This window comes from Cygnus atratus, chromosome 1 (genome assembly GCF_013377495.2).
Source record: "Cygnus atratus isolate AKBS03 ecotype Queensland, Australia chromosome 1, CAtr_DNAZoo_HiC_assembly, whole genome shotgun sequence".
Taxonomy (NCBI): domain Eukaryota; kingdom Metazoa; phylum Chordata; class Aves; order Anseriformes; family Anatidae; genus Cygnus; species Cygnus atratus.
Window position 1 is genome coordinate 50,063,653 of NC_066362.1, and position 144,179 is coordinate 50,207,831.

Sequence of the window (144,179 nt, forward strand, 5' to 3'; positions counted from 1 at the left end):
GTCTCATCAAAATCAAAATGAGCCACCTATTAAAGATTCATGTCTGATTCATTTTCTGAGCCCATTCTAATAGACTAATGTTCATTATTTGAAAAATTCTATATTTTAAAAATACTTAGATAATGTAATACTAAAGTGAAGTTATTAAAATTAATTTTAAAGTTAGCATAATTACTCAGGTTACCTTCAGGTTACTTTCATCGGTCACATACAACAATCTACTTTCCTAAATCCCTTAATCTGAGACGGGAAAATCCAGTTTTCCCAATTCTGTTCTTAACAAAACTACTGTGGGCCAATTTTTTATTATAGACAGTTGAACGCCATTGTTCACCATTGTACTTGGTCTTCTCCTCCAATAGCCAAACCCACTAACAGAGAGAAGTGATAAAGCTGTTAAGTTATGTGGTAAAACACTGTTCTCCATGCACACCAAGAAGTGCAGAGGAACAATGGCGGGTGGGGGAAAACAAATCATAGCTACTTCCAGGCCCATCAGAGGTGGGCTCAGCTCCTCAAAGGTCCATGTATAGAAGCACAGTGGAGCACACAGGTATGGTGGCAGGAAAGGGAACCCAAATTATGAATGCAGATGAATAGACACCCTGTCTGGACCCCTCCCAACCTTGTCCCAGGAGAGCCTCAGTCCCCACATGGAGGTGTGAAACCCATCAAGATGAGTGAACAGAAGCAACTCTCTGGAGCATCTTTCAGTAGGGTTACTGTCTAGCAGTATGGGGCACATTATCAGATGCAGGGAAGAGCATCTAGGGATTGCACAAGACAAACGATGAGATCTTTAGGTGAGGGACCAAATGCGGTAAAAGGGAGGGATCAAGACAGTTTGGGAAAAATCATACATGGGAAAATGAAGGGATAAAGTGGACTGGCAAAGCATAAACAGTGGGTCTGTCAGTGGACTTGTCTGGCCATGCACTACACGGAGACCCTGTGTGCCTTCCTGACAGCAGCTGGAGTAGCATCATGGTGCAGTGCCTGAAGCAAGTGTGGGTGTGCAAGCAGGTCTGTGGCATTACCAAAGATCAAGCCAGATTAGCCTGCAAGTAGATGAAGTAGCCTGGGAGCAAGGGAGTGTGTGTCTCCAAGGGTGAGACCACAGGAGAACCTGGCTATAGGGGAGTCCAGGTAGCTGTCAGAGGGAACATAGAGCCTGGGACCAAGATCAATTGGTGCCCATGTGTGATTCTGTGTGTTTACATGTGTGGATCTTTACCAGCAACTGGAGTTGGGCTGCAGACTCTTTGCACTAGCAGACCTCCATCATGCTCAGAGAGGGAAGCTGGACAAGGCCATTGGTGCTGTTTGTGTTTGCATGAGTATTGAGAGTGTCCATCTGTGTGTGACTGGCTGTGTGTACATATGTATTTGTGGTGTTGTATATGTGTGTTTTCATGTATGCTTACTGCAAATACATGCTGTTCTGGTTTTGGCTAGGATAGAGTTAATTTTCTTCCTAGTATCTGGTATGGTTCTGTGTTTTGGATTTAGGATGAAAATAATGTTGATAACACACCAGTATTTTAGTTTTATTAGAACAGTGCATACACAGAGACAAGGACTTCTCAGCTTCTTGCGCTGACCTGCCAGCGAGGAGGCTTGGGGGTGCACCAGGATCTGTGAAGGGACACAGCCAGGACAGCTGGCCCAAACTGGCCAAAGGGGTGTCCCATGCCATGTGGGGTCATGCTCAGCAATAAAACTAGGGGAGTTAGTCAGGATGGGCTTAGGGGGAACTGCTACTGATTGGGGACTGGCTGGGCATCAGACAGCTACTGGTGAGCAATTGCACTCTGCATCACTTTCTCTGTATATTCTTTATCATTATCATTTATTATTATTATTTTTGTTGTTATTGTTATTGTTATTATTATTATTTACATTTCATTTTCTGTCTTGTTAAACTGTCTTTATCTCCACACGCAAGTTTTACCTTTTTTATGTTTCTCTTCCCCCTCCCACTGGGGTAGGGGGAGTGAGCAAGCGGCTGCATGGTGCTGAGCTGCCTGTCTGTTCAAATGACAACATGTACTCAGGCTCCCTAAGTGGGGGGACCTGGGGTCGTGGAGCTGTGCAGCCTTGCCTCCATTGGGCTACTGGATTCAGCAACTCCCTAACAATATCTACTGTTTTTGCAGTAATGCCTGCTTAGTGCACTATAAGCCGCATTTATAGATGAATTTATTTGTCACATGTATACATTATTACCCAATTGATTACAACGAGTATTATGGAATAAATAAAAATAATAACAGGTACAAGATTTAAACTAACATTTTCCTAACTCTTTAATAATTTTTCTGTTTCAGCCTTTCTGCCCTTACTTGCTATAAAAAAAAATATATGATTATTTCATTTACTAAAGATTCTTACTATTACTTAACCAACACCAGAAGGACTCTGCTCGCTTGGCTTTGGTGAAGTATGCCAAAGGTTAAAAGAAACAGAACTATACTAAAAGTGAATGTATTTTTATTTATTTTTTTTTATTTTTTTATTTCTCAGTGGAGGCTGGTAAGATGTGGATATTCTCTAAACTTTTACTTGTCAGTTGTGATGGGAATAGAATAGCTAAACAGCTAACTTTAAGACATTGGTATTATCTAAATCTGCGTCAAGCATTGATGTACAGCAGCAGATATCACAAACTGTAGAAAAATCTATTAGAATGATGTCAGGTTTTTTTTTTTTTTTAATAACCCCCCTAAAAAGATCAGAATAGCAGTGCTGACACAGTCATTTACCATGCCTTTAGAAAGTGGTAGTAGGAATCCTGTAATTGTGAAAGCTTTCTAGATAAAAAAAAAAAAAAAATTAACATATTCTCTCTCTTTCTTTTCCTTTTCTTCTCCCACAGTCCCAGAGCCAACTTATAGTGGTTTAATGTGGATTATAGAAAGTGTTCTATGAGTGTGATACAAATAGAGGTGTGATAAATTTATTTTTTTCTATTTACAAAAAAAAAAAATCTCTTTTTCTCTACATGTTGTCTTTTCACAAGTAAAGTGAAGGTACTATGGATTTGGGAACATTCAGTAGATGAACAGGTGGTTTTGTTTAAAAATTAGAATATTTATTGACTGAAATTTGGTTAGCAGAAAGGGGAAGAGATCTTTATTCAGTTCAGTGAAATCATTTGATTCAGAAAATCAGTTGTTCTGAGTTTGCCCTCAGTGTAGTTGTGAAAATGCAGAGAAAGGTTGGTTATCAAGACACATTTCTCTTCTACGGAATCACTGCTGCCCAAACGTGTAACAGCTCAGTGCCTACAGTAAAGCAGCCTAGAAGTTATATTTAATTGCACTGACTAGTGCTATCTGCATTGCTTCGACTATTGCAGACAGTTGATGTAGCCAAAGTTCCAAGATTTTAATATTATCTTTTACACAGCTCTTCACAAATGGAAGTGGTTTCTTCATCTTTTGACATGATTCTAATCAAACTAATCTCTCCCTTTTTGGCTTTTTTCTATCTGTTTTGTGAAGCTTCAGCTGTTCAAAGCAAACAGAGATGAGTTTATAAAACCAACCCTTTCATTTTTGTTTTGGTTACAGTCTATTTAAACAAAAGTCTCAGAAACAAATGTGTCTGTGTAAAAGTTTTCTGCACTTTTTCTCCTTTAGTTAAGACTTGCAAAACTCCCACTTACTTTCTTTGTGACAGACAAATATCTAATAAAAAACAAGGGATTTGACTTGAAAATAGATGTAAAGGACCAAAAAGAAGGACTTTTTTTTTCTCAAATAGAATCTCTGAGACCTCTCTATATGACTAATTAAAAAAATAACAGGTAAAAAAAAAAATAAATCCCCTTAATTAAGACATAATAAAGACCGCAGAAGCATTATACATCAAATCAATAATTGTTTACATGGTATTTCTTGGTTATGAAGTTGGCTTGATACATCATTACCTCACTTCTTAAATAACCCTTCCTTTTAATTTCACCCCTCCACCCCCCCTTTTTTTTTTAAAAAAAAATCTGGAACCATATCATAATAACAAGATTAGATACCTACCTGTCTGTGAAATTTACAGTAAGAATAGAAAGGGCTCCTGAGAGGCCAAAACCCATTTTCTGTCATAACTGATCTTTGCCTAACTTCTTCTCACACAGTTTTGAGAATGCTTATTTTATGCTCCCCCAAAATTTCACTATCCTTCGTGATAGATTTTTTTCCCTAAACTCTAACCAGATGTTTTGCTGCTGCCTTAGCTCAACATTTGTAATTCTGTCCACCTTGAATACAGAGAACAGATGGTGCTCTCTTTTCTGCAATACCACTCTATTGCTATTGCGCTCACTGTTGACAGTGTGAAGACACAAACAGCAAATTTTGTTTGGACAATATGTAAACAGCAAATAGCAAAATGAAGAGAGCTCTTGATTTTAATTCATTTTTTTTCCAACCCTTTGGAACTGTAGAAAATTTACCCACAGTGAAAATTTCAAGACTATGTGACAGATCTAGAAGTGCCAGGTCCTGATTTTTACTGTCACTTTGCATTTCAGTGAAACTCAACAACTTATGAAAACCCCACTCTTGGCAAAACTGCACATTGCACATTAGTTACTAAACACTTCCTTGAGCACAAAGGTTCAAGTTATTACTGCTATACTACACTTATAATATGATAATTTTTTGGATCTATGGTGACTCAGGAATGCATGTTCACTAGGCACTTCACAAATGGCCAAAAAATGGACTTTCTCAAGGCACATTATTGTATAAATGTGAGATACAACAAATGGATAAAACAGTATAAGGTCATATGATATTAGCAAGTATAATAGTGCTTCCACTACTGCCAAATTTTGAAGCGATCATGGCAAATGAGTATTTTAATGAAAAAATGTAAAAGAGTAATTAAATTACTTGGGGGATTTTTTGGGGAACTACACATGGGAGGAATCATGAGCATTCTTGTGTAAAACCTAGTAAATGGGAGAAAAATATGCAGTACTGGCTGACTGGAAGTGTCATCTGACTTTTTGCTATGAATGAAATCTGAAGAATAGGATAACATTGACTATAGTTTTGAAAGTAAAAAGTAACTTCTTAAGTAGAGAAGAGTGGGTGTCAGGCTACAAAGCAATGTGTTACATGGGCAGGAGTATAATCTTTGTAGCAGCACTCAACAGAAGCAAGCATTATGCAAACCTATAGATTTGTTTTGTCAATGTAAGAAAAAAAAAGCTGTTGTAATAAATCAAATGTGAAATTATACAATTTTTTAAGTGTGGCTAAGTAGGAAAAGTCTTACATGAAAAAAAATCAACCTTTCATTAGTATCAGAAAATGAAATGATCCTTTCCTCAGTCACAGACTTGGCAATAAAAAATAAAAACACAGTGAAAATCTGAAAATAGTATAGGACTCATCTTCCAGCCTCTTACAGCGGAATTCCTAAAGACCAGCTGCAAAATTCCGTCCACATTTTTTGATTTGGCAGAATAATTCAATTTCCTTCAAGTCACTACCAAACATACCTAACAAAAGCAGCTTTTTTCTTTTTGTTTCTTTGCTACAGATCCAACACTTCAGAAAAAGGTATTTGTAGACAAATATGTGGAAAAAGAAGATGAAAAGTTAAAAGGTCATTCTGCCTCATCCATTTATTCTCCACTTATTTGTGACTCAAACATGACTAATAACTTTTGCTAAACAGAAGAATGAGTGGTGATTTTCCCATGTAGCAGTTACCTGAGCATTAGCAGAATCCCTTCCTAAACCCACCAGATGCATATCTCCCAAGCTGGAAGGATATGCTTGTCCGGCTCTTTGATTCAAAGTAATTAGCACCAGACTTCCTGAATGAGAACATGTCCTGTGGAAACAGAGGGTGTGTCCATAGCATTATTTTAGTTGTTTGACCTTTTTAAGTTCTAAAAGTTCATCTTGCAGAAAGTTTCTGAGAGGGTTGCTGTGTTTTATCTTCTAAAATTGTTTAAAATACACCTTTAGAGTGTCTATTGAAATTAGAATCCAGTGTTCTCCAGCAGTAAGTGAGCATAACATGTTCCAGTATAACAACAGTATCTTATTTGAATCACTAAAAAGATTTTTTTCTTTAGGCACCATTTTAGAATTTGGATTTCATAAAGTATACAACTAGTGCTTTTCCTAGTTAATAAACAAACATATTATGAAGGCGTGGTGGACTCAAATATTTGCATTAATTAACGGTGTAAAACATTCTAGGCCTACTTTCACTGAAAATTGTGGGTTTCTTCTGGTGGGTCACAAATTATTTAAATGAAATGATAATTTTATTTCTTCTACAGTACCTAGATCAAGTTAAAAATGTTACTGGATAAAAATATGAGAAAAATCTGCATGCTCTAGGAAGTAACTGGACAGTCCAAGCAGCATAGTTTGGTTGTGAATCAGAGTTTTAGGAGGATACACATCTGTCTATAAATTTCAACGTCGTATGTGTGACACTTTACTTGCAGTGCGGATATCTTCTGTGATGCAAGTCAATTTGTGTTTAGTGTCTCCAGTCAATGCACGGAGAAGATTAATCTTTCCAGACTGGCATCTGTAAAAACAGTACACTCAACGAGGAGAGGCTTTCAGAAAACCTGAAACTAAGGGATGTACTCCATATCTTTCCTCTTCTCCAGGTTTAGAACTACTAGGAGGCAATAGATCATAGGATAATTCATGCCTGAAAGGATCACATCTGCCTCTCCAATCAGAGCAGGAGAAAAATAATTAAATTTTCAAATCAGAAGGAAATGCACCCTTGGACACTGAACCAGGCTGGTTTGAATTGCCAGATCCCTGCGGCAGAGCAGGCTCTCAAGGTTTGTACTTGCATGATATAATGCAGGCATTCAAAAGCTATTTTGTTACTCAGCAAATACAAACACAACTCGAATTGTTTGGAGTGATCTAGGGCCCATGTGACCATGTGAAAAAGGCAGTGAGCTTGGGTAAGAAACAACCTTGCAGTAGGGCTGATCAGGTTTGGCGCTACAGTTAGTTACAAAGACTCTTGGCTTGTTTGCATTGGAACAGGAGCAAGGTGAGCTTGTGTCACTTGAAGCAGATGTAACAAATATGCCCTACAGAAAAAAAAGCAAAAGATTAGTTCCTTCAGGAAGCCTGGAAACCAACATACCCAGTAGAGAGTTCCCTGAGGTAGGTTTTTGGTGTTCCAGGATTTTTTATCTCCCAAGGGAAATTTCCTCAATGTCAGGCTTTGGCACCTACGTAAATCAAGTTTCAGAATCGTAAGTTTTTTTCTAGAAGTGAGTATAGAAGTAGCCCATTCCAATTACTGCAATGAAGCACATACAGGATAAAATACTGGGTGGCCACTTTTAAAGAAATCAGCCTTCCTACAGACTGAATGAGGCAAAAAAATATGGAGAGAAAAAAAAAAAAAAAAAAAAAAAAAACACAAACTATTTAAACTTGTAATTAAAGACTATACCATGTGATTCATATTCATAGGCTAGGAAGGGAAGATAAATTAAGTTTGGACTAGCTATCTTGATCTGGTGTTCCTTAATTTCTCAGTATAATAAGAAGTGGGATTTTAGAAGAAATTGTATGAATAGGAAGAGAACTTGTAGTTGAGAAGCTGCTCTGTGCAAGGGAACTCTTGAATAAAATACAAAAAAAAAAAAAAGTAAAAAAAGTAAAAACCAGAAGGAACAAGCAACAGGCAAGTTTGACTAAAACGCAAAATGTTAAAAGAGAGGAGAGTAACAAAAGTTGATTAAAGAGGAAAAGTATATCTGCTTACTATTGTCCATTTCAGTTGATAGGTAATTAACTGAAACCAAATTATATACTTAAATTTACACCATATTTCAGCCTTACATGTTTTATTATTTCAATAGCCATAAGAAATTAATAATGATAACATCACTCTATGAGAAATGTTTTCACAGACAGAGAAACATTACAATACTAAAAGGTAAGTCTATTGTTGTGAACACAGGCATATAATACAAATCACACATTGTAATCTAAATAATAATAATAATAATAAAAATGAACATAAAGAGATTTTAACTCTACATGTAATTTCTCAGCAATTTTTTGCTGACTCAAATTTAGATGTCCAAACAATCATGCAGGTTCCTTCTACTAACACAGGAGAAAGAAAAGCATCCTAACTCATGGGACATACTTCCACAAATATAAAACTGAAAACTCAGTAATCAGCAGTGTCCCTCAGAATACTTTGTGCTATCTATAACAGGAAATTATAGATTAGCTCACTAACAATGTTTTGTAAAACATTAACGCCATCTCATTCTGAATATCCAGCCATTTACACACAAAAAATATTTTGCAACAACAGCCTTTCAAATCAGGTAAAGGATTTAAAGATTTGATTTCTACTGCTCTTTGTTGTTGTTGCTGTTGTTGATTTTTGTTTTTGTAGAATGGGGTATAGGTATTTAAGGAAGACCAAAATCCACAAGGTACTTCTGTACTTCTCCTACTCTCTACAAGGAGAGATAGTAATGGTTAAACTTTTTTGTAATTTAGACAAGCAATAGTTCAGATATCTTTTTATGTTCAGCACCAATATCACTTGCCTGCAGTACATAAGAATGTCAAATTCATGTATAAGTGCATTCAGTGATACTAAATACGAGTGATATATTTGAAGTCTTTATAAAAAACACCATGAATGATCTGAATCTGTTGCTAGAAGATAAATATCTGGACACAATTAAACTATGGAAACCTTTGATCTTCTTTATTTAATTTCTGATCTTAGTCCAGAACCTTATTCTAAAGGTGTGAAGCAGTTAATTTCTCATGGAATATCTTTTAAACATCATGCTATCATCTATTCAATGTAAAAAGTGATTTACTCAAAGCACTTAATATATTTAATGATGAGAATTAAATAATTCAAAAATGATAACAAACTCTTTCATATATGCTTCCAAATGATTTTGCATTCTTTCAGACATGTACCCGTAATTTTACGATACTGGGTACATTTCTAACTGTAGTTAAATAACTATTTCGGAAACAGTTTGGGTTTATTTAGTGTTGATAATATAAACTTTAATATTAAGAGTATACATTTCTGTTGCTTTGGAATTTCCAATAAACAACTGTGTTCCACACATTTGCAATACACATGGGATATAAAGAAACAGAAAAGAATTACAGAGTCTGTGAAAATAGTGTTAATTCCTATTATATGTTTTTATACTATTATGAACTCATAAATGAAACAAAAAAGAAGAGAAAACTTTTATAAAAATGTGCAAAGCTTATTTGCATTTTGGAAACTTAGTCTTTAACAAAACATTTTCCAATCTTCATGATGTGGCCTTCTTAAATATTTGGAGATTTTCTAGCCGTTCCTAGGACTTTGCTAAAAAAAGTTCTCTTAAAAATACAATGCAATAATTCTGTTGTGAAATGAAATACCATGGAGTGCTAGTGATGGCAAATGCAATTTTAAATTAACATGCAAGGTTATTTATACTGTTGGACTGATATAAGTTCATTACTAGATGTATGATTTTTTTCTATTCAAATAAATACTTCTCCATAAAATCACTTACAAAAGGCTATTTTAATTATTAGTAGACAGAAGACAGCATAATGCTGTTGTTTTCAGATAGTTTTCCAAGGGAGCTATGCCTTGAAAAATTCCAAGGCAGCAATTAGATCAGTACTGAAGAAAATTAATGTCTTTTCCAGAAATTCATGCTGATATTTCAATGAAAAAAAAAAAAAAGAAAGAAAACAAACAAAAAAGTATCTTATTCTTTTCTAATTGTGTGTTCCAAAGCTTTCAAAATACTTGTGAAACTTTTATTTAAACTTGCAGTTCTAACAGGCTTGTACCATAAAGCACAGAGAATGTATAAATGCCCATCTGCAGTTTCAGGATGGTTTGCAAATGCAAACTGTGCATTTGCTATGTGTGTCTCATAATATTCCAGTGATATAGGTCTTTATAAGGGGAAATATACACAGAAATGGTTTAAATAGGAAAACTCAGTCCTGGGTAAAACTCAGGAAATAATGGCTGCTGGATAAAGGCTCAAATTGTTACAGACTATAAACTGGCTAAATCATAAAGAAAGCTCTATCAAGCAAAAGATGAACCCAAAGGTTAAAACAGTTTTAGAGAATTTCAACCTCATGTCACCAGTTCTGACAAGTTTCTTACTCTTTCATACCTACCAGAAGGAATGAATAGAAAGAATGGTTACATGCTATATCTGCTTGTCTGTGTGTGTGTGTGATAAACAATCTCATTCAATTCACTTTGAAAATAGGAGATTAAGGCATCTCATTGCATCATTCCTGGGGATTTCTGGGATATTGCTTCAGAAATGTGTCAGAAAAATTTAAGTTGCCCAGGTTTCGGATTTTTTCAGAAAAAAATATAGCAATAACACTTAGGGTAGCAGCCACCTAGATCAGAACCTGTGTATAAAGCAATACCACAAATACAGAGAGACAAATGAGCTTTGAGCTGCTCTCTCAAAACAATTACTCTGTTTTGGTCCTGCCACAATGAAGTTTAAAGTTCCTTCCACAGTATTAGATCTGAGGACTCCTTGTTTCCATTGCCACCATAGGCTGTTTTGAAAAGCATTCTTCATCATTACTCTTCACAGAAGAAAGAATATGCAATCTCGCAGCACTGCAATCACCAGATTAGGATTGACTGCCCATAAAAAAAGAAAAAAAGAAAAAAAAAAAAGGGCAAACGATAGCTACAGCAACCAACCATATAGATCCTACAAGGATACCAAATCTCCACACCTTCTATATTAGGATAAGTATACAAATCTAGATAAAACACCTACATGCTTTCCCTTGTCTCAGTTTCCTCAGCAGTTTGAAACACTTTGATCTCAGATTAGAGTCCCTTAGGGTGTTTTTGATCTCTGCCCCTGTAGCTCATGATTTCTGATCTGATCCTGTTTCACCTGTGTATCCAGTTTTCTGCTTCTGGTGTTTTCCTCTTCTTTCTCTTAAACTTACTGTGGTCAGTGACAGATTACTTCACACTACCTTAATGAACTTCCAGAACAAGATGCTATGTTTCTTACCTATCTTCTTCTTAGTTTAGTCTTAAAAACTGGCAACCATCTCCAAAAGTGAAGATGCTTATGAAGGCAAGGGCCTTCTTCTGAAGGCAGAGAGAAGTGAAAAAAACACGATGAGGAAAAGAGAACATAAATAGACACCAGCCAAAACATAAACATCTTGTGTTCTACTTGGGAGACTACTGTACCTTATGCAATGTTTAGAGTGATTACTTAGACAAGGGAAAATATCTGAATTCTAAAATGCTTATCTTAAATGTGAGTTATTTGGTGGAATTCAGTTTCTTGATGAAAAGTTGCACTTTTTAAGGAAAAGCAAAATGTATTTTATGCTTTTTTATTTTTTCAAAAGTAGATTTCTACTAAAACTCACTTTCAATAAGATGCCCTAATTATATTAGTGGCCATTTTATATATGCTTTTTTGACAGAGTTGTAATCATTTTTTTTTTTTTTTTTAAGATACAAGCAAGCATATAACATTAATAAAGAGGATACTCTTCGGTGTGAGGAAGGGCAACATTATAACTTCATGAGAAAACTTGTGGAGGTATTTGATTATAGGGAGCATTAAAGAAAATATAGGGAATCTGGAAAAAATGAGTAATGAAAAGTCAAAGTAATACCACTTGCAGAGTCATGGGTCTAGGAAACCTGACAAGATGTTAGATTTATTATTTTATAACTAGGATTGACATTTTGGAGAATGTTCAGAATAATAATGGTAAGCTTATTCTTGATACTGTAATAATGGAGAGTTGATAATGTCAACTCACCATAGAATTTAAAAGGTAAAAACAGCAGGTTTTGAAAATAACATGTATGGTACTTTTGGATGGATTTATATAAGGTCAACTGCAGTGATGACAACAGTGCATAAGGATCAAAATAAGTCAAGCAGTCAGTAAGACTGGTAAATTTAGATACTGAAAATAAATTATTGACAAAAAATTGTAACATTTCTCTACAGTCTGTATCCCTACTACAGTAAAGACAAAAACAGTACCTTAACAAAGGTTATTTGTGAATCCAGGAACAGTAATATTGCCAACTGCAAAATAAATGCAAAAAGGCTTAGAAAGAAACATAAACATCTAGTTTTGACTATCTTAGTCTTAAATTGAGCATGCAAACTTTAAATAAGAGGAGAAATCAACATTAATGTTGATATAATGGAGATCACAGAATAACAGAGTAATTCAAGGGTGTGTTTAGATTGCACTAGGAGGGAAAAGTGTGGAGAGGAGGTTTGGCAAATTTAAATACTGAAACTTTTCATTTCTGATTGATAATGATCTTTTTTTATTGGTTTAATCCAGGATACAGTGATTAACTTTTAAAACATTTTTCCCCCAGATCCTTATAACAATTTAGTGATTCTTTTAGTGATGCTGTCTTACAGGAAGTCAATTTGGAAATGAGAAATACCATTTAGCACAGATATATAAGTTTTCTGCCTGTAAATTTCCTTTTCTGTTTTTTACTTGCTACACATTAGAATTAGATGACACCCCATTTTCCTTACAAGGTAAAAATGGACACAATAAATCCTTTCTTTGGTAAGCTAGAACCAGTTAACATATAAACTGATATCAGTGCCACAACAATCAAGAAAACATTTGATGAAGTTCTTCATACTGAAGTAGAGAGGATTTCCTTCCAAGATACTTCTGGCATGTCACACTGTACTTATATATATATATATAGGATTATTTTTATCATTATTATTAGGTTCTGGAAGTAATTCTGATAAATTTATCTACATAAACAATTCAAAAAGACAAAGATATTGCCTAGGTAGGTACAATACCTTCTTTACTAAGTTTTCAAAAGGTATTCAATACATCAAAAACTTATGTTTTTGATTGTATTAATTTCACAGATGTGTAAACTCACATTTGTACCAGCTGATGGCTGCAGTTGTTAGCAGCAGGTGCTTCCAGTAGGGTTGAGGATGGGATACCTATTGGAGTAGATGGGATAAGAATTATTACTGGCACAACTGAAAACAATTTAGAGACAGAAGTGCGAAAAATGTTTTTTAAAGCAGTTTGTGAAATGCATTGCAAGACATGGAGTCCGAGGTAAATGAGAACACAAAAAGAGGCATTCCTAGGTGGGAATGTAAAGACTGTGCTTCTAGTATGCGTGGGAATGCAGACACAGGGCTATTGGCTAAGAGAAATATTTTAATCCCCTTTGATCAAAATGAAAAATATAAACAGTTAAATAAATTTTGAATTTAAAATACTACTAAAGCTAAAGTGTAATGAAGATGTGGGATGAGAATTCCCTGTGCTACAAAATGGATTATCTTGCTATCCATAATCATAGGCAACTGTTCATTACTTTGCCAGTCTGCACTCTTAATTTGGTTGAAACAGTCTGAGATTTTGCATGTTTACCCTGGAGAGCTAATTTTCTCTCCAGGATTCTCCAAAAGTTTTGGCAGTTGCTAGTGCTTTTCCTGTCCCTCCGGGAAATGAATGAGTTGATGAGGTCTGATAAGAGAATCTATCTGATGTTCCCTTGAAGACTGGGCTGAAAACTAGTTGTTTTCCTGTATGGGATGGGAAGTTGAACCATCCCGCGGCACCAGTGCCTTTCCCACAGCTATCTCATTAGACCTAAGCAGCTCAGTCTTTTTGGAAAAGCTTTCAACTGCCTTTGTGATTTAACATCCAAGCCAGAACTAGCACACCTCCTTTAAATTAACAAACTGTCCCCAAATGCAACAGTCATTTTTCTTCAATTCTTTCCTAAATTTTCTCCAATCCAGCCATTTACTGACAAGAAGAAACAGATTTTATGGAAGTAGCTTTAGCTACTCATCTTAATCATGGGAGACAGATTTGGCAATTGAGATTCACATGTAGGGCTCTAAACACCTTATCTGTTCAGACATTATACTCCCTTGCATAGTTATCTAAAGATCAGTTGACTTCCAGTTGCTGTACTAGAAAAAATACCGCTTACACAGCAGTGTCAATAGTAGATATTGAACTATTTGCATTTAGATATGGACCACTTGCATACTGACATCACAAAAGAAGTTTATATCCTTTTAGATATTTAAACAATTAAAAGTCTTACATTTGAAAATAGAATTGCTAACTAAACACCAAAAAGTAAAGTTAAAAAATAAGTAAAATTAAAGAGAATCTGCCTTGGAAAGGAAGATTTCAGACTACATTACTACAAATCATTTTCAACAATAATATTTCAAAAATACTCCAGAAGAGTTTAACAAAGGTTTTTTTCCTTCTTAACAAGGGAAGCTAGGCTCAATGTCCTTGACTAATTGGGTATTCCCTTCTAGATCACATAAAAATATTTTCAGTGGCTTTTAATGTGCCTTCCTGCTGATTTGAAACAATATCACACTTTACCTTCATTCCCTATAAATAGCTATTCAAACTAAAAAATAAATAAAATAAAATAAAATAAAATAAAATAAAATAAATGTTTTATCAAACACTGAAGTGTTAAAAAAGCAACAGGTAGATATTTCTTATACAATATATAGTTACACCAATTACTAAAGCAAAACGAGTAGAAAGGAAGACCCAGGGAACTAAAAACCGGTGAGCCTCACCTCTGTGCCTGGCAAGATCATGGAACAAATCCTCCTGGAGGCAATGTTAAGGCACATGCAGGAAAAGGAGGTGATCTGGGACAACCAGCATAGCTTCACCGAGGGTAAATCATGCCTGACCAATCTGGTGGCCTTCTATATTGGAGTAACTGCATTTGTTGACAAGGGAAGACCGACTGATGTCAGCTGCTTGGACTTCTGTAAGGCCTTTGACAACAATATCACAATCTCTAAAATGGAATGATATGGATTTGAAGGGTGGACCATCTAGTGGATAAGGAATTGTCTCAGTGGCTGCACCCAGATTGTAGTGGTCAATGGCTCTATGTCCAGGTGGAGACCGGTGACAAGCAGTGCCCCTCAGGGGATCTGTCTCGGGGCCGGTGCTTTTCAATATCTTCATCAATGACACAGATGATAGGACTGAGTGCACCCTCAGCAAGTCTGCAGATGACACCAAGCTGAGTGGTGTGGTTGATATCAAAGAAGGAAAAGATGCCATTCAAAGGGACCTGGACAGGCTGGAGAAGTGGGCCCATGTGAACTGCATGAGGTTCAACAAATCCAACTGCAAGGTGCTGCACCTGGGTCAGGGCAACCCCAGACAGAAGAACAGAGAACTCATTGAGAGCAGCCCTCATTGGGAGAACTCATTGTGAGCAGCCCTGCAGAGAAGGACTTGGGGGTTCTGGTGGACAAAAACCTCAGCATGAGCCAACAGTATGCACTTGCAGCCCAGAAAGCCAAGTGCATCCTGGGCTGCATCAAAAGAGGAGTGGAGCAGGTCAAGGGAGGTGATTGTCCCCCTCTGCTCTGCTATCGTGAGGACCCACTTGGGGTGCTGTGTCCAGGTTTGGGTCCCCTAGCACGCAAACGATGTGGACCTGTTCAAGAGAGTCCAGAGGAGGGCTACAAAGATGTTTAGAGGGCTGGAGCACCTCTCCTATGAAGAAAGGCTGAGAGAGCTGGGGATATTCATCCTGGAGAAGAGAAGGCTCTGGGGAGACCTCAGTGTGGCCTTTTGATACTTAAAGTGGTCGTATAAAAAAAGATGGAGAAGGATTCCTTACTCGGTAGATAATGGTAGGACAATGGGGAATGGTCTTAAACTAAAAGAGGATAGATTTAGATTAGACATCAGGAGGAAATTCTTCACTGTAAGGGTGGTGAGGCACTGGCACAGGTTGCCCAGAGAAGCTGTGGATGCCCCATCCCTGGAGGCGTTCAGAGCCAGGCTGGATGGGGCCTTGGCCAACCTGATCTACTGGGTGGCATCCTTGCCTATGGCAGGGGGTTGGAGTTAGATGATCTTTAAGGTCCCTTCCAACCTGAGCCATTATATGATTCTATGACTTTATGAAAACATCATTATAAAACTTATCTCTAAATCTGTTCAGTGGAACCTTGACAGGACCTGTGGTCTAAGAGATGTATTCCTTATATTACTGTCTCACTTGGACCATCAAACTAGTAAAATTCTTCCCCTTATCTCTTTACTAGATCTATAAATCCAAATAAACCCATTAACTCTCAACTCTCACCACACTTGTAGAATTTCCTTGGTAACTTTTTTTTTTTTTTTAGGTTTGAAAGGGAATTATTATACCAAAAAATCAAAATCAAACAAATAAAAACAACAAACAACAACAACAACAACAAATGAAGTAAGGACAGAGAAAGATGCTGTTCCAACTTAGACCTTTGATGTACTTCCTTTTAATACCATTGAAGTTCCAATGGCATTAGGAATAACAACAGTATCATTCTATTGTGCTGAAAACTTTGCAGTGTGGTATTTTAAAATCACTTTTAGAAAATTATGTTTTCTAAATTATGTTATCTACTTAAGTGCGTAAAACCCCTAAGCTATTAGTCTTCTGTGACAGTGAAGCTACCTTAGGGTTCATAATTTTATAGATAAAAATTCTACAGCAGACAAGACTGGAAAGAATATCTCCTGGACAGAAAACATTGAATTGAATGATATAAACAACTTCACTGAAGATCTTAATGCTACCTAAAAGCACAATTGTGAAAAAATACCAACCACCCTTTTAAAATAAAGATTCTCTTAACATCCTGAATCTGCAGTATGTAAGTTTGTTAAAAGGGAAAAAAGCCTGAAGGAAATTGCTTAGCACTAACAGAAGGATCTAAGACATTCCAGCTTGAAAAACTTGGGAGATGAGTGGTTAGAAAGCTGCCTGGCAGAGAAGGACCTGGGAGTATTGGTTGATAGTTGGCTGAATATGAGCCAGCAGTGTGCTCAGGTGGCCAAGAAGGCCAACAGCATCCTGGCTTGCATAAGAAACAGTGTGGCTAGCAGGGCTAGGGAAGTGATTGTCCCCATGTATTCGGCTCTGGTAAGGCCGCACCTCGAGTACTGTGTTCAGTTTTGGGCCCCTCACTACAATAAGGACATCGAGCTGCTCGAGCGAATCCAGAGAAGGGCAACAAGGCTGGTGAGGGGTCTGAAGAACAAGTCTTACGAGGAGCAGCTGAGGGAGCTGGGATTGTTCAGTCTGGAAAAGAGGAGGCTCAGGGGTGACCTTATCGCACTCTATAGGTACCTTAAAAGAGGCTGTAGCGAGGTGGGGGTTGGTCTGTTCTCCCACGTGCCTGGTGACAGGGCGAGGGGGCTAAAGTTGCGCCAGGGGAGGTTTAGGTTGGATATTAGGAAGAACTTCTTTACTGAAAGGGTTGTTAGGCATTGGAATGGGCTGCCCAGGGAGGTGGTTGAGTCACCATCCCTGGAGGTCTTTAAAAGACGTTTAGATGTAGAGCTTAGTGATATAGTTTAGTGGAGGACTTGGTAGTGTTGGGTCAGAGGCTGGACTAGGTGATCTTGAAGGTCTCTTCCAACCTAGATGATTCTGTCATTCTGTAATTCTGTGATATATAGAAGAGAGCAGTGCAGGTGCCCACACAGGAGGCATTTTTAAAATAATAGTAAAAATAAACTCAAGAAAATTTATATGATTTGATTCCAAGATGAATAGCTGATTATTAGTTTCACAGCAATGAAACTGCAAAATAATAATGGAAATTTCAAATTCATAAATAGAAATGAAGATGTTTTCTAGAAACACTGTAGGAGGAACTTTAGTGGAGGACTTGTCAGTATTAGGTAAGAGGTTGAACTGGGTGATCTTGGAGGTCTCTTCCAACCTAGACGATTCTGTGATTCTGTGATTCTGTGATCCTGTGAGGAACAGTGTAAAAACAAATCTTGCTCTCACAGCTACTTTTGCATTGATTTTATGAGGTTTCCCTGGGAATAAGAAGCAACATGCCTTCTTTTTCTTTTTGTTTTACAAAATAGCTGTGGTCTGAGGTTGGTAGGGACAGACTTATGAAAATGTATTAACTGTTTTTGCATTTTATAAAAAATATTTTTCATGCTATATATCCTCTTCAAATTCATCTAAATGTAGTAGCCATCATACCGCTTGTGAACAAATGCATTAGAGAACACTCCTGAAATTAGGAAATTAAAAATATGAGCAGAAAAACAAGTTATTCCAAGGTACACCAATGTCTGAGTTGTTGCCACATCAGTTTCTTTTCAGGAACTACCCATATGCAATGTTTTTACCTTGAGGCACATACTGGTAAATGTTAGGCAGGTTATGCCTTTCTGAAGAACATACTGTCTCATGTTTCCACAGATTGAGAATATGCAGTTTCTGTGGAAAAGCCCTGCTGTAAATTAGCTTAACTTGTAAAAATAAATAAATAAATAAATAAATAAATAAACACACACCCGTATTCCTAGAATTTAAGAATCAAAGACACTTTTCACAGCAGAGAAGGGAGATAATGAAGAAAAACACAGCCGTGGTGGATGAATTCACGTCTATCTTCTAAGAGAACGATAGCTTGACCATTGTGTCATATGGAACACAAAGAAAACTGTGGTGATTAGCTTTAAATACCTGATATCATTATACATTTGTTTCAGAAATATTTAGTTACAAAAATTAACTACAGTCTAATTAAATCAATGAATCCTACCTCCTGTATAATACAGACTGCAGAACAATATCTAGTCACTCCATTGCACATCATGGCTTGTATTTATCCTGTTTATAATCAACATTCAGTTTTGGTAATAAAAAATCTTTAAGAGATGGAATGATTTTTAACAGTTCATTACAGTACCATTTAAAAATATGAGCTGTATTCTTACTTAGAAAATATACAACTTCAACTTTCTGAACTTCTGAAACTTGAAGTAAAAGCACTTCAAGTTTTCAGACTGAGCTTCTCAGTTTAGGGCACATTTCTGATATTAGAATATATGTATATATATTGCTGCTATACTTTCTGTAATTTTTATAGTGTTGTAAAATTATGTTTTATAAATGTATAACAAGATTGAATATGGTATTCCATTATGAGGCACAACTATGCTGTAAATGTAATTTCTTCTTCAGCTCATTACTGCTTTATTTAAATGGACTCTAGACCTAGATACGGATTTTTTTTTTTTCCAAAAAAAATCATGCTGGGAGAATTTGGAGGTCTGAGAAGAGAAAGAATTAGTTGGATATTCAGAAATTTAGGAGAGGCAATATGTGTGTGTGAAACGCTGGCTGACAAAAATAAAACTACTTGAAAAATTGAGCAACTGTGCAATGGAGGCTGGCAGCGCTAACTGATCATAGTGAAGAACCTGCTTTTCAGGACTAAATGAGACATGACTGACAAAATGAAAGTAGCCCATGCAGAGCTTTGGGCCTTCTCCTACATCATATTGATAACTATCTACTATCTACTACATGTAGATGACTATCAATATGATGTAGCTACAAAACATATAGAGAGGAAATATAAATATGGTCAAAGTGGCTACAAAAATATTATTTAGATGTGCTTACAGCAAGAAAAGGGTTCTGCTAAAACTAAGCTGGGAGATGATGAGAGGACAGAAATACATTTGGGGGCATTTGTCCAGTTTCCAATTTTACGTATGAAAAATATCAGAACTTCAACCTTCTCCAACCAACACATTCATGGTTTCAAAGGAAAAGGTCAGCTGAATAAATGTGGAGCAGGCACTATGGTAAGGATGAAGGTTTATATAAAGTTGTGGGACAGAAATATTACGTCTAAACTACTTGTATAACATACATGTCATCTTATCTCCAAAATTATTAAAGCTTTCATCCAGACAAAGGTGGAAAAGGTTTCTATCCTGCAAAACAACCAATTACCACCCATTTAGCCTTCCACCTCACAGAGAGCATGTTATAATTGCCAAGAAGGTGGATTCATGTCTTTTACTTGTTATTTTTACAAGGAAGATTGATTGCAGACCATTTGTTGCTTAGGTTGGTATGTTCTCAAAGATTTATGTTTCTGATTATGTTGAAATATGTAAGACAACTATGAAAATTATACTTTTCAAATATCGAAAATATTTGCACTTTATTTTTCTGTAAAAATACTTTTGATCTGATGCATTAAAATCACACCAAACACAGAAAGTTGAGACACACTGTAGACTTTATATATCCAATGCTACAGTGAAGTCTTTAGGTTTAATTTAAAATATTTCTGCCATAGCTGGGTTTTTAGTATTATACTTCATTGTTATAAAACAAATTAACTATTTTGTTATAACTTATCAGTTATTGGCACTGGTAGATTTTTTAAAAGGTCACTGTTGTGGTTTAATCCAGCAGAGAGCTAAGCACCACACAACCATTCACTCATCACCACCACTATCACAGTCAGACAGGGGAGAGAATTGGGAAAAAAAAAAAAAAAACAACTCATAGGATGAGATAAAGACAGTTTAATTGGACATAAAAGAATGGATAATAATAATAATAATATGTATACAAAATAAGTGATGCACAATGCAATTGCTTACCACCTACCAACAGATGTCCAGCCAGTCCCTGAGCAGTGCCCCCCCTCCAGTCCCCCCAACCCCAGAGCCAACCCTCCCAGTTTTATTGTTCAGCATGACATCACATGGTATGGGATGTTCCTTCGGCCAGTTTGGGCCAGCTGTCCTGGTTCTGTCCCTTCCCAGCTTCTTGTGCACCCCCAGCCTCCTCACTGGCAGGACAGCAGAAGCTGAGAAGTCCTTGATTCTGTGTAAGCACTGTTCTGCAACAACTAAAACATTGGTGTGTTATCAGCATTATTTTTCTCCTAAACCCAAAACATGACACATACCAGACCCAAGAAGAAAATTAACTCTATCCCAGCCAAAACCAGGACTATCATGATTACAAGCTTTTAAAACTCATTGCCTAATAATGTTTTACATTTACTTGTGTAGTAATTTCTGTAACCTCTTTACATTTTAAGTCTATATTTAATTAAGATCCCTTCATGAATCCAGACCAGTCTAGAGCCATTGCAGGTAAGAGATGATCTCAGATATAATTGCTAGTGTACTTAAATTTCCATTGAAACTAGGCAGAAACATCATTTTCTATAGGGATGAGAGTCTGGCAGTCACTAATGTATTTCAAAATTGACTAGATCTTTTATTCTCTCCGTCTAAAAGAACTGGAATACAGGGATAAGCATTTAGTGAGAGGAAACCATTAAAATGAATGGGAAATCTTATTTTATAAAAACAATACAGTGATGCTTTCCAGATTCCTACTGCAATTCCTTTCATTTCATTGAAAGGCAAAAGCTTTAATAAATTATTCAAATATTAATCTTAGTATTTTCTTTTCTGGGCGTTTTTTAGCTTTTTAGGTTTAAATTCATAGCATGCAACTGTCCAAGTATAAAAGGAGAGAAAAAAAATCAATGAAAACATGGAATAGATTTTTTTTTTTTCCTGTGGTGGAGAAGTTCTAATATGTGGCATTTGAATTCAAAGATGGGGAGGGGGATGAACCAGTGTTTTCCTCTAAACAAGAGAATATAGTTCCTGTTTCCTTTTTAAAATCAAATTATCGATAGACAGAAAATGTAATTCACTGAACATCTGCTGTTCTTCTCTTAGATCAAATCATTTAAAATTAAGAAAGTGATTCTGTATGAGAAAAGACAGGGAGAAGGTGCTGATCAGCTTAAATGCCTTCTCAGGAAAAATATATTTCAAGATAGGCAACCCTTCTTGCCTTCTCCTTCTCTATACCTCCTTACTGGTTTTATTTAACATCTTCGTTAGTGACACAGACAGTGGGATTGAATGCAGTCCTCAGAAAGTTTGCAGACATCACCAACTGTGTGGTGCAGTTGACATGCTGGAAAGAAGGGATGTTGTCCAGAAGGACTTGGACAGGCTTCAGAGGTGGGCCTGTGAACTCATGAAGTTCAACAAGGCCAAGTGCAAGGTCCTGCATCTAGGCCAGGGCAATCCTGAGCGAAAATACAGGCTGGGCTATGGGCAGGTTGCAAGTAGCCCTACGAAGAGCTTGGGGGTGTTTGTTGATGAAAACTCAACATGAGCCTGCAATGTGTGCTTGCAAAGAAGCGTGGCTAGCAGATGAAGAGTTGTGGTTTTCCCTCTCTACTCCGCTCTTGTGCAGTACCTGGAGTACTGCATCCAGTTCTGCATTCAGGACCTGCTAGAGTGAGTCCAGAGGAGGGCCACAGAAATGATCAGAGAGTTGGAGCACCTCTCCAGTGTAGAAAGGCTAAGAGATCTGCGGATGTTCAGTTTGGAGAAGTGAAGGCTCTGGGAAGACCTTACAGTGGCCTTCCATTACTTAAATGGGGCTACAAGAAACATAGACTCTTTATCATGGATTGCCCCATCCCTGGAAGTGTCCAAGGCCAGGGTGGATGGGGCTTTGGGCAACCTGATCTAGTGGAAGGTGTCCCTGCCCATAACAAGGGGGTTGTAACTCAATGATCTGTATGGTCCCTTCTGACTCAAATCAGTCTATGATTCCATGATTCTGTTTGTCACCTCTGGTGGCAGAGCAGATTATTTGCTGGCTTCAACAGTGTACCAAATTTAGGTTGTATTCACCTTTGAAGCATAGGCTAGGACTTGTTATTTCAGAAATTCCTTGTTTCAGAAAAACTTCTGTTTTACAAGGTACTAATTTTAACTAGAAACTCTTTCAAGACATTTTGAACCAAATATACAGGAATTATGATTTATGTATACTTATCCCCAATGTGAAAAAAATAATACCATAGGCACATTTGTTCTTTGTAAAGCAGCTTACAATGGAGATTGCTATCCTTTGAATACCTAATTCTAATGCCCAAATTCAGTGGCTAAATCACTGGGTGGTCTGTCAAGCAAACAAGAAGAATTCATGTGGAAGCCTTATTTTAAAGATCCCTGATGAACTTAAAATGTTTGGTCATGAAGGGGCCAGGAATTGCAGACCCTGCTCTGGGGAGATTACTGCAATCTAGATGCCCCATGGAAGACAAACTGAATCTCACTCCACTTCATTGCTCTGCATTGCTGAGTGTAACATGAGAAAGCATCAGCATGTATACAGATTTCAAGGTCTTTCTGTGTCAGTGTCTCTCTTAGTGATCATATTTGGAGTGTTCTGATTTTGTCTGTTCCTAGCAGACGGAGAACCATCTACTTTCCATCGTTCGTTGGCAGAGTAGTAGACAACACATTCATTTAGTACATTAATATTTATATTTGAGGGTCTTATTTATAGTACATCTTTGTGAATCCTGTTCAGACTTACATCCACAAAATATTTTTAATTTAAATCCAGTTCCTTCTTAAAATATAAACACTTCTATTTCTACAATGTTCAAAAACCTGCATGTATTTACAAGACCTTTTTCACCTCTGACATTTCTTGTTTCAATAAATTTCTCATCATTATGAAGAAAATTAAATATGGCGTACCATATGTTAGCTGCTCGCTATAGGCTGACAAATACTCTCATGTCCCACACAACCATGTTTTTAAAAATCAGTGTAAGGGAGAACCTTACAGGCTATAGACCTGAGGCCTAGAATGTCCATGGCTGAACTTCCAAACTGAAACCTAGCTCTGTCTTTACTCAAAACCAGGAATGAGGCCTCAGTTCACAAGACTATACTCCTGATTTTAATGATGGGCTTTTTTCTCATCAAGTAAGCAAGAATTAAAAATGAAAGTAGCATTGCTGCAGGTCAGAATAGAGTCTGTGCTATATTAAATGAGTTGGATGAAGCTGTCATATCATATTTCCATGAAGCTTATGTTACAAGTCTTCTACATTTTCAGTTATTAAAGCCAAACAAGTTGAAAAAAATATATTTTCAAATAAAAATGTATTTTAGTTTATGTGCTCCTTGCACCAGAACCTATTACAGAGGCTAATACATGCTGTTGTGTTTTACTATTTTCTTCTTGGGTAAGTGTTAGATATATGATAACAGTAATAATCTAGCATCAAAAGTATATGCTAAGTAAACACTGAGTTCATTTTCAAACACATAAAAATACTTGCAATGTTTTGTCCCTCATTAGCTATTTCATCTTCTTTGGTTCAGCTAATTGTAGATGTCCAGAGGCTTATACAGGCTTATTGACTTCTTTATCAAAGGTTCTGCAAGAACATGTTTAAAAAGGGTGTTGATATTATATACTTTAAATCTTTTGCTTATTTAGTAATCCTGAACATTAGCATTGCTTATGCCAACAGAACTCAGAGCTTTGTTTCATATTTTCCTCTAGGTTGTTATTGATGGCAAATAGTAACTGCTTCTCAAATTACTTTTCTGCCCTTTGTTTTGCTCTGTGATTTGCTCTGAAATGACTCTGTTACCTTTTGCTTCATTTATGTTGCTGTCACTCAAGGATATGGTCTTTCTGGAAGGAATCAGTGTTCTCAGCTGCTCCCTGCTAGTACTTTTGGGTGCCATGTAATAAAATAATGCTAAAAGAAAGAGTACACGTATTTTTTTTTCTTGCATACTTCATGTTTGTATCCAGAATATAAAAGACATCAAAAAAAAAACCAACAACAAACAACAAAGACAACAAAAAAAACAAGGTATCCTTAAGTATTATCTTTTACATTGCACCAACCCAAGGCTGAACCAACCATCCTTAAAACCTTTTGGCATATCTTCTAACCTGTTTTGGGGAACTGTCAATGACAGAAATTCTACCTTTGCTAGAAAATTATCCTTTTTTTTTTTTTTTCTCTAACATTTAATACATTTTCCTGCTTCCTGACTAGCTGCTCTTTAATCCTCGTTCACTACCAGCTGGATGCTGAAATAGAGAAATAGAGTAAGGATTGTGATCTGTTTGTAGTGGAAGCACTGAGAAAGTAGGGAACATCACTACTCTTTTTTAAAAATAAAGACCTAAACCCTAGATAGCAACCCAACACATCTCCTTCTTTTACTAAGAACCTGCTAAAATCTGACCTCTCCCAATCCGCTCTGCACTAAGACCAGTGGACGTCACGAGAAATGGCTGAGGACAGTAGGAATGGGCCTTCCTCACCATCTGTAGCTCGGGATGAGCACAGGCCCTTCCCTTACCCTTTTCTCCACAAGAATGAGTTTGGGTTAAGTAGGACAGTGCATATATATGTGTCTCTTGTGAAAAAATGCCGTTGGGTGTATTGAAGTAAGTGCTCTTGTACTGGGGCAAAAAGATATTAGGGGATGAAAAAGCAGATGGCACATAAGCTTTGCTTTAGGGACACCCACTAATGAAGCATTAAACAGGTCTACAAGCTAGGAGATGAAAAGCAACAGCATCCTGACAGAGGGAGAAAGCTCCATGTGCACTCCCCTCCACTTCTCTCTACCACTCCTTTTCCCTACCAGCACCAAAAGGGAAATCCCATCCTGGCCCAATAGGGCATGTGGGAACCACCTAGCTCTTCCTCTACGTGTGCCACATCCCCAGCTACTTCTGGTCCGTCCACACAAGGGATGCTGTCAGAGCATTCTGACCTTGGGAAGCTGTTGAGGATTCATCCTGTAAATGGCCATATGCCTCCATTGGTGATTTTAGATGTCACTGGATGTAAATGTTTTGGAGTGCATTCTCCAAAACAGCAGTATTGACAGAATTGCTGTTTATTATGATTATGCTACACCCAGGTGAATGTAACCCCAGTTCTTCCCCAGCATGCTCCTCATATGTGTATGTCCCTCTTTTCTTACAAAAGCAAGTTGTTGCTTGAGCAGTGAGACAACCTCCCTCCTCTTATCAGGAAATGTTTACCCCTAGTCTTGGCCATGCTCCAGGGGTTTTCCCATGCCACAGCAGTCTGTTACAGGTTTTAAGATGGGGTGGTCTCTGTCACCAAATGGCTACCACTCCAATGGATATCAAGAGGACTTCCAGACATGCTCTGGATCAAAACCATGACAAGAACACTTCTAACAGTGTCATAGTGGAGGTGACATTCAGAACACTCCCAGGATTGTTTAGTTTACCAATAGGACTCAGCATAGGCTGAGTTTTCAGAAAGTACCCCTTTCATAGCAAATTTCTTCAAGTTTTACATTAACAACAAATCTTACATTTGCTACATAAAGCCACACAACTAAAGACGTTCGTGACTTAGAGATTCGCAGAAAGAATTCTGAGCATGACTGTTCTCATTTTTTCTCTCCACTGATCAATATCCAGAGACTTTCAATGATCTAGTTCTTAGTACACAGAATCATAGAAGCATAAAATCATTAATAGAATATCATAGAATATCCTGAGTTGGAAGGGGCCCACAAGGAACATCAAGTTCAACTCATGGCTCCACTCAGAACCACCCAAAAATGAAACCATATGTCTGAGAACATTGTCCAAATGCTTCTTGAAATCCAGCAGGCTTGGTACCATCACTGCTTCCTTGGGGAACCTGTTCTAGTGCCCAGCACCCTCTCAGTGAAGAATCTTTTCCCAATATCCAATCTGAACCTTCAATGATGCAGCTTCATGCTGTTCCCTCAGGTCCTACCACTGGACCCCAGAGAGCAGAGATCAGCACCTGCCCCTCTGCTCACCTCTTGAGGAAGCTGTAGACCATGACGAGGGCACCCCTCAACACCCCTCAACCTCCTCTTCTCCAGACTGAACAAGCCAAGTGACCTCAGCTGCTTCTCATACATCCTCCTCTCTAGACCTTCCAAGATCTTTGTTGCCCTCCTTTAGACACTCTAATAGTTTTATGTCCTTCTTACATTGCATTGCCCAAAACTACACACAGCACTCAAGGTAAAGCTGCACCACCACAGAGCAGAGCAGGACAATCACTCCCCTCAACTGGACAGCAATGTCTTGCTTGATGTACCCCAGGATTTGGTTGGCCATTTTGGCTGCCAGGGCACACTGTTGACTCATATTTAAATTGCCATCGACCAGAACTGCCACGTCCCTTTCCATGAGTCTACTCTTCGGACAAAATTGTTTACCATTTAAATATCTCCCTTCTGTTTCCTTGTAAAGAGTCCTTAAACAAGCTGTACTCATGATTTATTTTATGATAGCCATATGAATCATCTCAAGTGTTTTTTTTTTTCTTTTTTTGTCAATTAAATAATAAAAGAGAAATGTATGATAATCTCCAAATCCTCTTGTTTACTGTTTCTGTTGCTTGAACACTGGGAAGATTCACATAACGTTTTCCTATTTTTGTCTCCTATGACCTAATTATGATTATTCACAGCTCCCCTACTTCTTAGTCCTGTTTCCACATTTTTCTACATAACATTCACTGATTCAGTGTTATTGGAAACTAATAATTTTAGTTTAAAGCCTTCCTTACACCATTAGCCTATCTGTGTTCAAAGGCATTTTTTCTCCTCATGACATGACCTCTGTTTCTGCTCCTTTACTCAGCATTTCACTCCTGACAGACAAAGCCAAAATTTTTTCCAGTTCCATCATCTAAGAAGTCATAGATTCAATCTCTAGGTTGTGTCTGTCTGCTCCTGTGCCTTCATCTGTCACCAGTGATGGTGACTAGTTCATCTGGTTCCAACCACCCAGCCATGGGCAGCGGCACCTAACACTAGATCATGTTGCCCAAAGCCCCATCCAACTTGGTCTTGAACACATCCAGGTGTCCACATCTTCTGGGGGCAGACAGTTCCAGTGCCTCGCCAACCAAAGAATGTACTCCTTATATCTAATCTAAAATCTTATTTTAGTTTAAATCCATTACCCTTTCTCCTATCACTATAGTTCCTATTAAGGAGTCCCTCCCCAGCTTTCCTGTATGCCTCCTTTAGGTACTGGAAGGCTGCTGCAAGGTCTCCCCAGAGCCTTCTCTTCTCCAGGCTGAACATCCCTAACTCCCAGCTTCTCTTCTTTGGAGAGGTGATCCAGCCCCTTGATCATCCTTGTGGCCCTCCTTTGGACTTGCTCCATCACGTCCATGTCCTTCTTGTGCTGGGGACCCCAGAGATGAACACAGCACTCCAAGTGGGGTCTCACAATAGTTGAGTAGAGGGGGAGAATCACCTCCCTTGATGTGTCTGCTCTCTACAGTTCCACTTTAAAAAATTGATTTCTTTTAAAATTAATTGAACTCTTTAGAAGAGACAAATATTCTTGAAAGAATTCTTTAATGTTTTTCTTAAGATTTCTCATGATATCTTTAACAAAGTGGATAACTCAGAAGTGGTTAAAGAGCAGTCATATCATTATTTTGTCATGTACACATTAAGACAACATTAAAAATATATAATCACACATGCATTAATTTATCTGTATTCTCTAGCTTTTGCTTATTACTTCCTTCTTAGTCCTTTGAGCTGTCTGCAAATACCACTTACCATCTACTGGAATATCAGCAACATGTAAAAGCTAAAACGCAAAACTCACAGGTAGTACTCACTTAGGACCTCCAACATATTTGAGAATAATAGATTACTATAAGGAGCAGAATAGAGTGGAAACACGGACAGAGTACAACAAAAAACAGACTGTTAGACTTACATTGAATATCACCTTGTATTAATATTAGTCTTGACAAAGTAAGATGGCAATTGTTATAGCTTTATCATGATTATCAGAATCTGATCCAAATGAAAGTAACTACAATAAATTTTGGAGAAGGAAATCCAGAGACAAGATACTTGTTGAGAGGTGCTGTATCTCTTAAAGACACCTTGTTCAACAAATTAAATGTGAAAGATTTGGCAGCAAAAATGCTAGAATAAATTAGGTTTCACACAGAGAGGAATCAGTTCAGGGGTTCTGGTGGACAAAAAGCTCCACATGACCAGCAGCAGTGAGCACTTGCAGCCCAGAAGGCCAGCTGCATTTTGGGCTGCATCAACAGAGGAGTGGTCACCAAGCTGAGGGAGGTGATTGTGTCCTTCTACTCTGCCCTTGTGAGGACTCACTTGGAGTACTGCATCCAGGTCTGGAGCCCCCAGCACAAAAAGGATGTGGATCTGTTAGAGCAGGTCCAGAGGAGGGCCACAAAGTTGATCAGAGGGCTGGAGCACCTCTCCTATGACAAAACATAGGAGCACTTCTCCTATGAAGCTGGGGATCTTCTTCCTGAAGAAGACAAGGCTTCGGAGAGACCTCGTGGCAGCTTTTCAGTACTTAAAGGAGGCTTATAAAAAAGACGGAGAGTGACTTTTTACACAAGCATATAGTGATAGGACAAGGGGGAATGACTTTAAATTAAAAGAGGGGAGATTTAGACTAGATTTTAGAAAGAAATTCTTTACTCACAGGGTGGTAAGGCACTGGAACAGTTTTCCCAGAGAGATTGTGGATGCCCCATCCCTGGACATGTTCAAGGCCAGGTTGGACGAGGCCCTGGGCAACCTGATCTAGTGGATGGCATCCCTGCCCATGGCAGGGGGGTTGGAACCACATGATCTTTAAGGTTCCTTCCAACCCGAGCCATTCTGTGATTCTAAGTCACACTGCGGGGAAGTAAAAGTTTCTTTTTCCATTACTGTCTAATAGAATGTCAGAAAAATAAAAATATAGACAAACTGGAAATTGTTCAAGAACCACAACATTTTAAAATGCTTGAAGGAGGAAGACATCCAAGATTTTTTATTTTTTATTTTTTAATTAAGATATGGTTAGAGAAAATGACTGTTATTCACAGGTATTATTTATGTGCAAATGCTAGGAAACAAAAACTCAGCTGGTATAATCTGTGCAGTTTAACTGAGAACAGAGTATGGCAGTTTATATTAGTGGATTATAGGGCTCTAAGAACAGAGACAAAATTTAAGTTGATGTGAGGAAGTAGTAAGAGAATTTAAGTAGACTGTAAAAGAATGTAAAGAACCATTTTAGATCTAACTCCCAAAAGAAATGGAGTAATGGGGGCCACTATGATTTAGAAAGTAAAAAGCGTAAAAAATTGGAATTAGTAATGACAAAAAAGTAAGATTATGATCAATGTGACTGTGGCTTTTTTTTTTTCCTTTTAAATTTATTTGATCAAGGGAGAAGATGGAAGATTTTTAGGATGTGATGTATTTTTTTTTGCATAAGATTTTCTTAATTTTATACACATATTTAGATTGCAGTAAACACCAAGTACTATTGGTCTCTGGAATTATTATTCTGACATTTATACAAAAAATAACAGAGGATAATGCTTTCCAAAAACAAAAAAAAAAAACAAAAACAAAAAAAAAACTGAAAATATTTTAAACAGTGTTGTCTGATATCTGTAAGAAGTGTTCTGCAGCAACACTGCCACTTGCAGCAATATGAATTCCTACATGTACTAATAGGAGGGCACTCTCCCCTTGTATCAGTCATGTCATTCAGTCATTTATTGTGCTGTATATATATTATGTTCTTTTTTTATGCAGCCATTCCAGATGGTAGACTCACAAGTTTTGAACACATTCTTGTCTTTCACTCACTCACCTTCTTCTCTCTCCACCCATGTAATATGCAATTATTCCATATAAAAAGAAACAGATGCAACAGGAGAGACTGAATGGGTATGTCTTTGCTGTTAACATAGCTCACTTAGAGCCTGAGTTCTCCCATTGTGCACACTGTTCATGCATTGAAGCAAACTATGGGCTCAAGACCAGTGTTAGTCAACTGCCTCAGTAGTATAAAGCACTTTACTGCAGACTGCTCTGCAGAAACTGGACCATGGGAAGATATAGGAATCATATCCAGGTGTCCCATATCCTGGAACAGAATTTGGACTACCCCACTCTTGAATATGAAGATGGGGAGGTGCTGTTGTGTGCAGGGCTAACTTCAAGAAGTGCAGCCTGGGAATGCACAATGAGCTGGACTCTGCTTGGGAAGAAGCACAGAGGAACATTTTGACAGTTGATCTCAGCTGAGCAGAGGGACTCAGTCCTGCCAAAACTGTGGCAGTTCTAAAGGACTGGTGCCAAGAAACTCATTCAGGGGACTGGAAGTATGCAAGGAGAAATGTAAGCACACACAGTGCTGAAGTATTCAAATTTTTAACCAACAGGTGATGCTGGTTATAGTGCCTACTGGAATGAGATGGGAAGATTTGAGAGCCTGGAAAGAGAAAGCAAACAACTCTTTCAAAGGAGTGGAGACAAGGCAAGATGTGATGGTGACTAGGTGAGGAAAGTCATCTGTGGAGGTGAAGAAGGGCTGGTGAGAAGTACTGTGGAGTCAAGAGAGAAAAAAGTATGAGTGGAAGACAATTGTAAGGAGATGTAGATGAGAAGGAAGATGAGGGAAAAAAAGGAAAAAAAAAAAAAAGGAAATAGAAGTGCCTGAAGTGCCTGTGCCAGAGAAAAGGGACTGGGAAGAGAAATCAGGGATGGGAAAGAGATAGGAATGGTCCTGACATCAGGTTAGAGAACAAAAAATGAGACCATACTTTGAACGAATGTGCAGAAAGATATGATTTCACCAAGGCCTATCTGTTCTGAAAGCCTGGAGTGGAATTGGCAGGGCCTGAGTCTCACTAAGCACTAGTAATGTAGCAATGTTTAGAACTAGAATGTTTGGAGTTAATCTTGCAAGTTTGTCATAATCAGAATTTCTGAAAGTCACTAACAAAACAGATGTATAAATTCTCTTTTTGTTATTAATAAATGACTGTATCATTAAGAAAAATTCTATTTAATATGTTTATACAGAAACCATAAAAACAGAATGTTGCACAATCTGCTTCGTTATACTCTTGGCCAGAGTTTAAAAAAAACATGTAACGAAGTGGTTAAGTTCTAGCAGCACAGCTCTGGTGACTATACCATAGAATGTGTTTTAAAGGTTCTCTTTAATTTTGCTACAAAATGTATGGCTCTATATGAGCAGCAAGGTAACAGAGGTATAACCATTCCCTGTTTTAATCTCTTAGATGGCCAAAGGAGAGACATAGAGTCACATGTGCTTTAACAGTTTTCTATCCCTGAAGTCATTTCCAGGGAGGAAAAGCCAAGGATGACTATATTATTCTTCACACTACTAATAGGTGTAACTTCCTCCTCCTCTGGTATCTGCAGATTACCTATACTATTTTTGTCATTCCTCTCGCAGGAGGAAGGAACTGAAGTAATTCCCTACACTGACAACATCAGGAATCTTGGTCTATCTTCCCCCAAAGGAAAGTTAAGGACATAAACTGTTAAGATTCAACTTAGATATCTACATATATCTGAAAAGAAAGACTTATTTACCTACCTTGTCCTTAACTAAATCTATTTGTAAAGGTGAATGTTTGGTTGTGAAAGTAAGATTCTGACCTTAAAATATAATATTTTATATTATTTTTTTATTTTTTATTTATTAATATTTTATTATTATTTTTATAATATAATTCCACAATATAATTGTGGAACAGGTATTATGTTTCTATTTTTTTTTTGTGTGTGAGTGTGTTGTATCTGTTCAGTTTACAGATAATAAATGTTCTCATATTTGTGCTAGCCTTGCTTATTCACGTGTTTTCTCACATATATGTCTAAGAATTGCCACAAGCACCTTTTCAAGTTTGTGGAAATATATCCACTAAAATATATCCAACAGGCTTAAGACTAGACCTAAAGATTCCAATGATAAAATTTACAACCAAATCCTGTTGTTTTGAGTGGGGTGTACAGGTTTAAATGACACCAGAATTTCACAGTTGAACAGGAATTATTATTATTTGTCATGATGCACAAGACCTATATTGAATGTGTGTGTGTGTCCCCTTAGGATCCAGTTAGATCTCCACAAGCTCTCCAAGTATCCAGAATAAACACAAAAAAAAATGCAGATGGCAGTGTATTGAGGTGGTACAAGATCTAGCCATAAACAAGAATCAGAACATAGCTAACCACAGTCACAAGGCCTAGTGCAAACCGCTGTAATTTGTATGTCAGAGAGTTAACTGTCCTGAGTACCATGCCAAGATTGTTGCTGGTTTTCTTTAGAGCTGTCTTGGTTGTCTTCACATAGCACTTCAGCCCAGGGTGTAATGCAATCTGTAGCTCCTGTGCAAAAGTGCCTATAATCATAGGAAAAGTACACGCGAAGGGCAGAGGAAACAAAAAAATATATTAATACATTAGATTTTATCCTCAAATTTCCATCACTGAATTTACTATCTGGATGCTTCTTTTGCACAGCAAATGTTATAGAACATGTAAAAAAAAAAAGTGCTTCTTAGTAAAATAACCATATTCCCAATATACAGAGATCTGATGCATGGAGCAAGTGTGCCATTTTTACAGACAAATTTTAATTGTAAATCACTCCAACAACACGCTCCAGGCCTCTATATTTCCCTAAGTTACACAAAACAATAATATGAATGATTACCAATATTTTAAACATGAGTATGTAAATGAACCTAGCTAATGTCAGTGTAATTCTACCATAATATTAGGAAATCCAGAACTGAAATTTAAAGGATAAGATTTTTAGCTTAATGAGAAAAAAAAATCCACAAGAATCAATTTTTAATCATTAATTATGTTCACAGAACAATTCCTTATTAATTAAATTCTCAGTGCTGTCTATCTGTGCTATGATGTCACATCATCAATGGTAGAGAGGGGTCTCTATCTATGACATCATCAAATTAAAACCCAACTGCAGCTCACTAGCCAGATTGGTCCCACAATTAGCTGGCTGCAAAAATGTTTCTCACAAGAACTACATTCTCTGTTTCACACCCTTTTCACTCCCCACAATGTTAGGAGTCACCCCTCTAATACACGAGGTTCTTATCTCCCACATCTGCCCCAAGCCATTAGCACTGCAGCTCCCTTCCTTTCATGCCGTTTCCTCAAAATGGCCATGCTGCCTCCCAGATTCCTCCTGCTTTGCCACATATATCCCACTCACCCTGCCTAGGAAGGTCTTCACTTGTCCTCACCTCCAGCAAAGTTACCCAATTAAAGCTCTGAAACCACTCGTAAACTTCACTGTGGCAGAAGACAAGGACTTCTTAAGTCACTGAGGAGAACAGCCCCACATCTACCACCTGCTGGCAAGTGGGGTTGCTGAGGGACAGGCCAGGGAAGGGCAGCACACCAAACCATTTCTTTCTTGTCCAAGCAGTGAGAAGAAGAAATTCCTTGTGATGTTACATGCTCTGCAGGTCATTATTAACTCAAGAACATATGAGAAAAGTGACCACTACTGAGTACATGACAAAAAAAAAAAAAAAAAAGATAGATTAGTCCTCTTGTAATTGATTGATATTTAAGAAAACTTAGTGGCCGTGAGAATTCAGAAATCCTTTGTGTATTTTGAAAAGCTTTTAAATGCATGTTCCCATCAGCTTCCTTCATTTAACACCTCCGTACTCCTTGCACTGCAGTCATTACAGAAATACCAGAAAAGAACTGCTAGCTGAAGGCTAAAAACCTTTCATTTCTGGCACCACACTGTAAACTAAAGTTGTAGAACATTACAGTTTATCTGGGGAAAGCAATCAAGATAATCAAATTAAAATGCTTTAAATGTTTCTCATAGATTTGTCAACAAACTGGTCTCTTGTGTGAATTTATCTTAAAGCAAGAGGCTAAAGCAAGCTGTTTTATTACTGTGGTGGTTTTACCCTGCTGGGCAACTGAACTTAACCATAACCGCTCTCTCACTCCCACTCCTCAAAGTAAAAGGAGGAAAGGAGGAGAAAATACAATGGAAAAGGCTCAAGGGTTGAGGTAAGGACAGGGAGATCTCTCAACAATTATCGTCTCCAGCAAAGCAGATTCAGCATAGGGAGATTAATGTAATGTATTGCCTATCACTAGCAGACTAGCACAGTGAGAAACTAAAAGCAAACTAAAAACATCTTTCCCCCCCATCTACCCTCTTCTACCTCCTCCCCCAGAGCAGCGCAGGGGAACAGGGAATGGGGGTTGCAGTCAGTCCCTAACACTTCATCTCTGCTGCTCCTTCATGGTCACTCTCTGCCCCTGCTCCCCGTGGGGTCCCTCCGACAGGATACCATCCTTCCTGAACTGATCCTGCGGGGGCTTCCCACAGGCAGCAGATCTTCAAGAACTGCTCCAACATGGCTCTGTACCACGGGGTCCATCCGTCAGGAGCAAACTGATCCAACACTGGTCCCCCACAGGCGGCAGCTCCCCCCAGGCCCCCTGCTCCTGCGCACGCTCCTCTCCAAAGGCTGCAGCTCTGGCCCGGGGCCTGCTCCTGCAGGGGCTCTCCATGGGCCGCAGCTTCCTCCAGGCCACATCCACCTGCTCCACCGGGGGCTCCTCCACGGGCTGCAGCGTGGAGATCTGCTCCATGTGGGACCCATGGGCTGCAGGGCTGCATGGGCTGCTCCACCAGGGGCCTCTCCACAGGCCGCAGGGGAGCTGCTGCTGCGTGCCTGGAGCACCTCCTGCCCTCCTTCTGCACTGACCTTGGGGTCTGCAGGGCTGCTTCTCACTCATCTCTCCCAGCTGCTGTCACAGCACAGTTTTTTCCCTTTCTTAAATCTTTTCTCACAGAGACTCAACTAATGTTGCTCACTGGCTTGGCTCTGGCCAGCAGCGGGTCCCTTTTGGAGCTGGCTGGATCTGGCTCAGATCTGACATGGGGCAGCTGCTGGGCTCTGCTCACAGATGCCAGCTCTGCAGCCCCCCTGCTACCAAACCCTTGCCATGTAAGCCCAATACAGAAAGAAGAGAGGGAAGGGTGACACTAGTGGAGCCAGAGATCTGTCCATAATGTTTGGGCGTGAGAGCAGCCAAACTCAAACAGCAGTCATTCACATGCACACTCCACAAAACAGCGGCTTGATGAACTTGTACATAGGCTTATTATGTAATGGCACCATTCTTTAGCTATGGACACCGAACAGCCAATTTTGAGTGTAATCAGCTTATGTTCTTTTCTGCAGTCACTTGAGTGCTCTTCTCCTGAAGTCCCATTCATCAAGAAAGAAAACTCCACTAAGATCAGGGGAAACATGCACAATTACTGCTTAAGTGCTGACCCTCGTGAGGGAATAGTGGGAAAAAGGAAGTTTTGGTAAACTTTTCCCTCAAACACCACTCTGTTGTAAGTAGTTGCAGCTGCAGTAGGCTCTGATCCAGTGCGGTCCAGACATTAAAATTGGGAACATAAAAAAAATAACTTTTTTTTTTTTCTAAAAAGAGAAGGAACAGATTCGATAGGCAGTGAGTTGAAGCAAAACTCAAAAAAAAAAAAAAAAAGAATTGTTTTACGCAATTACGAAGATCATATATAAAGGGAAATAGCAGAGATTTGGTATTTACTAGATTAATATCTTAGCTAACAGTCTTTGTAGACCATACAATGTTGTTTTGGCTCCATTTTCTGTAGTAAGTTGTGGGATAATGTCTGTGGTAAGTAGGGAGTTAGCCTACTGTGATACAAAAAGACATGGATTTCAGACTTGGCAGCTAGATACTTCAAATCCTAGGCAAAAAAAAATATGAAGATTTCATAATCATCAGAATTGCACAACTTCTTGTGGTTTTCTCATAGCTTGCCATTTCATTGAAAGAAAATGTTTTTATTTTTTCTTTCCTAAAAATATAATAATACAGTGTAAACCATTGTAGTGCCAATCCCTTCACCCAGATTCATGCAAAAATGTCTTCTGCCAACTGCAGTTACAGGGAAAATAACTGTCGAGTCTCAGTAATCTAATCAGTTCTAGCGAGGCTGTGTGAGAATGTAGAAATTGGGAAAATTTCTGATTTTATTATGCAGGTACAATAGTTGAAACCATAACTGAAGGCAAGGTACTTTTGGAAAATCTTGCTTATTCCTCTCCCCTTTTTGCAAGGAAAGCCTGCTTTTTATACATCCTTCAGAAAACAATTTACTACTGCAGTCACTGGAGCAAATATTTTTCCTATTTATCCCAACTACTTTTTGTTGTTTCAAGATCTCTTCCTTTGTAGCGACTGCCATTAAAGATGGCAGCTTTAAAGTGGCAGTAAGCAATCTCAAAGGTATTACTAATGTCCATTCTTACAAAGATCTAGCTGATGGTGAAGACAGAGTCTACATGTCTGATACAGCTACAGAAACTTCTGCTTTTGGTGTTTCCTCCTCTGCCCTTACCACCAGTTCCTATTCTTTTCTAGCCACATAGTGATCTCAGAGCCAGTTCAGCAGAAAATTAATTCCTTTTTCTTCTTTTTTTTTTTTTTAAGTGAAATGTTATTTTTTCAGTGTAGATATTTGAGCATTTGAACTGACTCTTTTTTCAGATTCAGATCACTTCAAGTGCTGACATGAGAGGTGTGGCATATGGAGCTGGAGTGGACAAATGGTAGTATTCTGGCAATGCCAGTACAGATTAGCTTAAAAGTGATGTTGCAGCTTTATACTCCTTCTTGAAGTAGTCTGTATGAAATGTCTAAAACAGCTTAAGTTAGACTAAACATTCTATTCCTGTCCCTTTCTGAGGCTATATATTGCTATCTAAGTAAGTGCTCCAGCTGGGCTGAAGACGATATGTTAAAAATGTGCAGTCGTCTTATGATTAGCTGGAGATGAAACTTTTTAGAGCAATAGTGCTAGGAGAGTATTGACTTACCTAAGTGGAATTATTTTTTTCTGTGTTATGCATTTGGAACATATTTGTGAAACAGATTACTAATTCTGTAAGAAACATCAAGTGAAACAAGCTGATGTACTCTGTACCCTAAATTCAGTCACCAGTAAATCATATCCCATGTTAATAAAAATAGTCAGATATGGCCAACACAACTATTCCCTGGTTAATTAGAGACAATGGTAAAAATTGCTGTTTTGGTGGATATTACAGTCTTCCTAGAGTAAATTCAGCAGGTTATATCACCAAGTCGATTATGGGATAAAGAGAACAATTATAAAGAGAGAGTAGAGGTAGAAGCAATGCATTTGAAAATGTATACTCTATTTTATGTATTTTGCTAAAAAATCATTAGTCAGATTGAATGCAATGAGACAAAAGAGATATAATTGTATTTTAAAGCGTCATATGAAGATTTCTTTGGGTTAGGTGAATCCCTAGGGTCCAAGCAGACTGTTTTATTCTGCTCTTCTGACATTTATTAGCATATGACTGTGCCAAGACATAGGCAGGATGCTTCTGTAACAGAGTCTAACCAGATATACTAAAGCATTTTTGAAATAATTGCCCGTATGCTTCACTCACACTCTTAAACAGATAGACACTGTGATGCAGAAGATTTCCCTACATAGCATCATTTAACCTCTCTCCAGTCTGGAGTTTGGAGGGAAGCTGGCTTCCAAAATGAAGAATTCTAGGAAAGCTTTTAGGGTAAATAATAGTGCTTTAGAAACTGGACAGAAATGTTGTGTTTTTACTCTCTGGAGATATGTTCTACTTTAATTCAATTCAGCTGTCCTCATGATTTACTGAGAAAGAACAATGCTGTAAAAGTGACCACAATACGCTTGAAAAAATTGGCAGCGGCAACAGAAAAAAAAAAAAAATGTGCTCAATCCCCAAAAGAATGATTAGCTAGGAATAATGAAGCCTGTTAAAATATACTATGAGAGGTAGCTAAAAGACCATAAAAAGGTGAAAAAAAGGAGTTAAATCTGCCAGCAGCAAAAGTACAATTTAGAGACTATACTGAAGGTACAAAGGATATGCATACTTCCTGTCATGAAAGATTTGAGAAAAGCAAAAGGAAGCCAGCATGGCTAAACAACAGTGCTAAGAAAGATTATTAAAGGCAAGAAGGCATGTTTGAAAATGTTGAAGTGGTATCCAAGTATGGAAACTAGAGAGGATGAAACTTTGGCAGGTTAAACATGAACATGCAGTAAGGCAAACCAGAAGACCACTTGAGGAAAGTTTGCAAAAAACAACAATAAATATTTTTTTTAAATATATCAGGCACAGGAAGTCTGTCAGGGAGTCCAAAGAGCCAGGAGATATTCAGAGGATAAAAGGAGCACTCAGGGAAGATAGGGCCATTAAAAACAAAACCAAAAACCAGGTTTACAGGTACTAATACTGGGACTATGTCATTCAAAATTTTATAAAATAGTGAGTTTCCTGTAACTATTGCATTTGTTAAGGATAGAAAAGTTTAGCATCAGCATAGAAGCATAGACAGAAAGCATGAGATATCATGACTGGATGTTAAAATGATAGATAAGTTTCAGTGAAGATTAATGTAAATGCTGCACAAAAGAAGACAAAAGTGCTAATGGACTCTGACCAGTACCCCAGAGGAAAGAGATCAAGGACACCTCGAGTACTGTGTTCAGTTGTGGGCCCCTCACTACAATAAGGACATCGAGCTGCTCGAGCGAATCCAGAGAAGGGCAATGAAGCTGGTGGAGGGTCTGGAGAACAAATCTTATGAGGAGCGGCTGAGGGAGCTGGGATTGTTCAGTCTGGAAAAGAGGAGGCTCAGGGGCGACCTTATTGCTCTCTATAGGTACCTTAAAAGAGGCTGTAGCAAGGTGCGGATTGGTCTATTCTTCCACATGCCCGGTGATAGGATGAGGGGGAATGGGCTAAAGTTGCGCCAGGGGAGGTTTAGGTTGGGTATTAGGAAGAACTTCTTTACCGAAAGGGTTGTTAGGCATTGGAATGGGTTGCCCAGGGAAGTGGTTGAGTCACCATCCCTGGAGGTCTTTAAAAGACGTTTAGATGTAGAGCTTAGTGATATAGTTTAGTGGAGGACTTGGTAGTGGTAGGTCAGAGGTTGGACTAGGTGATCTTGGAGGTCTCTTCCAACCTAGATGATTCTGTGATTCTGTGATTATAATAGATGTTTCTATGCTCAGCACTCAGTTACTATAGAAAAGCAAACACGCTGTTGAAAAGTAGCAAAAAAGGAATACAGAACTAGAGAGTATCATTAGGCCACTGAATAAACTCTACACACTTTCTTCCAGTAGAAATAAGAGTCATCAAACAAAACTAGTGATTGGTTGGGTCAAAACAACCCAAATGTAACGTAGCTGAGCTATAAGACTTCTTGCCACAAAATTCTTAAAGAGTTAATGAAAGACAAAGTGATTAAGGGCTATTAAAAAAAAAATCATCATCACTGACACAAATATTTAGTCACTGAGCCAAAAATTGATGGAAGCCAGGAGGGTATTCTGGGGAAGTGATACTGTAGTCTCTTTCTGTGTTTGTTAGACTGGAGAAAAGAAGGGGGGACCTAATAGCAGTCTTCCAATATCTGTGAAGAGGCTACTGAGAAGATAGAGGGTGGACTAGAGATCTCCTGAGGTCCCTTCCAAAGTGAATTATTGTGATTCACTAAGCTTTGGCACTGTTGGAGACAGGCTACTAAGCTAGCTGTGCTTTTGTCTGATCCAGTACACCAAATCTCATCTTATATACATGTTGACATTAGAACACACAGTTAGAAATTCAAGCTCAAACTCAAGGTCATGTAAAAACTCACTATCATTGCAAGGCGAATTAAGGAGAGAGTCACTTATATGTGAAGATTCAAGAAATAAAATTGACTTTCTGAGATCTACCTTCATGCTTTCAAAATAAAAAAAAATTGAAGTCCTCGCAAATCATATAATTTATTGTGTCTGAAGATTTTATGAGAAACTTAATATCAAAAATAAATTAATTTATAAACTCAATATATATCATTTTTGTAAACAATGAAGGCTGCAGTTTAATTGGCAATTTAGAAGTCACAGGACTGACATATTGCTAACAAAAATGTGACATGTTCAGGAAGAACAAGCAAGGAAAAATGGGACAAGACATTCTACTCTAAATTATGACTGCTATATGATGTAAAGATGTACAAAATGTTATATGTATCAAATATATTATCTGATATACAGGAATAACCAAGAAGCCAAATGGAAGAATGTCCAGAAATGAAAGTAAAGTAGAAAAAAGAATAGGTACATTGTCTATTGTAGTATTGTTACTTTAATTTGAAAGAAAGTTTTTATTCTGAGTGAGATATTGCAGTACACTAAGGCCAACATTTTAATATTAGAGTTAGAGGAAATTATAAGGGGACTGTTGCTTTAGAGGAGACTAACAGATAGAGGAAGTGTCTGAGGATATGCAAATGGACAATTATTTATATGAACTGATCGGAAAATGATGGAGTACAAATCTGAAAAGAGCAAAAAAGGGGAGGAGTGAAAGCAACCAAATAATAACAATAAAACATATTATAAAATTTATCTCAGGAGCATGTGGCTTTGATCTCTTGGGAAGGTGTAATAAGGAGAAAAGTAAAGTAGCAATGTAAGTACTTACTGAAATAAACCTTATCGAACACACAATTAGTCTGAGACACAAAAAAAAAAAAAAGAGAGAGAGAAGGAATGGATTTTGCTTCATTAAGTGCAACTGAAGAAAAAAAAAGAATCGTACAAATAAAAAACATAACACGGCAAAAGACATCAAAAGACTTAATATAAAGGAACAGCAGAAGTACATGGAGTAAATCAAAAGCTACTGTTAAGACATTAAGAAGTTGCAGGTGAGGAGAGTTGGATGAGAACAGAAATGAGTTAGCAGGAGCGCTGAAAGACAAAGCAGCAAGAAATTAAAGGAATGCTAATTTTGGTTTTGGGACCTTTCCTAATTGAAGGCCAGAACCATCAGGAGATGGTCACACTGCGTTCATACCACTCTCAGGAGTAACAACAGCATATTTTAGGTGGTAAGGGCCTGAGGTAAGGGCCATGGTGGTAAGGGCTATGATGTGCTTTTCAATGGAGTTGTGAAAAACATATGGTAACATATGCCACATCACAACTGAAAGCAGACATTTCTGGACACTTGTATGGCTTCTACTGGAATGCCACACAACAGAGTTGCAAATGCAGTATTGCATCCAGAGTTATTTCAGCCCAGTGTTGGATTGAGGAGGCAGGCCTGATACAGTGACTCAATTAAAATACAATGGTGTTTATTTTGTTTGTACCTTTAGTACTATTAATTATTGGACTTTTTTTTTTATGTATATATATTCATATGCATGAATATGATTCAGTGATACATAACTTACTTCCCAGGCACACAGAAGTCTTTTTTTTTTTTTTTTTTTTTAAGATTTGTTTTATTTAAGTTTAAGTTTAGTGTATGCTGAAATCTTAACTACCTTCATAATACATACAAAGCTAGCTGTTAAAATGTTTCAAACTGCAGAATATTAACATATTCTGTAAAGTCATTATTCTTCCTTCCAGGTCTCACATAAATGTAAAACATATAGTACTGTAAACAACTGTGATACACTTGTTTAGGAAGAGAAGAGGTTTCTGGTCTTGTCAGCATCAGGCAGACACAACACTCTTATTCCTTGCCCTTTCTAAGCTCTTTAATGACATTTAAAAATGCAGGAATCAGCACCTTGTCGGAAACATTGGCCAACATTTATATCCCAAATTTATAGTCACTTCCCCGTTTTCTTGGTGCTAATTAGGAGTAATTATCTTGCTTAAATGCTCTTTTAAAAACAAGAACCTTTTACAAAGTCTATCATCTGAGTTCCTATGAAATGCAATTCTATTTAAAAGAAAAATAAAGTATTAAGATATTCTAACTAGAATTTAGAAGCTATATAGTACTTTCTATAATTCTTCTATTGTAGTTCTATAATGCAATTTCTCTTCAGTCTTTCTATTAGTCAAGTGATGATTTAAGAATTAGAAAAGACTTGTCTTAGCTCTCAGCTAGAACTTTATCGAGATTGAAAGTGTGTAACATGTAGTACTCCAGCAGTTTCACCTGCATGGTTAACGTGACTATAATGACTGCTTATCTTGCTCTGGGAGATACCAAATTCACTTTTTCAAATATATGCACATCGGCAGCATCTGTGGAACAAAAAACAAAAGGAAAACATTCACTGTGACCTAAAATGAAGACTTATCGGTAAGAAATTTGTACGTGAGTTTTACTCTTGCAGTGACTAGTCAAGTGATGGAGAACATTAGCAGTAAATTCATCAGCTTCTTCATAAATTGAAGAATTATATTGCTTTGGATAAATCAGCCCCACTAATGTTCAAAACACAAAGCAATAATCCACTGAAACACAGATTGCTTGCTTTCAGTGAGTTAAGTGTTAATAGATAGCGTTCATATTCTCATATTCATTTTACAAAAAAACACAAGCTGCTAAACCAAACACTATGAAGCATACACAAATACAGAATCTTTTCACCCAAATGACTGACTGTTCTAGGAACATGGTGAAATTTTTTCATTGAAATAGATGATTCTCTGATTTTCAATTATCCACATAGTTGTTATGCAAAAGATCCATTTAAAGGAAACACAGTTTGCTGGGCTATAATCATGTCACATGTTGAAATTTTATGCCATTTGTGATACACAATGCTATGCTGTTCTCTTCTCACTATGTGTAGACTGTAATAATTAAAATTATAAAAATATATATAAAATACATATAACAATCTATAAGATATGACATAAAACAACATAAAATATGTAATATTTAATATGTAACATGATATATTTAATCATAAGAATTATATAAAACAGATCCACATGGAGAAAAACTGTTAAATACAGCAAACGTTTCCTAATTAAATACGTAGCATAGCATGAGAAGTAAGTGGGAAGACTGAAAACATCTGGAATTCATTCACTGGATACAACAGAAAATCAAAACAGATAAGAAGAAAAACAAGAAATGAAAGTTAAAAAGTTAAAAGTTTCTCAAATATATTCTTAAATATACTCTAAATATAATTGCTTTCTATATAAAGACAGAAATAATTATTCTTATAACTACTCAGGAGAGAATCACCAGAACTGTTCAGGAAACAAGCAGCAGAGACTAATTATCCAGTCAATAAAAATATTGTCTTAGGACTTCTTGTCTTCTATATTCTGTGACATCTTGTTTTCTATATTCTGTGACATGGATTTCTTCACTTTCATCACTGTGAGCTGAACCAATAAACAAGATTAAAAAGGTACATGGTGCCTCTGCCTCTGAGCTTTTATGACCACTGGCGAGTTCAAGAACTGATCAAAGTTAGAGCTCCAATCGTGCAGTGAAGGAAGAGTATCTAAAAATGCATGTTTTGTGGAGTGCTTTATGCTTCCCAGGAAATGATGGCATGAAGAATGCATTCCCAGCAAGCAACTGTATAAAATATAAGCCTCTAGGTGTTCCCATAGACATTATCTACCACAGACCATTCAGCCTTTCCAACTTCTAGCTCTGGGGTAGTTCCATGGAAAGTCTTAACAGCCTATAAATGTCTCTTCAGGCAGGTAAGGCTACATCTACATTAACAAATAACTCAGCAAATAGAAGCAGATTGGAAGACTAAAGCTGCTGCTGCCCCTACATCTGCATTATTTATGTCTCAGGGGTCTTCTCTCAGACTAGATCTGGTCTGATGCCTTGAACTGGACATTCCCATCATGAACAAGACTCAGCTACTCAAAGGAGTGGTCAATGGTTTGGAACCCCCCACTAAGGGTTGTGTACATCTGTACATTCCTGGAGAAAAGCTTCTGGTTTAGTTTCAACCAGATGGAAACTAATACACATGCACAAAACCTGCTCTATAAACCAAGGCAATGTGCCTTCAGTGGCAATGACTGAGTGCAGTTTGAAAACTGCACTACTGCACTGCATCAACACACTCATGCACACGTGTCCTACATCCAATACAGCAGTGGCAGTGGTCTTTTCAGCTGTCTAGGCACAATGTAAAATTTCTGTTGGTAAAATCCTAGCTCAGAACCTCAGTTGTGCAAGCAAAATTGAATTCCACCTTCATCTTCACAGAAGTAAAATTTGCCTTCACAGAGCAATGGGCATATTCCATACACACTGCACTTCTGGAGGGTGGAGGCAAAGCCCTGCTGAAAATCCTGATGTGCTTGCAATGCAACCATCTGCAGGAGAGACAAGGGGAGAGGGTTTATGGCCAGGAGCCACCTAGCTTTCTGTGCTCTTTGTTCCTCCTTCCACTGCTGGAGCTACCCACTGTTTGTCTGGCCTCCCCTCCAGCAAGAGCGGATAGAGTAGAAGTGAGTAATCAGACAAGTGCAGGATCATCCCTTCAAGCAGCAGGGCTATGCCTGCTTGTTAATGGAACAAGAAAAGTCACTCAGTCCTGTTTAAGGAGGACAATGTCTGGAGAATTACTCAGCTGTAGCAAGACGTTATTTTGCTCCTATTAACTCTAGGCATCTATGGCTAAAACAACTGGAAGGGCGTTTCCTGTTCTCCTTAGCCTACTGTGAAAAATAATTGTGTGCTTCTTGGACTGCAGAAGTCAACTTGCAGAGAGTTGCCTCTGCCGTGGAAACAAAGCACAGGAAGAATTAATGTGGGGCACAACTGCTCCTCTGCAACCAGGGTTGACTTGGAAACTGGCAGAACAATTGAAATAATGTACAAGGTAAAAAGGCGAAAGCCCCACATCTCCAAGTCATGAAACTCAATTTGTGTTAATGGACAATAAAAATTATCGGACATGTATCACTGCCATTGTCAAGAAAGACAGGTGGGTGCTAAAATCAAGCTGTGTGAAAAAATGATTGTAACTTGATGGAAGGAAAATGAGGGAAAGGAAAGCCAGCATGGTGGTGGAGCAGTTGTGTTTCTCAGGTTGCATAAAATGATTAGATAAACTTACAACTTATCTGTGCATCTTTTTGCAGGTCAGCTGTTCTAGTGTTTTTCATTCACAGCCTTATTTAGCCAGTACTAAGACAAACACTGATATTTCTTACTCAGTATTTGACTTCCTCTATTTCCCAGTGCAAAGTTAGCTTAGCACTTACAGGTCTAACCTTGGCTAAAATGAAATTGGAGAAGGTCTCAGAAAAAAAAAAAAGAGAGAGAGAGAAAGAGAATGCTATTAATCCTGTCAAAGTGCTTAACATTGGTCTAAACTATTTTTAAAGCACTTGTTTAAATTTTAAAGCAGTAAGAGATCAAGAACAAACACACACATTTCTTGTCTCCCTTGTGTGTAAGTAATTTTAAAGGTCAAGCACAGCTTTTTCGGTTCTTGAAACAGCCCTTTGCATTTTTTGAAAGTTAAAAAACATAGGCCAGATAATCAGCTAATGTAAATTAGCAGAGCTCTATCATAGTCAATACAGCAGGCAAATTTACACTGGATGAGGTTCTTGCTGCTGTTTTGTAAAATTCCAAGGAAAAGATTACAGTGTTTTTAAAGAAATATATCCTGAAAGAAAGATGCAGATTTCCCTATCCGAGTCTGCCAGAGGGAATGAACTCATAAGTACCATAAATCAAGACAATGAAAACAGGCAGTTAAAGTCCAGTTCTTGTGATGGCAAAGTATGCTGTTTCTTTAGTTTTGCAATAGAAAGTGAGGCTGTGTGTGCATCTGGCTGGGGGTTCTCTAGAGAAACAAAAAGAGCACCATAGGTTCAGGATGTTATTCCATTAATTCAAAGAAGCGACATAACAATCATTAGAAAAAAAAATCATTCATGCCCCTCACATGATAGTTCTCTCAAAAGATTTTTAGAAGTCTCATTGGTGTCCCTTGGACAGAAGTCAGGCAGCAGCTTGGAGCTCTTGAGAACTAAATCAGGAGTTTCCAAAGGCTAACTTTAGAACATGACAGTAATTACTTTAATTGAAGTGTACAGAGTGTTTCTTCTGAGATATCAGAGAAGAGGTTTGTGAATTTTTAAAAGAAGTTATAACTCACCTCTGAATTTTTTATTTTTTATTTTATTTTATTTATTTATTTATTTTTGGTGCTGTTTCTTGCCATGGTGATGAAAAAGAACAGAGTGGTATTGCAGAGCTCCCTTCCAGAGCTGCAGCTAGTGCAGATCTGAAAGCTGATTAAAACCTGATCCAAAGGACTGTCAAAACAATGATATACATATCACAGAATCACAGAATCACAGAATCGTCTAGGTTGGAAGAGACCTCCAAGATCACCTAGTCCAACCTCTGACCTAACACTAACAAGTCCTCCACTAAACTATATCACTAAGCTCAACATCTAAATGTCTCTTAAAGACCTCCAGGGATGGTGACTCAACCACTTCCCTGGGCAGCCCATTCCAATGCCTAACAACCCTTTCAGTAAAGAAGTTCTTCCTAATATCCAACCTAAACCTCCCCTGGCGCAACTTTAGCCCATTCCCCATCGTCCTGTCACCAGGCACGTGGGAGACATGACCACTTGAGGAAACAAAATCAGTATTATCAACCTCATCCTACTTCCATAGAAGTCAAGGAAGTAAATTTTCAGTGGGAACAGCATCAAACACTTAGGTTTCTTGTTACTCCTTAACTGAATAGCTTTTTAGTGATTTCAGTAGTTGCTTTTTAATTTAAAATTCCTCATAAGTAAAGCACCTTGAAAGGCCTGATATGAACAATATGAGTAGCTCCTTATTATAAAATTTTGTTATTAAAATCAGGCTCAATCATTTTCCCAGTGTTTCACAAAAACATATTTGCAGATCCAGGAGGATTTCTGAATCCGTCTTTTCTTCTCCACTCCTGTTCTGTAATCACTGCAGAGTTTAAAGAGCATATTCATGTGAGAACACTTTATTTTCTAAATATGCACAACTGGTGTGTTTGGATGGTTATTTTTCAGAGTGAAATTCTGAAAAGACACGATCCTTCTCAGCAGGTCAGGTATTACAGGCTTAAGTCACAAGTAACGTTTTCCTTCACCTTTACTTTTCCATTTCAGTGCACGCAAATAACAGCTAGGTCATAAAAAGCTTCTATAAACTTCTATAGCAGAACTGTATTGTAAACATAATTCAAGGATTCAACAAAATACACACTTATGTGAGTACTCTTAACTGAGTTATAGTTACATAAGGATTACTCCTAATGAATTAAAGTTGCAAAATATAGGGATGAATACCCATGCTGGAAATCTGGTTGCCTAAGAGGATGCTAATTCCACATTTAACATCAAGAAGGGCCCCAAACTAAGATGGTCTATACCCCACATATAACTAGTCTTTCCTAGTGGATAAGGACTCTGAAGCATGAGTCACAAGGGGTGGGTACTGGGATTTAGGCCACCTAAATATAAGCTTACAATAGAATTCTTAAATATGGAAGTTTTTATTATGCTGCTTTTTAAAATTATTATTTTTTATTTAATTCAAGTAGTTTCTACACAAGGAGCAAAATATGGTGTTCAAAAACAAATACAAAAATATCAACACACAGTCAAGATTTAAAATGCATTGGTTTTGTGATCTTTTGCAAAAAGATCCATGCTTAGGAGGTGTTTCAAACTGCTTTTAGCACACAAGGCAGTTGCTCCCTTTTGGTACATTTACATTATCACCTTCAACTCCACAACACAGTGTGGTAAAAATGCTGCTTTTTTCAAAACTTATATGATGGGATTTAGCTTTGCTTCCTGGAGATTCCCCTTATAAGCCGACTATTTTCCTCTTCTCCTCTGTTTTTACTCTGTTCAAAACCACTAATAAATCAATGTGTTAATTAACATACTATTACTTTTTGTTTGTATGGAGTAATACATATTTAGAGACTGGAATAAATATTATAAATCTACACACAAGGAGGGCAACTATGTTCTGGGTGAAGCATCTCTGTTATCTATGTTCCCTTAAGAAACACTAATATGCAGTGTCACTATATAAGGAACCTCCAGTATTACAAAGCTTGAGTTATCTTTTTAAACCACATGCAAAGATTACGGCTCTTCTGGCATGCATTCTTCAGCCTATACTAAAACCAATGCTATCTTGGTTTTATGAAACTATTTTTAGGAGGCAAACGTAAGGACTAAGAATTTGAGGAAATGCCAAATTAATGGTTAGTTGTGCATTGGTAATTCAAGACATTTTATCTCTTTGTGTATCTGTCCCACACATTAAATGAAAGGGGAAAAGTAGATGGACATATAATTAGACATTCTATATAATTAATTCATCAGACACATAAATGTGATTTCAACAGACAGTATATGAACCACTTATCAAATTCTGGAACATTCATATAGTATGGTCTAATGGTATAATGAACAGATTTTCTTTAGAGAATTCCCTACTTTTTTAGAAAGGAGAGGGGTGAATTTCCCTATTTGTAAATTAAATGACATCTAGGGAAACTCCCCTAAATTTAGCTCTTCAGCATACACAACTTAACTTGAGCTGCCAGTCACATTTGAATAGCTAGCAGCTAAGGCTGGCTTCCATTCCTCAGCAGAACATGTGCCACCACCATCACCACCTTTCCAGAAAGCCAAGTCCATCCTGCTTCCTTTTCTTTCCCATCATTAGAAACTTTGTGTGGCTGAGTCTGTTAAACAGAGACAATATGCCCATTTTTTTCCTTCAATTTTCACTTCCACTATCACTATCATTGCTCTGAAAGTTTTGGGGCATTCACAGTTCTGCACGTACCTCTACAGAACAGACAGATTCAGTCTCAGGTTGCTCATGCTCAGCTAGTATTTTAGCAGACTGCTCAAGTTTTCCTGGGGAATTCAAGTCACGGAAAATAAATTGCATTTTTTTGCAATTTCTGTTTTAGACAAATTCAAAGCGGCTTTCATGAGACAAAGGAAAACACAGTTTTCTAGCCTAAATTGTTTATTTGTAACAGCCTTAAAGGAGGTATTAGAACATTTAATACAGATACAAGAAAAAACGTAAAATGAAAATGGAATATATTAGGCAACCAGGCTGTTTCCAGCTCCCTGTACAATTACTATAAACCTGCTTCCACTCACCCTGTAGATGTTCTTTATGTCTGGAGACAGAGCGGAGCCTCATTCCAGTATGCAAGTTCCCCTTGTATATAATTTCTTTTCTGCCAAGCAAGAAACCTAAAGACCTAAAGTGGTTAGTAGATGCATATGTGGGCCCAGAATTCCACAAGTGAATGCTGCCATTTGTCTCTTCCTAATTACCATGAATTCTTTCTTTGTGCATTCAATGGAGATGGGATTAACGCAGCTATTCTGTTTAAAAATCAAACCTCAGCATCGTCACTTGCAATGCTCCAGTAACTAAATTTATGGTATCTTATCTTGCAGAAGAATCTTTGCTGTGTTCCAGGACCATTTGTTAATGTCACTGTAGCTATTGAAATAGCACAAGTTCATTATATTGTTATTGTACATACAGCATAACAAAGAGCCAAACAGAAGGTCAAATTTTGATCATGTGACTATGTATATAAATCAAGATCATTTCCACCAAGTAAAATGAAATTGCTGGAATAGATGGTTAAAAACAAAATTTGTTATTGTAGCACCCACTGAAACAGTGATTATAAATAAATACACAGACACACATACAAAGGATAGAATATATAATATTGTACCTTTGTATGTTTGGATTTCTCTTAAAAAGCAAATGGGAAAAGATCAAGGATACAATGGGATTTTTCATTACTTTACTGAGCAATAAAATCCAATATGAAGCTTAAACTGCTTGAAACAAGATCTTCAGTTTACTAAAGGAATTTTCAATAGGGAGAATACATTTTGCTTTAAACCATCAGTTTTGCAACCTTTTTGGCTACTCCACTTACCTCAGGAAAACTGGCAATTGTGAAAACAGGTTTCTTAAAACTGACTGCAGACTTTTTTAATCCCCTTGACCTACAGTTCATGCAGGTTATATAAAGTTAACAGAGACTAACTCTGTCCCATAACATTTCCCCCTGAGTCAAGGAAAGAGTCAGTTTCTAACACCATTCTTAGTTCTTCTGTTTCTAGTCCCCTTACATCCACTCAGGGCACTGAAGCAGGCAGACCTTCATAAGGATATCTGAATATAAGTCTGAAGCATCCAAAGTCTCAAACATGTCATTTCATCCCAAGACAAAAGGAAAACATGGACAGAAAAGGTTTTAGATTTCTGAAGATCTAGTCTATGCCACAACACAAGCGAAGGATCAGTTTCTGTTATTATAAAAGGATGGACACGTTCACACACGTTTTGAAAAGCACTTGTTGCCAGCATTATTCTGCTGTAAAAGACAATGTTAATACATTCCCAGTTTTCTCCAACATAATTTATTCAATTTCTAGCTTACCTTCACCATGTAATTAGGTCTTTTCCCTTAATCCTGGCATGGTAACATGTGATTTGTGAAGTCCTTAACACACCTTCTGATCCTTACAGCAATGAAGAGATGCACCACAACCTTGCATAGGTTAGAGAAAGCTCTCTTTGCCCTTATCTCCACTGTATCATCTACTACTTCTATAAAAATTGTGCCAGCAAATTCTATTGATGAAAGACAAACAGGAGATTGTAAAGGACATCCATGACAGTACTTGAGACAGAAATGCTTCTCATCATTGCAGAGAAGCATCACATACCTGTCTATAGGGAAATACTGGATATTCATTCATTGGGACAAAGAAAAATTAAATAAACTTATACACTTACATTCCTTCCATTATCCCTCTGCTGACAGGACAGCAAGAGACTGCCTTGGCCTCACACTCCTGTCACCTGCTATTCTCTTCTACAAGCAGAATTTAACATCTTTGTCATATGCTGATTAAACTCCATTTAGGAATTATTGCTTCCCACTGCTCCTTTTGGAAGGCAGTTTCAGAATATCGGTCCTGTGTAGTTTGCTTGTTTCCAGCTTAAACTGATTATTAGCCACACCTATCCTTGTATAAATACAACTAGCTTCTTGTTTCTGCTTTACCTGTATATTTCCTTGGCCTCCACAGAAACACAGAATCTTAGCTTTTTGCCTAGCAAACCAAGTGATCAAAGATCTTTTTCTATTTCCACAAAACAGACTGTTCATTCTCCTAAATAAGCCTTCTTTACTCATGATCAGAATTTAGAATAACCTTTTAAGCAAGAGTTAACAGATCTTTTCATATTATATTATAAGAGATCTTATGAGGGCCTCATGCCTCAACACATCTCTATTGTTTCAGGGTGTATGGTGGGCCAGCTATCATATCTGCCTTTTCCACAGCTACCAGTGTCTCTGAAATATAAGAATACAGCTAATCCTGCTTTATTTTATTTACAAAGCTTCTTGTCACTGAAAAAGTGGTATTTCAAACCGTAGAGAAAATCACTGTTTTCCACATTTGTGATTTCTGCCTTCTAGAACTGGATTTAATATTTTATTTTGCAATAAAGATGAATGTGTTAAGAAAGTAAATGTGCTGCAGAAGATGAAGTAGGCAGCTTGAAGCTGTCTATTTGTCACTAGCTGCAGTGTACAGCTGTAAAGCTCCAGGATCATGTGCTGCCAAGGGAACAGCAACCAATTTCAGGGCCAGGGCCAGAAGGCAAGAAGTTGGCAAGGAAATTCTCCTCCTTCCCCTGTACACAAAAGCAGAGGTACAGGGAAGGAGAGACGACTGGGTCTCTGTCTTAGAGAGGAGGAGGAAGGACCATTCACGTACAGAGTGCCAAAGCTCCTGGGGAAAGAATGCCATTAGGGGCAGCAGGATTTTTTGATGGCAATTTTTAGCAGCTGGCTCCTGTCAAATTTAACTAAATAATTTCCAGTACAGGCCTGAAGTGTTCAGTCCTCATCTCTAGATAAGCTCAGCTCCTGTCTGTCAGAATAAACATGAATTCTTTAAGCCTTGTTTTAACAGGGTAGGCTATGATAAAGGAAAGAGAATGGAATTTATCAAAATCATAGTATGATTTTCCTATAAAAAGGCATTAAAAATGTTAAACTATTGGCTTAGAGAAAAGCAGAGATCTGTTAGATATAAGAAAAATAATAAATTACCAGAAGTATATTAATTGCTCTTGTGTAAATTCTGCAAAAATTAAAGAACACAAAGGAACTAAATGATATTTAAAGACAGATTGTTTAGAATAAAAAAGTAATTGTATTTTACAAGATACAAAGCTTATGCAATTAATCACAATATGATTAAAGAATAACTTAAGAAAATGTATATAAGACTGGAATTAAATGGAGAACAAAAATATCCACATTATTTTTTTTCTCTTTATCTCTCTCTCATTCGCTATCCTAATAGTTTCTGAAATAATCCATTCACTTAACCTAGGAAGGACTAAGGGAGAAAATATGGCAAATCACCCTTCTCAAGCTGCTGAAGATGATGACTGTTAGACAGTATTGCATGACACAGAGAGAGAGAAAGAAAATGAAAATCATTAAACATAGTCCCCCAGAGCTGGAAACTCTAGGGAAAGAGTTGTCACACAAATCTGTCCTTCTGAAAACGATACATTAAATTCATATTACTTCATAAAGGAAGGCAGACTGAAGTACATTTCCTTTTTATAACCACTCTTTAAAATTAGCAAATGACTTAATAGATTGGATATATTACATGAAAATTATTACCATTTAAAAAATCTTACGTTTGTGTTGCAGCCCTCCATTTTGGATTATTTCCAAAACTGTGTGGGAAAAAATATGCATCTCATCTTCATATTTCTTGATTCTCTATCCTGTCAGAGCTCAGGGCTGGTGAGTAGGTCAGTACTGCCATCTTAATGAAATTGACAACCAAAGCAAAGTAGTTTAATTCTGTATTTTCTTATGCAATTAAACCCATAGTCAAGTAAAGAGTCAATTTGCAGGATTTAAACTATTAGGCAAAGCTAATTTCAAATATTTCTCATCAATCTAACTGGATAAGATATCTCCTCTTCTGAATGAGGCCTCCTTCCACAGCTGTACTCAAAACACACAGTCACACAGAATCCTTTAAAATAGGGAAAAATCATTAACTTCCAACCTTTCCCTCTCTCTAACTATTATCTTTAAAGAGATATATATCTAAAGCAAATTCGTGCTCTCCCAGAAAGGGTCTGGTCTCAGTGTCTGTTCTCCCTGTCGTCTCTTCTTCAGCAGTTGAAAAGCTTTAGCTGTTTGTTTCCCTATAGGAATACTAAGGGATAACAAGAGTAGGCAATTTTTGTCACTGTACAATAACCTCTTGTTGACAGTGAAATCTTACTTGGTGACCTCCAATACTAGAGGACCTTCAAATGAAGAAGATAAAGCTTCACTATGAAGTAATTCTGCATTTTCCCTTTTTCTTTTATTTTTTTTTCTTCTTCATGTTATAGACTGCTTTGATTGCAATTCCAAACCTCAAAAGAGAGGAAATTCCAGAATTAAGGTTGACTTACTGCACAGGTGCTGTGGTTGGGCATTTCCAGAACACCTGTTTTACTAAACTTTTTTTTTTTTTTTTAAATATAATTTGCAAATACTATTTTTAGTGTAAAAAGAGGTAATCCAAACCACAACTTTGGGCATGGACCCATTCTCTGGCCCTAGGGTAAGTGGCATAGGATGGTTTGTGTCCATGCAGCCAAACTCTCTTCCTCCACCAGAACAGGGGGAACTGCCTGTTGGAAGCAGTTCTTGGCTTACAATATTCCTCTGACTGAGCTCAGGCTTGGAGAACACTGGATGGACCAGAACTGTGCCAAACAGAGTGCTAAAAACTAAACACCACAGACCATTGCATGCCAGTACTTGAGCCCATACTTAGTCTCTGTTTTGTTTATTAGTGTACATATTGCCAGTAGGTTGGGCAGGAGGATCAAAAAGCAGTAGGGAAAGAAAAGAGCTATTTATGGTAAAGGACAACGTTGGCCCAAGAACAAACATGTATAAATTAAGCATGAATATGTTAGGCTTCAAATTAAAAGTAGGTTTCCAACTATGAGATGAGTCAAATTCTAAAACATCATTCCCATAAACCAGCAGGGGCAAGAAACTTAACTCATTTTATGCTGAAAATGGGTAAACCTTTGAAAGGGCTGAGCGATATAGTTTCTCTTGATGGCAAGGGAATTCAACCTAGTATATCATTTTATTTCTGTATACATTTTAATCCTTCCCACATTCCTAATGCAATCTGACTTCATCAACCAAAAAGTGATGACATAATATGGCTCTGAAGTCACTGTACCTGATAATGTAATGTATCTCTCCCTTTCTTCAGAGGGAATGCACTATTCAAAAAAAATAAAATAATATATATATATTTTTTTTTCATTGAACAGGAATAGTCTCAGTTTTCCCTGTAAACAGTGAATATTTATATCCAATACAGCTTACACAGCTTTTTGTTTTCAAATGAACCCATTTTACCATGAAACTCCCTAGGGTTGTAATTACTGTGAATAGGATGACATAGACTAATGCAAATCAAGAGATGTAGGAAAAAGAAAACTGGGATCAGATATATGCATTTCCCATACATTTATCACCTCTAAATTACTGGAATCAAAATAGGAATATATCAAGGAACTACTTAAGCACGGCACAAATGCCAAACTGTTATTTTATTTTGTTTGGAAATGGAATTGTACACACAAAATAACATGCTTTTTTTTTGAGATTGTATAACTATAATTAATGCAATAGGTCGTACAAACTGACAGAGAAACAACTGAATTTTAAAGATAATAAGCAGTGGTTGTCTCATACTGTAATAAACATCTAGTTCACTGTAGATGTCCAAGATGATGTATCAGCTTGAGTCTGCCTAGCTCCAACATTGCCTGCCTTGGTGACCGTACAGCATAATTGTTTTCTTTTTCTTCCAAGGTAGAAAATAGGGCAAAATGGGAGGTAAATTAAAAATCATATGAATATTGGGAAAATAATTATTGTTTAATATAGTAACTACAATTCTTTGTAATGATGTAGGCAGTGTGCATTACACTGTTTGTGAATATGGTCCTTGGAAGCATGAGCTCCAGGACTTTTGAATAATCATGCCTCTGGTATTCCTGTTTAAGAAGCAGTGACAAAATTTCTTGTTCCTACCTAACTAAAAGCCTGTGGACACTAGAATTCCACCTACTGTAAATATGGGGATAGAATTTCATCCCTAGAAGTCAGACCAACAGCAGCATCTTGAAGAAATCAGTATGTGTTGGATAAATGACTGCTCTTCTTTTCATCCAGCATGTCAGGGGACACTCCAAAGTAGACAGCTGACAAACTGCAGGAAGAGAGTACTCCAGAATTAGGACTAACTGCACCTGTTGAACAGAGAATTGAGCATTGCTCTCCAATCTTCTAATCAAACTCAATTTCTTTGCAAAGAAAAGTAAATTGCCCTTGCAGGTTGGGTATTCCACCATTGCAGAAACAAGATAAAGATGTTTGGACCCTGGTAACTAAGGTCTTGCTGAACAGTGCAGAACACATACCCACTAGCAGCTATCACTGCATGGTATACTGAAGTTACTTGCCACCTCAAGGCTTGGAAAACAGCCAGTTCATCAGTCCTGATACAAACTCTGTCCGCTTTCTGGCTGAACATGAAGACCAGTGCTGGATGGGCACCATTTATCCCTGCAACCTCTGTTAACGTGAAAGAAACAGAGGCGTGTCATCAGAGTAACCACAGTGCACTCCAGCAGGTCTCCCTGATCTGGACAACTGAGTAACTTTCAAGATCACACATGTAACTAGTTCCTCAAAAGTAAACGTAGTGTTTTTGAATGTGATCCCAGATGAATCAGACCCCTCTTAGAACAGATATGAAAAAGCACGTGAGTTAAGACTGAAAAAAATAAAAAATCTTTCAATTGCTGCTATGCTCTGATCTTGGAACCCTAGTGGCTGCAAAATGTTAAAAGAGTTTCAAGAAGCCTCAGATTTCTGTTAATGTCTATAAACATCTGAAGGGCCATCAGAAGCCAAAGGGCTTCTGCCAAAGATCACAGAACTCTGGCTGCACCAGTTTTTCCCAATTTATGTTCTCCATGTGCCCTTTTTTCTAGTTGAGAATTCCCTCATGCCAGTGAGGTCTTTGGATGCTCATTTAATACTGCTTTAGAACCTTCATATATTGAAGGAATAGAAGAAAGAAGCTTTCATGTAAGTCAGGAAATGGTCATTTATTTTTCAGTAGCTTCAATTGTATTTATTACAGGCTCTGATCGAGTTCTAATAATGTCAGTGCAACTTCCTATTCTGGCCTTTATGAGTTGCAAAAAAAACGCTTCTTATTAAAACAGTATCTTTGGCATGCTAATTTTCTTACTGTAAAATCCTAATGGAAATAAAACTGTCATTTTACTGTGAAGTAAAACAGCAAAGAGAGCAACGTACAAAAATAATTTTAGTTTTTCAGTAAAAGTCTGTCATTCCTTCTTTCCACTAGTCCAGGAGAGTAGTAAGATGAACAAAGTCAACTTTCCTTCCAGTGAAAACAAAGACTGCACTCTAGGTTTGTCTACCTGCTTACTTTCGAAGCTGCTTCTGGGCAAAGGAATCTCACACACTACTCTACAACTGCAGCCTCCTTCAGTGGCACTTCTCAATCAGGTTTCCAATGCTCTGAAGCCACCTGGCTCCGTTCTTATGCTGCACTACCTTCTTCTTCTTTTTCCTGTATCTGCATGGCTTTTGGATAGTAGAGTTTGTTTTTTTATTTTTTTTTTTAAGAAAGAGCTTAATGAGCTACTGAGCTACTGTCAGTTCAACAAATAATTTTATTGACTGTTTTTTGTTTGTTTGTTTGTTTGTTTTTTAGTTTGGAGATATCTCTATTCTAGTTTGCCAAATTAATTGACTAGTGATTTTACCTTAAAATTATATCATTATCTCCAAAATCCCAGTCCATACTAATACATTGTGGTGAATGAAATGCTTATGTGAAAACTGCGTCCCTCAAATTAATCTTTAGAACCAGATCACATGAAGCAAAAAACACAGCTGCATCCTGCGCTCTTACAGTGTGCACTGAAATAAAACTGGCTTCATAGTGATGTAGGTGCCCCCATGGATATAAGTCTTGATTGAGTCATTCCCTTACTTACTGATCAGTACTACCACAGAAGTTTTCCCTGACATTTATATAAAGCACAAAGGACTTATGGTGCTTTAAAAATAAATAAATAAATAAATAAATAAATAAAGTCACTTTGGAGACTGTTAAGCATAAGAAGAAGTCTCAATTAGAAATTCAGATGCAACTTTGCTCCACGATATGAAAGTGGGCAAATGCTGCAGACGGTCTCTGTGCCAGCAAAGGCCCCCATGCACTCACAGTCTGTAACAGATGAGATGGGACTAGTGTGTTATCCTTCTATCTACTTGCTGTTGTTTGCCCTCACAATTTAGATGGTTTCATAGGAGAATCTTTTTGAATTTTCCAGACTGTCGTGGAGCATTTTTTAACTCTCCAACATCAGCTGCTGAAGCTAGATCTGATTTTGCATACTCTTTGATTCTGGCTGCTCCAACAAGAAGCCAAGCTACTGATGCACCAAGTGAGCTCATTCATAGTGGTAAGCTCACTCTCATGAGCTCCAGCTCATTCTTATGGTTGGAGTTATATAAAGCACAGCAGATATTCCACAAAGTTCTAGAATAAACAGCATTTAGCAGCCATTTCTCACCTGCAGAAGATGGTGAGACTCCAACATTCACAGTAGACTGGAAAGGCTTCCTTTATGCTTCATTTGTTGCTATTTCCATATACATAGAACAGCACTCCTGGTGAAGGACAATCCTTTTCAGTGGGTGGAACCAAATCCTATGAAGACGTGGGATGAACAGCACTATTTCCATAGCATCCCTGTGAAGAAACAGGTTTTCACAGAACTGTGAGAGGAGCCTGTGTTCACCCTCAGGCATTTAGAACTGCAAATGAGGTAAACCATAAAAGACTGAATGTGGTTTGCAGTTGTGCTTTGGAAACCTACCACACAATGCTCTAACAGTCCATGGCTAACCTGTGCTTACTTGGTAAGTCAACAGTCACTTCTGTGCTGGAAATGCGCAAGACTAATAAAAACATGTTTTCTTATGGGTTTCGGACATAAGTAATTAATGTGTTTAAACTATTAAACTCTGAGTTTCAGAGAAAAGAATTTCCAAACTGTACTGAGGCCAAGGACAACAGTAATATGCATGTGAATTGTCTGCGTGAAGGAAGAGATGAAAAGGGCATTAATCCATTATAGCTGGGCTTGTTTGAACGCAAAGGCAAGTTCAAGGACTCGGATAAGGGATGGACAGAAAAGATGGAGGATGCCTGGGTGGTAAAGAAACCTATTAGAGTCCCAAGTCTTATCCTCTCTGCATTGACAGGGTTATGCAGGGCATCCATTTAAGCTTTCCTGTGATGACTAATGTTGGACTGTGACAGAGCTCAAACCAGAGAAAGACCAGAAGTGTTTCCCATAAGGTAGGTAACTGCTATGACAGACTGCTCTTTCACACTTTCCAGTGCTTCTCCCCAGGAGACTAAACCTGTCATCTGTTCAAAGGAGGAAATATGCTGCAACATTTTAATTTCCTGGCCCTATTTACTAAATGTGTATACAGTGAAAGCAGTAAGGGTTAATCACTGCTAGGTGATATAGAAAATATCCTTTCAGCAGGTGTATTCTTCCTTACATTTTTTTTTTTTCTAACAGACTTCCTCTCTTTCACTGCTTGTCTAGTGCTTGAATCACTGCCGTTTAGAGGCAGAAGGACATACAAAACAGTCTGATAAGAAGGTAACACAGGAACTGCAAGGTAATTCAGCATGGTAGCAATCAAGAAATGAAGAAAAAAAAATTGAATTCAGCAGTATCCTGATGCTGTAAAAGAATACCATTATCTGACTTTTCTGTATTGGAAGTAGAGGCACAATGAAATTAGATGTTTGTCTGTCCTGCACTGAAACCCAAATACTCAGTGGAGCTGAGGATGCGTTCGATTTTTTTTTTTTCCTGTGCCTTAAAAGCTCATTTTTACTTTGGCCAGAACTCTAGACTTTTGAAAATTTATCATTAATTCTAGGCTAAAGCTAGACAAACTTTTCCAAGTGGAATGCCTTACTGTGCACTCTGTGGTAGCACATCTAATCTCCCTTGGGAAATGACCACTGACTTGGGCAGACTATTCTCTCTTCATTCATCGCTAACGTGCTCTTTAATCATCGCTAAAGATTGCTGTCTCAGGAAATGGCAGATCCATAACCCGCTCGTCTTTCCACCTAATGCATGCCGGAGGTTTCGTCTGCAGGAACCTGACAGCTGTCTTCTCAGATGAGGTCTCAAATCCTGCCGCTGCCGCGGGATGGGTTTGCCAGCAGGACGCCGCACGGCAAAACCCCAGCGCTTCTCCCCACCCCGCTGTATCATTTACACAGCATGCAAATGCTCGCAGCACGGTGCAACACCTGCAGGATGCCCTTCACGCAAGCATTAGGAGGCACTGCTCAACAACTTTTCTGCGGCTGGAGCAGGTAAGCAGCTTTCTGCAAGCTCGCTGGGGCGCGCAGCCCGTGCCGGCCGCCCATGCGAAGGCAGCACCGCCACGGGGGCCGCCAGCCGGGGCGAGGCGGCGACGGGCGCGGGGTGCCCGGTCCTGCGTTCCTCTTCCCGTCGGGGACCGACGGCTCGTCCCGGCCGGCACCGATTCCCCGAGGGCACCCGGCTTCTCCAGCAGCCGCGCCCCGATGCAAAGACGGGCAGCGGGGTAGTACGAGCCCCCGGCCCGCCCGGGCCGGCCCCGGGCGCCCCCCGCCCCGTCGGGGCGCCTGTGGGCGTCGGGCGAGTCCCGGCGGCACCGCCCGCAGCCCTGCCCGGTGCTCGCTGCCCTCCCGCGGTGGGAAGGGACAGGCCGGGCTGGTTCCTGCCTCCAACTTCCCCCAAGTTTGCTCGGGTTTCCCCCCCTCCCCGCGGGATCCGCCTCGGCTCCGCTCCTCCGGGAGGAGCGGGAGGGAGGGGAAAGGCGTGTCTTGCCGGGGCTGCCGCCGCCGCCGCTGCCTTAGGCAGATCGGGGATATATAAAAGAGCTGGCCGGGCGCCGGCTGCGGCTCCACTCTGTGCCTGCGCTCACGCCGCGGCGAAAGGGGCGCAGCGGGGCGCGCAGGGCGGCGGCGGGGAGGGGGAAGAGGAGGAGGAGGAGGAGGAGGAGGTGGAGGAAGGCGGCAGGCAGCGCGGGGCTCGCCGTGGGCAACCCCAATGCGTGGACTATCCGCTGCTGCATTATGCTGGAGCTACAGTTCAGCTGAAGGGAGATTGCACACGGCCGGCTGGGCTGGACTGCAGCGCTGCCGTTCCTTATGAAGAAGGCACAAGTGAGTGCGGCCGGGGGGGCGGCGGGGGGGATGCCGCGGGAGATACCTGCCTGCCTGCCTGTTGGCAGGGGCCCGAGGACAGCTTCCCGGCCGAGAAGGGCTCCCCAGGAGCGGGCAGGACCCTGGCGGCTGCTGGCTTGCACGTCGGGGCGGCGGGAGGCGGCTGCCGTCGGGTGCCCGGCCGCCGGCCCGCCAGGTGAGGGGCGCCGCGGGTGGGAACCGCCGCCGCCCAGGAGCGGTTTGGAAGCTGGGGCGGGGGAGGGGGGGCGGGGGGGGACGGATTTTCAAAAGGAAAACAAAACAAAATTTACCGCCAGGTCTTGTTCTCGGCGCCCGCAGCCCGTGGAAAAGTTCCAGCGAGCGGGCCGGATCGGCTGCCTAGCCGTAAGAAACCTCGGAAGGCACTTGGAAAAAAAATTGCCGTAATAAATCAGTTGCCTGTGTTACGCTGCTGCACGTGGGCTACACGAACCGAGTGCGAAAACATGAAATAATTTGAGGCAGCAGTGCTGTGCCTGCTATTCTCAGTGGTTCCATTCAAGCCGCTTCGGCGTGCCGCACCGGGTCGGTGCTGTAGCTAGCCTCTTGGCATTCCTCCCCTCGCCCTCCCTCACCCCGCCGTGAAGAATTGCTCTGTACCCTTGTGGGGGTATGTGCCCTTATTTCTTCAAGTTCTGTACAGATTACAATTGCCACGCTGTGCGTATTTTCAGAGGAAGGCTAGGGGCAGGCAAAAGTAGAGAAAAGTGGAAAATTCATCTCGTAACAAGAAGCAGCTCAGGGAAACTCTAAAGAGAAAAGTTTAAGGCTTGACTCTGCGAGGTGCCGCTACCCTCCATCCTGGCTGACCTCCGTGAGAGTCAGGGCTGCTCGGAGCCAAGGCTGAGCTCCCAGAGAGAACTGCGCAGACACACGCACTGCGGATCCTGCATTGGGGGCTTTCGCCTTCCCCTTTCCTTCTTCTCAAGAAGCAAGATACTTTTTGCCTTCCCTTGTCTCACGGCAGCTGCTGGGTCCCCCACACACTGGCAGCCTGAAGACATCACCATACGGTCATTGGAAAAGACATAAAAATTAAGAAAATGGGAAGCACCTTACTAAGGTCTTTGGGGCAGTTAAATACTTTTTCAAGAGATGACAGGAATTAGAAACGCTTTTTGAAACATATAAACCTCAGCTGGCCAAAGCACTGGAGAATGCACCCATGCTTAAGGAGGTATTAATTGCTGACTGTTAACTTTTGCGATGCTGAATTGCAGCGAGGTATAGCCCTAAATGATCGGCTCTGAATTCTAACAGTGTACATCCATTGCTGCTGTTCCCTTTAGGTGACTAAAGACGCCTTGCGCCGCCAAACTATTGTTTCAGACCTTATACACAAACTTGGTAAAATGTGCTGAATAGGTTATTACTCGGAAGGGTCTCATTAAGCTGTAAGAGCTATATTTGTGTGCTGAGTTTTATGCATTCGCTTGATATTGGAGTGGAAGCAGTGAAGTTGTAAGATGTTATCCTAGCCCACGGAAACGTGTGCTGGGCTGTTTCTTCAGAGAACAAAAAACTGCTCAGCGAGCAAATGAAGATTTACAAGTGCAAGCAGTCAAGCGTTTCATTTCCTATGAACCGTAAACTTCAAAAACCAACAGAGTACTTTTGCAAATTCAGAGCAAAGCAGGAATAATCCCTCTCTCCAGCTAAACTGGGAAAGACAGGCAGTCCTGACATTCAGTACCATATGGCTTGACTCAGGGGCTCAGGAGCTGTAGCCCGTGGAACAGCTTCTTGTCATGGTGGTGAAGCATCTGTCAGCCTTCAAGCAGTTACGCTTCCTGCTTTTTGGAGACAGTGACAGACTCCTAGGTTTCCAAAAGATTGTTTCTTTCATTTTAAGGATTAGCAAACAAATGCAAAATTAGCAAACCATTAATCATTCCAGGGAGATCAGAGCAGGAGATACTTCAAGGAAGACTTTCAGCTGAAAACATGAAGATCCTTGTACAAAAAGAGAGCAAGTGATGTGGATACAAGAAGGAGGACTTAAGCACATTGTGCCACTCAGCATGTTAAAATGAATCTTCATGCTCTCCTGTGGCTACTTTTCCTATTGTCTTGACCAATATCTGGCCTAGAGAAGAGATCAGGATTGGAAAGCTAGAAAATAAGATTTCTTAATATAAATTCTGCAGTAGACTTACTACAGAAAGTGAGAACCTCTACCTCACTGTACCTGGAAACATTTAGTAATACCTGGGTAGTGCTTGAAATAAATCAGGGATTTTGACGTTTAAGGTAATATTTCATGGGGAAAACATATAAGCAGTGTAGCTGAAGGAGCAGCTGAGTCATACATCGGTTCAAATGAAGTGCTGAAAGAAAGGAGGAGTGCTGAATGCTAGGCTAGAAGTGAATAGCTTGGTCAGTTTATTTACTTCAGTCTTAACCTGACAGACAGGGGGAACCGTAGAAGCATGTTCCCCAACAGTGTCAGTCCTAACAGGATTTTTTTCTGAAACTGTAGAGTCTGATAGTTATATAAACCCTTGTTTTAAATATACCAACCCCTCCTTTATATATATATATATAAAGTTTATATATATATATATATAAGTTTTTATATATATAAGTTTTATATATATATATATATAAGTTTATATATATATATATATATATATTAAAGTGGTAATGCCTTTAGAAATATGATTAAACTTTTAGGGTCCAGTCATACAAGTCTTTTTTCAATGGGACTTTTCCCATGAATTAATCTTACTGAAGGATCGCTTGTATGAGAGGATTTGCAGGGTTGCATATTTAGTAATTAAGACTATTATTTGAAGCTATTTTATGTCATTTTGCATGCCAATATTATAACACAAGAATACCGCTGATGTCTGGACAGCTTTTTACATTTTGAAAATAGGATGACTGAACCTAGTGTGTGATACAATCTTACAAAAACACGTAGCAGGTTTCTGATTTCCTTGTTCTATGTTGGATTTGAAGACAATCTAAATAGGATTAAGTTACTGAGAAATATGCTACAAGGAGATGTCATGCTTGAGGCTAACTCAGAAGGCTTCTGATGTTACGGACTGTCCGGTATTTGGGTTGTGCACTTGATCTTCAGCTGTGGGTTAGATGCACAACTTCTTAGAAACCTCAGTGCTAGAAGGGTCTTAGATCCGAGCTTGGCTTTTTACCTCTAAATGCACGTATTATTGCTAGTAGTTAAATGATCTCCTTATGTTGTCCTGTCCAGAGTATGTTTGTGTCACTGATGTGGGAGCCTCTGTAGGCATTATTATGGGAAAAAATTACCTGAAAAAAAGAGTTAGCATGCAAATTGCCTGTTCCTGGCTTATATTGGTGGGCTAAAACAGAAATACAAAGGAGATATTTGATACATTTGTGTGAGCTTGCAGAGCCGTTATTTGTAAGTTCTGATCTTCAATCTATCTTGCCCATTCTGCAAGAAAATGAACGTGAAGCACTAGAAGGTACTTGGAGCTCATGGTGAGCATAGACCTGCTGCTCATCAGATAGATAAAAAGATCTGGTTATCAGATAGACAAAGAGAACTTGCTGGAGCCTGGAGGATGTTGCGCTATTCACTTTGAGTAATGGGATAAGGTCTCCTCTTTTCTTGAGTTTTGATTCTGCTAATGGGAGGTCAGTTTGTGAAAGTGGCAGCTGGGGAGGACATCCTGGACAGTTTATTCTTCATAAATTGTCATATGGAGAATACACAGCAGATAACCTGGAAGACTTTAGGGTAGGGGAGTATTTTGTAAGGGTTTCTCCTCCCCCCCGCCCCCCCCCCCACCTTGCATTATGTGTCTGTTAGTTTTTATCTCCGCGAACTACATTACAGTTGGCTTTATTGTTTAGACTGAGTCTTCTGACCCAGTCTACTTTCTGACCTTGTTCTGCCATTGCACAAAAGTGTAGTTTCTCCTTCTGTGCAAGACATTTCAGCTGTTCAGGTACAGCTCTGCAAGCTGACAGTGCCATTCTCCGAGTTTTGTTATGTGACTTAATGGTATGCTGGCTCATGCAATCGCCATATTGTACACGAGTTAAGAGTTGGCAAGACACAGCCCTTGGCTTAGATTGGGCAATGCTCAGTATGCAGTATGTAAACACAACACCCATTTATTTGAAGCAAGGCAGGAAAAATCTCCCTACGCAATTCCATTTGAGTGGTGTGGGAGCTGACAGAGGAAAATGAAAGCGTTTGTTCTTTCCCTGGTCTTCGGTATGCCAACCCTGAGGCTCATCAGCCTTTTAAACACACTGCAAATGCTTGTTTCTTTTTCCTGTGCACTTGCGGAAAAAGGAGATGGACCAATGTAAGGTGAGTCGAGAGGGATTAGTGTTCCTCGTTATTTTGGTAGATCGGCTGTTGTTTGCATTGTGTATTGAGTCCTGTGGAAATCTGCAAAACCAACATTCAGAAGTATTATTGATACTGAAATAACTGAAATAACTGTTAGGAGGCTGTAAAATATAGATTTCTTTGCTAGATGTTTTTAATTATTGGCAAAAGTATCAGGTATTTATATTAGTATGAGAATGAAAATTAAAAATACATTCCAAACAAACAAAAAAATAGTGTTAGGTGTTTTATTTGATTAAAACTGGTAGCATGCATAATAACTGTGGTTAATGAAAGTCGATACACTAATGAAGACATTATTTCTACTGTAAGTCTAAATAAAAACCAGTTAAGGAGTTTAGATTAATGAACACTTTGGATCAAAATAACGCAGGAAATAAATTATCCCCTAATTTCCTATTGTTATCTAATAATCACTGAGTGAAGGACTCGTTGCTTTTCCTGTTTAAACAGTGTTTAAATTACACAAGGTAGATGGGTGGGATAACCGTTTTAAATCCAATTAGGAATTTTCTGTTTTATGCATGTTCTTGTGCTGTTGTTGCTACGTGGAGCAGATTTAAGTTTGGGTGCAAGGCAAAAATAGCATCAAGTATGAGTCACTACCGGTATTCCCTAAGGGAGGCCCATGTGGTATTCACTGCTAGTGCCGTGCTTTGCAAAGTGGTCAAGTCCTGAGCCTCCAGATCAACACCTGAAGTGATGCTAGACATGAGACAAGGTGGTGCAGGCTGAGGCGTGCGGGTTCCCCCCTGCAGGCCCAGTGCTGTGCACTGATGGTGGTCAGTTCTTCAGGGAGCTCCTGGAGGGGTCTCTCAACCAGGTCTACTGCAGACCCTGCTTTCAGACACCTGCTAAGCCTCAACCTTCACTGCTGTTAAACAGCACTTGTAAATATGTGGGAACAGCAGTATTTGTTGTTTTGTTTGTTTGTTTTCATTTTCTTCTTTAGTGCTTCAAATCTTACTGGATGGAGAAGATCAGGTACAGGAATGACCTTCAAGGTCCTATTTAGCCCAAGCCTTAAGAGCTACCTCTTCTCACATCTATGATTTGGTGCCTGCTTAACAGCCATTCACATGGTGTTTCTTAATGTTCCAGTGAAGACTTTCCAGGAATCAGGCTGAGTATCTTGGTATTCCCTCCACCCATATTGACTTCCCACTAGTTTTGGGCTGTAGAGATGGGGAGTGTGTGCTGGCAGCCATGGGGCTGGAGCACAGCTGGATTGCAGACCAGCTCAGACCAATACTACCAGGTCTAGGCTGGACCATCACAAGAGGATGAGTGTGTGGTCTACAGAGATTAATTGTGGATTTGCCTTGATTCAGTTCATGGAGAAAAAGGCTAATCTAAAATAATTTACTTGAGTACACTCACTGGAGTGAGACAGACCCAGATTCTAATCTTTTCTCTGGGGGGAACTCAAGTCTCTAAGGAGGGTCTAATCATCCACTCCATTTTGTTGAATCTGTTCTACTTTGTATAAGTAATTATGCATTGTGCCAGAGGAAAAAACAAATTAAAAAAGCATAACTTTAGTGTTGCTCCAAATCTGAACTGGGTCCATGCATATGAAGATTTTAACTCTTCTGGGTTAAGTCACACTTTAAGACCAAATTAAGTAAGCTGCTAGGTTTATTTGTTCAATCTCAAAGTGGGCTGACATATGAACTAGGAATGTAGGGGGGATTACCTTTCAGGCCATAAGGCCAAAATCACAGTTTGTGAATTATGCCAGCCTTTGAACCTCCAGAAAGATTTAGGAGTCTGCAAATCAAAGTCTGTAAAAATCAGTCATCCAGTCCTACCTCTTTGTGTAACTTGGTATTTCCAAGTGTGGTCATCCATATGACTGAACCTAGCTTCAATACAATCACGTTAACTGTCTCAGTGAAAATAAATTCTCATCTAGTGTCTTCAGCTGGTCTGCTGCCTTTCATTTGTTTTGCTGCCAAGCTCCAAGGACTTTAATTTACTGACAGTTAAGGCCATGTATAAGTTTAGTCCAGTCTGGTCTACCATCTCTTCATTAGAAATATCTTAACAAGTTTAGAAGCACCCTAAGTATTGCTTTGGAAATATCTTAAGTATATGAAGTCTATTTATTTATTGTGTGATAGAAACTGAGTTCTACATTTGCTTTGGCTGGGATCTCTATACTTGATGTGGGCAGGATCACATGTACTGATACTCTTGTAGTGTCTTTCTTCATATATGAATGGCACTTCCTTCTTTTATTTATTTATTTTTTTTTCCTTGCAACTACTGAAAGTTGGGAAGGAGTCCATATATCTCATCCCGTTTAACCCATGTACACATATATACAGAGGAGCACACACCATGCAAAAACAGTGATACATATTAAGTATTCTTTGTCTGTATGTCAGCTTATGCTTGTGCACAAACTTATATGCAGTTTAGGTCTAAAAGTGGTGTGCAAGCCTTCTGCCCAAGAGGTTTGGAAGTCTGTGTGTAACATGGGAATAGCTGAACCCTGGGAATGTCCAGGTTCAGCCTAGAATAACATGTGTGCAGAAATACGTGCCAACTGTGTGTATTTCCTTTACAGCAGAGACATAATCTGTGTGTGAATTCGCACTGTGCTTTACAGCAAAAGAAGTAAGGCAGAGGATAAATGAGTACTTTAACACAATAGAACTAACTCAGAATAAAACTTTATCTGAGTCCTACGCTGGATAATATTAAACCATTTTGTCAACTGGATCTATAGCTTTTTCTTTGTGTGTTTTTGTTCTTTGTGAAACAGAATTCAGTGACAGGTAAAGTTAATTCCTCATTTTCTGAGGAAGAACTTAGTGATCCTTTTTTTTTTTTTTTTTTTTTCCTTTCTGAAAGAGGCCTTATGATGATATCTGAAAAAATAAATACATTTTATTTGAATATGGAAGTCAGAGGGAAAAAATACAAAATTTTCTTTGCTACATTGTACTTGCTAGGTAGCAGCAAACCAATATATGCATTCTGTTCATGTATGGTGTATCATCTCTGGTGGATTCATAGGTCTGTTTGGTAACACGTGACCTTTAATTACTTTTGAAAAAAGGTTATCCTGGCGATATTAGCCAGACTGTGAAACTAATCTGTGCATGTCCTGACAATTTATTTCCATTTAAAATAGAGAATAAACCCTGTGCAAATCACACAGCAACTCTCTTTGTAAGAGTTGCTCCTGGACAAAAGAATGAGCTTATGGTGTGTTCAGCACATACTGAAATCTCAGAGTAATGCACTGATGTACAAGGCTCATTATTTTGAAATATGCCTGTAAACATGGAGGTTTTAGGGTGTTCAGGGATTCGGTCAATTGTGTTCCTTTGTTTCATGTTGATCCAAAAAATTCCTCTGTTTATGGAGATTTCATAATTGTGTATAAAATGGGAGTAGGATACCAAGCTGCTGACTTTTGTGCTCAAACTGAAATAATGGACTGAAGTAAGGCAGTGAGGACTCAGCGAGGACTCAGGATTGATACATTTAAATTAATAATATGCTGCATATATGCAAAACAATTCACAAATGAAAATAAGTGCCTAGAAATTTAGGGAGGTTGAAATTTAGACATCCTAACATTTTTTATAAAGAAGTCCTATGCTCCAGACCTCTAATTTCCAGCCTCCATTTGCTAGTTATTAAGTGAAGTCAGCAAAATTTGTCTTTTGCAGAAAATGACACCAGACAACATTATGCATTATGTCTTTAAACTGATATAGATCTACACGTCAGATCTTCTTGAAATTTGTTTTTCTTTTACAACTTTGAAGCATGCGGGAATAGGAACATTCGTCAGCCAAATGAAGTTAGGAAGCTTGTATAACACTGCTTGGCACCCTCTTTCATTTGGATTTAAAAAAAAAAAAAAAAGTTCTTGAATGAACAGATCTTTTTGGTAGTTATTTAAAAAAGGTAAAAAGATCTCCAATATTCATAATTGCTGTCTTTTTGAAATTACTATGGCTCCACAGTGTGTGGATTGCATTTCCATTCTAATAGCAAAAACTATCAGTGCTGTACTTGACACAAGTTTAAATGGTTCTGATGTGTATTATATTCTTTACTTTCAAGGAAATATGAAATTTATTTATAAACTGTAAGTTTAAATACTGTCACTGAAGCTGCTTTGATCTTCTGTATTATAATCCCTGGCAAAGAATGTGCCCTAGATGTGCCATGCAGTCTCTAAATCCGTGTCCTTTTAAAATTCTGGCCATAAGCATAGTCTGCCTCAAACTGTTTTGTTAAATTTCTTCAGTATTTGTTCCTTTAGTAGTGTAAAGATGGATGGTGAGAGTCCTCTTTTCAGACTAGTAAAATCAGTGAAAATCTTGGTTTTTAGAATTTGGTGAAGACTGGACTCCATTCCCAAGCAGTGTTCGTAATCCCCCATAAATTCTCTTCTACTGCAGATGGAGGAAGATTTTGTCCCTTCCGATGTATGTGACCAAAATTTGTGGAATTCATTTTCTATTGTCACATCTCAAGCACACATCTAAAAATGATTGTGCATTTCTCCATCTTTTCTCTCCCCATTTAGACAGAAAACAGTGCTACACTAATTTCTTCATGCACCTTTCCTGGCCTCAGCTGCATTTAAGTCACTTTAAAATGAAAGTTCTGCGCTTCTGAAAACCAAAATCTGGAAGGTTTCTCTTTCACTGCTCTGTTTCTTTCCACTCATTCAAAGCTTCATCTCTGGTGAGTGTTTTCTACAGGTTCTTAGTAGTCTGTTGAGTGGCCATTTTTATTTCCTATCAACTTTTTGAGACCCACTTCAAAAATTAATCTCTTGAATAACCTCTGTTTACTGCATTTCATCTTGTCTGTAAAAAATTAAGCATCTTGGGATTAGAATGAATCTCCTGTTCTGTGGAATATCTTAATTTATGTGATCACAACACATAATCTAACTGAAGAGCCCTCTGAAATATTGGTCTGCCACTCTGGAAGTGACACTACTTCTTCCTCCTTAACATATTAATGAAATTTGTGCTTTTTTTGGAAGAGTCAGATACTTAATGAGATCAAAGGAAATTCTTGTATAAGTAATTGTTGCTGCTTTCTGCTGTATCTCTTAGCTTTATTATGTAACTATATTAGAAATATCTAATTCAGTGTTTTCATTTGTCCTTTAAACCAAATGGGGTGAATTTCTTGTTTTTTCTTCACTTTCTTTCTCATCAGCATTTTTTTTTAATCTCACATGCAGGTTTTAGTGATCAACTAGATATCTGCCACTAATAGATTGTCTGCAGCACTTTTGGTCATTTCACGCTGCAACAGAATGTTGTCGACCTCTACAAATGGTCTGAGACATACGTAAAGTTAATCTGATTTTAGCCTACTGGTTTATTTCTATTGCAACAAATCCCTCATGTTTTGCACCCAAAAACATTACTTCAGTTGCTGTTGAATTTTACCTGTTTGAAGTGGTAGTTGTCCAACTGTGATGTGCTTTTTGGCTTTATCTGCTATGATTGGTTCATCTTCTTAACCTACATGTTCCATTACTTATTTCAGATTAAATGGCACAATTCCAGCAGTAGGAAGAATTTATTTCTTGTGCAAACTGACAAGTATCACTTGAATAAACTAGATAAGGAACTGCATCACTTATGATGCACTAACTCAAATCTTACTGGAATTTTAGAATATAGACATTGAAAAATGTATACTTTTGAGGAGATTTGCACTAATCTCAGTGATGGGATATATTTTCTGTAGGATTCATTTCAGAAGTCAAAAAATTTTTGTGATAGGCCAGGCAACTTAATGTTCTTTTAAAAGAGCAATTCTAGGAAACTCTGGAGAACTAGCTGTATAAGTCATCTAAGAATCATATTAGATCATGAGTTTACATGAGTTTTCCTATCAGCACGTCTGTAGCAAGGGTGCAGTTGAACATGCATCACAATTGTTTCACTACTGATAACTATAGTTCTTTCTAATTCCCACAAAATCGTTTGACCAAATGTAAAGCTCTATAAGAATTAAACTTACTACACGCAATTTACAACTGCATTTTTTCATAAGTAACCCCCATGAAAATCATCACTAAAATCAAAGTAAAATTGCAGTTTCTTTCAAAGGGTTTTGTTTTGTTTCATCATTGCGAATGTTGTGAAGATATCTACATTTTATCAGTTACTTACTAAATTAAAAGTACTGTATCACTGGTGTCTTAAAAATTATATGTGAAAGGCATTATATTTCTCCAAAATTGTAAAGAATTGAAAGACTGTGCTTGCATGTTGATATATATCAGAGGAATGTGCGCGGTCTTCCTGAAAACATAGGGGATTTGTGGAGCTAGCAGTTGTTAGACTGTACAGCATGTAATTAATCCCCTGCACCACCACTACACACACACACACACACACACACACACAAAAGCAAACAAACAAACAAAACAAACAAACAAAAAACAACAACAAAAACACCTCAAACCCACACACAAATCACCTGGATATTAGAGTTACAGTTTGTGTGGAAGGGTCTAGAGTTTTGGGCAGGATATAATTTACAACTCAGATTAATTTTACAGTAAAGGCAGGGTGTTCATAACTTGGAAAAAATCAGTGATCATGGCGTTCCCTTCATTTTCTTAAATATGCAGTAACTCTTAAACACATTTACTCTTAATTCATGTCTTCAGAGTTAATGAATATGTCCAGAGTTTAAAAAAGATTTTTTCTTAACAGCTTGACTCTATTGTTGTGTTGTCAGTAGATCTGTATTTAAATCACTCAATAGGAGGAAGGTGGGAACTCTATATTAAGAGCTAAATAAAAGGAATAGAAAATCCCAGCTCCTGTAAAAGAAATGTTTTAATGTAGTAAGATTCTTTGTGTTTCAAAATGGGTGAATAAAGGGAAAGTGATGCCGTGACCTGCTTAGATTTTCTCCCCTAAAATGGTCTAAGAAGAAAACTAAGTAGCCCCATATTGTACCTTCCTTATCATAACAGTCTGAGGAAAAATGGTATCCGGACAGAAAGCAAAGTGTAGGAATAAGTTGTTAATTTGTAACATGGCAAAGCCTAAGTGGTGATGTTCTTTAATTGTCAGCAACCTCATATAGTTCAATCTGGAAGGAGGGTTTACAGATTAATGACAACATGTGCAGGCTACATAAATTACTCAGGTTAATTGAAACTAAAAGAGATTCTAAGGAACTTTTTAAAGGTTTAGAGAAGACAGGAGAACAGATGGCATGATGGCAAATGGAGTTCATTGTGTAGAAATGCAAGGGGATGCATTTTGGAAGGAGTATTTTGAACTAATTGTAACTACATAAAAAACAGTAGTTTACATCGGTTGAAAAATACTTCCAAGCTCTTTTTTAATTTTCTTGTATCTATACATGGTCAAGAAAAATGGATGAAAAATCTGTGTATTGTACCTGTGGTAGAACAAATTAACAAAGATACTGGAATGTAGAGGAAGCAGAAAGAGAAACATAAAAAGTGTAATGTTTTTTATGATGGTGATAGTCAGCCACCTTGAACAAAGTCCCTGTTGCTCCATCAGAAAAAGGAATATAACAGAAATAGTAATCCCCAAATAGACAAAAGCATTGTATGGAAACAATTTGCATATGAAGGTAGACTGAAAGCTGAAGGAAAGAAACTACTGAGTGAGATGTCTAGGAAGAGTGGTATAGAAGTAGTGGAGAGAATGATTACGGGACTTTACTGATCTTTTCATTATTACAGGAGCAAAAAAATATTCAACACGGTTGAAAGTCAGAAGATGCTAAAACAGACAGTGCTACCTTCACACACAATTACTAGTCTGGAAAACTTTTTGACACTGGGTATAATGTTGCTTGAAGTGCAGCTTGATAAATGTCAGTCAGCCCAAGAGGTCACTGGTGAAGAGTAGTTCCAGTCTTCTCATCCTTGCACATCTCTTTTCCTCCTCCAGTCATTCCTCAGGGATTAGTTTTGTGTCTCTGAGTTGAATTAGCTAGTCACTGTCTCTGAATTTACTGACGTGGTGAAGGGTCGGATGAATGTCAGAGCAATGGAAGCTACAGAGAAGGAGGTGCTGAGAGCTCTCTTTCAGCAGCAGGGAGCTGTTAGATTGCTTCAGCCCATCTCATTATCCTTCCCTGAAGAAAAAAGGATTATATGCCTAAATAGGTTAAAAGACATGGTTACTTTAGTTTACACTGTGACCATGAAAGCTTGCTTGTCTTCTAATTCATGGAATTAGAAAGAAATATATCATATAGGCAATATATTCTGCAAGTGTGAATGATCTTTGCTTTTTTTTCTTTTCATTGGCTACCAGACTCATCATGTACAGACCTGACACTTCTTATTTTTCAAATATTCATTGCTTTAATTGCATGAGTGAGATTTGGACTAATTATAAACTCAGTTTCATATACAACCATCTGCCAAAATTACCATCTGTAACAATTCAGTCTGTAGTTTTGAGAAAAGGAAAACCCTTTGAAATATATTGTATCTGAACTCCAATTACTTACTGAAGTAATGACAGCTGAGACATTTATGCTGAAAGATCTTTCTTTCAGCATGTGAGTATGAATGGTTAGAACTCGTAAAATTTTATGCAGTGCTGACACATGTAGATCTAGCCACACTGAAAGATGGTGGAGTTTCCATGGAGCAACCCTGAAAGATACTCATGTACTTCAACATCAGCAGGAAAAGGCATTTAAAAATATTTATTTCCCATTGTGGGATTGAATAGGAATTCAAAATATACTTGAAGTTTTTGATGCAGTCACTGGCTTTTTATGTTCCAGAAAACATTTTGATCAGTCCCATCCTATCCCATTACTTTTTGCCATTTTCAATTTACATTGTCCTGGAGTGACTTTATACAGTGCTTCAAATTCCTAAAATGGCTGTTTTGGCAATTTACTTTCTGTAAAACATAAATATATCTCATGAAAATAATTTCAGGAAGAACTTTTAAAATTAATAATGGCAAGATATATTTTAGTATACGATGAAAAATGAGTTGATGTTCATTTTCTGTGGTAAGAAGATCCGCTGTTGAAATAATAATCATTTAGATATTTTTGACATATGGAAGTGTTTTCAATTTAGAGTGAAAAGTTAAAAAAAAAAAAGAAAAAAAAAGTGTAGTTGATCTTACTAATGTCCAAGTTAATAGCTTTAGGACAGGGTGTAATGTATTTGTAATTCCAGCTTGCTGAGGTAAATGGCTTATTGCCTTCTCAGCTCTTATGTTGTCTTATAAGCATACTTAAATCTTTTGAAGATTAGTTTCCAATTTGATGTGTCAGTTGTCTGCAGTCAAACTGTAACTTCAAGGCATTTGAGATTAATCTCATCCATCAGTGTATCACTTCAGATAAACCTTTTCACAAAAGATATAGGTTAGTTCTTAATGTCCTTATATTCTAATAGCGGTGTGAATGTAAGGTTGTGTTATTCTTTCACAGATCATTACCTTAAAGCTAAATTGTTCGCTATGGTTTTGACTATGTATAGGAAAGCATCTGATTCAAATTATGCAGGAACTAAAAAGCTGTCTAAGAGCTTAGAGTATTTTTTGGAAGTAGAATTGTTTACCAGGTTGCTTTCATAAATAAGTATGAGAGAATTGAGTTGAAATCAAGATTTTAAATGTGAAAAGTGTTGTTGTTGTTGTTGTTTTTCCCAGCCAGGAAACAACTTCAAATCTGGATTTGTTTTACTCAGTTTTATTTGGAAATAACTGAGATAAACTTGCATGAATCTCATAAACAATTTCTTGAAGCATTCCTAATGAATGCATCTCAGTTTGCCAGGTGCAGTTACAGGAAGAAGCAAAAAGTCAAAACCTACTGGAATCTTACTAAATAGGTCCCGGAAGAATATAAGCCTATCAGTGTCATTTCTGCTGGGCTCATTGAAACTACATTTGATTTTTGACAAATGCGAGTCATTTGTTCCATGTTTTTGAATGATAAAGTTTAAACAGACTTTTCCCAAGGTGGTATAATGACAGACCTTCTGGTTAGCTACCTACTATATCAAAAAACACAATGTAAATGAAAAAAAAAAACAACCAGCAAAACAAAAAAAAATAGTATTTTTTATAGTGACAAATAAGTTCAACGTTCAAAGTCCTCTTTTTTTTTTTTTTTTTTTCTGCCTCTTCTGATAGTTTTGATAACTTAGAAACAAAGCCAAATGATGCAGCTTTCATTTTTTACTTTTGTTGATTTTTTAGTATGCTGGCTTTTAAATGGCTTGCCTGTAGGGGCTTTGATTTTTTTCCAACTGAAAAATTATCTTCCAGAAAATTCCTGCAGTTTTTGTAAAAAAAAATGACTATAGATTACTGTTGAAATGTATGCAGTGGCTGTTTTGGGGGCAGGAAGCCTACTTCATTTCCTAACAAGTAGTTTCTTGCAAACAGAACATTGTGGAAAGTTATTTATTGGCTTTAAAACTCACACTGTTTCTAACAAACTATGCAGTGCTGTGTTAGATTTTCCTCTAATATGCACATATGGAACATACTAGGTCTTTTATTGACTTTGCATAGCGTTTTGTACACAAGAAGATTGTAAAAGTCTGTGTTAAATCTGTAAACCCACATTTCTGAATCATGAACAGTATATAGGCCATAAATGGACATGATGTCCAAAAGGCAAACTTATTGGTGAAAATAAATAAATAAATTGTGAGGAGTAGAAACTGAAATTCCACCGTGGAAGAACACGACCTGGCCCAATTCCTGCACCTGAGATTTGTAATGGCAGTCCTTCATCCTGTGGTAAAATATTACATGGGTACTTTTCAGCATTGTGACACACTCCAAGGTAATTATGTGGGTTTGGGACAGTATTTAAAAAAGTATCTTTTGAATTCTGAAAGAGTAGATAACAGCTTTTATTACTTACTTACGTTCAAAGGTTCAAGTATCACTACTGATGATGGAAGGAAACCTAAAATAACCCTTAAGTATTCCCCCAAAGATCCAGGATTTAAAGCAGCTGAAAATCTGAATAACCTTCTTTTGTCAATGATGTAATTACTGTTGAAAAATGTAACTACAGGTTTGTCCAAATATCTGATTTGTTTACTTAAAAAAAAAAAAAAAACCTCTTCTAAATGCAAGATCAGTTTCCTCACCAACATTTTACAAGAGAAAAATGCATGTTACGTCATAATTTGAAGTTATCAACTGAGTCTTTGGGGGATCAAAGTGAAAACTCAGCTCTGGTGCACAAAAATTTCCTGTTCCAGGCCTTTTTAAGTTGTTGCAGGTGCTACTGCCTGGAATATATCCAAAGAAACTAGCTTTTGTGTGAGTAAATTAGGAATACATTTTATGTCAGCTGTTATTTATCAATGGGAGAAAAAGCTCTGACTAATGAGAGGCAATCCCATTTAAAAGTTGCGTGACATAAAGTGTTGATTTTAAGTTGTTAGCTTTTCTTCAAATCATAAGCAACCACCTGGCTGGATACTGCATCCACTGTAATTGCAGTAACAATGCTCTGTGAGACGTAGGGCAATTCTCTATTTACATTTGCTGGAGGGGAAATCCTGTGAAACTAAGGCACTATACAGAGTAAATCAATAAAATTTGAGATCTGGTAGAAGGTAAGAGGAAGTGAATGGTTGGTTTGTTTTCCATGAGTCTTTTTTTATTTTTATTTTTATTTTTTTATATTGCCTCCATGTAATCTAGTACTGGAAGTCATACAGGCTTGTTAATAAGGCATAATGAAGACTCAGATAGGGTTGATATAAAGAAATATATCAAGGGAACAAACTGAAAAGATGGAGGTATAACTACATAAGCAAAGGAGCACTGTTGCCATGAGAGCACAGTGATATAAACTGCCATCAGTACACCCAAATTGGACAGTGTAAGAACCATGAGAACAGTGAAGATCTGGAACAAATTCCCAAGACAGTTTTATCATTCCCTCCACTCCCACTTCACTCCTGCATTCCTTCCATTTGATATTATCCTGTCCTATTACAAATGTAAACTCTCTGCAGTATCAAAGGAGTGGGTTATCACAGCACTGTACCAGGTCAGTACTTATCCCAGGAGTTACCAGAAGCACACAGTGACTTTGACAGCTGACACCTGTTGTGGGGTTGGGCAAATAAAATTGGTCAAGAGATTTAGGTGCCAGGAGCCTAAATTGTTTGGTTGTCTGTTTGGAAGGACAGCCTAGACCTGTCTCTGTATGTTGGAATACAGGTTACTTATAGATATCATTTGCTTCAGTAACAACAGAGGCAAGTGCTTTCTAAGATGGACTGCAGACTAACACATTTGCCTGATGTTGTTCATGAGATCTTCACAATGGCAGAATGACTGAGGAAAGCTGCTGGAGTTCAAACCCATACTATTTAGCATGATGTAGACCGTATCATTTGCAGCCACTGTTCCTCACCTTATTCCAAGTGCTCTTGTAGGCCACCAGTGCAGACATCAGCTGTAAAATGTCAGGAAGCTAATAGTCTCACAATATGTAGTACAATATGGATGTGACAAAATATTGTTCTTCAGAGCTGTGAAAGCTTATTTTGGTATGGGCAGACCCGAGATATCCAAACAGTGTTCTTTAAAAGTAATACAATTAAGGTAGCTGGGTGAAACACACAATCTCAACTGCATTGACAACTAGTTTTAGTCTAAGTTGAGCAATTATCCTTTTATAATGAGGTCTCTGACTAAGATTTCTTATTGAGAGGGTCAGAGAAGTTAGTTCCAAATTTATATCCCTAGAAAGATACAGGGTCTGTCAGAGAAGTCATCAAAGTTGTTCAGAGTTCAGAAACAAAATAGTGTATTTCTGAGACATGCCTTTGGTTTAGGCCAAGTTGGCAAATCTGTCATATTTATTTTAAAATTATCCTCTACTTCCACAAGCGTATAAAATGTCAGAAAGAAAAGAAAAAAAAAAAAGAAAAAAAAAACTAGTACCCTTCTAATTTTGTGCAAGAATATTTTTTGTTCCTGTTTTTCTCTTTTCACAAGTTCAAATGTGAACTGAAACTCTTCAGATTTCTAGTGCAGCTAACTTTCTAGCAAAGTTTGTAGCCATGAAACACACTTAATCTGTTTTAGCTAATACTAATAACGAGCTACTAGGGAAGACAAAGGCATTTTCATCATGTGCATGAGTTTCATTTTATGCCAAGTACCAAAATCATCAATGCTTGCATAATTTCACTGTTTTTTTTGTTTGTGTGCTTGTTTGTTTTTTAATTTTGTCAGTGTAGAAGTTCTTCTAGTCCAAATTCATTGCACTTTGTAGCAGATGGTAAGAATTAAAGATCCTACACAGAACTTCTGTAAAAACTATTCTTCCATTTCCTTTATTGGAGCTTGAAATTTTAAGGTTAAAAGGGGTAGTCATGTATACATTTTCATTATAACTCCAACGAATATTCAAGAAAGTGATTTTTTTTTTCAGAAACTTGGCAAACAAACAAAACATCTTAAATAGATCTTTAAAAAAAATCTTTAATTAAGCATTTTATTTAAGAGTATGTGTTTTCATTCCCTGAGGAAGTCAGATCATCCACCTCCATACAATGTGAGAATCTTCTCCTCCCTGCCAAGATAATCTTTTATTTTACTTTGCCTTCCGCTTTCAATTACTTAATAATGTCTTTGGATTTATGCTAGAAAATTCTTTTGTAAGTTCCCAGGAAAAAAAAAAAAAAGACTACTTCCTCTTTGGAGTTTGTGGGAGGTTTTATTGAGTCAACTGGAGTCTGGTCTTCTGCTATTACTATTTGAATTTTGCAGGTATTTTGGATCTCTGTGTCTCCCTTAAAATAAGAAATAAATATTGTTTTCTATTGCACTTCACTGGGAAAGAATAATGTAAAATTTCAGTACTGATCAGTGATGACTGTAATGGAACTTTACAAGGAAGAAAAAAAAAATCTCTTGCTGGTACTTATGGCCTAAAAAGGCTATGCTATATACAGGGCCTATGAAGTCCTCATAATCTCTGATTTTGACTTAACAGGAAGATTTCTTCCAAAATACATCTTTTGTTATTAGTTTTAGCATTTCTTCCTATTTAAATGTTTCTGTCCATAGAACTCTTGTTTTTTTGGCAGAATTAGAATGCCATCTGATGGATGAAAATCAGTAAATATTTATATGGACACTGTTAGCATAAGCTCCAGAGGCAACATCCATATATTATTACCTGTCTCTTGGTAACTTCACTTCCCAGTGTTTGGGAACCAAACAAACTGGCTGTCATCCAGGACAGATTTAGGTTGCAAGGAAACTGCCTGAATCCCTGATTGTCAAGTGAGATTAAATAGTGGACAAAATTTGTTATGGAACAGATAACATTTTTGAAGAGCCAAAGCCAACATTTTTAGGATAGCCAAATATTTTACATAGGTATCCTTGCAGGGGTAGAAAATTAATAATTTATACATTAAAAACACTATTTTGTAGTCTACCAAATGCAATTACAAAATACCAGTGTCACATTGATTTGCAAGGCAAACTCTCTATCAGTCTACACTTCCTCTTGCTTATAATGTCCATCTCGGTTCTGGTTGAAACACAAAACCAAGCACAGCAGGATAGTGCCTTACTAAGTGCAAAAATAGCATATTGGCTGGAGCAGCCTGCTGCTTTTGCATCTGTCAAGAAGAGCTAGAAAGGATAAATGATGATAGCAATAGGCCTGAGTTTGCATGAAACAAAGTTGACACATTGTCTGAGGAGCTTCCTAGGTTTCCCAAGATCTGTATTGTGGGAAAGAATAGTGAGATTCATCATTTTCTCAGCACAATAAGACCTTGTATCCTAAAGTTGTCTATCTCAGGAAGAAGATGTTCATATCTTTGCAGAACTAGGGAATGGTTTCTCCTTCTGACTGAAGAACATAGTGAAGAAAAGGTAGTTCTATATTAGCATTTAGCAGGTTTAGAATATTTTTATCCCTTGACTCAAACAGAGTGATTTCTGATTCATTGACAGTGTAGATTGGAAGGAAACAAGGTTTATAAGCATCTGGATACAGCAACTGGCTTTTCCTTTTCACATGCAACTGGTGGAGTCCAGCAAGTGCCACTTTGGCATTCTGCCATCAAATGGACAATTAGCTGAAAAATACTGGTTTTATCAGTTGTCATTAGGCATTCCTGAAGTCACCCACTGGAAAATAAATGAATCTGCAAAGGTTAGGGGGAAGAGTTTTTATGGTTGGGAACTTTATGGAAAGTCAAATATAGGATGTTACACATAAGTGAAACAGCTATGAAAGCAGGTTGCCTGCTCAATTCATCTGAACGTAAGGGGCAAGAGTACCTTTCCCTACTTATGTTTGTAACAATAACTCATTAATTTCCTTCCTCTTTAGCCCCTATAGTACATTTGTATCATGTATTTTGGATAGTATATGCAGAATTAGGTAGAAAAGTTTTCTGCATTTTTTAACTAACTGGATATATGTTCCAATATCCAATGTCTAAAGAACTTCACAGCTTACTCAGCAAGAGTAACTGATCTTTCTGTAGCCTCTGTTTAAATCAGAATCCAAATAAGTCGCATTGATGCTCTCTAACGAATTTTGTTTACTTTTATCATCATTCTCTCTATTACATCAATGTTGAAAAAATGAAGAATAATATCAGTCACTAGAAAAGTATGCATCTGCTTTTTGTAATCATAACAAAGCATTTAGGGCGTGATCCAGAGATTCCTAGTTATCTCATCCCAGCAGGGTGACTCACTTAGCTGGAGATAGGCTCCATTTTGTTCAATGGACTGCCAAAAGGTTGTTCAAGAAAACTCTCATGTTGACTGGGGAGCTTCCCAGAAGTCAGGGTGCCCAGATGGAGTAGCATGTGCAAGACGAGGATACACGTAAATGTTCTGATGCCTGTGCAGTGAATGTGTGTGTGTATTTTTGTTTTTTTTTTTTTTTTCCCCCTCCTCTACATAACAATTTTCCAGTGTAAAATGCACATTTTTTCTGAAAAAAAAAAAGGGATGGAGGGGGGGAGAGAGGGGGAAGCAGTCAGAAATACTTATGTATCCCCATTTTTCTCCTTCTAATGAGGAAGATAACACAGGTGGAAAAGTACCTTCTTTGGTAATTAGGAGGTAGATACCATACAAACAGATCCCAGTTCCTGTGAGCTGAAATTACTGTGGTTGGAGGAAATTTAACCTAGATCTGCCACTTGTTAGTGACCACCTTAATCTATAGGCTATTATACTCTGTGAGACTAGTACCAGCCTTCTGAAGGACAGTAAAGGTTGCATACTGGACTTAGTGCTATGCATTATTCAGCATTCATGCAATGGCTCCTCTAACTACACTGAAGTTATCTCCTAGGTACCTGAGAGTATGTAGGAAATTTTCCAGTTCAAAACTTACTTGCCAAAATTAGTTGGTTAAAAACAGTTTTTCCACGTCTTTAATTGTCTCTAACATAGCTAAATAACTACATACGTTAGTAGGCATATCAAATATTTATTGTACTTTTATGCTTCTGGATACTTTTTTTGTGAAAAAAAAAAGGCAAGAAAGATCTTTTCTTCCTATTTTCATTTTCTGTTTGTATCTTATTACAAAAGGCTTTTTAAGATATGAACATTAAGTTAGCTATCCATTTTTTAGGTACAAGCATTAAGTTAGCTATCCATGACTGACAAACCGACACTGTCTATAGCAGAGGTTCACAAGCTGTGCCTCAGCAAAGCAGCATGAACAAAGCAGCCTGAGGAGCCAATATTGAAAGATGTTCCTACCCCAGCATTAGAAGTAAAACAAACAAACAAACAAACACATTTGGAAAGGTTGGCTCAGGGTGAATTCTGTTCTACATTGTCAGCTAACCCTGCTTCAGCTGTGTCTTATTTGTGCTTAGTTGGTTTACTCAAGAAACTGGAGTGAAAAGTTTTGTGGCTAACTTGCTCTGAATGCAAGAAATTGTAAAATGTAGAACCTGTTCATCTGTGCAGTTGTTATCTCTCCCTGTACTTAATTATTTTTTCATTTTGTTATTTCCATTTGGTTTTGATGATTTCTTCCTAGTTATAATTAAAATTGTTTTCAGTATGAACTACATATTTGGAAATATCCAGACTTGCCAATGTTTTACTTATTTAGCAATGTGGTTTTCCCCTTTCTGCTTTTTCACTTAAGAATCTAGCTGTACATTAACCAGGGTAATTGAATATCTTTGATATCAAACTGTGAAAAAGTTGCAAAGACATTCATTCATCAGCCTTTGTCAACACTCCAGATCATAAGCGAACAGCCTGAATGAAAAAGTTGTTGATTTACAACTGAAAGGACAGCCTTCAACACACTGGATTGCTAGCTAGGCCTCTAAAAAGCTGTTAATTGAAATTATAGATTGTGGCAATGATAAAAATCTTTTGCAGAATGATCAAACATGTATAATACAAATTTTTAATTTGAATTATCCTTGCTAGTCTAATCATTACATTTTTTCTTTCCCCTTTCCAAAAGCAACTTTTGGAAATCTCTTAAATTCAGCATTTAAGAGATTTCAGAATGTGAAAACTATTGAATAACACTGACTTTTTTGAAACTAATATAGAACAAGACCCTGTGGTATAGGGGTGCTTATGATAGGTAATGTGATGATGTGTGATTAAATCTTGTGGCCAGCTTTGAAAATACCATTTTAGCTGAGAAGTAATTATAAATGGAAATCTGTCATGACTGCTGTGTAGGTAACTCTCATTTATGCTTAGTAAAGTGTAAAACTGGAATCTCTATTTATAAAGCTGTTGTTTAAGCTTCCCTTTTGTTCTGCCTTTGATTTAATTCAGTCTATTCAAGTTTTGCTCAAACAGCAGGTTTGGTCATTAGTAAATAACACAGAAATAGCATCGCTCTTTGATCTCTTCAGTCCTTACGAACAATGTGCCTACAGGCATGTGTAATATAAATATTTTGTAAGTGCAAATAATTAAAAGATTTTGGATGATAGGCATGTTGAAACTAGCAGTATTTTTCAGACTTTCAGTTCCTGTTGGATGACATAAGACAAATAAGCAATAAAAACCTCAAATCATCTCAAAATTGACAACACATTTGTTTTTAATAGCAGTTATAAAAATGACTGTGCTTTTAAATCCCATTACTTCCCTGGGCCAAAAAACGTTGCATTCTTATTGATTTGCATAATTATGAAATAAGTAGAGATTTTTAAACTTCATCTATGGATTGTCCTTTTGCATCACAAAGTATGAAAATTGACAAGATGCATCAGAGCTCTAGTTTTATTTAGAATGTTCTGCTGTTTGTTTTCATATTACTGAGTTGATCTGGAAAACAAACAAACAAACATCACACTATTTCCAATGAATCAATTTTGTTACTTTTCTGATTTTTAGATTGTTAGGTCAAATTCTGTGCTATGATGCTGACACAAGTCAGAGAACAAATTACATCTTCCTTTAGTTACTTCTGTCTTCCTCAATTCTGAAGAACCAAATAAAGAAATCAGTGACTTCTGGCGTGGACTCCATCTCCAAAGAACAAATCAGCAAAACGTCCCTGATCCTCAGGAAGTGCAATTGTTAGTGACTGTTTAACTCTGAAGATAAAACAATACATATGTATATAATATACATACTTACTACATATATATTATGTATATGTATATTACTTGAAAACAGTATAGCTAGTCCATTTTATTATCCAAATTTATTGTCTTTTCTACAATTTTGTTCAAAAAAATTGCAGTGGGAAAGTAGTCTCTTAACTGAGGTCCTCTTTGGTTTCCTCTTCAATTCTGCAACTTATGTGAAGAGGGGAAGATGTTTCTCTGACCACTTAAAACTAGTTCTCTTTCTAAGCTTTGAGCTCATACACACGAATTTTGCAAGGAGCTCTCAAAGGTCCTTTCAGAGACTGACAGCATCCTGGTCACTTCTATATGCAAAATAGAGAGCAGAGGAACAAACACAATGAGGAAGGCCAAATTACTCAAGAGGAGGAAAATCAGCAGAACCAGGCCCCCACATTCCAAGTCTCACTACCCTTTCATCAGAAAGCCAGAAATAGACACAGAGTTGTTGTCTTTTGTGTCTCTAACGTCACTCCGAGCCTGAGAGCTTCATCTCCCAAGAGCTTGGATTGTTTCTGTTTGCACAATTTCAAAGCCTTGTATGGTGTATTTTTTTTTTTTATTATTTTTTAAAGAGTGTTAGGTACCTCACTTCACACTACTTCTACTATTTTCTCCCAGTGATTATTTGTACAAATATAACCAGGCATTTCTGCTGTCTCTGTGTATGGGTACTCACTCTTCCATGGTTTCGTAGTTAGCTGTATCAGAAAGCTAGCCTGCTTGAAGGAGAGTGCAGAGTAACAAGAATGGAAGTTGACTGCTTGTCACAGCTTACTCAGCCATCTCACTAGTGACAGCGTGGGAGAAGAGAAGGCAAGAGGCCAGACTATCCTTTTCAGCTGCAGCCCACACTGAAGTTTTGCCTAAATAAGTCAGAAAGCCATAGTCTAAGAAAGCAATTGACAAGTTTTACTTGAGATATAAGATATATGTAAGATTTAAGATAGAGAAGAGAGAAATTTACTTGTTGATTAACAATTCTGGGTAAAGTGCCTGGCACTGTTTCCTCATGTTAATAATGTACCTCCCAAGCAATCTTAATTTTCATGCTTCCTTAGCCCTTCTAGGTTACTCTAATGATATTCAGTACTTTAAATCTGTAATTTTATCTCTCTGCTTTTGTAGAGAACTTCATCCCTGCTGTCTGATTTGCTTTGGTTTTAAACTGAGGGGTGAAGTCCAGGCTGAAGGTGTGAGCCTCCTACCTGATGCAGAGAACAGATGGGCCTGAGATGTGTCACAATTCGTGCAGAAGCAAATGCTGGTCCCAGTCCTGCCCTTTTGGAGGCTTGGGAGCCTGCACAGGCAAATTTCATACTTGCAGTATATGTACACATCATTGACTCTTGCTGACAGCTTCAGTCAGCTGGCACAAGAAGCTTTATAACCAGAGGCAACTTTTGATTATCCATAACTTAGATGCTTTAACATTCTGGAAATAAAGATCTACAGCTTAAACTTGGCACAGGTCTCCGTGGAAAACCAGCAAAGCAAAGGAACAGCAGAAGGTGATGGAAGTTCAGGCAATGTAGCCAAGGAGACACCCAGGTGCATCACAGCTAGTTCTAGTTATCTGTTCTGTCCGAATCTCACAAGCCTGTTTAAGTACATTACATTGTTCTTCCGATAGGATTTAGTGAGAAAGGTAGTTTCAAAGCCAAGCTACTGCTCCCGATAGGCCAGGGTATGTCATTTAGAAAAAAAAGTATGGTATTGCTGTTTGAGACCTCAGTATTTGGGCAGAGTCCAGTTATGGTTTTGCTTACAGTTTAAGTTTGTAAATGTAATGGCTGTGATAAAAACTTTTGCCTTTTATCTTGCTGTGGTCTGTTACCATTTTGTTCCTTGTCATCCATTATCACATTAGAGACACAGGTTTATTGAATACTTTATCAGATGATAGACAAGTATTTAGTTAGTTTTATGTTGATGATGAAGAATATAGTGATTTTTTCTCTTCTTTGGTATCTGTTAACTTTGCAGAATCTTACCTAGGCAATTAAGTCCAACAGGATTCTGCGCAAGCAATCTGATGGCTCCATAAGAAGTTTTCCATTATTACTCTAAAGATGCTTTCTTCCAGAAAAGATCAATTAAGTGCATTTCTGTGGACCCCTGCCATACTACAGCAGTATGAGTACATGCTCATGAAAGATGAAAAGTATTGTTGCATCTTGACTTCATATATGAAAAGCATTACTACAGTCTCTTATTACTTCATGTTTGGAGATTGCTCACTTTTTTATTTTTTATTTTTTTATTAAATATAGACTTGGATTATCACTTGCTTTTGTCTTCAACTACTCCTACTTAATCCTCTTGTCAAAGCCCAGAGTTCCTGCGGGAATCCAGTGACAGATGATGTAAATGACATTGCAAAATTGGTAAGTAGCTTTTATTTTAAATTATTCTTTATGTTAAACAATAATCACTGGATAATGGCCTTACATTTTTAAGGAAAGTTAACAAATCTAGATTAGAACTAGAGGAATACTTAAAAAAATATCCATTAACATCTGTCAGTTGATCAAAACCAAAACCTTTATTGCAGAGAATGGAAAATAGTTTCAGTGTGTATAACAGGTGATTTCTTTGACCAATTTAGAGTATATATATGTATGTGTTTTGTTGTCTCCAAACTTCCATAAAAACTGTCAAAAGTTTTGATTCCTCAAACATTCTCTGGGAACAGACTGTTTCCCATGTAGATGAAAGACTGCTGCCTTTGTGTTGTTGACATGTAGGGAGTAGACTGATGACAAACAAAATGAAAATGAAACGCAAGTCTTTACCTTAGTTTTATGGGAAACTTGTACCATATATAAAAAATAAGGTAATATTAAATATCTTTGTGGCAATCAAAGCAATAATGACTGAACAACTCTTATAATCTTAGGTGTGAGTAGGCTACAAAGAATATTCTATATTTCTTATTATCTTGAGGGTCATCACGCGGCACTTGCAGGGCAAGCAGGCGATCAGGCCCAGTCAGCATGGGTTTATGAAAGGTAGGTCCTGCTTGACGAACCTGATCTCCTTCTATGACAAAGTGACGCGCTTGGTGGATGAGGGAAGGGCTGTGGATGTGATCTACCTTGACCTCAGTAAGGCTTTTGACACCGTTCCCCACAACATTCTCCTCAAGAAAGTGGCTGCTCGGGGCTTGGACTGGCGTACGCTTCGCTGGGTTAGAAACTGGCTGGATAGCCGGGCCCAGAGAGTTGTGGTGAATGGAGTCAAATCTGGTTGGAGGCTGGTCACAAGTGGTGTCCCCCAGGGCTCGGTACTGGGGCCGGTCCTCTTTAATATCTTTATCGATGATCTGGATGAGGGCGTCCAGTGCACCCTCAGTAAGTTTGCAGATGACACCAAGCTAAGTGCGTGTGTCGATCTGCTTGAGGGCAGGAAGGCTCTGCAGGAGGATCTGGATAGGCTGGAGCGATGGGCTGAGGTCAACTGTATGAAGTTCAACAAGGCCAAGTGCCGGGTCCTGCACCTGGGGCGCAACAACCCCAAGCAGAGCTACAGGCTGGGAGATGAGTGGTTGGAAAGCTGCCTGGCCGAGAAGGACCTGGGAGTATTGGTTGATAGTCGGCTGAATATGAGCCAGCAGTGTGCTCAGGTGGCCAAGAAGGCCAACAGCATCCTGGCCTGTATAAGAAGCAGTGTGGCCAGCAGGTCTAGGGAGGTGATTGTCCCCCTGTACTCGGCTCTGGTGAGGCCGCACCTCGAGTACTGTGTTCAGTTTTGGGCCCCTCGCTACAGGAAGGACATGGACGTGCTCGAGCGTGTCCAGAGAAGGGCGACCAAGCTGGTGAGGGGTCTGGAGAACAAGTCTTACGAGGAACGGCTGAGGGAGCTGGGCTTGTTCAGCCTGGAGAAGAGGAGGCTCAGGGGCGACCTTATCGCTCTCTACAGTTACCTTAAAGGAAGCTGTAGTGAGGTGGGTGTTGGTCTGTTCTCCCACGTGCCTGGTGACAGGACGAGGGGGAATGGGCGAAAGTTGCGACAGGGGAGTTTTAGGTTGGATGTTAGGAAGTACTTCTTTACCGAAAGGGTTATTAAGCATTGGAACGGGCTGCCCAGGGAGGTGGTGGAGTCGCCATCCCTGGAGGTCTTTAAAAGACGTTTAGATGTAGAGCTTAGCGATATGGTTTAGTGGAGTACTTAGTGTTAGGTCGGAGGTTGGACTCGATGATCTTGAGGTCTCTTCCAACCTAGAAATCTGTGTCTGTGTCTGTGTCTGTTTCCACTTGCGTTGCCATACCAAGAAGTTTAAATCTGAAGGATTGACAGCTGCCTCTGTAAATCAACTTAAGTACATTTTAACTGTTACTTAGCTGAACACTGCATTCACCTGAAAAACTGCATCTTCATGTGTGAAGTCAGTTGGTGTTTAACTCCACTGAAGTCATTGATTATGTTGACTTACAGTACCACAGGATCTAGCACCAGTGTTTTTAAGAAATATTATGTACTGAACATTTAAAAAGCATACGTGCACTTACATATTGTCTTCAGCTGAAAATTATGGCTGTGTTGTGGAGAAACAGTTGCAAGACTGGAGTTTATGCTATCAGACACTTAATTTGGAGTCCCTTGCATTTGCTGCCAGTGCAATGTTCTTAACTTGTTTTCTTTGGGCGTTGTTATATGCATTGGCACATAGTGCAAATCTCTGGGGGTCCTCTATAGTCCTTCTCAAATGCTTACTGCTTCACATTAGTCCCTTTAGGCATAAGTCTGAAGTATTGGCATATTTTTCAAGATAATATTTCATCTCTTGAAAGAGTATTAAGCTTTGATTTAAAACTGTTGAAAGCATGACAGAACAACAAAAATCCTGTGAGGGCTGATGAAATTGTCTGGGACAAGGTTAGCAATAACTTTTTGTCAATTATATATCCTTAGAACACATGACTTGACTTTCCCTTTAGTACAATTTAAACTTCAAGTATGTATAAATACAGATAACAAAAATTTGTGTGCAGCTTGAGCAATCACACTTTCCTTTTATGATATATTATGACATACACCTAATACTACAAAAATCAAGTTCTTTTTTTGTTTTGACTGTGATTTTTCCATATCATATTCCTGCATCTTCCTCCTGTCTAGTCCAGCAACTGCAGTTCTTGCAAATACCCCTGCAGTGCTATGTTTCCATACCCCCACCCTCCTTCGCACCTCCTTGCCTCTCTCCATATACAACCTTATTGCTAGTTCCCTCCCATGGCCCCTGGGCATGAGGCCTACCTGAGCAATGTTCTGAGCTCCTACCAGGTTCATATCCCCTTTTACTTGGGCTGCTGGCTGAAAGGAAGGAGTTCACATGGCAAATGTTTTGGTGCATGTGCACTGCTTGTCCTGGAAGAAAAACCCTGTCTACTGTCTGACTTGCACTGCCCTTCTGATGCTGCCAAGACTGATCAGAATGCAGCTGGGCTGACCTCCTCTGCCACTCCTCAGTGAAGATGCTGTACTGTTGTTCTCCTGACTTACCTATATGCCTTTCATATCTCTTTATAGAATGCAAAATTTCGGTGAAGTTAGCTAAAAGCTTCAAAGGTATTTTGGGTGTGAGAAATAACAGACAGATGCAGAGAATGCCAAGGCTGAACACCAGACACCTGAGTTCTTTTTGTTTTAAACTTGTGTTTGAAAATGTTTTGATGAGACTCTGTTTCCCTGTTTTGTCTGTGTATATTAATATTTGCATAGATTTTTTTTTTTCAGAAATCATTTCTATAAAGCCTGAACTGAAGAGATAATGTGGAAATAACTGTAGGATCTTAAATTTAGTACAAGAACTCTTGGTTTTAATTAGACTGACTAGTTTTATAAGAGAAGCAGAAACTCACAGAGAATGCTGACAAACCATATTATCTAGCTGAAAAGCACACTGTTATTCCTAATACTGTTAAAACTATATTTGGTATACATTTGTTATCAAATTTTTGACAGAAAATCATGGCTGCATCATGAAGCTTTCATCACTGAAAGCAACAATGTCTACCTGAACTCCTAAATGATCTTTTCTTCCCATCCCACTTCTATTAGTCTTAGGAAGTGTCTATATAAACTACTGTGTGCGCACTGTGGAATGGTTCCTGAAGCACTTTTAAAAAAAAAATTTCTAGCCTAGGTGCTAGCGTTCTCAACATGGCTGTGTACATTTGGTATGGGTAAACGTCTGTAGTTCTTCTAATACCTGGAGCAGACCACTGACAATTGTAGCATTTCTGCATAGCACTGTATTTTACTATATTAGCATATCTGGATTAATTAAAGAGAAACATTGTTTTCAGAATGGATGGATAGCAATAGATTTGGAAACAGGTTTTCAAGAAGTATTTGTTTTGTATTTATGATTTTTTTAATGTTATATGGAGTATATCCTTAGTATATACAATATGGACTCCAACATGTTTGCTTAAAAATTTAGTTCAGGCAGGGCCTATGACTCTTGTAAATTACTATAAATATTTTGTACCACGTCTGCATTTTGAAACAAAATATGCTGATTGAATTGAGAAATTATATTCTGAAGATTTAAGTCTTCAGCATTAGACATAGCCTCCATATGTGACTGAGTTCTTTATAGGTCTTTATAGATCTATTTCTTCACTGATCCAAAGAGTTTATGCCAGTAGAATATTGTGTCTTTAATCACTTTCTTCCCCTTTCACACTGAGAACAAACTGTAGGACTTCCCAGAAGGAGCTGGGGATTTCACAGAAGCTAATATTATTGTATGTACTGTTATTGCCCACAGTTATTGTGATGTTATTATACAAAGGCTTTTAGTAGATCTTTATCATGCTTGCTGAGAGCAATATGACAGTCATTTCTACAGGCTTTATTCTTGGCCACACTGGCATGTTCTTTAGACTCTTTTGTTCAAAGTCATGTGTCTAGTTCAGTATCTGTGTGAGATAACTTACTGTTCAGCAGTAATACTCAGGTACCATCATTTATCTTAGGATGTTGGCCTCTCTTCCTCACAAACATTCAGACATCAGCTTAGATTCTGTATGGACTGAATCTTCCACATGGGAGGGTTATGAGCTCTTCATCTCCCCCAAATGTTATCCTTTCCTGGGCCTTTTTCTTCTCACTGTAAAGTAATAACACTCTATCTCCCCAGCTATTCAGGTCTATAATAAAGGTGTCCATTTTGGCTCTTGCCACTTCTCAAATGGTTATTAAGTTCACTTCTAATGCCTTTTTTTTTTTCCCAAATTTATTTTTCATAAAAGGAAAAAATTGTTTATGTAGCTTTCTGTATATACAAAAACATCTTTCTTCCAGATTCTTGGTGAATTAAAATCCAGTCTACTGAAAAGTCTTTTTCTGGCTTCAGCCTCTATAATTTTGCCCTTCTGTCTGTTCATCGTGCTGTTCTGACAATATATCTTCTACTTATTTCCCTCAAGCTGTTTATCTTTTGTTTTATGATCAATGGCAAGCTTCTTGGTTTGTCTTCAAAGGCACTATTTACACTGCCTGTGAAGTTGTAACACATTCCGGCTTATCACACTTGTAGCATCTCCTAAATATTTCCTGGTTTCTTGTGGCTGTGTTCCGTTAAACTATCGTATTCCAGGAACATGAGAAGAACATTCCCCAGTCAACACTTTCTGAATATAAATCAGGCATGTCTACTAAGCCTATGCTGGTGGAGAATAAATAAGACACACTGTGCAGTGCCTGAAAATGTGGTTCATTAGCTTAATCAACTTTATGTTGAATAAGAAACTGAGGACAGATGTATGGTGTAACTTGCTTTCGGTGGTGTTAAACTGTATTTTCACTAGCATCATACTAGACTCTTAGCACAAGCTATAATCAGAAAGGAGGAAGAGATTTGATAAAATTAAGGTTTCTGAGTATTAACAAACTTAAGACCAAAACAGACTATTAATACAAAAATTGCTTGTAGTATTTTCTGTAAGATTACATTTATTGAAATCTTTATAATGTAATTTTGTAGTATGCAGAAGGTGTCCTAAATAAAATCATTTTAAGAAGAAAAGAACAATTCAACAATCTTTTTATTTTTAAATAGAAAGAACTTTAAAAGAACATAATTTCATACCTATAGAGAATTAAGGTATTTAGAGAGTATTCATTCTGCATCGCTAATCATTTGAACTGCTGCCTCTTTTTTAATGAAGGTGTCTGAACGAAAACACATTACTTGATGAACAAATGTTCCGTATTATAAAACTGTAATTGCAGCACCTGTCCGTAAAGCCTGTCCCCATTGTTCTTTTCAGCATAGTAAGTCAGCATAAAGCTATGGTACTACATTACTGTAATTGTGGCTTTGATTTTGCATAAGAATTAAGCATTTGTTCAGTGTATAGTGTATATGTTTGTTAAATATGAATATCAAGCCTAAATATAAGTAGAATTTTTACTGAGCTATGGAGCGCATATACAGCGTACCTAGGTATTATGGGTTCATTCATTAACAATATTTAAAGTATTCACCTCTTCTTCTGTGATCTACTTCTCTAAAATATTTTCTTTTTCTTCTGAATTTTGGCAGCCCAAACAATACTCAGCATTAACTAACCTGACTGTTCAAGATGTTGTTTCAAACACCTTGCTTTCACATTGCATCTTTGCTGGAAATGTGTACTTTACACTCTCTGCAACATTTATTTTTAAATAGATCCAACTCTACTGAGTGAAGGGGTTAAAAAAAAAAAAAAAGAAAGAAAAAAAAAAGGGATCCAGTGTTCTTATCCTGTGCAGATAATCTGCCGCTATGGATGTAAGAAGTGTGAACGGAAATCGTTAACATGTTGTCTTAAGCCAACTGATAAAGATTTAATTAACTGCTTCATTAGTAGATGAGGTAAAGTAGATTGCAGAGATGATGGACAGAAAGTGGAAGCTCCTGCAGAAAAAGAAAAGCTGAGGATGCAAAGAGGGAAGAAGCAGATGTATTCAAGATGGGAAAAAAAATGGGAATGATGATGAGAGAAATGAGTTAGAAACGGAAAAAGAAAGTAAGTTTTTCCATCATGTGCCTCTGAATAAAGAAGAAATCATTTACAACAGCAAATGGTAATATTTACTGTAGACTTACTTTATCGTTGATCTCCATATAAAAAATAGTGATATTTAAGCTTGTTTCCATAAAATTTCCAAGAGCAGTAACCCTCATATCAAAGCGCTTGACTGCAGACATAGGTTACCTCTCCTCTGTTCTGCTGTTGTGGTGAAAGAGTAGTTTATGGAACTGAAACCACTTTTACATCTCTTTTTATCTCCCCATATGTTATCATGAGTGTATTTCAAAAAGTATATTTGGGTTATGCAATGTTAACAGTGCTGTATTAAATATTCAAACCTCTGTATGTCAAAAGGAATCTTACATTCCCCAGTTTGAGATTTTGTTACACCTAGGAATATAGAACTTAATATTGCTTTTATATGAATTTAAAAGTTCCCTGTTCTTCATGTCTGGAAAGAATATTTTGTTCTCAGAGCCTGATAAAATTTCTACACCTATACCAACCACTAAATCAGAGAAATCTGGGGGGCAATTTAATTCCAGTGTAGGGTTATTTTTGTTGTACATGTTACTTTCCAAGACTATCATAAAAAATGTTACTCTTTTATAAAACAAGGAAGATTATGCAGGCAGGTGTTTTGTTACCCCCCAGATTTGTCACTGTACTTTAGGCCTTGTGTAAGGGAACTGAAAGGCTGTTCCAGAACTCAGGAAGTTTCAAGGACAGTCATGTTTCATCCTCCTTTGCTCAGGCAGCTCACAGCCCTTTTGTCCATTGTGCTGTTCCTTGTTGGGAACTGCAGCAGCCAGCCACCTTGCTCAGAGCTGGTACGCAGAATACTTTCTGGCTTTGTGCACAGGTGCAAAACATGTGTACAGCCGTGTTTGACCCTTTTTTGGCCATACTGTCATTCCTTCATAAGGATAATTCCGCAGTTAAAAAGCAAGTGGTTAGTTTTGGATTGGTGGTTGGCCTTCAACAAAATATCAAGATTCATTTCAGGAAAGCAAGACAGCTGAAATGCACAGCTTTAGTTCATACATGTTCTTCACTCTTACATCAGGGGCTCTACTCTGTTTGCTGTGAGTGAATTGGGAAGTCAAACTGGTACACAAATTTATCTCCCTTACTTTGACTAAGCTCTCATCTTTTACCATCAGCAGAGCATCTGGCATGTGGAGTTCAATTAATAAAACTTTAACAAGTTGTTATGTCTTGAGGTAGGGCATGTACTTTGTGTTTGACACCTTCCCCCCTCACTGATCTTCATTTTTAATAATAAGTTCAAAAATATCTTTTCTGATTCACAGTCTGTCAAGGAAAAAAATATCTGAGACTGAGCTGTATTCTCCAGCTTTGTTTGAGGAGCTGTAAGAGCTCTTGGGCAGTTACATTTTTTAGCTGTGCACGAAAAAGTGCTTGACAGGCTCTGATGCCAGTAAAGTAGATTGTATACATAATGCATATCAATTCTTGTAGTGTTCATTGATTTGGAACAAATTTAATCTTCCAGTGACCTTTCTTAAAGAACAGTAGTTTTGCTGACATTGCTAAGTACTGAATCCCACTAGAGTGAGTAGGGGAAACTTTGCACATAGAGTAGCATCTTCATTATCTTTGCTGGTTGAAGTGCTGCTAATCCTACCTCTCTAGGCAAGCAAAGGAAGCTGGAAAGAAACTGCATTATCTATTAATGTGTTATAACGTCAGGGTGGTTTTAGAGCAAGAAAAAAAAATGTGGATAAGAATTTAGAATAAATCAGAGAGTTTCAAGATGCTCTAAAGAAAGAACAAATGCATTGCAATAATTTTCACTATTTTTAGTATCTTGAATCAATTCCTCAAAACTCCAGGTAAACAGAATTTGATATAGAGATTTTCAGTTGCACTTCTGTAGCTGCTGCTTTGGGAATGTGTGGTTATAAAAATTAAAAAAATAAATAAAATTGATCTATGGAAACGAATTCATGATGGTTATTTGTATAAAACCTGTTTTTTTTATTGCTGTGGGAGAAAGCTAGAGGTCATTGAACTGAGGGACTGTGTTTCAGTCCATGGTGTAAAAAAATATAAAAAATGCTTGGAAGTTGCTAGTGACTGACATAAGTATTGTCCTTGATCATTTCTTGAACCTGAACATTTTGAAATTGTTGTTTCAATTTTTAATTGAAACTAAATTTTAATTAACAATAAAAAATTCTGTTGTGTCAAACAAAATATTACCTAAAAACTACACAAAAAGAACAAAATCACTTTGCTGGTTGCTATAGCAGCAGAAGCAGAAACAGACATGACAGATTGATCTTTAACCCAAAGAAGCAGAAATGCTTTGCTGAACAAAGTGTACATTCTACTTCAAGAAGGGAATTATGTATATGCTTGACATCTTTTGTCTAAATGGATTTCAAATAAGGATGAGAAGTATCCATTGAATCTTTAACCAATACAAATGAGAATAGATTTGCTGTATCACTAAGTATCATAGTACTGGTAGACCTTTTGGACAAGGTTTTTCAAGAGATTGTGGATCGTGGCAGCATATCCCCAGTCAGCACATTCCTCATATGATAGCTTATCAAGCATATCTCAGAGTAGTGTTGGATCCCATCTGTAGGAGACTGAATTTTATAGTTCAGTAAGACTTCTTCCTCCACTCCTTGTCCTTGCTTCAGAGCACCCCATACTTGCCCACAGTGGTAGAGTTGTGCTCAGTTGATGTGTGCAGAAGCCTTCCTTTGCCCCAGGACATTTCTGTGATATGATTATATCGCTCACTGTTAGTAAGAGGCACAGCTTCAAAGTTAAATTTGTGCTTAAGTGTTTTTCTGTGAGCATAAGGTAGGCAGGTATTTTGTTAGGTTCAAATGCCTGCTTGAGTCAAAAGTTACTCGAAGGAAAAGGGCTTAGTCAAAGACTACTGGGCATACCTGCTTGTAGAAGTTCAGGTTACATACAAATTTCCACACAAATTTTCCCAACAGTTGAAGACATACCATTAAAAGATGTAAATGCACTGGAATTTCTGCAGTAGTGAATAACCTCAGACCATCACTTCTCACCGCATTAGTGATTTTAATTCTTCTGGGCAGTGTTGAACATGATTAGATTGGATCTGGAAAAGTTAGGGAGGTGTGGGAAGATACTTCTCTCCTGAGCAAATAAGATTTAGTAGCAGTTCTATAGGAAACAGTATGCAAGTTTTTACAGCTTGTAGGTTACACAAATCTGTGTTGAATATTTGATGGATTCTGTTGAACACAAAACAATGGAATGTGATGGAAAATGTCTTAATTTCTGTAGTTGGTAATAACATTTTTATTATCTATTTATTGTAGGTTGGAAATCTGCCAAATGATTATATGATAACCCTTAAATATGTCCCGAAGATGGATAGCTTGGTAAGTACAATCACTTCATGATAATTCCAATAAAACAGCCCACTAGAACCTGTGGTGGTGATAATATTTTTAGCTACTCCTATGGTTTAATAAGTTACAGTTGAAGGATGGTTGTTCCACTTTTGCAAGTATTCATTTAAAAGACAGGAATATATAGTGGTTCCTGAAGTCACTTAAAACCTTGTTAATTACAAGAATCCTGCAAAAATATTTCTTCATATTCCATTTTTTATCATTTTCTCTGGAAAAAAAAATAAATGCACCTAACTATGGTATTATTTCATTATGCCAATTGAATTATTTTTTTTTCTTAAACAAGTAGTTTCTTATGAATTGTGCTTTGGAATATATCCTAAAATATCATTCTAGTTTAAGCTTGTAGAAATTGTGTTAAAGTACAGCAAATGGACTAGACAATGAAGAGAAGCCCAAGTTCAGCACATAACAGTGTCAGTAACTAAACAAACAGACAAAAAGTGAGGAGGTTATTTCATTCAAACATGCTATGTATTGTTCTTTCTATATAACTCCATATTTAATACATAATGATGCTTTTAAGTAAACACCTTCTGCCTTCTTTAAAATTTTATAGCCTTTTGTATTAAAAACTTTTTCATACTATCTTATTGCTTGTTCTACTAAACAATTTTTCCCTAATTTTTGAAATATTTATTAAAAGGATGGGTTGAAAATGCTCTCTTGGTTGTTGCATGCAGTGGAAAAAAAAGTGGAGAGAATTAAAAAAAGAAGTTGAACATAGAAATTCTGCTGAATGCATATTCCTTATATTTTACTCCTTTGGCAGGAAAATTCAGCAGAACAAATTCTATGGAAGTCATGTACAGTAGGTCCTATATAATACAATTAAAACTAATGAAAAAATAATTAATTGCTCAAAATAGCCATTACCCAGTAAGACCGGCTGCCACCATCCCCTGTTTGCAGTGCATTTTGCAATTCAACCATTTCAATGCCTGCTGTGATGAGCATTGGTGGAGAGCAGCCGTAGCCTGGGTTCTGCTCCCCACTCAGGGACAAGCACTGCAGCTGCCCGGTGTGGGCTGGGCTGTGTTCTCTCTGCTGCTCTCTTGGGAAGTGTTTATGTTGTGGATGAAGAAGACCAGGGAGCCAGCTTGAGCAGTGGACTCCCGGTTGTTCTCACTGCTTAACTCTTACCTGCCTCCGTGGTTCAGTTTTGGCTGCCAGTAAGCAGTTTCTTCTTCTATAGTTTAAACGCCATGTCATCTTGCTGCATCACATCCAGAAACCTAGATCCAGTTTACATTTATGATGTGTAGCCAAGAATTAAATAGGAAGAAGAGAAGTTTAGAGCCGGGATTTCCATATTCACTCTGCTTGTACACTGCATTCAGTAGTGGTGAGGGAAGGTGCAGCTCTTGGCTGCATGCCTTCCCAGGAGGAAGTATTCAGCGGTATTCACGTCCTGCTCTGCCAAATTCCTCTCTGGGGATTTCAGGTTGTGTACCACAGCACATACCACAGCAAGGGCTGGCTGAATACGTAGGTTTTGCTCTGGGATCTAAAAGGTCCCTGCAAGCTGAGAAACCTAGGGCTTTGCATAAGGCAAACACCTTTTGTTCAGCTTTGAAAAAACTGAAACAGCACTTTGCAGGGTTTTTTTTTTTTTTCAATAGATTTCAATCTTAAATGTGTGCACAAAGTGAGAAATGTACCCAAGGTAGCAAATCTAGAATGTAAATGACTAAAGGTAGGAAGGCAGAGTGAATGCAAAGCAGATGGAAAGCCAGTGTAGTGCATGTAACAGGAACAGACTGACCTGATCCATTAAACAGAATTGTTGTTGCATTATGCACTAGCTCAAGGCACTTGAGTGGTGTTAAAAGTAGTCTCAAATAGAGCGAAGTGTGTAGTCTAACCTGAAGGTTAAAAGGCAAAGATGACAGCAGCAGGGGCTAAATTCAAAAGGAGAGATAAACTCCAAACTTTTAGATAAATGTAGAAGGAAAAAACTAAATGATGAGTACCTGCAAATACAGAGGAAGTCAGGTTTGTAAGTACTCCAAGATATAATTCCTAGTCCAAATTTACACACACATAAAAAGAGCAGAGTCAAACCTCTGTTTCTCCTTGACAAACAATGTCAGGTTTGTCAGTTTTAACAGTTTCATCCCTGTGTTTGGTAGCTATTGAGAAAGCACGAGAATGCATGTCTTGATATTACTGAAAAGAAAACTTAAAGCTCCCGTAAAATACAGCTTTGTAGGTCAAAACAGTTCAGCCAGAGATTCCCATGAACTTGCTAAACTGCAGGAGCAGCAAAACAGGATCCTTCCTGAAATCGCTACATGCTCCTCTTGAACACTAGAAGCAATTAGCTTTTACTCATCTCTGCCACAGTAGAATTTATATCCACAAAACCTCAGATAAAGTTTCCAGGTTTGCAACTCAGAGTAGCTACACCAAAGCAAAAGAAAACTTGCTTTCTGTCTCCTGATGGGAGATGGCACAATGCATGCTGCTTGAATGGAGTACATTTCAACAAACCATCTCTGATTTTTGATTCTGCCTCTCTCCTCCTGTTGTAGTGCTTGAAGGAGAAAAGGGAAGCAGAGAATCAAGCCAAACACTATCCATTGCACATTTTGTTTCATTCCTTTTAAGCTGCTGATATAACTACAGAAAACTTGTTAGTAGTGTGTGAGAAAGTTGTACACAAAAAAAGAAACCTGAGGTGGAGCTAAACAGTGTGTTTCCTTTCAGTTCTCTAAGCATGGAAGCCTAGTGATCTGGTTGGTCTTTGAAAGTATGGACGTTTCTTCCTCATCAAAGACATATACAGATCATGGCAGAACAGCTCTGTTACTTAGAAAGTCATTTGTCTCCAGGTAATGATATTGATAGTAGTAAATACATTTTTTAGAATAAAGAATATGCATGCAGATTTATTGCAGAAATTGACCCAAATGAGATTAAGCAGGTACAGTGACAGAATTTTCCCTTGTGCTGCAGGAGGAGGAATGAATGGTCTCATTGGATGCTGCCCAGGAGGGTTGTGGAGTCTCCTTCTCTGGAGACATTCAAAACATGCCTGGACGCGTTCCTGTGTGACATGACTTAGGTGTTCCTGCTCCGGCAGGGGGATTGGACTAGATGATCTTTCAAGGTCCCTTCCAATCCCTAACATTCTGTGATTCTGTGATTCTGTGAAATCACAGAACATTCAAAACAATTTTAGTAATACTGAGGGTACATCTTCCTTAGGGGTTGCTAAGCCAAAATCTTCATAGCTGGCAGGCCTGAATGATCATTTGACATTTTCTACAGTTGAACAAATAGCTCCATATATGGAATAAATTTCCATAACATTTACTGTGAATAGTGCAATATTTATTGGGAAGAGATTTCCATACACGTGTTGCGATGTGACTAACACATAACCTGCATTTCTACTGACCATACTGGGTTAGGGTGGTTTCTTTATTTTCTTTGTTGTTTTGGTTTTGGTTCTTGTTTTTGTTTTTCTGGGGAGAGTGGAACTGGGTGGCTTTTTTTATTTACTTAACTATTGTTACGTAAATCCAAGTAAAAGAAGTTAAAGACTCCCTGTAAGGTGGCAAAATGAATGACCAGGTTCTAATCATGTGAACAGATGTATAAACTTTATCTGCAATCTAGCTGCACAGGAATCAGTTAAAGTGTTTGAACTCTATTCCAGTGGCATGGATGTGGCAGATACCATGACAGATTGTGTTAAACTCTTTTGTTGTCAAGAACACAGGAAAAGAAAGACTTTTAGGTATAGAACCTATTCTTAGGAATGGCATTTAGTGAAAGCACTAAGAGAAGTTAACTGAGCTAACTAGTTCAGAGGTGGGTAAAGGCACACATGGATTTCCATAGCAAAACATCTATGGAATTATTCTTCAGAAGAGATTTAAGTCAAGAATCTTTGGAGTTAACTGAGTCATGTAGGGTAACAATGATACAATGAAAATTGAGTATGGTTTAAAAAAAAAAGTCTGGAGAGAATTGTCAAAGCAGTAGCTATTAAAAATAATAATAAAAAAAAAAGGTTAATGAAAGTATGGAAGAGGGTTCATAGTAGCATGTCCTAAGGTTCAAATTCTCAACAGACTGATGCTTAGCATTCATTAAGAATTTAATGAAAGGATGGCATCAAACAGACAACCATAAATATGTCAGTATCAGTGAGAATAGAAATTTTACCAAAAGGACTGAAGAAAAAGTTGGCTGACACAAAAGAAGGAGATTTTTAATTTAGACATTCAAGATAATTTAAATTGGAAAGAACAATTTAATCTTTTGCACATTGAGTTGCATAACCAGTTTTTGGAAAAGTCTGACATTTAATCTACCTCTCTGTCTTTCTTTTTATCCCCTGACAGCCTAATCACTGTTGGTTGCATTTGATGGTGCCTGAATTTTCAAGGAGTCTACATAGTCTGCTCCAGAAATTTTCTGATATTTCCGATATGTCTGATGTTTTAAGCAACTATTCAATCATCAATAATCTCACAAGGATAATTAATGATCTTATGGCATGTCTAGCTTTTGATAAAAATAAGGTAATCTAATGCAAATTTTATACTTTTATGTTGGATACTTTTACTTAATTTTTTAAAATTTGTTTTCATTTCTATTGCTGTATGTCTGAAATCCTGCTTTGTTTAGAGATGCACTGAGTACATTGTGCTAATGTTGGATAGTTGTCATCTCCTGTTTCAAAGAAAAATGACTTATATGAAATTACAGTATATGCAAAGACCTTTATACAGTTATATAAGTAGTGAAATTACCATCCTTAAGATAATTAATTCATTCATGTCTGTTTCCAACAAGCAGAAATTTTCCTTGTATATCCAGCTTAAATTACATATTTTCCTAGTGATCTTAACGTAATGTAAAAATCATGTGGTTGAAACTATTAATATACTCTTAAAGTGCGTATCATAGTTTGTGAGGCTCAGAAAGCTTCACCATGATTTAATGTAACTTTTTATACAAAGGTGCAGCAAAGACCAGAGGATATTGCTCCATTTCCATATGTTTCTGTAAGCCAGCAGCAGCTGGGAGGATTCCATGAATCTCTGGATATCTGATGGATCAGACGTATGAGATGTCTGATTCGCTAGGATGAAATTGATAGGGAAAACTTAATTTTCTAATCTCTTACCCAGCTCTAACCAGTCTGTCAGTAATTAAAAGTTCTGTAGTCAAAGGTATTGTCTCACTGAAAAATAATGGCCCAAATTCATCATGTTTTATAGGACTAGGATTTCATCTTCCCTATACATTACATTTATTTTTGTCCAGGAAGTCCTTAGCTGTTGCAATTGCTTCTTCTTCTTCTTCTTTTTTTTTTTTTTTACATTCAGAATGAATTAAGTGCACAAAAATACCAATGTCATTTGATGTGGTATAATCTTGTAACCTTTTCATATATTGCCATTATATTTCTGAGAACTTATTCTGTAATTAGATGTTCCCTATCTTTCCATTCCAAATCGAATTCTGTCCAATCTTCAATTTATGTCTATTTTTTTTTTTTCTGTATTCTTGTCATTATGATTCAGGACCCTAAACTGGAATATGGTTGGGGAAAGGGAAATTTATTTTGCAGAATGCAAAAAGAAGTAAATACCCTATAATTCACAGAAATTCAGCATTAAAGAGGAAACAATTTTGGAACCAAGAACTAGGAAATTTCCCTTGGTACACATTTATCCCATGTTCTTATCATTCCTATTAGGAGTAAAGAGTAGCAACCCCAGATCAAATTTGAACTCCTGGCATAAGGAACAGCTGTTGTGAAAGCCAGGGTCAGGTAGAAAGAAAAAAAGAAAACAACCATAAATAATCTTAACATGGACCTCAATATTTTTGTTTAGTCTGGCATAACAAACTTGTCTGTTAGACCTCAAAGTGATTGGGCTTCCTTGTTTATAGTCCTGTTCTTATTTTTAGGTACATTATCAGAGATCTCAGCCTGCTTCTAAGCCACAGTGTATCCTAGCTATTGTATTCTGTTCCCTGTACTCTTATGACAATAGCTATGATTGTGTTGTGTTCCTGAATTCAGATTAAAAGGATCATGCAGAACATAACAAAGTAATGTGAAATCAAGGTTTTGTTTATTTATTTGTTTAATGAGTGATGTCAAATTTAAAAAAAAAAAAAAAAAAAAAGAGAGAGAGAGAAAAGAAAAGAAAAGAAAAAAGAAAAACCTCTTCATTTTCAGCACAAGATGGGAGATTGCTTTTCATTCCTTGGCATTTCTACAACCATGGATTAATATTTTATTTCTGTTTGCAAGGTTAATTTGAAATCCTCATATCAGAGGGCTTGTTTGTTTTGTTAAGGTTGTATACAGCAGATTTGGTCTTCTGCAGGTTAAAAATTTAAGCTATTTTATGTCATCTTTGAATACTTTAATCATCTGTTGAGTATAAAATGAGAGTCTCACTTGACCCTCTTTCAAGATGAATTCTGTATTTTACCCTAGGATTTTATAAAAGAAAATGGTCACCTTTATGAAGAACGTCGCTTCTTTCCTGAGCAGTTTTTTGAGGTCTTTAATAGTACCATTGAGGTCTACAAAGAGTTTGCAGACACATTGGATAAGAATGACTGCATTCTGCCTTCAACAGTAGAAACACCAGAGAACTTAGGTAAGATGGCTCTTGTTTTGGGGAACAGAATCTAAGTAGATAGAAATGGGTGATTTTCCTTTAATTTCAGAGATGCTGAGGGTCTGAGTCTGTATCTCCATGTCTCTTTTTACTGCAAGTTAAAATTACAACCAGCACCAAAGCTTGTATTTCTGTTCTAAATAATCTGGCAGTAAAGCTAATGCCATCATTTCTAATGACATAATTCCTTAATATAATCCAAATAACTTCACAATACTCTGCTGTTTCTTTTCATCCCAAATACATCCTGGATTGGCTTTTTACATTGTTCTTGTTCTTCATCTTATTTTCTATTGATGATCTATTTAATTTTTATAATGTAGTAATGGAGCCCAAGATTGCACTACTTAAAGGATAGGAAGCTAGGACAAGTTGTAAACTGGAGTATCAAGTCGTCTTCACAGCCATCCCACTCCCGAAAAGGGTCATGTTTGCTTGATTTAAAAGATTTAACTTGGGTGAGGCTCTTGCAGTTCATTCTCATCCTTCCAGTAAATGGAGGTTTTGTATTCTCTTTTCTTTTACTCTCTCTAGTGACAGCTATTAGCTGTTTTAATTAGGGCAATGTATCTAGTTGCCCAATTACACCAGTAGTAACTAGAAGTAGATCAGTGCTACAGCCTAAGAACAAATTTAAAGTGATTGCTTTTCCAGAATAGCTATTCAGCAGCAGCTCAGTGTGTGGACACATCTGTTTCTTAATAAGGCTGCCTTTTTTTTTTGTCTTATTAAGAAAAAAGCCCTGTAAATAAATTTTTAGAACAGCCCTGTAGCCAAATCAGAGTAGTCCTATAGCCAATAATCTTATATAGAGGGAACTGTATTTTAAGTTACATAATGCTGACACACTCGTTTTCTATTTAGATTCCAGAGTCGCTGTCACAAAAACAATTTTGTTTCCTCCTGTTGCTGCCAGCTCCCTTAGGAATGACAGCGTTGGCAGTAACACTAGCAGTAACAGTAAGTACAAGTGATTGAATTAATATATGTGTCTCCATTTTGTTCTGGTGGCTGGTTGTTATGAGAGCTGAGAGGAAAAGAATGTCTTAATTGTACAAATTAATAGGAAGTTTCTTGTGCCTGATGGTGTACCATGTGTTTCTCAGTTGCAATAGTAAAACGCAATGAACCTGTCTAATCAAAATTTAGAAATGGTATAAAGTTACAATGCTGTGACAGCTCTCATGCACTTGGAGAGGGCAGGTCTCCTCATTTTGGCTCGCTGCTGTCATGAGGTCTCACTAGTCATATGACCTCAGCAAACTTGGTTATTCCAGATACCTCATTTTAACTCTCAGAAGAGGAAGGTTCACCAAATAATAGAATAGCAGTCCTGAATTGGGCTCAGGATACTCACTTGAGTGAAAAATTTGTCTGTATGTTGTATTTTGAGAGCGCTCCCGATGACAAACTTGACACCAAACCTGAAAACTGCTGTTTACTTTTTGTAATTCCAAAAAGGCCAGCTCCACACTCAGTGTGCTTTCAGTTGAGATCAAGAACATAGTTACTACACTTTTTTTTGAGGGTTTAATCTTTTGTCTGGCATGGCCATCTCCGTGTTTCTCATCTGTCTTGATCAGTGTATTACATGACTGGTCACTGACAGGTCAGACAGCCTGGAGTTATTGCCGTAAGAACCTCAGCATTACCCATCACTGGTCAGAAAGGATACAGGAACCTTAGGCGAAGAGAAATAAAAGATTTTCAGGGGACTTTAGTGACGTAATGTACAATAATGTGAATACTCTCTGGAACTTTCCATGTAAACAAAAGGAGGGGGTTTTCCTTAGAGGTTCTTGAAATGGTGCATAAATCTCATCATACATGTTGTTGTTTCCCTTGTTCCTTTTTCCCAGGCACATCAGGGTGACAGTGTACATCCCTATTTACTATTTCCCTCTCTCATTTCACAAACACCCATGTTATCTGAATGTGTGATGTTGAAGTGTGTGGCTGGCAGTCCTTGTGCTGAAGAAAGCATAGCCAAGGAGGCAGCCTGTTGTAGCCTGGTAGGCACAATGGAAGCTCCTGACTGTGGGACAGATACTGCTAAGAATAGATTTCTTCTCTTCCTCCTTCACTTGCAAATGTGTAATCTAGTTATTCTCTGGGTTTTCATAACCATATATGCTACCTCTTAGTTGGCTTACAGATGTTTTCAGGTTGAAAGCCCTTCTGGTTGCTTTCTAATTAAGACAAGGTCTTAAGTTATCACTCCCCAATCCTCTGAGAAGAAGGTTGGAATGAAATCTGCCTTCAACTCCTGTCTGCCAGCTTGCCTCTCTGGAAAAGAGAAATGTCACTGCCATAAATTCATATCCAAGAGGTCACAGAGCTGGCTGCAAATAACCTTATGAGCCCAGAGCCAATTGTGAGGCACGAAGAGTGGGCTAAAAAGTGCATAACTGTATCTCTCAGGTCTGAACATGTGATAATTTTTGATGTAACTATGAGAGGAAGAATATTCAAATGCAGCCTGAAGCAACGAGAATGGATCAAGGAGCCAAAGAAAGACAGAGAGAGATTACAGGAGCAGTTCAGATGAAAGGAGTTTTGACCCATCAGAGTAGCACAAGGGACACCGGGCAGAGGCCAGGGCTCCAACCTCTGAATTGGCATCTGCGTCTGTACTGTGAACAGGAGTACAGAAACAGGCTTATTGATCTTGCTTTATAACTGGAACTGATAATCAAGTAGGAAAAAAAAAAAAAAGCCTAATTAAAGTAATGCAGTAAATCAAAGAAATTGCTTGATTGCTTGTCTGGCCATATGCTGTAAGGTGTATTCTAACCGATTAACATTCTCTTAAGCAATTTATTTGAAAATTGGATAGCAGTTAACAGCCTTATGTAGAAATGACAAAGACTGAATGTCTAGGGCTGGGGACAGTTTGAACGCATAATCAGATTACATTAACTTGGAGATTGGATGCTGACTGGTTACACTTTTGTCATTAGTTTGAAGCTTTTGGGGTGAAAGACCTGTGACATCTTTATTGGCATCTCTCTCTTACTGCCAGAGAATGGTCTTTGGCACCAATTTTAGGTTTGTTTTGGCTTTACTGTTGAGTTAGTTCTCTTTTTTAATTAATCCCTGCCTTCCTAGAAGGACAAAAATGAATAAGCCTTATTACTTTCCACAAGGAGAATCCTCAGCACAGGGGACCCAGTCTGCCAGCTGCAGGTCTGTTCTCAGAACAATACCACTAGATTCAAAGTTCAGAAAGGCATACATTTGGAGAAGAGAGAAAACCTGAAAAAAGCATCCCTAGACACAAAACTATGTTTTTGTTTGTTTGTTTGTTTTTGTAATAACCCTCTTTACTATTAAACAGCTTTAAAATGATCTATTTAAAATTAGTGGTTTCTAGGCTATTGAGAAGCATTCACTGTTTACAAAAGAATCCTTCCAGATGAATAATAAAAATTGAATCTATTAAGAAAGTCTGCCTAGAGAGCCAGATGACTTGAATTGCTCTTGATTCTAAATTCAACTTAGGCAAACCTGAAGTAAATGATCTAATAAAACCATTTGTGAAAGAATTATCATAGGAATTGCATATAATATAAATTAGCTAAATTACATTTTTCTCATGTTTCTGCTACATTTAGTGCAAGTCATATCTCATTACTTCATCATTATTACGCAATGATAGAATTGAACTACCGTAACAGAGGTGAGCCCTGACAAGATCTATACCAAAAATCTTATGCCAACTAAATGTAAAATGGATATTTATGTTTTCTTCTCTTGGTTCTACATAACTGTAATCCAATTTAAATTCTGTGTAACTGTTTAAGTCCCAGTCCCATTGGTGTTCTTTGGATCGTTATCCCATGCATAGTCTAGAGAATTCAGATGAGGTGGTTCCTATGTAAAGAACAAATGTCAGGATAAGAGGTCTTGAACTTCATCTCTTCTTTCAGTGCTTGAATCAAGCAGTAGTTGTATTCTTTTTTTTCACCCCACCAAATGAATCTCACATTTCCCGGCTTAAACTTGAATTTGCTAGCTGTTACTAACACTTCTCACCTTAGCACCTTGTTTCTATAGCACAATTTATATTTTTATGGAAGGTTCAGTGTTGCTTTCTTCCATTTTTTGCCTATAATTTCCTCACAATAATTAAGCTTTATTATTCTGTACTGAACAGCTCGAATAACATGTGTGCTCTGTAAACACAGAGACCTCTAGAAGTGTTTTTAGAGAGAATGTCAATTTTTATAATTAAGCAAAGAATGCTGTAGTTTAATTCAGTAATTGCACAACAATTTGAAAATATTACCCATGGCTTAATGCAATTGGTGTTGCATTCTGTGCCTTTGTTCCTTTTTTCCACCTTTACAGTTAATGGCAAACCCTAATGAACAGGTGAGAGCTGTTCTACATTTTTGTAGACAAGATCTTGTGGTAATTGTGTTGGAGCTAAGCAGAGGTAAAGTGAAAATTCCTTTGAGACATAAATGGTAATAAAATCTAGCTGGTGGTTGCAATCATAATTGCTTGCTAAACCTACACACATGGCTCAAGGTGGAAAGCAGCTCAATAACTTCATTGTGTAGCTCAGTGGCTTTCAATGTAAATGCATTTCAATCGCAGCTTAACATCCTGTTGTCCATGAAGATTATAAATGAATCTACTTCAAATGAGCTCACTTCCTAAAGGATTCTTCCACAAGGTGTGAAGTGAGAGCTTGGAGGGGTGCTGGCCTGCTTCCACTCCCCTTTAACACCTTGCAGGATAGGGTCTATTTCAAGTGAATAATGTACCAACTGCAGAGCCAGCAGCTTCTCTGGCATTGCCCAAGAAATTCACAGTTACCAAACCATTTGGTTCCTCCAGTTCCTTATCCTGCTCTGCCTTCACAACCATTGAGAGTTGGAATGTTTTTAGTGTAGAGCTGTTTTAGTTCAATTTTCTAACAGAGGGAAAGGTCTCTACTGAAGGAATAATAATTATAATAAAACTATTGGCAGCCAGCTTGCTTTTCTTATTTCCTCTTTCTTCATTAGGATGCAGATCTCTCAGAGGTTCTCCAGACTGAAAGTTTCCCTACTGGTTCTGTTTTAGATGCTCCTAAAAAAGGCACATGACAAAATCTACCATGACTCATTTCATTCTCTCCAGATCTTCCAAGAGACTTTTTTTTCCAGACTTGAATGTAAATCTAAATAAGTTTTTGTTATTTACTTTTTAAAGGTAGATTTGGAAAGCTAATTATATTATATAATTATATTATACGTTATATGTTATGTATATAAATTATATTTATGTTTATCATCTTTGTCGGTGACATGGACAGTGGGATTGAGTGCACCCTCAGCAAGTTTGTCAATGACACTAAGCTGAGTGGTGTGGTCGACACGCTGGAGGGAAGGGATGCCATCCAAAGGGACCTGGACAGGCTTGAGAGGTGGGCCTGTGCAAATCTTATGACATTCAACAAGGACAAGTGCAAGGTTCTTCATCTGGACTGGGGCAATCCCAAGCACAAATACAGGCTGGGTGGAGAATAGATTGAGAGCAGCCCTGAGGAGAAGGACCTGGGAGTGTTGGTTGATGAGAAGCTCAACATGAGCTGGCAATGTGCGCCTGCAGCCCAGAAATCCAACTGTATCCTGGGCTCCATCAAAAGCAGCATGGCCAGCAGGGCAAGGGAGGTGATTGTCACCTCTGCTCTGCTCCTGTGAGACCCCACCTGGAGCACTGCATTCGGTTCTGGGGCCCCCAATATAAGAAGGACATGGAAGTATTAGAACGAGTCCAGAGGAGGGCCACGAGGCTGATCAGAGGGCTGGAGCACCTCTCCTATGAAGACAGGCTGAGGTAGTTGGGGTTGTTCAGCCTGGAGAAGAGAAGGCTCTGGAGAGACCTCAAAGTGGCCTTCCAGTACCTAAAGGGGGCCTACAGGAAAGATGGGGAAGGACTCATTGTCAGGGCGTGTAGTGATAGGACAAGGGGTAATGGCTTTAAACTAAAAGAGGGTAGGTTTGGATTAGATATTAGGAAGAAATTTTTCACTCAGAGGGAGGTGAGGCTGTGGCTCAGGTTTCCCAGAGAAGCTGTGGATGCCCCATCCCTGCAAGTGTTCAAGGCCAGACTGGATAGGGCTTTGAGCAACCCGGTCTAGTGGGAAATGTCCCAGCCCATGGCAAGGAGGTTGGAACTAGATCATCGTTAAGGTCCCTTCCACCCAAATCATTCCATGTTTCTATGATTCTATGATTCCTTTCCATAGATGCTGAAGAAAGCATCTGCATTGAAGATATCTTCTCAAAATCATTGTTCCACTTTCAGATGCCTCATTGTAAAGAAAGCTCTTCTGTTGTTTAAGACAAACTAAATTTTTTGAGAATTTGTAAAAATCAGCATGCCAGACTAACAATGATCTCCCTGAATGCACACAATTTCTCAAGAAGTTTACATGAAAATCAGCAAGCTTGCTATAGCATGCTGGCTGGCATTGCAGAGCAGTCAGATGTTTTTTGAGGTTTTACGCTCTGCTATAACAACTTATCAAATGGCTTATGCTTCATGTGACCTGAAGTGTTTTTCCTCTGATCTTTATCTCACTTTTCCTTTTGTTCCGAACTTTAGGCAGAATCCAGGAAACATGACCATCACCATAAGTTCAGTTGTATATCTGATCAGTCTCACACTGGGAAGAATGGCTAATGTGATCAGGCAAAGCAGCATTTAATTTTTCTTGACTAGAACACAAGAACAATGTAGGAATTTTCTTCTGAGAACACAAGTCTCATAAAATAATGACAGTATATATATATTTTTTAATCTATTCATGCTCTCTCTACACTACTTGACTTTGCCAGATTCAGTTCTGCAAGCCAACCTCCTCTATACCTGACCCAGGACAGACTTTGATAAAAGATATGCCCCTCCCATTAATTTCTGCTCTTGGTTTTAATGTCTGAGCAGACAGAAGCAGACTAATTAATAGCCTCTTTTCAACTGGCATTCATCTCTGTAGAACTTTGTTTCATTTCTCCTCTGTAGACAGATTTCTTTCCCAGCAAACTATTATCTATTCTGCTTGACCGAAGTTGCCTTTTAGTGTGACAAGTCTACTGGATGTAAGTAAAATTGAAGCCTCTATCATAGGAATTTAGAGCCTTGTAAACGGTGCATAATAATGGGGTGCAGACTTTCTGTTTTCTTATTTTTTAGTTCTCCCTGTGGTAACTCTGTAAACACAGATGGATTTCAAAGATAAAAAGAGTGTTTGTGTAAAAGCTTCTAATGTGACTTGCAGAAAAACTCAGAGAGTTGAAAATAGGTTTCCAGATATTATGAGAATGCTCCTTTCTAAAGTGTTTTCTTAGTGGCTGTTTAATAATGTACTAAATGCACATCGATTGACCCAGTATATCATACCATACGTGCTTAGAAGTTTGCTGTTTGTATGAGTCACAAAAATTTCTAGTGCTATCAGTCCATTTTCATTTCTATATCTAATCACCTACACTTTCCCTGTGCTTAGTTTAGTTCTTTTCCTATAAGCTGACAATACGCCCACCATTTGAGCTGCAGACTCCAGCTCTTGATATAAACTAAAACTGTGTGGATGGTGTTTAAACTGGCAGTCTCCTGCTTCTCACTTTGCATTCCAGAAGGTGGATCCCAGGGTGAATCCATAGGACTTTTCACATCCTGCTCTTGATTAAATAACTGGATAGCCTCATTTTAGTCTCGGCAGGCATACAGCTCTCTGTGAGGGGAATGGAATTGCTTGTGTACATAAAAGACTAGGATTGGGGCTCTTCCATATGAGATGTAAAAAGCTCTCAAAAATGGTAGCAACAAAATAGCACGCAGCTAGACTTCAACTTACAAGGGTTTGATCTTAATGAAGTCAGCAGGGCCTTTCCAGGCAGACATTAGAAGTGAATTCAGGTTTATTTTGTTAAAATAACCTCCCTTGAGAGGCCTCATGTTGATGGTTCATTAGTGGCAAGGCAGAATGTCTACCTGCAGTCAGTAGGATGTGTCTTATGGAACTTAAGTAAATACATGAAGTGAGTGTTTAGAAGTGGCAGATATTTTCTCTTCAAAAAAATTACTTTGTGTTACAAAATAAGACTGTTAAAAACTGATAAATCCAAAACTTTTAAGTAAAGGAAAGAGAAAATGCTCTACAAATGACAAAAGGATAGTTAGTCTTGGAACTATTAAACAGAGCAATTGCAGAAATGGGAGGAGCATCTTTGTGGTCAAAAAAGTTCCTGTGAGATTTTGTATGAAATGCATCTCTTTTACACAGCACTTTGAAGTATCTGTTCTGTTATTTAAGATGCTGTTATGTAGGTGGTGCATAAAAGTGCTCTTACTAACAGTGTTGCCCTGAAGATAGTTTTCTGCCATAAATCCGTCTTCACTAACGAGAACATCTGTAATTACAGAAGAGGCACTTGGCTTCATTAGCAGCTCCAGCCTTCAAGGGATCAGTATAGCATTGACATCATTACTGTCTCTTCTTATTGGCTTTATTTTGGGAGCCGTATATTGGAAGGTAAGAAATATTACATTTAATTGTTTACATAGCATATTTCATAGTTATACAGAGGCAGGAAGGACAGAACAATTCTGCATGTGAAAGCAAGAGACATCTCTTCTGATCTTCACTGAACTGTGTGACATGCAAATGTAAATCTCTGTTGTGAAATACTTCAGTTCCATCACCAAACTGTAAACCTTGTCTTAGCGGCATGCTAGCCCTCTAACTGGAAATTGAAAATGAGATTCACCCAATTTCTCAGTTCTTCTATTATATCACGAGAAGGATTCTTTTACTTTTAGCCACTGTGGCTTACCTACAATTCAAAGGCTTTAATTGTAAAATTATTGGAGTAGGAGATGTGGACTACATAAGATTTGGCCTATGTTTTGCAAGATGATTTTGATATTGAAAATCTGAAGCAAACTGAAACATACAACAATTGTTTTGTGAGTTTTTAAAGAAGCTTTAGAATTTTTACATTTAATGCATTTTTTTTTTCTTCTAGAAAACACATCCCAAATCCAGACCAGAAAGTGATGAAACTACAGAGTGTCATGGCTGTCAAGAGGAAAATGAGATAAGGTATAATGTTTCACTTTACACACATATATACAAATGTAAGTTTGTCTTTGAGAGATGCTTCCTGAAGGTTCCTCTCTAGCTCTCAGAATGACAAACATACACACAAAACCAAACCACATTATCAAGTGTTTTGCTATAGAGTCAAAATGTGTGCTTAGGGTGTGTCCTTTGAAGGAGCTCCTATTTGAAATGTAAGAATTGATATGGAGGATATTTTTGTATACCTCATTTTATTAATGAGGCATTACCTTTCCTTTATCTGTCCGTATTCCCACCATGAGTAAGGAATAGTGATGAAAAGCAGCAGGTTCAAAGGAGTATCTTACTTGGGAGGAATGAAGTAAACCCAGGAAGGCTGAGACCTGTAAAAGAAATGACAAAGAGAAGTGAATTTGTTATTTGTTGTAAGGTGTAAAACTAGGTTGATATTAAGCAAACAAAAAGAAAACAGCATCTTCTTAGTTGTGCTTCTAAATCCTTTTAAATCTGTCTTGCATTAACATTTTTCATGTTCTTTTTTTGACACTCCCATTGGTATGTTATACTGTTTTCTAGTTGTTGTTTTGTTTGTTTGTTTGTTTGTTTGTTTTAAACTTTCATAGAAAACCATTGAGATTATATTCCTAATAACTTCATAAGGTCATACTGAAATGATTTGCTGCTCTATTCATACTTCAACACTGCTTTATCTATTTTTCCTTGAAGGTATAGTAATAGTACCTATAGTACTAGCACTGTAGTAACAAAGTACTTATTTTTTATTTCAGGATGTTGCAGCAAAAAGAAAAAGAACATCTACAAGTGTAGCCATTGCTTTTTCTCCCTCAACACTGTTACTGTTTCATGTACTGGTAAGTTCGTGTGGTTGAAAGTCATAACACAAGCTTAACTTTTGTCTGTTGAAATGTGGTATAATTTTGAGTCCACTTTGGGAATAAATAAATAAATAAATAAATAAAAATAAAACTTGTTATCAGTGGGCTTTGTTTGCACCTGAAGGTCTTTAGCTCCTAATCCTGAATCAATAAGTTAGGTATTTGACTGTTAATGTAAATATTACAAAATGAAAAATTACAGAATTCCAAAATTCAGCTACTGCTTCTCTTTTGGTTTTGACAGCCAATACGGAGAATTCTTCTCCTACAGCTGTTTCAAAGCAGTATGACCTAATAAACAAAATCCTTAAAATAGCAGGATAGAGCTGAGCTTCTTTCAGTTGTTTACTCAACAGTTTGCGGTCTCCATAGCCTTATCAGATCCATCATTCCTGTGTTTGTATATAAGAGTGAGCAGCAAACACGAGTGAGCTTTCTCAGTCCCAGCAGTCCTCTACATATAGGAGCACACCTCTGGCAAGGGGCTTCTTCTGCAGGACTAGTGCTGTACTTAGCCTGTGGATGGCCTCTCCGGCAAAGGTCTGGAAGATTCAGGCAGTGCTGAATGCTTCATTTTATGTCAGAGTGGAAGGAGCAAGCATCAGAGTACAACTGGCAGTCCAGGCTTTCCAGTGTACCCTGCAGCAGGCACTCTCAGATCCACTCTAAACTGTTTGTAGTTATCTTCATAGCCATTTTCAGTCTCCCTAGCTAATTTATTCTAACATCTGCTCACTAAAAAGGGAAATCATCTCTGCATTGGACAAGTCATTTATTTTTCAAAAAATGTTAAGTTCATTTGATATTGGCTTGTCCAGAACATCTTAAAGCCCTGCACAAATGTAACTGTTCTGTAAAACCATGAAAGTTATCTTGTCACTGTCAACTAGATATTAATGGCTTTAGCTGGCAAGTGTGTTCTTGGACAGGAGTTGGCATGAAATTGAAAATACATCTCATTAACAATATTTTTTGTTTCTGAATAAATGAATGCCATGCAAGTGTCATGGAATATATCTATTTCCAAAACTGTAAGAAAAAATGTCTGTGTTATATATCTGTGAAAAGCTCTACTGTTTGGCAAAACAGAGATACTAATCAGCAAAACTGTAATTTCCATTTTTCTCTTCAGGCAGGTAACAGTTACATGTTCGCTTCATAAATGAAGCAGCTTTAAGCACATTCATATTCCTTCTGGAGTGACAGACTGAGTCTGCATCTGTTGTTGCTGCCCATGACTCCATAGACATGACATAGTATGAGGACAATTTGTGTTTCTTACTGTGAAACCAACACTGAATTGAACAACGACAAGAAGAGTGTGCACTTAGCAGGACTGTATCTTATGTGAATATCTACCTTCAATGGCATTTGGGGATTTTAAATTGCATTAATACTTGCAGCTGACTCTGGCAAACAAAGTACATGTCCTGAACAAAAAGCATCTTTCAAATGCCTCCAACTATCTGTAATCACTGAAAGACATAAATACATTTGCATCCTTAATTTAAGTTCTGTGTCCTCTACCTTACCTTGGTGTCTTCAAATGGAGTTCTCTGAACTGACAGAAAACACAGAAATGGATACAGATAACATACTCTTCAATACTGTACACAAAACTTGAAAGTAAAGTCATGCCATGGACCAGTGTACTAGCTTTTTACTTATAAGGAACTGGGTTTATGCCTGGCAAAGGTCATGTGTACAGAAACATGTGGTCTCTGCTGGATGCCAGGTGCCTGTATGCCTGCCCCAGAAAGCCTCAAGAATTCATCAGCTTTGGCAGTGTCTGCTCAGAAGACACAAATACTGGGTGAAGACAAAGTAAACAGGAGGTGATAGTACATCATGGAGCTTTGAAGCATTAGGAGTAACTGCTGGACACATGAACACTGGTGAAATTTCCAGCCATGCCAAGGGAAGAGAAAGTAAAGAGTCTGAACTGCGTTCAAACATCAGAATAAAGACAAACCTATGAAATGCATTTTAAATGATGAAGATGCATGCCATTGATATCTTGTTTTTAAATGTATAGCATAGAAAATATGAAAGCTAAATATGTATTTAGCTTTTATTTACATCAGCTGTAATTAATATTTGCATTGTTTTTTGAATGATTATTAAGCTTTAATATCTTGGCATTCTCCACTCTTAAGGTTAATTCTCCTAAAGCAAAAGAGAAAGGCTTTATTTCTCACTTGTCTTCTACATCTATTGCTGCTATAGCATCCATGGAATCTGTACAGGATTGATGTACACATGCGCATTTTCAAGTAAATCCTAAAAATACAATGGTAAAATTTACCAGTGCAGTTGTGCATATTTTCATCCTGGCTCTTTCCAGATAATGGATATGAATCATTTACCTGTATTAGGGGTTTCAGTTTAGAAAGTAAGGGTAGCTCACTTCAAATAGGCAAGGTCAATAAGAGTTTTAGTTTGAGTTACTTGAAAAAACTCTAAAAAACAAACAAACAAACAAAAAAACACCCTGTTTTGGAGAAAGTTGTAGTTCTCTTTAAAGTATAGTATAACTTAGCTGTGGATTCATAAAATATCCTGAGCTAGAAAGGACCCTGTAGAATCAAGTCCTGATTTTACTCAGGGCAACTTAAGAGTTAAACCATAACTAAGAGCATTGTCCAAATGCTGCTTGTACGCTGACAGACTTAATTTTTAAAGAATTCTTGTGGAATTTTTAATCATCTGCTAAATTTTCCGAGAACCATGAACAAGAAGTGTATAACCTGCATATAACATATGTGTGTGTTTGCACAACTGTATTATTGGTAAAATTGATTTGGCTTTCATACCCACCAAGAGAAAAAAATTAACTCAGGTGCATGTAGACACCCTGCACGACATTTTTACACTACTGAGATCAATGGTGAAATTTCTCTTGAATTCATTGATACCAAGGTATCATATGGATCATTATTTATTATCATGTGGATCATTATCATTTATACAAAGGCCCTTTTGCCCTGACTGAGTGTCAGAAAAGTGCCCTCCAGTCCTGCTCAACTGGTACAAATTAACACAGTTGCATTAATGTTAACAGAGCTTTGGGGTTTGCATCATCTCAGGAACTTCTGTTCTAAAGAAGCTCAGTATGAGAATTAGGCCTTCATTTTTATTCAGAAGATGCTGGAGCACTCACCATTTAACAAGAAATAATTGTGAGAAGGGTTGCCCACCACTTCTACAAAATGAGCACTTAGCAAATTTTAGCTCTGCAAAAATCAGTCAGAATTCTCCATCAGTAGTTCAGTCTCACTTGACAATGTGTAGTTATTTACTCACTAGGCCTCAAAACTTATTTAAGAGTTACCTTGAAAGAAATGTCAGCATGACCTAATTGATGGTAAGGGGGAGAATAACTTCAGGTAGGTTTTGAAAAAAATGAAAAGTATCCACATCAAGTGGAAGCAATTATCCTTACACATTTTACAAAAAAACTTCAATATTTCATGTTGCTATACTATACGTTCTCAAAGCAAGTTTATACATTTGAAGTTTTACAGTATTTTTCAATGATTCATTCAAACAAACAAACAAAAAAGGTATTTATTAATGTTCCTTGTTTATAAGAATGTTAGTTTTCCTAAATACATATTTTCCAGAAAATCAAAAACACAGTAACATTGCACATTGGGGTGCCTTAAATTATAGTTTGACATTCAAAATGTGTGATGTTTTAGACTCCTTAATATACATTCTACCTGTTCAATAGTAAAAGACAAAATATCAGCTTTAAATTGAAGCATACATTAAACCCAGATAGACAGTAGCAAAATGTTCATGTTCTAAGAGTAACATCTTAAAATAGTAGCTATGTCACTTTCAGATAATGTCATGTACTTTAATCTCTGCTGCAGATCAAGGCAAATTTAAGGCTACGTGTGAACTGAAAGAAAGTTCATGTATATACCTTCCAACTTGACATCACAACCTGTTTTTATTTTGTACATACACTGAGCATAGTACAACACAGACTAGCTGTTGTTAGAGCTCATGTTTTCCCTGTTATTCCTACCCACTTTTGAGAGATTTGTACAAAATATTAGGTGGTCTCAGTCATTTTGCAAGGTAGAAGAACAGTTCTAGACATTTGTGAAGACAATGGATGTCATGGCACTTGAAAATGTGAGCGTGAAATTATTTGAGTGCTTCTGTGCCCATTTTGTCTACCCATCAAGGAGGCTATTACTTCAGATGTAGTTATGTAGTTAAATTTTGAAAAACTACTGACTTATGAGTCATCTTTGAAATCAGTGGAAGTAGGATGAGTTACTATTCTGTGGGAATAGTGGTGGCAGAAATAGTCCCTTAGTTGCTTCTTTATCCAGCTGTAACCTATCTGACTTCTGAAGAGTGATCAGTTCTTCAATCTTGTTTTTGGGTAGACATAGCCTGTGCATTATTAACTCAGTTAGAAATGAATGCCCTTTCTCTTAAAATGAAGTTGGGGAGAAGTGAGTGTTGTATTTTTTTTTATATGAAAGTTAAAATTTGGGTTTCAGATATCTGTGGTTTTGTGAGAAACTAAAATTTTTAGGTTTCCTTTGGAGTAGTTGAACTTTGCATGCAATTAATAGTGGCCTTGTGAGAATAAAAAGCAGATAGTGATATACTGAGTAACTCAATGTGCTATTTTAGATGTGTGTTTACTTGAATAAATCAATGGTACTTATTTCATCACAAGGTCATTGTATAAGTAAGCTTATGAACAACTAATGTGCTATACTATGGAGTATGTGTACAACCTGCACAGCTTTTAGATTCTGGTCTTCACCAGCTCTGTTTTCTCTGTTGCTCTCTCTTTGTAATACACTGAAACTGTTCAGTACACATAGTACAATTATTAAATTGAAAAGCTAACCATACACATAAAATACAGATATTTTGAGTTAGATTTACATTTAAGAATTATCCAAGATTCTTCTGTTCAGGAATCTGATTCAACTGTCTATTGAATGCAGATCTACAATAATGGTGGCATGTTGCTATTATGTTATCAAAGTGATGGAACGCGGAAACTTCAGACTCTTTAGTGATAGAGACACAGATGTTTGCTGGTTGTATCATGGGCAAATTCATTTATTTCGATGTAAATGTCAGCACAGTCTTGCATAGTTATATTCTGACTGATGGTAATCAACAAAATTTATATAATGTGATGTGTGTATATATGTGTCCTCTTAAAGACAGATGTTATCCCTGATCCTTTTTTATACCAGTTCAAATTTGGAATTTACATTATATACATATACTTTATTGTTCTAAATAAAGATATAATGCACTGCCAAATAATGAGTATATTACTTTGTGTCACTATTGTTTAAAACCTTTTTAAAGTCCTGCCTTCTCCTTGTAGAATTTTCTGCCATAATATATGCTACTACACACAGAATCTTTCATAATACATTTCATTTCTTAATCATTCATTTTAAAGTTTTGTGCCATTAAAGCATATGTCCTCATTATTAGCCTCCAGTTACAATCTATAGTGTATCTTTGATTATGCAAAGTATTCCAACTTCAGAATTGAAAGTTTCTTGTAGCTCCTTAATGAGCTTAAATTTGTCTGTGCCTGCTTTAGGCAACCTTTTCATCCCATTCTTGCTATTAGCCAAATACTAGGATTTTGATATAATTTGCCACTAAAAATTCTGAATGTTGTTGATGCACTTCTTTTTCAGTAAGTGGCATTTAAGAACTCAGCTGTTTTAGCTGAGACCAGATTTTATCCCATGAGGATGGCACCATGTCTTTCAGGTTTCAGCAATTTGTTCTGTCTTTTCAGTAAAAAGCCCAGGACAAGGGGTAGGGATAGGAAGAAAAACTGAGCTGCTCAGGGAGCTCTGGCACCTCTCCCCTCCTGAGACTGAAGGAAATTGCTCCAGCCTAAGAGGGAGATATAAACCTGCTGAAGCTTTCAACCTACCTCTAAAAGAGATGTGATGAGCTTTGAAAGAGAACCAAAGCTGTGTGAGGCTTACAAATAGGAGTGAGGTACAGACAGGACTGATGAGAAGGAGCAGAGAGCAGGGTTAATGGGCTGGGAGACAGTGGAACAGGATTTGGGGATGGCAGAATTTAGGGCATGGACAAGAACAAGAGCTGTGGTTGCTTGTCTCGGTACAGAAAAAAGGGCAGAAATGATGGGACTGATGATGAAGGGACTGGAGCACCTCTCCTGTGAGGAAAGGCTGAGAGGGATGAGACTGTTCAGCCTGAAAATGAGAAGGCTTGGCGGAATCTCATGAATGTCTATAAATACCGGAAAGAAGGGTAAAAGGGGATAGAGCCTGGCTCTTTTTAGTGCCCAGTGACGAGGCAAGAGGCAATGAGCACAAAGTGGAATGCAAAAGGTTCTGTCTGAATATCAGGAAGCACTTCACTATGGGGGTAATGGAGCACTGGCACAGGCTGCCCACAAAAGTTGTAGAGATCTTCAAAAGATGTCTGGACATGGTCCTGGGCTACCTGCTGTAGGTGACCCTGCTTGAGCAGGGGAGTTGGACCATGAAACCTCCAGAAAGTCCCATACAACCACAGCCATTCTGTGACTCTGTGATTCTGTGATGGGCTTGAAGGAGGCCACAGAGCAGCAAGGCTCTGAGTTGATGGTGTATCAGAAGTCATAACCTGAGGAGCAACAGCAGTGGCATAGGTGGGTTGGAGGTACAATGGGCACTTGGTTCAGGTAGAGCTAAATGAGCACCAAGTAGCTGCAGAGTTTGGAGACTACCATATTTTATGTTGAAAACAGCATCAATGTAACATAAAGGAGAGAAACTTGGCCTGGAAGTTTGGGAAGGCAGGATTAACAGCAGGGTATGTGGCAATGAGATGTGAGAGCTCTCAGCTAACAAAACGGCTCTCACTGATGTCAGGATCGTGGTAATTGTAATGTACACAGATGGGGAAATGGATAATAATTAAATACTGAGAAAGCAGACATAACCTTAGCCAAAGAGACACCAACATAATGTTTTTGGTAGTCTGACTTATGATTTTTTGATGCCTTATGCATGTTTATGACTAACTACTGTCCACCACCTCATAATCTGAACTCTGGAGAGTTAAATGTGCTAAAGGATTGAGGGAAATATTTACCCTCAGTTTTCCAGTTTCAGTGTCTCCAAAGCAATGAATACAAGCATTTTGTTTAGTGGATGAAAACAAATGAAATCTTTATCCAAGGCATGGAAAGCATTAATAATAACATTTTCCTACTTCTGTCAATCAGAAAAAAAAAAACAATACTTATTATAATAACCTACTGTTCTTCGGTGGCAGTACATTTGAACAACTTAACACTTCTGTGAAATTACAATACTTTACATCAGCTGGATATATGCCCAGTGACTCCAGTGTAATTTTATTCCATATTAACAACTGTGCATTACTACATTTTTTGCACAAAGTTTCTGAATGTTAAAACATAAGTGTTTTCTAATGTAATACTACATTAACAACTTACAGATCTTTCACCTTAATGCTCTCGTGTAGCCATTGGTGTTAATTTTTCTTCCAAAGTTCAAACTTTCTAAAAGAGATTAAGTTTCCCAATAACCACACTGAAGCATGTGCTAACGCAATCAAGTTTCGTGTTGGTATATGCTTAAAGGGAATTTTTATGTGCTACTGCATAATAGAAAATAAGGCAAAATTAAAGCAGACTGCCAAAATCATGAAGAGTGAGGGAATGGAAGTTTATCCCTCTTTTTCCTCCATCATATCCTGAGGAAAGTTATTTCAACACATAACAGGAGAAATCCCTAATGCAATTATAGTTCCCCTGACTTGTGGCCCTTTCTGCATGATCCCATGATGAGCAAGCAGGAACTAAAATACAGATTAGGCTTGTTTTCCAGGCAGACAAGAGCCCTGGGCTTCTGGCCAGTCACAAAATACAGGGACAATTTTCATTCATTTTTGGCAATGAAGATATTTTCTTGAGCTCATGGAAAAATATTCAACCGAGATCACAAAAGCCTCTTTGTTTGTCACCAGTTCTGCTGTGCAAGATAACAGCATGATAGTAAAATTGGCCCAATTAGAGTAAAGAAGCTGCAGAGCAGAATGTATAGCTTTTGTCAGTTTAAGTGACTACCCTAAGTGACAAAATGTCATCTTAGAAATTTCACTTTGTCATCTCTTACATTGTGATTGATGATTATTAGGACCCCACAGGTTATTTTATCTGTCATGTTCTTTAAGTTAAATATTTTAGACCTTCCTTTTTCTCAGCAATGCTGTCATCATTAACAAAACACAGAACAGCCTTCACCTTCAGAAATGACAAAATGGGGATGTGTCTCAAAACCAATTAACAGCATCAGTGAAGGGAGAGATATAGCATCTAAATCTTTTGAATTGCATTCATGGATATAATGCAATGAGTTCCTTGGGGCAATTACTCCTTTGCAAGAAATTGAGAAAAAAAGTAACCTATAGACATTGCTGTACTGCTTGGCAGTTTGTTATTGTTTCATATTATTCTAGAACAATCCTATTACCTTAGCCTTGTATTTTCTTGATTTTGTTCTAAATGCTTTACCCTTTCCATCAAAAACAAACAAACAAACAAAAAAAAAAACAGTTGTGAAAATGAATAGTACTGTTACAAGCTGCAGCTGGGTATTTATTACACTTCAAACAGAATTGCTGATACAGAACAACACTTTCAGTAATGTACCTGTAATGTGGTGCATACACAAGTGTGGGATGGAGGGGTGTTGGGGGGAAGCAGGAGGCAGTGTTTGGATTCAGCAAACTTTACAGGTAACTACCATGAATTTCAGTCATATATCCTGGAGGAAGGCTGCGTGTAACAGAATCTCTTCACAGATCCAGTTCTTGGCAAGAGCAAGCCTCAGGATTGCCAAATCCCATGCACTGATGAAAAGGCTCTGTGGGTGCCCCACCCTGAGTTGGGCTCTTTAGCCATCTGCAGCTCAGCACCATTACCTCTCCGTGACTGCACGTGCCAGAACCACATGTGTCTACCATGTCCCTGGGGGCATCTAAAATGAATTAATCTGTATCTCCATGTAGGCCACCAAGTTTATCACTGAGATTCAAAATCTGGCTCTGAGTTACATGACTCAAACAGACCTTCTGCATTTCAGCATGGACAACATCTAAAAATTCCCCGAACCTCGGGTTTCCTTCCTTGCGTGCATATATCTTGCACATCCTGCAACTATCCTGAATCTACTTCAGCCTCCTTTTGGGTCATATTCTTCAATTAAAACTTCATGTAGCCCAGTTGAGCTTAGAGGCCTTGCTAAGTTCTTTTATGCAGGCAGTAAATGTTTGAGTTGCTGTTAAGGAAGGAAAAGCTTCAAACTGTTTAGATAAAGATTAGACTTCTGAAATTGTCCCAGATGGCTTAATCTCAAAAGTTGTTATCTTTGTAACTTGGAAGAAGTCTGAGGTCACCATGACAACCAGAAGTGGACATGGCACAGCTATAACTGGGGCACTGATAGTCTGACTTCAAGGCGTACTGAACAGTTATACACATGCTGCCTGTGAGCACAGAAAACCACTGCAAGTGTGTCCTCAGAGGAAAAAAAAAAAAAGTCATGCTGCATAGGTATTTCACCCTGTTTTCTCCTAAACATGCCTGCCTATCAGATTTAAGATAACAACAGCTGGTCAAGTTAATCATCTGCTTGTTTTTTGTAATCAGTTCTCATACAGTTCCTGTTGATAAAACTGCCTGAAGAGACTGCCTGAAGTTTAACCTCTCCTTGTGGTGAATCTCTCACTGGTCTTGGTCAAACTAATCATAGCCTCCACTCATTTTGTTGGGCTTCATCTTGCTGCATCCCCACCACCTCCTGTGACGTCACTTCTCCAGCCATGAGTCTACTCAACCCCATGTGATTCCCATCCCTTACCTCCATGTCCATTACCCAGCCTCTTTGTGCTGTCTAAGGCTGAGGAGCAGTGTGTGTATCCTGAACCAAAACATGCAGCACACCTGACCCAGCAGCACATGCACCTTCTTATGACCATCCAGTAGCCAGATTTGTGTGCCCCAGCAAGTCATACACCAAGAGGGACACCAATGGCCTTGGAGGGCATGCTAAGTGGTGCCTGCCTTCAGCTTCCCTGGGCTCTGGTCCCAGAATGCTTGCATTGTATTTTGCACAGCAACCCTGATCCAAAGAGGGAGGGAAGAGAGTGGGCTTGCTCCCATCCTCATGAGTAGAAATTTGAGAAGTAATTTTAATTTCACTTGTCCTCCTTACCAACTTTAATGATGGCAAACACTTTAATGATTAATCTATTGAGTGAGAGGAGGACTTAGCCCCATCCTCCTTGTGTGTGGTGATGGGAAGCCTGATCTTTCCTCATGGAGGCAAGGCAGGGATTGTGCAGTATGGAGCTGGCCCTTTCAAGCTTGGAAGGTGGAGCAGGTAAACTGCAGGTGGCCCACAGCAAGGTGGAGCACGCTGTGGTGCCCTGGCAAAGAAGGGATTGCTCAGCCCCCTGAATCCTCCTGTGCAGAACACATCAGCCCTCAACCTATATGCACCTCCTGATGGTTGAACTGGCCCGCTAAATTAATCTGTGATTTTTAGGCACTGTATTTCTGTATCTCCTAAGAGGGAAAAACAGTACAAAATTATATCAATCAGAAATATTTATTTCCAGGTCCTGGAATTCTATATTTCTTTGAAGGACATAAAAAGCATAAAAGAAGAGGGTAAAATAGAAAAAATATTTAGTCAGATTAACTAGTTAATTACATGAAACTCTTGCATTTAAATCATAGAATTTCACACAGGAATTCCTGAATTTAATCTGCACATTTATAGTGGACCTTGTGCATTGCAAATATCCATCTAATCTCAAATGAAAGAGATATGAAAGCAAATTTACTATGCAGTAAACTATTGATAGTTTTATCTAACATTATTTTTTAAATTCATCTAATTTCCACATCAATTCATCTAATTTTCACAATTCATCAATTCATCTAATCAATTCATCCAATTTCCACGTCAAACTCTCCTGTGTGGTTCTGTAAAGTGATAACAGTGCTCTAATAAGGTTCAACTGCAGGAGTCAGAGGCAGCTATCATACGGTTCTGGCAATTAAATAAAGCATTTGAAATATCAGAACATGCCATCTACTTGACGTTACACCTCTTAGAAAAGTAGAAATCTGTTTGAAGAGGAAACAGCAAAACAAGAAAACACAAGTTGTTCTTTGAAGAGCATATGATATCCTTTATAATAATTTTTCACTTAATCTGATCACAACCATTTCACTGTCTTTAAATAGTTCTCTGCTCTATCAGTAAGGTATTTAACTTGCTTTCAAAGCTACCAAATACATATCTGAACTGAACTTCATTCATGACTTCATTAATTGTTTCCAGTCTCATTACAAGTTTCTTTCTGTTTCAGCACATTTTGGAACTTTGCATTTCTGGAAATCAACCAAAGCTACAGTTCTAGTAAAAATAAATAAATAAAAATTAACTGCAGAGAACTCTCTAGAGGTTGTGTGTGCTACAGTTTCCCACCATTTATTACAAATTCTTTGCCTGACGTTGCTGCTTTCGGAGCAAAGCTGGCAGAACAGCTCAGGAGAATTTCTCACTTGTTGAGATATAAAATCACCAGATCAATGTGAAACACTTTAAAAAATACATTTAATGAAATGAAGCTGAGGTAGGTGAAACAGCCCTCCAAGAACTGAGGACCTCTCTCATCATATGTTCTGCCATCTAGAGAGTGAGATACTACCTCCAGCAAAGGACTAATAACGTACACCTGAATATGTGAAAAATCACTTCGTAGCCTATGTCAATCATCTTGCTGCAGTTTGCTATTAAGAAGAAACAAGAAAACATGCCAATGGAATGAACTGGCAAATCACCCATCCAAAGAACAAGCATGTTGACTGAGCATTGCAACACAAAATTTGATACTTGGTCGTACCATATGATCTCCAGAAACATCAAAGCACAAGCTCCAGTTCTGAAGCTATTCCCTAGAAACTAGATTTACAATAATTAGTAAGATGGAACACTCCCTTCTTGCTTAATTTCCAGTTATTTGAGGCATACTTTGTTCCTCAGTCATTCCAGGCAATGTTTCTCAGTGACAGTCAGGACCTCAGAGCACCAGTGGGGCAAATATAACCAAATCCACTGGGTGCTGCTGCTGGAAACAGAAATGGAATAGAAAGAAGTTTTGAAGTGTTCTTTCTAAAAGAGTTACTTTTCCAGGCTCCTAAAAGCGTGTGAGTCATTTTTCTCTTTTTTTTTTTTCCTGCAAGTACTAAAGTACAGAATTTATTTCCAACTGTAACCTTGAGGAAACAAATTCAGTTTGTGTTTATTTATTTATTTATTTATTTTACCCTAGAAAAATAACATAAACTGCACTTTATTTGGCCATTGGGTATAATCACTTTGCAATATACAAAATTGATTAGTGTCTACAAATTTTTTTCCTTTTAGAGTTCAGCCAAGCATGTTATCTGCATTGTTTATTCCAAGGAGAGTATCATTAATATCCTTTTTAAAAAAAAAATATTGAAACTTCCCAATCTTTTGCAATCTTTTTCTCTTAAGTTTAAGTCACTTCTGGTTATTTCTCTCCACAACTTGTTTGACTTTTCATGCCTACCTCTAAAAATAATAAATTGGAACATTTTGTGAAACGTAAGATTTACAAAAATAATAGTGTTTTCAGAGGAAAAAAAAAAAAAAAAGCATCAACAACTAACAACTGTTTATATATATATATATATATATATTTTTTTTTTTTTTTTTTGCAAAGACCTTGTATTTAATCTTATTGGGATCTATTTCAGGTTTAACATGTTAATGTGTGTCCAGAAAAATCTCACTCTATTAAGTAGGTATCACAAGAAAGATACAAAAAATAAATAAACCTCATAGTTTTCAGGTATTTCAGCTTGTATTTTCAGCTTTTCAGCTTTTCAGGTATTTCAGGTATTTCAGATCAATAGCTTTTTTCCCTCTAATTCCAATTTTTTTTTTTTTTTAGCTACGAAGTCACTGTCAGCCTCAGCAGCCATACAGAAGTTTATCCAAACATTCAATAGCTGAACTGCTACTGAAGTTTTCTTTTAAGAAGTCGTCATACGTATTGAACAGAAATGTTCACCACACTTTTTCCTTCTTAGATTTTCTGAAAAAATGGTAGTTGAATCTGACTTCAAAATACAAGCATTTTTCAACAGTGTAGCATTCCACTAAAGAAGGAAATTCCAGCTCTGACTCTGAGGGAAATTTGCCCACATGGGCATTGCTCCAGAATAGCTACTCCTGACTAAATTCAGGAATGGACCTTCTAAACCTGAACTAATGCTGTCTACTTCCAAAGAAGTTAACTCATATCAAAAGGGATTAAATTAATTTGGTACAAACAGTCTTATTTTTAATTATAATGTCCAACACTAGGTAAAAAATAACTGCATAATAGAGATAATGAGAAAAGATTTTCTGCTTTAATTTAAACCTTGTTTTAATAGAAATTAACTTTGCTGATAAAAACGTCACCGGCCCAAATATATTTCTGGTGTAATATAAAAACCAGCAATGGAAGAGCATCAAAACCTGTTAGACAAATATGTTTTGCAAAGCTGGAAAATAAATATTATCTGAGAAAGAATTATTTACTCAACTTTTAATATATTTGCATAATGTAAAGGTATTACCAGATTTTGTCAAAATATTAGTATATATTATTCCGTTATCTTCAATAAATGGACATTATGAGTTATATAGCAATTATATCTCTAAATATCCATTTATTTAAGTAAAAATGCCAGTAACTTTTGGATTCCAGTCATTATAACTATTTTAAGTAATCAATTTTTAAATTTTAGAAACAAACAAACAGAAACAAGTGATGGCATTTCGGCAGCAAGCATTTGCAGTGTAACCTATGTTTTAAGACATACTCAAAGGCTCTGTACTCCTTTCTCTCCTGCTTAGGTGAAGATTCACATGCTATCAAATGGATTTGCATATGATAAGGTTTGCTCTTCAGATACAATCTCTCTAGCCAATTCTGTATCACAGGCCAAAAGCAGAAAAGAATTATTTTATTCTTTCCACTTCTTCTGAGCAGAATTTAAAGCACACTTAAGTTGTGTTATACAATATTTAAATGTTCTCGGGGTGGGGGGATAGAAGCTAGTTAAGGAAGAGGACCTGCAGTGTTTCAGACTATTTTGCATTTGCTTACCCATCACCAGCCACATGAAGCTGACCCAGAATGGGGGTAGGGGCAGAAGCAATGTGGCAACAGGGGACTTGACAGACAGACAGGTGACCTCTGTCGCTTTATGTGCTTCACTTCTTGTCACAAGGGCTAGACACCACACCTTCCCCTCAGAGAGTATGGAAAAATGCTTCCCAGCCTAGAAACTGAGCAGATAAATTTCCTCTTTCCTATGATTTCTCCTCAGACGTCTGGATCACCTCTTTTGTTTTGTTTTGTTTGTTTCCCATGGGCCCACGGTAAACAAGTGACAATGTCAAATAATGGGGGCACTAATGGGGGCACAAACTATGTAAAGTGAGGCACATAGTTTGTGAAGCACAAACTATGGTAACACAGACCTGAACTTTCACTGCCAATGTGAGGTTCTTATGAGATGCCATACCCCCTTGTGCAAGAGGGGGCATTACAGGATGAATACTTCATCCCTCCCACCACGTGTTAAAACTAACTTTCTCTGAATTAATTTGCAACTTGCTCTTTTTTCTCTCTCACCTAGCAAGGAGCTGGTATCTGTAGCAGTGACATGAGAACAATACTTTATGTAAATAACTTCCAAGTGGAGGTAGTCATTAATGCAGACAGTTTTGAAGGCAAGTGAAACAGCATTTGGCAGCAAGAACCTTTAATGAGACTCTTTCTTAGGACTGTAGTCTGATTCAGAGCATGTCTTTCTGACTTCCTTATTTTTATTTTTATTTTTTGTCGGAGAATACAATCCCTAAAACCATAGGGCTTTCTCTTGTTGCACCAGAGATTATTTGGGAAGCTGTTGTTAGCTTCAGTGCAGAGAGGAGATACAGAACAAGCAAGTGCAGGGTCGAATGACAGCAGAGGAAGGAGGGCGGTGTTGAATATCCATCACTAATTTGTAGTCTCTAGGTTGCCATCGCGTCCAAAGCCAAACTCGAGCTTAAAGCTATACCCACAGCTACATATGCATACCACCCAGCATTCAAAATTCAGAAAGTGTTAGGTAAGCGCCATCTTGCCCTTTTTGAGTGGTCTGCCCCTCTCCTTCCCTGGCACACATTCATCCAAGGACACAAACACAGCAGAATACATTGGAGCATATTTCATCTGAACATGCACAGACCCATAAAACATTCTTGTGCAGATGCCAGCTTGCAATGGCTGGACACAATGAACTGGTCTCAACAGAAGGCGAGAAAAAGCAGAGCTGAGTGTCTCATGTAAAGAGTTTTAGGGGAGGATGAAAGAACAAGCTCTCCATTATTGGCGGAGACAATGCAGAATGTTTGGGGGATGTGGATTATTTTGGTTTTGATTTTTTTTTCCCCTGTAGCACGTTAGAAAAGCCAAAAGATTAGCAGGGAAGCAAGTGAACATCAATTTTCTCAGGCATGTGTTGCCACACATATAAAACCAGAGCCTGTAGCTGATCCATAAAAGGTGAATTGGTAGGTATATTCCCCCTTGTCCATGCTTAAACCACAGAATCAAATCAAAAACATAAAATATGTTGGAAAGGATGCCTAGAGGTTGTCTAGTCCAAACTCCACTGGCATTTAACAGCTCCATCACCAAAGTGACAGAAGGTATCATAATCTTTCAGAGAAGCTTAGAGTCCTTTTTCGTATGGGAAGTAGGAGTTTTAGGGGTATAACATTCATTATATAGCCTGATAACTATAAGGACAAGGCACAGCTCAATGATGGGAAAAAGAACAAATGATAAACAAAATTGAGAAAAGAAGCTGGAAATAGAATGAGACGTAGGAAAAATACAGGAGAAAAATATTAATGCTTTATGAAAGGTACAGTATCCACCCTATGTCTTTTCTTTAGGACCTGTTGCTCTTTGTCTCATATTCTGTGGCCTTGTGCTCTTCTTAGTGTGTTGAAATACTCTTAATGCTTACGTTTCTCAAGTTTAATAGGGAATTTGTCAAAATATGATGTCCTAAATAAATTCCTTTGCTTCGTTCTTCAGAGGAATGGCTGGAAAGCTCAGAACCAATGCACAATCTGCTTTACCCTGAAGTCAGCTTTCGGTGGTGTTTGGGTTTTCTCTTTTGCACAAGCACTGAGACATAAAATATTTTTCTGTAATTTACTGGGGAGAGTGAGAAAAGAAAGGCCCTTCAATTTTTTGAGAGGGTTAATAAATACATTATTCTGGCAAAGTGTTCTTCTGCATATATGACCAATCCGTTGACAAACAATGAACCAGAAATAAGAGCCTGGAGAGCTTGTATTTTTTCCAGATACTACATCAATTTTGCCAAGGAGCAAGTGTTCCTTTGTGACCTATCACACCATGGAAAGCATAGAAAAGTTTAACAATATCCTTGCAGCAAAAATATATTAGCTACTGGACAGTGAGACCATGGAAAAAGGAAGGAAAGGAAGGAAGAAAGGAAGGAAGGAAGGAAGGAAGGAAGGAAGGAAGGAAGGAAGGAAGGAAGGAAGGAAGGAAGGAAGGAAATTCCAAACAAATACAATAACATGATGTGGAAGAAAAAGGAAAAGCTAAGTGAAATAGTTTGCTGATTTCTAAGTAGCTAGAAGGACTCAAATTGCATAGGCTGAGTGGTCTGTAATGAAGAAAAAATGATAAAATGTATATTTTATACAATCTGGAATTTTTGTAAAATAATCATTGGACAACGATCTTTTCTTTACCAGCAATTCTATATATTTCATATAACAGTGGTTGTCCTGTCTCCTCAGTGGAAACTATTGGAATTTCCAATACCTGAAGAGAGTGTCTATATAAAAATCCACTTGAGGACAGCTTGAGGACAGATGTAAGAGCTCATCATGAAATTTATATTCTGATCAATTTTTCCCGTGTTACACAAGATAGAAAATAGCATTTCTAAATCTACATTTGTTTACAACAGCTTACTTTGCAGCAAACAGCTGCAAAGTCTTGACCCAAGACTTTCAAGACACTAGTCTTGAACCAAGATGAACAAGTGGTACAGCCAGTGAGTTTCCCAGGCATACATCATCAGTCCCAACAGAAGACAAGCTAAGCTCTTGAGGATATTAAAAAAACATCTAATTTGGAAGGAAATTCCAGAGCACTGAGATGTTAGGCATTAACACTCAGATGAGTATGTTCATAAGTCTCCATCTAGTTTGGTATTCCATCATGACAGCACAAGCCAAGAATAAAATAAGCTGCAGATAAAGAGGCCTACTGTTCAAGCATCTGTTTAAGAGCTTTCTCCAAATCTAATCTAGGAGCTACTGTAGGGGCGATGGTATCAGCACCAGCTGTGGGTTTCAGAGAGAGCAATGCAGCAGATAAAGTTAAGCATGACTGTAGGAAGAAGGAAAGAAGCCAGAGCTTTTTTGGCAAGAAGCTTACTTAGGTAACATTCCTGAGGATTTCTGAGAAAGAAAAGTACTTGCTTGCTGTTTTGTTTGCTTGTTTGTTTTTCTCTTCTTAGGTAGATGATTAGACAATGTATTTGTATTGTGAAAAAACATTTTATGAAAAACATAGATGGTTCATGTAATAAACTCTTTATCTTAAATGAAACAAAGTAACAAGGCCCAAACAAGTTAATATGTTAATAATTTTAACATATTTTAGTAAGATTAATTCATTTTTAGTATTGATCTTTCAGTAAAGTTTTCAGGTGCAACATTATTTTGCAAAAGATAAGCTTTTTTATTTTTTACTGAAATGAACTAGAAGCATAATTATAGATGCAGCTTGTCTATAGATATAGATGTAGGAAATGATAATATCTGATTTAAAAGGTGACTAACTTGCCACATCCTAATTACCAGACTGGAACACAAGAACCCATCCTTAAGGTATTTAAAACCTCACTTACTGAGCATCAAAAATACACACTGAAGACCACAGATACTGTTCCTCTCCATAACTTCTGAAAAGCAGATCCTGAAACAAAGCAGAAACTAGAGATTTTGAGCTGCTTACCTTAACTACCTCTATTCATATTGCAATTTATTTGTAAGCACTTGTAAGCATTTAAGTCACTTAAAGTCTGAAATATTTTAGGCAAGAAGTCATCGTATTTTGACTGATATAAAAAATATCTGTTGATTGCCTATTGCTAGAAACCACATAAGCACTGAAGGACAGCAGGCTCTGAAAAAAAAAAAAAGTATATTAAAAAGTATATTTCCATGTGAAAAAGCTTGTACACCAGGGAATCTACAAACTGGCAGTCTACTTAGTGAGGTAACACAGAAATATCAAGAGAAAAGCAAGCCTCAGAGGCATCAGTACAAGGCCCTTCCCAGGCAGGTCTTGTTGAAAGGAGCAAGGAAGGAAAAGGGTTGGCGAAGACAGAAGCCAACCTCCTTTCACTCTGGCAGATTGTTAGATCCACTCAGCTGCCTGCAAGCATACAGCTGCAGCCTAGGTTGATGCAGGAGTGCAGGTTTTTACAGGACTTCCTATATACTGCAAGAACTGTGTAACACTGTCAAGTCAAGCAGGAAAAAAAAAATGGTAGAGAGAAAGAGCCATGGCTGGCTAAGTGGAAGAGGAACATCCAAGCCCATTGACTGAGACACAACTTTCTTTTCAAAATCAAAAGTAAATATTTTTGTAATGGAATTTATACTAGATTAAGATATGATGTGGAGTTATTTGGTTCTTAACAAACTCTATATATGAAAATCACATTTCCATCCTTCTAGTGGAGAAACGCTACCAAAAAAAAAAAAAGCTGAAATGCAAATAATAACCCCTCCCCCATATATACAATATTAATACAATAGTATTTGTTCTTCAAAAATCTTAGTCTCAGAGACTGATTTTACACTTTTAGCATTCTGACAGTTGATCTTTTCTCATAACTGAGTCTGACAGTATTATTGTGATTTCTATTTCCTCTCTGTTGTTGTCCCTAGGAAACGTACTCTTTTTCTCCTGGCAAACTTTTGTTCTCAGACCCAAGGGACCAATTTCTTCTAGTTACGACAGAAGAGTCTTTGTCTATTTTCATCCTTTTATTTTTAGTTCCCTCTTGAAAAACGTATCAGATCTGCTTCCTTCCATATGGAACTTTTCTAGAATATTGTGAGGAACTGCTAACAGTAGTCACTTCAGATATATTTAGTTTGTTAACTCTTTTTACCCTTACTCAGCTCAAGAATTAGGTATGTCAAAAAAGTAAATGTATTTTTATTTATAGAAAGGACTGTGATTTTTTCCTGTTTTCATAATCTGATCCTCCTCAAATGAACAAATTTGTTTTATGAATCCATAATGCATTAAACTGACAACTACAGATAGAATGTTTAAATATCTTATTCAGTAGGAAAGGCAATCCACAAATGACTAAGGAAATACTACTACACTATTCCCACCCTCCCATTCCTATCTCCTTCAGAAAAACCTGTAAAAACTTCTCTTGAGTGGATGAATAAACTTAGACTATAGTGTAAATGACTAGATTAAACAGATAGTTCTCAAACATAAGGAACTTATTATTATTATTATTATTCAAACATTACATACTAACAACCTAGATTATCTCCTTTTCACAAGAAGGAATACAAGGGTTGTGTTGAAGCTCTTAATTTTCACAGGGTCTTATGTGATTAAATTTCTTTTCTACATACTACTGACTAACGAAGCCACCTTCTTTCACTAAATGAATCCTGACATTGAAGCATACAGAAGCAGCATTTGATATAAACTCAGCCTATAAAGATAGCAGCACTTCACTTATCACTTCAGTAATTCTAAATATGAAATATAAAATGTGCTTCCTGATAAAGTATATTGACAATCATTTTGAAGACGCCAAATGGATATAATTCCCTCATAACCTTAGGAAAACTCATAAGCCCCACTGTATATTTACATACATTTAAAATTGAGTTAAATTGAAGGAATAGACCTGCAAAGTTTTATAACATAAAATTTCACGTCAGTGGTATCAAAAATGAGAGAGAAGGAGAGAGAGAATAGGCTGGCCCAAATGCATTCCTTTAGTACCTGGAGAATGGAGTATTAAACACAGTTTTTCACCTTAATTTATGGGAAGTGTTTCACAGAAAAAAAAAAATAATAATAATAAAAATCTCTCTCTCATGCCTTTATTTACCTCAGTTCATCAATTTTGTAGAAAAATAGGGTGTATTTTGAGAATTTTCTGCTTTGACTCAATGAATCCAGCTACAATTACTACAGGCTTTGTGCTGATGAGGGGTTAGGTGGTCATAAAAATTAGCCTTCCTAAGCTCAGTCTTCAAAGATCTGGGCTCACATTTGAGGCACAGGGGTTATTCTCCATTGTAGCAGCTGGCTTCTGTAAACTGTGACTTTGACATTTTGAGCTATGCTATAATGTGCATGTTGTCCCAACCCTTGGCAACCTAGATCCTGAAGTTGCCCACAAAAGAGCACCCAACTTGTTAAGCAGCAATTTTCAGTGAAAGCATGCATTACTCTACTAGATTGTAACTACTTCTGCACCGCCAGTGACACTGCCCACAAGAAGCATTCCCTGAAGTCCAGGCCAAGCTGCACAGCCTGGGTCATGTTCTTACTGTAGATGGTGATGCTTCTTGAACTACATAAGCTGTGTGCACTGAATAACACTTGGCCTGAAACCCTTCTCTGAATGTCCTCTGAATCTCATGTGGTACCCATCTGTACCATGAAAGATGTAAGTATCATTTTGCTGTGAGTTTTTTGTTGAAAGTACATAAAATAATACAGAGAACTTGGTAGAGCACAAAAGAGTGGTGTTTCTGTAGGAGAATGTTAATGACAGGCATTGCATACATGGAGATAGGAAGTAAGGTTGAGGAGAAGTAGCTGATGACCCAGAGACTGCTGGGGTAGTGTTAAAGGCAGTGTAGAGCATAGAGACTCAGATTTTGTTCACAGCAGCTTTGAGAAATCATTACTGGAGCAAAGCACTTTTTGAGCTACTTAGCCGAATTAACTAATTTGTCCCAATCAAGAATTACATATACATATACATTACATAAATTAACATACTTATTATGTATTACAGAAGATGGGACCTGAGAAGAAAACAGAGAATGAAGTTACTGTCAGTTCGCCTTAACTGACTGCTGTCTGCTTCTTCTGAGATGGAGATAGCATGTCTAAGATCCAAAGAGGATTTGTGAACATCTTTCTCACCTTGCCAAAACACTGGCATTGTGTAACACAATCTGCATCACCTGTCACAATCCCTTTTAATGTTTCCACTTTTCACACTTGATCTATAAACAAGTTTAAAGCTTTGCAGAAGGGTTTCTGTTGACCACAGTTTTCCTTTGCTTGAGGGAATCATAGAATCATTAAGGTTGGAAAAGACCCTCAAGATCATCTGGTCCAATCATCATATTTGAACACAGCATTAAAAGGAGTTGATGGTCTTTCCACAATTTCCTGGTCTTCCAGGTTGGTTTTCTTTTTGTTCTGACACATCCTGGTAAAGGTAGAAAATAAAGTAGATACACGCCAATTTTTAATTAAATTGTGCTAAATTTTTAATTTTTTAAAATTTAAATTTTATTTTAATATAAATATAAATATAAATAAAAAATAAATAAAAATAAAATACATTTTAAAATTATTTTTTTAAATTTTATTTTACTTGTTTTAGGAAAATTTAAACATTTATTCACATTCACTGCTGTCTAAAATTTCTGAGAAAAATAATGCTGGGTTTCTAAAGTGCAGAAGAACGCATGAAAAGGAATCCATTCAATGCAAGGAAAAATAAATTGAAAGCACTATCCCACTCAAATACACAACAAACAAACAAAAAATAAAAATGTATAGTTGAATGTCTGTTAAATACACGGAGGAGTTTATTAGATTTTGTTGGCCATCCGTGACAGCTTTCACTCCATCAAACTGAAACCCTGACCTGCTGGGTAGGGCTGCATCAAAGGGGAGTCCTTGAGCTGTGGCTTGGCCAACCGGTTGCGCAACTGAAACTGATGACTTCCCTCAACTTCTGGTCAAACAGCAAGCCCAATGCTTTGAGGGATGTTAATAAATTGTAATCTGGAGATTGTACACTATTTGGAACCAGTTACAGCAAATTGCAATTGTTTGGTCAGCACCAAATGAGGCAATAGGGGGTGGGATACTTCAAGTGACTTCTGTAAGCTGGGAGAGGAGGAGGCAGACAACGGAGTGCACAGGCAGATGTGCCCTGAAGGCAGAGAGGTGGGAAGCAGCAGGACAGGCAGTAAAGATGGCAATAGTAGGAATATCAATAGAAATAGTATCAGAGACTGCAGTGTCAGAGCTGAGATAAAAGTGTAAAGAAGAGGGCAAAGTACAAGTGGTGAGAACCTCAGAGGAACTGGACTGTCATGTAGCATCCTCTGGGTGAGCGCTGTTAATCGAGTACGCAGAACTAATAACTGTTTATAAGATAAAGCATGACAGTCGGGGTAATCAGATGAATCCATGCCGGGGTCTTCAAACAGGGGCTGACCCTCAGGATGGGTATGAATGTGTAAACACTTGCACTCTGAGATGTAAGAAAATATGTATTTGAATTTTTGAAGGAATGGGAGAGAGAACAGCTCAAGCAGCTGTGGCAGCACTAGTTAAATTAAGGAGCTGGGGGGGTTCAGATCGGGGATGTTTCTTGGCTTAGAAATCACTGGAAGACAAAATGGTTAGAGAATCGCAGAACGAAATTAAAGGAGTTACGATCTTTGTGCAAAACTCTAGTAAACTTATGGACGAAGGAAAAGCTGTTTTGGGAGAAATGAGCTGCGTGGGAGAAGATGTGGACATTGCTTCAAGCAATGATCACGGCATGCTCCAGGCCAGGATCAATTACATTTTCACCTCCCATCCAAAGCCATATGTTTATAAGGGAAACCAGCTGCAGGAAAGCACAACTACGTATCAAACCAACGTGCTAACCAGAGCCTGCAGAACCACACACTGAGAAGCGAGGCGGCATCACAACAAGCTCAACCCTGCTACCCAAATCCGCTCCCTCTCAGGACAGCCCTGCCCTGCCCAACACCCTGAGGCCTGCCCACAGCCCAGAATCTTTCACAAAGAATAGTCTTCTGAGATTTCCCACAGATAATATGAAACCACTCTTCCCTTTAAATGGGAAAACTGATTTTAATTGATAATTGCTGGGAAGACCTAGATAATGAAAAAGAAGGTTTTTGTCAACTCAGTTTAGTCTTATTTAGCTATGGCATGTTTTACTTCTAGAGGTCTGACAAAGCAAGGGAGTAAAACTATCCAAGAGGATTTGGGCAAAAAAAGGGGATGTGAAAAGCCACCATCATCCATATGACAATCTGGCTTGGAGCCTTCTGAAGGCTTCTGTCAGTGAGCCAACGGCTCCTGAGCCAACTGGCTGTCAGGAGAGTGAGAGTGCTGGCGTTGTTTATAGCTTGGGTCCCTAAATCATATTTCTGGAGTTAGATTTCTTATCTCAATCCTTGCATAAAGCAGGGGTGATGTTGTGCCCAGGCCCCTGAAATCCTCCAAATTTCCTTTGATCTCAGATCAATCCTTCTTGTAAATGCTCAGATTGTCAGCATTTGAGGCTAGGCAGGATCTTTCCTATTTGCACGAGCCCTTAGATAGTGGTAAAATGGATACAACACTGGCTCCTGCTCAGTCTCCAGAGCTCTTGGCTACATAATTCATGTCCCCCTGATCCACACCCCACCTCTGTGGAGTTCTGTGCCTGCTCCATGGGGATGAACTGTTGTTTCTTCTAGGGGATCAACCTTGCCTCTTTTTGAGCCAAGTTTTCTGTTTTCCCCAGCACAGACTGCACTTTTGGTGCTTTTTTGGTAAGTCAGCATTTTTCCTAGTGAGAGCAGTTCTCAAGAGGAAGCATTAGGTCTCTTTAGGTTTGGCAGCTGCATGGACTCTGGTTGTGTTTTTACACCATTTATTAGGAAAAAAAAAAAAAAGTTACAGAAACGTAGTCTGTGAAAAAAAAAACAAAACGTTTTTTATTTTTGTGAATGACAACTTAGTAAATGAGGCAATCTGCATTTCTGGAAGACCTTTGATATGTATTCTGAAATAATCTAAAACCTATAAAAAACAATTTTCTTCTCACCAGCCATAATAATCACAACCAGAATGTAGGAAAATCCATGAGTTGGAGGACCTCTTTTAACATCCCTTTTTCTGTACTTCCACCCACATCTGTTAAATATACAATATTTCAGTTGGCTTAAGCAAGTACTTGTAAGCTAATTCATGATCCTGACATGAAAAATTCTACAAGACAAAATATTACTAACTTTGAACGATGTGTTCAAGTGAGCATCTTGCATTAGAACTTTTTATTAAACAAAGCTGGAAGTTAAATAAAAATGGAAGGCCACTTAACAAGATTTTTAAAGGGACAGAGGTTGTTGGCCTCTTCACAATGAATTGGGGCAGTGTTGTATCATTTCAGAACTTGTCTTTGGAGAAATCAATCTCTTGCTGTAACTGCCAGCAACCAGGTTTGGATGCTTTTATTCATGGATATTACTCATAGTTCACAGAAATTAAACAACAGTATTATAATGATACATACAACAGAATTATAATTATATGTGTTTCTTTAAACAGAAAGGAGGAGACTTATTTGTTTGCTTTTTTTGGTCTGCTGGACAATACAATGGTGGGAGCCAGTTTATTGCAGTTTTTCCCACAGGCCTGCCCTTGGGAATAGCCTTCTATGAAATCCTTTTCTTGTTGCCCTACAGAAATAGAATGTAGTGCCTTTTTTAACTTGAAAATTATTACGCCAGGCACCTTACTGCAAATGAGTTAGAAGAAAGCTGTGTCCTGCAATGTGATAACAGTTTCTCTGAGTAGATCCATTTGCTTTTATAAAGGAATATTGAGGGAAAGTGGCACAGCCACAAAATGGATAAACAAGTAGATGTGGTGTTCTCAGCATTTCTAAGTGTCTTAAATGGAAGTGAATTTTAAAATATAAGCAGTTATTTTAACTTGGCTGTTCTGATAAGGTCTCTCACAGTTACCCTTTCTGAGACATAGAATACCCATTCTCCACCTGTAAAGTTTAATGTATTAAAAAAAAAAAAAAAAGTAGAGAAAATATTTATATAGCATCACAAAACATCCATCAACACAGTGGCATGAAGTGTATACAATCCCCAGAGCAGCCTGCAAGGAACACAAAACCTAGCCAAACCCCAGAGATGCTAATGTAGATTCCTCAGGATTCTGTAGATCGTCTCCTGAAGCTGCAGAAATGCTAGTGGCTTTAGATAATGTGAAGAGCTTGCCAGAATTCAACAGGGGGATGGGAAGAGAAAAGCTCTTTTCACACAGGAAGGTTAGATGATATATTCAAAGTGACTTTCATCAGTGTAAGGTTTTTACAGCCTCCTAAGACATTCTGAGTAATCCCCACAGATCACAGATTTTCTCAGCGTTTAACTAAGAGAGAATTGAATTGCAGCTCTCCCTCTCCAGTGTCATTCTGTTTGCACTTGCATATGCAAATTGCTTTCTGCCTGAAGTTCTGCAGAATCTGCTAGGACCTTGTAAGGGAGGGAAAAAGCACAAAATAGAAGAAAAGCAGATGGAAAAGTAGATGCAAGTTTTGCATAGGGTGCCACTTCTCATTTCTGTGGAACATATTTATGCATAAGCTGCTAAGCCCAGGGTTGTAGCCAAGTATTCAGACACACTGTGATGGATGTGGAGATCAATTGTTTGTGAAGGCAGAAAGGGTTCTAACCCAAGCTGATACTTTTCAGTTAAACAGATTGTCACCTTTTTTTTTTTTTTCATAACCAAAATGTTTATAAACATTACCTGTTCATGTGTTACAGTCCTTTCTTATTCAGACAGGCATAGTATAAGCTATGCTAATGTTGTTTGCTGTTTTTTATTTGCTACTAAACTACAGGACTGTAATCACAATACTTTATTGACACCTCTTTTAAAAATATACTGATAATGTTAAAAAAGTGTCTCCCATAGCCTGCAAAGACAATCAAGCCATATGGAATTACTTTAGAAAGTTCCATACAGATAACCAGAAGAGAATAATGAGGCACAAATTAAATTTCAGTAGAAACTCATTTTATTAACATAACTTGTCACTGTGTATAGTGTATTCAGATATCACACTATTGCTCAAAGATATCCATTCTGAATCTACAGTTTCTGAAAGTGATCCATTAATGTCATGTCTGTTGAAAATATCTCTCTATCAAAAGCCAGAAAAAAAAAAAAAGCTGTAGTGTTAGTACAATGAATGTTAGTATAATGTATGTTTGTCCAGTCCTATGTTTCTAGGAAAAATCAGGGTCAATGAGAAGAGATATAATTCATTGACTTGACAAGTAGGAAATGTTTTTGCCCTACAGTGAATGACTTTGCTACTGGCTCAGATCACCATGAAAATAATCCTTCATTAGCTTCATGGAAAAATAAGATTAGCCCTGGATCATACCCAAGAGACATTAACTTTTCCAGATTAGATAAAACAGACACTTTTCTGGTGGCAGGAATGTTGAAATTTTGCCCAAAATCATGAGTCTTGCAGAGGGAATTTTCAATCTGTTAAATCTCAGCAGGAGAATTATGATATTTGTGAAGCAGAAACAGCAAATCCAGGATCTACTTCCATGAATGCAATTGAACAAAATCAGGTTGCATGCAAAACAGGCTTTAGACAGGAAGGCTGAAGCATCTGTCAGCTTCCTAGCTGACTTCAGGAGGGTGGAATGGACCTTGGAAGCAAAAATACCAGATAGATATATGTTCTTTCTTTTTATTCTTGAACAACTTTTGCAAACAGTGCAGTACATTTATTTATATTTTGTAAATAAATAGTACTTTTGTTTGTTTATGTGTAGCCTGGCTTGACATAAAAGGTGATTTACGTGTGTTGTCTGACCTGAGAGCATTTCATGCTTAGTGGTAAGAAGAGCTTAAAAGCAGATCCTGGTCCACGTTGACGACTTTCATTTCCCCCATGCATTTCATCAGAAGACACAAATGTGCTTAAAGCTTGCTTATATTTATTGCTGAAGAAGCTGATTTTAAAGCCCCTAATGTAGATGTCTGAGGAAAACAGACCAAAAAAAAAAAAATCTTCTGGTGAGGCTGTAATATAATTCGATATCTGTGGAAAGATAATTTCTTCTCTAAATTTCATCTCAGTTTCATTGTGATGGACACAAATATTACTGAGTGCAGTTTTAGTGTATCAATGCAAGTTAGTCTGTCAATGCAATATAATACAAGTGCCATCAGTGGTATTTATGCTATATTTATTTTCATTTTTACTTGATTGCTTGCATCCTTCACTATCCCATATTTTTATTACTATAAATGGAATTAATACAATTCCCATATTTTTACTTCCATTATAGATGGGTGAAGAAAACCATAACTGGTATTAATGTAATTTTCATCACCAGAAACAACCTATTAATTCTCATTTTACAAAGAAATGTTTAATATAATATAGTAAGTTTAGGAGGTTGCTTTCTGAATTAATATACTTTATATCAAAGCTACTGTGGGAATGCTCTTCAGTGACAATGGTCCTATGGAAGAGATTCTTATCATCATCCCTGCTGGCCAATAAATACTGAGATAAAAACAGTACTTTAGAAATATGTTTAAAGAGCTTGTAAGAACAGGACACACATGAAACCTGTTGTGTGTTTTTGTTGTTTTGTGTGTGTGTGTTTATTCTTTTAATAATTTTGTTTTTGATCAAACAGGAAAAAACAGGCACAGACTGGCACAGAGCACCTGGCCAGAAGGGAAATAATCACATGCCAAAGATCTCTATCCTTAACTGAAGATGATTGTCCCATAACTTTTTAAAAAGATTTACAAAGTATTATGGCTGAAAAAAAGATGTCACATCAGTGTCACAAAAATGAAATACATATTTTAATAGTCAATCCAATATATAAATTAAAATAAATCTATGCAAACTGGCATCTTTAAAATTAAAACTTGGTTAATTTATTTGACATAAAATTTGTATATCATCCTTGCTATAAAAGATGTATATGTAAATGTACATCCTGGTATACACTCTGAAAATATAAAAAGATCCTAGATACAGATAACTAGATAGCTCTGAAGCAAACATCTGACTGTCTCCACATTAAAACACTTCTAGTGCTAGCTTAAGACAGGCTTTTTAATCATGAAATAGCATAGCTTTCATGTGACATATTTAGTTACTTTCTCAGATGGGTGATCAAAAATACACAAAGAAATATGAAATAAAGCTTTGCATTTTATCCAATGCACAGAATTACAAGTGTCCCTTCCTTAGTATGCCCACACCTGAGCTGCTCTCTTTGATCACTCCCATGAGCTGCTGTTCCCTTCCTGCAGCCCAGCAGACCTGCAAGCTCCCTTTAGCCAGCTCCATGACCCACCCTGTGCCCTTCATGGGATTACCACCAGTATGGCACCAAACAGCACTCATCCCAGCCCTTCCTGGGTGCACAAGGACCATAATCTTCCACACACCTCCCAGACAGCTCCACTTTCTCATTTTGACACAGTTTTTCCTTTCCCTTCTCTGCCTCATTTGCCTATGGAGGCTTTCCCTCTGTTGCCATCACAATTTCTTAAGGCTGCTCAGCCCACACAGGTCTTCCCTGTTCTTTTCTATCAAAAAGCATCTCTTGTTTGTAAGTGACTAAAATATAACATCCCACTCACTTTCTTCTGTATTTTTTACTATTTGGTTGCCATGGTACTGAAAACTTGTGGGGGCTGGCTAGCCTTCTGTCCCTCAGCTCTAACTGTCCAGAGACTCATGTATCTGTGCTCTGTCCTTGTTCTCCTAAGTACATGACTTGAGGGTCATATGAAATGTTCCCAGATGGAGCAGAGCTCCTCCTTGCCCAGATCAAGGCAGAAGACAGTGGTTCATGCACTCCACCAACAGTGGGGAGAGAGGGGGAAGGTAGGAAGTTAAAGGACTCTCTGAAGTCAAGAGAACAGACACAATGTTTTACAGTGCAGATATATTTTCTTATTGTCAAATATGAAAATATTTTTCCTTTGGCAAGTGCAAATGGTTTGGGGCCTGAAAACCACTCCATACTTAACAGCACTTCAAGGACTGCCTGCCCTCTTGGAAAACTAACAGAAAACAAAAGAGAGAATATTTACATCTAGGCCAGGCCTTCTTATTGGCCAGGGCACATTAGTCAAAATGCAATGAGAATATATCGAGAAAAGACGCCCTTTCCTACTGAGGCCATCTGGCCTTTCTCAAAGCCTTTGAGATTTATATGCCTTGAGGCCCTCTTCAGGCTATAGTCTGGGCAGATTGCTTAGAGGAAGTCACGGCATACACATAGAGGCAAGGTTCCTGCTTGGCCTTTCAAGGCAGTTGAGGAATAAAGTTTCACCTACAGCAATAACCTTTGACCAAAGAACAGTTAATAAAAATAAATGTTGTTTCTCCTCTGCCTTCAAAATAATGAATTATAATTTTGAGTTATAATAGTGGGCAGTGGGGTCTTCTATGAAAACAAGTCAAGAAAATTGTCAATTGGGAAAGAATGGAAAAACCTGGAGAGCCCTATTGTCCTGTAGAACTATCCTGCCAGGATCCATTCCCTTGTCTCTTCCTGTCTCTTGCAATAGCCATTTCTTTAGGTCAGGATGCCTCTGCCAGCATTACTGCCATTGTGACTGCAGGCCAAAGCCCATGCTGACAAGGGCATCTATGGAGTTACCCAATTAGCGGATCTGTGAATATGTCTCTTGCATGTTTAGAATAGGCAGGAGAGCTGTTGTGCTCTGGCTAGATTACCAAATACTGGCAACCTGTGGAGATCTGAATTTTCTGAATTCCATCCCTAGAGCTCTTTGGAGGCAATATGAGACAAGGTTGTCATTCTTTCACTACATTCTGTGGTATGTTTTTGTCATGTCCCAGCGATAAATAAATGCTGCTGGGAGGATTCCAAGTTATATACCTTTGGGAAGTGACTTCTTGCTGGGTTTGGATGGTGATTCTACTCAGGCTGGAGGACATACCATTTGGTTTGCTGTGATGAAAATATGCAGCCTATGGATACTGTCCTTTTCCACATAAGATTCAGAAATTTAAATGATAACCTTTAGCCCCATCCTTTCCTCTTTGCAATGAAACTGGATTTCTTATGTCTTCCCAAACTCCTTGGGAGCTTACATGCATTGTCACAGACCTCCCTTCTATGGGCCTTTTGCCCTCGGGAGTCTTGCTATAGGTCTACTGGACCATGTCCTGTTTGAGACGTAAGAGTTTCCTTTTCTCTGTTCTCTCCCTGTCTCTGCTCTCTCTTGACCTCCAAGTAGCTGTCCTCATCTTTGATCTTGCTGCAAAAGTGTTTTCACCTTCATCCACCAGTGATTTCCTCCTATTCTCATATAATACAGTTAAATATCTAATCAGAGGTGTAAATAGCTGTAAAAAACAAGACATTTATATCTTTCCCTTCCATGTGAAGGAACATATATGCCTCATTGAATATTCAGAGTATGCCATGTGGCCATTTGAGATGACTGCTAATAGATCTAAGTAGTCATTCAAAACTATGTAACAATCATTCAAACTGATTCTAAACATACCACAGATGGCACAATAGCAAAGTAATCTCAATATTTTACCGAGTGATATTTTAGTCTTCAACATGTTTTTAAAGGCATTCCAAGAGTTAGGAAGTAGGAATGGACAAGGAGTTTAGTCTTCAGGGTGACCATGTTGACACCATACAAACAATGTAGCACAAGCCACTTGTGGCTGATTTATTTTGTAAAACATAGTAGAAAAATATGATGTTACTGT

The 144,179-nt window shown here is 37.8% G+C and overlaps 1 protein-coding gene and 1 long non-coding RNA gene across 6 annotated transcripts; one reads left to right on the top strand and one right to left on the bottom strand.

Annotated features, from left to right (window-relative positions):
• Nucleotides 1–55,301: 55,301 nt before the first annotated feature.
• Nucleotides 55,302–60,268, bottom strand: LOC118250530 (uncharacterized). 3 transcript variants are annotated; one of them, XR_004779481.2, is made up of 3 exons: nucleotides 60,093–60,268; nucleotides 58,318–58,496; nucleotides 55,302–55,907 (listed from the first exon to the last, which is right to left on the bottom strand). It is a non-coding gene; the product is annotated as an uncharacterized LOC118250530 (long non-coding RNA). The 3 variants fall into 3 exon arrangements; XR_004779479.2 differs by having other exon boundaries at nucleotides 55,302–55,947; XR_007709132.1 differs by having other exon boundaries at nucleotides 59,907–60,268.
• Nucleotides 60,269–60,651: 383 nt separating this feature from the next.
• Nucleotides 60,652–118,427, top strand: KITLG (KIT ligand). Of its 3 annotated transcripts, none has more exons than XM_035551785.2 (10): nucleotides 60,652–60,995; nucleotides 86,287–86,400; nucleotides 96,381–96,443; nucleotides 100,832–101,011; nucleotides 102,949–103,114; nucleotides 104,000–104,095; nucleotides 111,556–111,665; nucleotides 112,159–112,235; nucleotides 113,003–113,086; nucleotides 114,243–118,427. In XM_035551785.2, exons 1-9 carry the CDS (start codon nucleotides 60,981–60,983, stop codon nucleotides 113,040–113,042), a joined length of 861 nt encoding a protein of 286 aa, XP_035407678.1. In that variant the 5' UTR covers nucleotides 60,652–60,980; the 3' UTR covers nucleotides 113,043–113,086; nucleotides 114,243–118,427. The 3 variants fall into 3 exon arrangements, with proteins under 3 accessions (XP_035407678.1, XP_050572808.1, XP_050572806.1); XM_050716849.1 differs by lacking the exon at nucleotides 60,652–60,995 and adding an exon at nucleotides 65,176–65,346 and having other exon boundaries at nucleotides 114,243–118,421; XM_050716851.1 differs by lacking the exon at nucleotides 86,287–86,400 and having other exon boundaries at nucleotides 114,243–118,421.
• The last annotated feature ends 25,752 nt before the right edge of the window (nucleotides 118,428–144,179 follow it).

Excerpts from the sequence above, each read along its gene's own strand:
- KITLG (XM_035551785.2), top strand. Across the intron at positions 86,401-96,380 it reads TAAATGACATTGCAAAATTG|GTTGGAAATCTGCCAAATGA; the intron begins GTAAGTAGCTTT and ends TATTTATTGTAG. Across the intron at positions 111,666-112,158 it reads TGGGAGCCGTATATTGGAAG|AAAACACATCCCAAATCCAG; the intron begins GTAAGAAATATT and ends TTTTTCTTCTAG.